Below are 138,014 nucleotides of genomic sequence, written 5' to 3'. Positions count from 1 at the left end.
TATTAAGATTTTTCCATTAATTGCGGTGCAAGATCGATTCCTAGATTTTGATTTTTTTGTGATTTTAAAGTTTGCGTAATTTTAAAGGTTTTGTTATTTCCCTATTTTATCAAGTTTTTTGTTTATTGTATGACACTGCTTCATAGTAAATTTTTTCCCTATATCCATTCATAATTTTTAGCTTCGCTTCTTATGGATGTTGTCATCCTTGTTTTTACTTTAATCCAATTCGAAAACTAAAATTAGTACAAAAGAGGGCGGGAGGGGTTACATTAATGTTAAAGTAAAACACTAGAGGGAGAAAGGGTTAAATAACTGTATCTCCCCATTGCACCCACCTTGTGCAACTCTTCTATTGGGTCATTGAAAATCAACCAATGGTGTTGCTTATATTAACACAGCCAAGTAGCAGAAAAAAATTTAGAAGCAGACGAAAGAGGTTTTTAAAAAAGAAAGGGATGTAGTTGTAGATCTGTTACATTAATTACAAATATTACAAAGTACAAATATATACCAGAGCGGAAGGGGACATTTGGCTGTTTATTACACTAGTTTCAAAAGTCTTATAATAATGTTTTCTTATTCGTTGGCTTAACAACCTTGGGGACTTTTGTAGAATTTTGATTGGTTGGTTCATTTAGTTGAGTGTCCAAACATTTCAACCATTAATTGTAATCTACAGGAGTTGTAATTTTATGTATCATCATTGGTGATGTAAACAAATTTATCGGCCATTGTCATATCCCTTTAGACCCCTGCATATAAACACTATACAAATTAACCCTTACAGATCGGGGGGAGGCTCAAAGAGCCCCCCCCCCCTCTAGTTTTTTCAATCTCATTTTTTTTTGTAGGTAAGATGGAGAGCTGTAACTTCATGACTTTTTAAGTTTAGTAATTATACGTCGGCAAGAGTTAATTTTATTAGGATATCTGGTCTGTGTCGGTCGTGGTGTCCGGTCAAAGTCGGTTGGGTAGCAAAAAAAATTAGAAAAAATTCTAAATAATTCTTAATTTCTACATTATGACTTTTGTGTATAAGGTAGAAACCTAAAAATTTTTTTGTGAATACTTAGATATCAATGACCATCTGAGAAAAGTGGTGTTATGACCGTTTGACCGCTCCCTGACCGACTTTATGACCGATTTTTGTCCGGCTTTTACTACAGATATATATTATCAATATCGTGGCTTCTATTGCAGCTAGAGACCTATAATTTTTTTTGGTAAATCCTTGAGCAATAATAAACAGATAAAAATATTTATTTGCGCCGCCAACCGCCGTTTTACCGCCGTAACCGCCGAAAATGGCGGTTTCCGTTATTTGCCGTTTTTCGGCGATGATCAGAAAAAGTAATTTTTTTGTTATGAAAAATAAAAGTTTGTCCTAAAATTTGGTCATCCTAGCTGCAAAATTGGCCGCTCTACAGCTGTTTTAAAATTTAGCGGCTGGCCGCTAAAAAGCGGCTAAGGAGCGGTCTGACTGCTATGACTAGAAAAAGTAATTTTCTCTAAAAATACACATGAACCACCAAAAAAAATTTTACGTCTTTATCTGTACCAGGAGCCGAGATAGAGGGGGGGGCTCAAAGAGCCCCCCCCCCCCCCCGATCTATTAAGATGGGAATTGGGGCCCGATCTGTAAGGGTTAATTCACTTATGTTCTGACCAATTATCTGTAATTAATATAAACATCCTTTAAAACAACAAATCTAAAGATATCATAAAAATAAAAATATGAATAATTATGCAACTTACTTTTTTATATCAGCTAAAGCATGGTTTTCTAAAAATTTATTGACATAATTATGATAATTTACAGTTTAGAGCTAGGCTTATAAACAATACCTAACAAATGCAATTATATTTTGAAGATAGAAAAAGTAGCCTAAAACCATCCAAGGACTTGAATTTTAAAATGAAATAGTCTAAATCTACTCTAGAAACTACGCAAATTTGGAGAACTCAATCGGTTCATCGAAATCGACAAAAAAAAACTTATTAGATTTTATTACAGGACAACATAGACATTCATATTATTGTCTTACTTTTTGCCAAAGAGATGATAATTGTCAATGCTGTAATCAAAATCCTTTTGCTTTTGTTCTTACTCCATTTATAAGTAACATTGTATGAATACCATTAATACATTTGATTACTGTGTGTTGAAATGATTTATTCGTTTTACAGAAATAACCATACATCATATAATAAGTAAAATAAGAAAAAAATGATAAATTAGATACGTGTTAGTAAGTTAAGGGTTAGCAGTTATACATATGAAATATTTATAACTAACATAAAAAAACTAACTACACAATTAAAATGATAATGTTTGAATTGGTTTGGTGTTCGTGTTTCAGTTTGTTAAGAGTTGATTGGTTTAATTGATAGCAAGCATTTTGGGCAGGAGTAGACTGTGGAGTTGGAGGTTTCCAGTTTAAGCTTACTGGGCATTTTTCGGGACTTACAAAATTGAGGAAAAGTCAAAATTGTAAGGTAGCCTACAAAAAGGCTACAAAAGTTCTTGCCATGGATTTCTAAATTTCACTTGACGTGTACCGCTCCAAAGCCAGGCGGGTGAAGTTTACCCCATAAAAAATGGGGGAGGCTGCAACAGAATAAAAGGGAAACTTATTCCCTTTTCACACACACCAACTAGATATAATTAAGCACAATGATTTTAAGCGGGAATTCAAACCTCAGGCGTATATGTGGGAAGGTGAGGGATGGGGTTGAAGGCAGGAAGAAGTTTGTAGGGGAGAGAGGTGGTGAGACTGTTCTGTTGGTGATGAGGGTGGGGGGCATTTAGGCGGGCAGAATAGGTTGGAGTCAAATTTCCAAACAATGCTTAGAATAAAGCAGACAAAGGAAATTAAATGACTCGAAAAAGCTTGAATTGATGAAGCAGGAAAAAAAGCAGGCAGACAGAAAAATGTTTCTTCTAATCTTCTCCAGTGATGGCAGGAATCGACTGTGCCCAATTACCAACATTTTCTTCATAGCACCTATCGGAAAACTGCGAAGATTTTATTATGCACTCATAACAAAGAATATTGACACAATTAGCGCGCGTAGGGGATAGAGCGCCACACATGCGTGTTGCTCTCTCCGCATCCTAAAGCAGACTGATTTGATTACTAAAAAGAACAATAAGAGCTTCCTAAATGGATTTAATTAGGGTTCTAATTATAAGGTAATTTGTCAGTATCGAGGCTACTCTATAGCTTAGTTTGTCTGTCAGTAAGTAAGTCCAGAGGGATGCCTGATTTTCACAGCTTCTAATAAAGATTAAAGTTTGATTTTTTGTGATGATTCCTATGGATTTACATATTGTAGGCGCAAAGTTTTACTTTGCTCCTATTATTTTTTGTAAACATTTCACTTGTCCGTCCATGTCTATTAGCTTTTCTTTGTATTTTAAATATTACAGCTTCGTAAATTATGCATTTTTTACCCTTGCTTTATTTCGTTTCCGAGATGTAGAATATAGCTCGATTTTTAAGTGCATCTTCCAAAGAGTTACTAAAACTTAGAGCATTTTATCTTATGGGGATTGGCTACCAAAAACTAGCCTTAAATTACAACTATATTTACAAAAATGTTGAAAGTTTCTCTTTTTATGACAATTGTACTGTATTCATGTAACATAATCCTTTTTACTTCTTTATAAGTAACCGCTTCCAACACTGACTTATATATTTGTATGCCGCTATAAGAGTAATTGCTATTAGAGTGCCCTTAGAATCAAAGCTATGAGAGTAAATTAGTGCAAATTTTTAGTGTTTTTTTTTAAATGCTCAATTTTGACAGAAAATTTCCTTTTTTGTACTTTTAATAGATTGTAAGCCAAACCACGTTTTCTTTTTTTTTGACGCATTTTTATGCTTCAAATTTCCCGAGCGGGAGAGGACTACAAAAATTAAATAAAAAAACGTTCTCTCTCTCTCTCTCTCTCTCTCTCTCTCTCTCTCTCTCTATATATATATATATATATATATATATATATATATATATATATATGATTTAACATAGAATGAATAACAAAAAGTTATAGGTAATACACTGTGTTTCGTAATGATACTCTTCAGTTACAATAACATTTTGATACTGACAATAAAATCAAAATTCAAAAGTTTCAACGATTTTTACAAAAAAAATATTAGAGGATTTTCCATGACATAATTTAAATTACAAATTATATATAAATATGATTAATGTTATTCATTTTATGTTGAATCATTCAAAGTATATTAGCGGTGGCGCCCCTAGTATCTAGGGACAGTGTATTCCATGAGGCTTGAAAAAAATAGTTTAAAACCATCCCAAGACTTATATATAAAAATGAAATAGGCTAAAACCATCACGGGATCTATGTGAAGACTAACTAAAATAGAAAACCCAATCAGTTTATTAATTATTTAGATTTTAAGATTCAGACAAAAAAACCTTACTACTTTAAATAATAGGAGACACATAGACGCACCTATGATATATTTCTGTTTTGTTTTATTAATATAATGTTATATAACTTTATTTCTATTTTATCTTCTAATATTTATTGAAAGAAGAAGGCAGCAGTAATAGGATTAGTTACATATTAATCCAATAATAATAAAAAGTCAGGGCAAGTTCACCGCAAAAAAGTGGGTAAAGCTTCATTTTTTTTCTCGTATTCATTCGAATCCGGTGAACAGGAACCAGTTGTCATCCATACGAAAAAGCTATGTCTAGAAGCGTACTATTTCCAGCTTTTTACGAACATAAAAATGTACAATCATAAGATTAAAACCAGTTTTTTTAGCCGGTGCCTTTGGCACGTCGGGGCTAAAAAAATAGTTTTAATCTCATAATTGTACATTCTATATCCGCGGAAAGCCGTTTATAATACGATGCGAGAAATAACTATTCTTACAAGACTGGACAGTTGGCTATTTAAGAACATCTGATACTTTGGATTGTTGAAAGGGAAGCTTTTTTATAGTGCCTTTAAAAATTGACGTCATACCGGCCTTCCATTGTTCAAGTAAAATGTATATTACTAGCCAGTTATTGGTAATTTAGTCAGTGTATTGGCCTTTCATTGGTCATTTTATTGTATGAAGTCATTTTTCATAGGCACTATAAAGAGCTTCGTTAAAAGGTGAGTGATTTTTGAGAGGAAGATGACATAGGACTGTTAAGTAAACTGGTACCCAAAGTTATATAACCATATCTTCTTCGTTGGATTTTAACTTTGGGTACTTTTATTGATTATTGATTTATTGGTTCATGAAGTTGAGTGTCCAGATGTTATAGCAAATAGTTTTAATCTACAAAAGGAGAAATTGTGTATATATATCATCACTTGGATCGGACAATAATTTACCCCATTGACTTATCCCTAAAGATCCATGACAATTTTCCTCAAATAAAAAGTGAAGAAAAAAATCGCAAAAGATTTCAATTATATATTCTGTGGTTCATTACTCTGTTTAATGGATTACACAAAAAATTCTTACCCGCTATTAATATTGGACTGCTGCAATTTAGAAAAACCTGGTATGGTGTGGGTGCCGAGCCCTAATATAATTATCTCCCTAATCTAGTTTCTTCTTCTAAAAGTGCATAAGAAAAATATAATCAAAGACTTTTTACATTTGCATTACACAAAGCCGTGCTAAAACTGGGAGTTTACATATGTTGTTTTTTTACCTGTTTAGTGTTTATGCTATATGATATTATATCAAAATTGTATTGTCGGTATCTTAAAGGATAATACAACTGACAATACAATTACGATTCCTAATAATAACAAAACAACACTTTTTGTAGATTAAAATTATTAGTTGAAGAGTTTGCCCACTTCTAATTTTGAAACAAAATTCAATAAAAGTACCCAAAGTTTTTAAGGCGATGATATCGGGGTTTTTAAAACTTTGGTTTCTAGTCCAATGTCCTCTCCATCCCAGGATTTTTAGAACTTATGTCCTGAGCTGAAAATATCTCAATACACAGAAAAGTTAACTGAGAAAAGGTTGCGTGATTTTACAAAAATATATTTATAGTTTATTTTTACAATATAAAAATACTACTATATCTAATTCCATTGAATAAGAATGAGCAAGTACGTGATGGTGGTTGATACCAGGGCTGTTATGGTTGATATATTCACTTCAAAAAATACAAGCGCTGTAAATTCAGTTTTCTTCAAATGAAGAAAATTTGTATGGGAATAAAATTTCCGTCAGAAAATTTTTTTAAAAATATTGTATAATTAACTTATTTTCATCTTTGTTTATTTTTAATAATTTTAACGTTTTTATATGTAAATGAATAAAGTATTATTCAAACTTAAAGGAATTACCTAATCTTTTTCTTTGAAATTTATATGTCTAAATAGTGTAAATATGAAGTTCTTAATTACAAATTTTCAAATCATTAATGCTAATATCATTATTTTTGCCAAAATATTTCTTAGACATATTTTTACGAAATTCACGTTTAAATTCAATTTTGTACATGGTTTTGCACATTATATAAAGTTTTAATCCATTGTGAATGGCCGAATGCCAGTCTATCTGGCTTTCAGTAAATAATTAAAAATGGCATTAATTAAAAATATATCTGGATAATTTCTGAAAACATGCGATTTTACTAAAAGCCAGAAAGACTTTTCGGACTTTCAAAAGTTCCAATTTTATTTCAGGCTAGCCAGGCAGAATCGTCTAACTGGATTCTATTCTATACTTTATCTTCTTTGACTTTAACAAGAACAAAAATCAAATCATTTCTCATAAAATTTCAATCTCTATGACAGTAATAAAAAAAACTTTTTATTATTAATATTTATTGATTCATTTACACATAAGTAAAAAAAACCTAACAAAAATTTAAAAAAATAAACAACATATGTATGTATTTGATTTGATACAAATCTTTAAAATTAAAACTTTATAAATATGTAAAAGCATTTATCAACTTATTTTGACACTTAAAATTGCTTTAAAATTAAAATACATAGAAATTTAATATAATTTGCTGAAATTTTTCTATTGCTATTAGAATATTATTTACAGTTCTGTTTCTATTTAGTCTCGGAGCCACTCTATAATTAAGGGATGTCCTTAGGGGTAACTTCAAGTGACGAAGCCCAAAATACATAACTTTGGCAACCCGTCGTCTTCCTGTGACGTCATATTCTCCATATCCTTTTTAGGGATTTTCTTTCCCACTTCACCTCTCATCTCCCTCATTTTATGACGTCACTGGAAGACGACGTGGTGCAAAAGTTATGTATTTTGGGCTTCGTCACTTCAGGTACATTATTGGAGGCCCTGTTGTTATTTTATTATACATTCCAAGGCTCGGCAGCCGCGTGTCAGACGCTCCTAAGTCTCTAATTTAAACCCGTTTGGATTGACATATTGGGTCAGGTTTAGACTTCCAGCTGGTTTTAAAAGTGTAAAAGGTTGATTTCCTTTAGGCTTATAGGCAGCTGACGGGCTGCTGTCGAGCCCTTTTGCCTTTTTTTATTAATACAAAGTAATTTACTTTTTTTTCATATTAATTCCTTTTATTAGTGCGCTACTTATAGACATTTTTATCCTGTTAAATAATATATTATATTAAGACAAAATGTTTAATAACAAGATGGATATGAGCATCACAGAACTTGAAATCTGAAATATAGAAAAATATGATTATCTATAATACAAAGTAGAATGATGCCTATCCGTCCGTCCGTCTGGAGCTTATGATCTCGGTAACTACTGAACCTATTGGATTCTACTCTTCAGGGAATATATCTACTGGTTCTGTGGTGATTTTAAGCTATTGGAGGGTGAGACACCCTCAACCCCCCCCCCAAAAAAAAAAAAAAAATTGCCCTATTTTTTTAAGCAGTTAATTTAAAATGTGGTGAGTGCAGCACCAGATGTACTTAATTTTTTTTTTTTTATTTAATTCTAGAGGCTATGGGCGAAGTTGCTAGTTTTAAATAAACTAAAATCTCCTTTTAGGAGGCTAAGAGAATAGACCAATGGCAGATAAAAAAGTTCATTTCGAATAAGAAATACGATTAACGTGAAAATAAAAAGAAAGAAAGATTTGTTAGACATTTACTAGAAGTAAGCCCTCACAAAAAAAAACGTAAAGAAATGCTAGACGATAGTTATTTTACAGGATATACTTGGAATAAGAAGAAAAAAATCATAATGAATTTTTCAAAAAACAAGGAACGGTTACAATCAAAACAGTAAGCAATACAGACAGAAAAAAAATCCTTCTAATATTGGCAAATTTAACATTACTCTCCCCTTATTCATTAGGGTCACTTAATTTAACCCAACAAACCGGGTTGAAGAGAAGCTGCGATACTTAAATATTTTTCAATCGTATCGTATTATATACAGATTTTCGCAGATATCAAATTGAAAAATAATATGATTAAAACTAGTTTTGTTAGCCCCGAGCGGCCGAAGGCCAGTGCTAACAAAACTGGTATTAATTTTATGATTTTTATTTTAATATTCTTGGAAAATTGTCTGTAAAACGATTTTTCAATATGGCTGAGAACCGGAGGATATTAATCGGTTTCGAAGCCATACTAGAAAATGTTTACCTGGGTTATTGAGGCAAAGTTGCATAGATCATTGCTGCACAGAGAAAAACTATGTCCATTCTAAAATAAAATACAGTGTGTGTGTTTTTTTAAGGAACAAAAGTATTTAAGCTTTATTTAACCCACTTACCATTGACAGAGGATAATAATTTTTATTTTATATTCTTCATTGGCGTTGTTTTCAACAAATTATGCCTTAAAACCCGTCTTTTCGAAGTGCCTTTTTTTGTGAATTAATGGACTATAACTTATATTTAACCCTTTACAGTCGGGCCCCTTGCCGCACCTTAATCGGTCGGGGGGGGGGGCGTTCAACGCCCCCCCTAATTATCTCAGTTCATATTAGAGCTAGAGGGCTAAAATTTTTTGTGCAAGTCCCCTGTTTGATAATGAATTTCCGACCTTTTATAAGTCTAAGTCAATTTTCGCTTCCTTCACCCTTTTATTTAACAACCTTTGTTTTTAGGTCTTTTTTTATTTAAAAATTTCAAACGGCTGTAATTTTCTTATTTTTTAAGCTAGAAGAAAAATTTTTTCCCAGAAAATGTTTATTTTTATGTAAATTTTACATTAGAAATATCAAAATATAAATTTCAGCGGCTGCAGCTGTACTTGGCAGCTGCCAGCCGCCGCAGTCGGCGGTCGGCGGGAAAACGGCGGCGGATCTTCATGAAATTTTAATACGTTATGTAGACATGTAAGAAAAGCTTAAGTTTAAAATTTGAAGTCTCTAAGTCAAAAATTGCGGCCACAGGAGCCTTTTAAAGGTTTCTGGAGACCTGGAGGATCAGGACCTGCAGGATCATACCTGGAACCTGAAAGTGACTTGAACACCTGTATTTCATATAAGGATGTACTACTAGAGGATTTTTTAGTATTTTGGTATGATAAAATGCTTTGTTTTAGTCAAAAAAAAATTTTTGCTCTTTACCTGGATGACCCTGCCAGGTTTGCTGGCATCCTGTGCCCGCCAGGATGGAGATATTCAAAAAATTCCAACTCTCAGTTGTGTGTCATACCCATACTTAAAAAGTCAAGCAGTTTGGGCTCTTTATCTTTCACACACAGAAAATGAGATAGAAAAAACCGGATGGGGGGGCGTTCAACGCCCCCCCCCCCCGACCGTTAAGGGTTAAAGGGTGTGCAAAAATGCGTATATTTTTAAAATTCAAATTGCATGCCTTGTGTTAATAGTAAAAAATGTTATGCATGGTTTTTAACTATTTTTTTTTTGGGGGGGGGAAAGATTTTTCTAGGGGCGTTTTGTAGGGGGGAAGTGAAGTTATCCCCCCCCCCTCTCAGTATTTTAAGTTATGGATTTTTAGGACACTAATAGAGATTCATCGGTTAGCAAGAATCTTCACTACACATAGAGAGACAACCTGTTGCTTTTATATAAGGATTGATTACTAAAGTTAGTGTAGAAATATAATATCATTACATATATTCAAATATTCTTATGCATTGTTTGGTACTTTCATAACCTAGCTGGGTTGGCCGTTGCAAAAGGTAGGAGGACAAAGTGACTTAAAAATCAGCCACGTGACGTCATAAAAAAAGAAAACCTCTAAAAAAGAGATAATCCCTCATTCTTATGACGTCACGTGGCTGATTTTTGAGTCACTTTGTACCCCTACTTACAAAAGCTGAAATTAATCTATAATACAAAGTAGAATGATATCTGTCCGTCTGTCTGTCCGTCCCTTAAGATCTCGGTAACCACTGAACCGATCGGATTCTACTTTTCAGGGAATATACCTACTGGTCCTGTGGTGGTTTTAGGCTATTTTCTATTTTCAAAAACAAAAAATCCCCCACATTTTTATTTTTGCTGAAGATTTCCTTGGTCCTTTTACGAATTTCGCCTTAATTTTTTTAATCACCTCTCTGGGCAAAGCCCCTAGAGACTAGGAGCAAAGCCGTTAGTATATGATAAAGAATTAAAATTACCTTCCAATAATCCCCAGAAATGATTTTTTGAATTTCTGTACCAAATCCGTCTTTTTCGAAAGGAGCGCATCCCCTCATTGTTGTGTATACTCCATATGCTAAAAGAAAACAAAATCAATAATAAAACCTGTAAAGAAAATGTATTCATTTTAGGGTTTTATCTTATTATTAGAAGTATGTATTAATAATTAATTGTTAAAAGTACAATTTTTTAGCATACAAATATTGGCTACTTACTGTGGTGTATAACATGCAAATATCAGCTGGGTAAAAACTTACTATGTTGTATGACTTTATAGCATACAAATATTGGCTGGGTAAAAACTTACTATGTTGTATAACATGCAAATATTACTGGGTAAAAACTTACTATGGTGTACCATTTTGTAGCAGGCAAAAGTTGGCTGAGTAAAAGCTTACTATGTTGTACAACTTTATAGCAAACAAATATTGGCTGGGTAAAAACTTACTATGGTGTACAACTTTATAGCATACAAATATTGGCTGGGTAAAAACTTACTATGGTGTACAACTTTATAGCATACAAATATTGGCTGGGTAAAAACTTACTATAGTGTACAACTTTATAGCATACAAATATTGGCTGGGTAAAAACTTACTATGGTGTACAACTTTATAGCATACAAATATTACTGGGTAAAAGCTTACTATGTTGTACAACTTTATAGCATACAAATATTGGCTGGGTAAAAGCTTACTATGGTGTACAACTTTATAGCATACAAATATTACTGGGTAAAAGCTTACTATGTTGTACAACTTTATAGCATACAAATATTGGCTGGGTAAAAACTTACTATGGTGTACAACTTTATAGCATACAAATATTGGCTGGGTAAAAACTTACTATGGTGTACAACTTTATAGCATACAAATATTAGCTGGGTAAAAGCTTACTATGTTGTACAACTTTATAGCATACAAATATTGGCTGGGTAAAAACTTACTATGGTGTACAACTTTGTAGCATTCAAATATTAGCTGGGTAAAAACTTACTATGTTGTATAACATGCAAATATTAGATGGGTGAAAACTTACTATGGTGTACTATTTTGTAGCATATATAAATATTGGCTGGGTAAAAACTTACTATGGTGTACAACTATGTAACATGCAAATATTAGCTGGGTAAAAGCTTACTATATTGTACAACTTTATAGCATGTAAATATTGGCAGGGTAAAAACTTACTATGGTGTACAACTTTATAGCATACAAATATTAGCTGGGTAAAAAACTTACTATGGTGTACAACTTTATAGCATACAAATATTAGCTGGGTAAAAACTTACTATTTTGTATAACATGCAAATATTACTGGGTAAAAACTTACTATGGTGTACAACTTTATAGCATACAAATATTGGCTGGATAAAAACTTACTCTGGTGTACAACTTTATAGCATACAAATATTGGCTGGGTAAAAACTTACTATGTTGTATAACATGCAAATATTAGCTGGGTAAAAACTTACTATGGTGTACCATTTTGTAGCAGGCAAAAGTTGGCTGGGTAAATCGGTTATTACATTCCACATATTTTATCCGATCTAAAATCAACAGAAATTATGATATTTTAAACAAATTTTGTTTTTGTCCTAAACCCCCTTTAAATAGTCTAAAACCATCACCGTTTTTTAAAGACAGGTTAGGTTAGTTTATGAAATGGGTAAGGTCCCATATTATTCTCAATTATTGTTCCAAATATGTGTGTGTTTTGGGAGGGGGGGGGGGCGGTTTAAGTCCTCAACAAGCATTTTGTGTGAAAGCACTCTTTATTTTTAAGTATAATACAAATATATTTAAAATCATTACTTTAAACGCATATTCGCATTGTAACACACTATGTTTTCCTTAAGCCGGCTTAATCAGCCAGGTGACTGGAAAAAAAGTCATAGTGTACTATAGTAAGTTTATTAAATAAAAATACTATTCTAATAATGATACATGGTACCTGGTTGAAAAGAATCGCTGGAACATAGCGGCTGTTCGTCAGACCGACACTCATAACATCGAATTGATTCACCTGTAATTCAACATATGTTATTAAATAATTAAGAGATTGTCTGTCTGTAGTTTAGGATCTCGCTAACCGCTAGAGCGAAATGGTTCTCCATTATATATTAGGATCTTCTTATTGGCCGAGGGAAGACTATCTTTGGGAAGGGTACATTCACCTCACTTTTAGAAAAATACCACCCCCCCCCCCCAACCCAACAAAAAAAATGAATTATTGTAGTGCTCGAAACAATAGGGTACCGAAATTTTCACGAGTCCACCCTATAAATTAGTTACCTTTATGTGGAAACAAAACAAAAATTGTGAGGGCTAAAACTTCTCTGTACATTTTATATCTGAAATTTTTTCATTTTTTTTTCATGTTAGTGATTTTTTTTACAATAATGTTGATCTTGTTTTATAATGATTTGATAATTTACTAAGGTCAAGGATTTTTAAGAATAAGACAATGGACGATTAATTAATGTACCCCAAAAAATGATAAACAAAACTACCCCTTAAGTAGATTAATGTCGTTGGTGGAATATATATTCCATTGTCCTTTCCCTCCCAGGCTAATATAATAGGAATCTTATTTAATTTCACTATATTTGAGCGTTGTATGGTTTAATTCTAAAAAAACTGATTTGATACAAATCTAGAAAGTTTTTAAAATGGTTACAAATAATAGATTAAAATATTTAGAATTTGCCCATTAAAAAATTAACTTAGAGTAAGTAGCGCAGCTACGCTTTGTATGTAGAATTTTGGTATTTTTCTACAAAATAAGGATCTAAAGAATATGTACAGTATATACTAAACAGTATCAACATAGTCTAGAATCTACAGCATCTACACAGTCCAGACTCTACACTATCTGTACAGTCTAGATTCTATAGTATTTACACATTCTAGACTCTACAGTATCTACACAGTCCAGACTCTACAGTATCTATACCATAGGCGTCCAAGGGGGGGGGTAATGGGCCATTTGGCACCCCCAAACGATTTTGGGGGTGCCGTAGGCACCCCCAAAATTTTGTGAACAATACCCCCCCCAAAAAAAAATTACCCCTACCTTGGGGGTGCCGTAGTCACCCCCAACGATTTTGGGGGGGTATTTACCCCCCCCAAACCATTTTGGGGGGGTAAATACTCCCCCTAAAATAGAAAATCTCTAACAAAAAAAATTTTTGCGCGCTTCGCGCGCATTTTTAATACTAAATTTTTTATAAAATTTAAATTACCCCCCCCCCCAAATTTTACCCCGGGGGTAAATTTTGGGGGGGGTAAACAAATTTTACCCCTGCCAACAGATTTCAGGGGGGGTAATTAGCCCCCCCAAGCAAATTTTACCCCCGGGGTAAAAATTTTGGGGGGGGTAAAAAAAATTTGCGCGCCATTTTATCCCCCCCAAAACCAAATTACCCCCCCCCTTAAAAAAATTTTACCCCCCCCAAAATAAAAAGCTTGGACGCCCCTGATCTATACAGTCTAGACTCTATAGTATTTAAACAGTATAGACTCTACAGTATCTATACAGTCTAGACTCTATAGTATTTACACAGTATAGACTAAACAGTATCAACACAGTCTAGACTATACAGTATCTAAACAGTCTAGACTCTATAGTATTTACACAGTATAGACTATACAGAATCTACACAGTCTAGACTCTACAGTATCTACACAGTCTAGACTCTATAGTATTTACACAGTATAGACTTTACAGAATCTACAGTCTAGACTCTACAGTATCTACACAGTCCAGACTCTATAGTATTTACACAGTATAGACTATACAGAATCTACACAGTCTAGACTATACAGTATCTAAACAGTCTAGACTCTATAGTATTTACACAGTATAGACTATACAGAATCTACACAGTCTAGACTCTACAGTATCTATACAGTCTAGACTCTATAGTATTTACACAGTATAGACTATACAGAATCTACATAGTCTAGACTCTACAGTATCTAAACAGTCTAGACTCTACAGTATCTAAACAGTCTAGACTCTATAGTATTTACACAGTATAGACTATACAGAATCTACACAGTCTAGACTCTACAGTATCTACACAGTCCAGACCTTACAATATCTATATAGTCTAGACTTATAGTATTTATACAGTCTAGACTCTACAGTACCTACACAGACTCTACAGTATCTACACAGTCTAGACTCTTCAATAATTGTCAAGACTAGACTTTTAGTCCCAAAGTATAAACACAGGCTAGACTTACTGTATCTGTATAGTCTAGCATTTACACAGTCTTGACGCAGTCTCCACTTCTTATAATATTTGATATTTTTTAAAAGTACTTTGATTTAATCGTCTTTTAACATTCATATTATAGTTATAGCTTGTTATTGATGCGTTATTTATGGACATGATTATCCTTGTTAATAACGAAAAATTATAAATTATGGAAGATGGGGTTTTGGTCACGCCAGAAAGTTGAATAATAACGCCAGAGTTAGCAGTACTCCAGAAATCTGTAAATAAAAAGATTATTATTTATTTTTAAAGCAAACCTTTCATATCATAACTAGCGGGTGCGCCCCAAGCATCTAGGGGTCCTATATTTAAGAAATATAAAAGGACAGAAAAATAGCCGAAAATCATACCTAGACTTATTTAGAAAAATAAAATAGCCTACAACCATCTCAGGACATATAAGAAGCTTTACTGTGAAGGAGAAACATATTAGTTAAGCAGTTAACGAGATGCTTTGCTACAGACAAAACAAAGCTTTCTGTTACAATTGTCCAATCAATTTGAAACTTGATATGACGATTTCTTCAACATTTAGGTTCTATTTAGAAAACGTAGCAACTCTATAATCGAAACTAGAAAGTCCGTATGTACATTTAAAACATTTTAAAACTTTTTTGAAAATAATCTTTTCATATAAACGCCTCCTTTTTTTACGGAACATTTTTTTATAAGATATATTTTTGGTCGATGGTAAATGAAGCTGCCTATAGAGCCTATAAAAAATGACGTCATACATTATAAAAAACCGATGATAGAAGAATACATAGATTACCAATGGCAGGCCAGTATACATTTTAATTGACCAATAGTAGGCCAGTAGACGTATCTTTATTGGCACTATAAAAAGCTTCAATGATAAATTATTATTACTTAGTGTGTATGCTTAACCCGCGACCGTGGCTCAACACGTAGCGCATCCGCTCGTCGTCGGGAAGGTGTTAAGTTCGAATCTCGGACCAACACCGCGTCATAACTAAAGACGTTAAAAATGGTTCCTACTGCTGCTATGTCAGATGCGCGACATAAATAGTTAGAGTAGGGGGAATGCCTTGGCCCAAAACAGGCGCAACTCGTTACCATGCTCAGTTGGGACTTCTCAGACAAAGGTCATGCATCACAGAGAGTTGGTTGTCTGGATGTTACTTAACCTAATATCCTTGGGTGTTTGGACAGAGAAGGGTGCGTACCAGTCACCCTTAGTTCTCCTGGATTGCTGGACCAGGACCTGGACAGTACATCAAGTCGATAAGGTCCTTGACTGCAATCTCGCCCGTATGAGGTAATTGAAGGTAGTGTGTATGCTTTTTGGAATTAAGAATCTTAAAATAATTTAATGTGAACTAACCTGAGATGAAATGTTACCAAAATTACAATTATTCCATGCGCAGAAACTTAAGGAGTTGCCACCCTGAAATTTTAAATATTGTTAGAATTTTTCCATAAACAAGATTTAGCTCTCATTCAAACTTACGCCTTTTGAAATGAATGACAATGTGTTATTGTCATTTCATTAATTCATAAACAAAGTCAAATATAAATGTTGTATAAGAATACAAATTTGTACGATGCTTAGCTGCAAAACGAAGAAATCAGGTTAAAGCACCCCCTTTAATCTTTTGTCGGATTAGGTATTTTATGTTTAGGTTTTTGTAGCGACGCCGTTGTTTGTTGTTACAACATTAAAATGGAAGCTAGGTCTTTTTTATTTAAAGATAAAGGAAGAGACTGAACTATAGCCTTTATACATTACAAGACTTTGATTAAGAAATAAAAATAGCCTAACACCAAATAACCTTATTAATATATATATATATATATTATATATATCAATTCGGATTATTAAATAACTGATACATTTTCGCGGGACAGGTTTATTACCTTCCAGAAATTTCCCCCATGCGAGGCCAAAGCCCCCTTTTGGAACTCGGGAATAAGATTGTCTGTGTTGAAGGGGGCACAACCTCGCACTGTTTCGTACCTGTTATTCACTAAAAATATGAATTTTTATTAGGTAATCCTATTAAATAAAAAGTAAGCTTTTTTGTCTGTAGCGAAGGATCTCGCTAACCCCTAGCTTCTTATAGATCCAGGAAAGATTTTTAACTATTTTTGGGGAGGGTATCTCCAGACTCCAGATAAAGAAGGTCCCCCCCCCCCCCCCCCACCAAAAAAAAATATTTGTTTTTACTTTTCTTGTCATTTTATACTTCGAGTATATAGGTCCCAGGGACGTCCTAGCTTTTTATTTTAAGGGGGCAAAATGAGGGGTTCAAAGATGCTGTGAGTATTGGTGCAAAAAATATGACGTAACAAAAAAAATTAGCCAATGAGAGGCCGTTATTGACCAATGGTAAAATTTATAGTGGACTCTCATTGGCTAATTTTTTTTGTTACGTCATATTTTTTGCACCAATACTCACAGCATCGGGTTCAAAGTGTGAAGGGGGATAAACACCCCTCTAACCCCATCCTAGGATTTCTATGATACGATTAACTTTGATGGTTAACGTTATTTAATCACGAATAAAGATTTCAGTAACAACTTATTTCTATATAAAAAGCAATAATCGTCGCCGTAGCTATCTATAGCGCCTTAGAAAAATGGGGATAGATGTCATATCGTTTGGCTTACATGTTCAATTGACGTCATAGTAGAGGGAAAGAGAAAGGGAAGGAGGAAAGAAACCCCTTAAAAAAGAGATGGGGTAAAGGGTGTTTTATGACGTCAATAGAATAGGCAAGTCAAAAGTGGTGATATCTATCCCTATTTTGCTAAGGCACTATAGACAGTTACATCTGCGCCAAGTTATCTATGCTTAATGAATAAGTGTTCTATCAACTTAATAATGGTGATTACTGCGACGATTATTGATATAATTAAATGTGAAACAACTCTATTAAAGTAACGGCAAATTAATATTGGTAACAAAGCAAGCACGTAATAATTGATTAGTGGAAGTGCAACTAGGAATAAAGCTGTGTTTAGTGCCCTAGGAAAATGGGGATAGATGTCACAGCTTTTGGCCTACCTATTCTATTGACGTAGTAGAGGGAAATAGAAAGGGAAGGGGGATTGAACCTTCTCGAAAAAAGATGGCGAGTAGGGTATTTCCTGACGTCAATGAAATAGGTAGGCCAAAAGCAGTGACATCTATCCCCATTTTGCTAGGGCACTATGGATGGATTGGACAGCTACAAAAAAAACTTACCAAAATGAACCATTTTAAAGCAAAGGAAGGATGTGGTAGTGTACTGTCTGTCACACTCTATGGATCTCACACCTAAATTAAAATTAGTTTAGTTTTGACAAAACAATCAATAACTAGAAATCTCCAAGTGACAAGGACGTCCAAGCTTTTTATTTTTGGTAAAATAAAGTTTGAGGAAGGGGGGGGGAACTAATGTATCTTTAAATTTAAGGGTAGTAAAATTAGGTACTTTAAAGTTTGAGGGGGATAAATATTAAATACCTCTTTATCCCCAAACTTGGACAGACGGGCAGATAGACATACAGACAGACATATAGACATACAGACGTTCTGATAGACATATAGACAGACAGATAGACATACAGACTGACAGATAGACATACAGACTGACAGATAGACATACAGACAGACAGATAGACATACAGACAGACAGATAGACATACAGACTGACAGATAGGCATACAGACAGAATACAGATAGACATACAAAGAGACAAACAAACAGATAGACAAACATGAATTCAGGTAGACACACAGAAAGAAAGGAGATCATAAAGAAATAAAGACATACATACACACATATAAAGAATTACATACAGTGACTCATACAGAAAGACAATATTAGAACCAGAAAAATTATGGAAAGGTTATTTTATTACTTAAAGGTAATGTTCCTTGTCCACATTCAGCAATTTCATCAGATCTACAACTGTAACAGTTTAAGCCAGAACCTAAATAATAATATTTATTATTATCAGATCTACAACTGTAACAGCCTAAGCCAGAACCTAAATAATAATATTTATTATTATCAGATCTACAACTGTAACAGCTTAAGCCAGAACCTAAATAATAATATTTATTATTATCAGATCTACAACTCTAACAGCTTAAGCCAGAACCTAAATAATAATATTTATTATTATCAGATCTACAACTCTAACAGCTTAAACCAGAACCTAAATAATGATATTTATTACTATCAGATCTACAACTGTAACAGCTTAAACTAGAACCTAAATAATAATATTTATTATTATCAGATCTACAACTGTAACAGCTTAAGCCAGAACCTAAATAATAATATTTATTATTATCAGATCTACAACTCTAACAGCTTAAACCAGAACCTAAATAATGATATTTATTACTATCAGATCTACAACTGTAACAGCTTAAACTAGAACCTAAATAATAATATTTATTATTATCAGATCTACAACTGTAACAGCTTAAACGAGAACCTAAATAATAATATTTATTATTATCAGTTATAGAACTGTTACAGCTTAAACTAGAAACTAAATAATAATATTTATTATTATCAGATCTACAACTGTAACAGCTTAAACTAGAACCTAAATAATAATATTTATTATTATCAGATCTACAACTGTAACAGCTTAAACTAGAACCTAAATAATAATATTTATTATTATCAGATCTACAACTGTAACAGCTTAAACTAGAACCTAAATAATAGTATTTATTATTATCAGTTATACAACTGTAACAGCTTAAACTGGAACCTAAATAATAATATTTATTATTATCAGATCTACAACTGTAACAGCTTAAACTAGAACCTAAATAATAATATTTTTTATTATCATATCTACAACTGTAACAGCTCAAACTAGAACCTAAATAATAGTATTTATTATTATCAGTTATACAACTGTAACAGCTTAAACTGGAACCTAAATAATAGTATTTATTATTAACAAATATACGAGTATAACAACTAACTCACTGTTGGGCGGCCAGATGAAAAACGTTAATTTTAGTGTTAGGCTAATAACACCCTTTGTTAATTTTAAAATTCAACTAAATCTAATTTTTGAAAAATTTAAGTTTAAAAATTTAAGGTTCAAATTTCATCCCCAAAGAGCTTACACTCATCCATGATAAAAAACAACAACAAATATTCATATTTTTCAATTCTCTAAACTTTGCTTTTATGAAGTCTTTCATAAAACCACTCTACATATGATTAATTTAACAGTTAGGGAGTTGAATCCATTTTTATAGAAGCAGAACTATAATCTATGATTATGGTTTGGACCCTCTAAAACTGTAATCTACCCTTCCACTTTCCCCTCTCTTGGTGAAGATATCTTCAACGCCGATACGACTTTTGAAATGTAAGATTCCACTTTTGCATCTCTCGGTGAAGATATCTTTAACGCCGATACGATTTTTGAAATGTAAGATTCCACTTTCAATAGAGGCAAAACTGGAATCATGGTTTACATTTTTAATATCTATGTTTTTGTAATCTTCCATTCCTTTCTTAACATCGACATAATAGAAATGTACCATACTTTTTTAAAATTATGTCAATTGTGAAAAAAAGCATAGATTTTATATATAATTTAAACATTGTTGTATATTCTTAATTAAATAAACAAAACATACAAAGAGCGTATATAAAAGATGTTTTGTTTATTTAAAAAAAAAATACTTTTAAAAGGGTATCAAATGAGTATTCAAAATTATTTTTTAAAAGTCGTTTATTAATTAATTCAATTGTATATATTTGTAATTTTTTTGTTCAATTTATTTCATCTTAATATTTCCCTAGTAATCTCTCACCGTGTAAGTAAGCACTAAGAGATTAATTGCTTATTTAAATATTGTAACTTAGTGAACAATTTTATATAATTCACTTTATACTGATACAATAAAAAAAACATTACTCTGTTCAATGGAAATAATTTTTTTTCTAAAACAATTAATTTCATTGAAAAATCTGACAAAATACAATAAAAAACATAATGCTGAATTTAAACCAATTAGAAATTAGAATTTCCGAAAAAATGTTTTCACAAAGTGACTTATTTCAAACGTAGTTAAATAATTTTATTTAATAAAAATGAAAAGAATGAAAACCCTACTCATAAAAGATACATACTTTTTAAAAATATTTTTAAAAATATGTTTGAATAATCTTATTTTATATCATATTTGTATATGTGACAAAAACAAATTTGTTGTATTGCATAAACATTTGTTGTCATCTTAATTTATTTAACCCTTTACAGCCAATTTTTATGTGTTTTAATGTATAATAAACATGAAACATTTTTATGTTAATTCATTGATATATTGTAAAGAATTAATTTTTAATTAGTATTGATAGATAAAATCAAAAGACCTAACTTTACTGTATACTAGCATACAATATTTACGAAGCAAGACACTCTAAAAGCTGAGTATTTTACCTACAAAGGGAAGAAACATCACGATTCAGTAAAAATTATTTAATCTATAGTAAAAAATAAACTTTAAAATCCTAATAAAAATTGATGTGGGCAATTGTTCTCATTTTTGGCTTTGCAGTATGATTCTACAGATGTCAAAGTATATTTTTAATATACCTTTTAAAAATAGTTTAAAAACAGTTTAAGTTTTTTAAAAAAATAATTAAGTCGGTTTAAAGTACTAAAACGCAACAAAATAAAAGAAGAAAATAGCCAGTATGAACAAAAATAGTAAGATCTTTAATTTGACACCTTACTTTTAAAATTCTGTTGAGTAATTGTTGAAAAAATCTATTTTTTTAACCTCGGTTTAATCAAAAGATTAAACCTAAATATTTTCTCATACAGACATAAAAAATATGAGTTCATATATACCATTAGAATGAGAAAAATAATATGAATCCAATCTAAGCAGAATTGAAAAAGTTTTAAAAAATTGTAATAATAAATAGAAAAAATAAAAAGTTTATTTTAAGAATTGTAACTACTAAACTAGCCAATCACAAATCGCAAAAATTGACGAATTGGGAAGCTTAACCTATAAAATTAACCTATAGAATTGCCAGAAAAAAAGGAGAGTGTTCATACAATATATACAATAGATACTACAATAAATATAGTGATATTAAAGAACATGTAAAGAATGAAAAATTATGAACAAATATGCATCAGTCTGTTTATAAACTTCAAAACAATGCAGTTAAAAATACATTATTGTTTCTTGTGTTTAAAAAATATCTGCTACATTGCATTGTCTTTTGTTTAGGTTTTGTTCAGGTTTAGTTCAAGCTAACCCTCTAAAGCCGAAAATTATGATTCTTAAAATAAACTTATTTTTTTTATTATAGTTTTTATAAAACTTTTTCAATTTTGCTTAGAATAGATTCATAATATTTTTCTGATTCTAAAGGTATATATGAACCCATGTTTTTTTATGTCTGTTTGAGAAAATATTTAGGTCTAAAGTTTTTATTAAACCGAGGTTAAAAAAATAGATTTTTTCAATAATTACTCAACAGAATTTTAAAAGTAAGGTGTCAAATTAAAGATCTTACTATTTTTGTTCATACTGGCCATTTTCTTCTTTTATTTTGTTGCGTTTTAGTACCTTAAAACCGACTTAATTATATTTTAAGAAAACTTAAATTACTTTAAAATTAAGAGGTCTACAAAAAAAAACGATTGCATATCTGAATTCTATGAAAAATTTTACATCTACTATTTACTGAAAGAGCCGGCTAGCTATCTTAAATAAAAAGCAAAAAAGTTGATACACCTTCTTTTTGAAATTTTAAATGTGCACTTATTTCAAACCAATGAAAATTCAAACTGAAGTACAAAATAGAATCCAGAAATTTTGCCTGTCTATTTTGGCTTTCATTGTAGGTGGATTGAATTTATGTAAAGGTAATTCTTATCTCAGAATTCTTTAAAACTGTAAAAATAGATTTAGACATATTTCAAATAGCTTAATAAATTAGATTCAAAGGCCTTATAGATTTAATTAACTTTAGGATAATGGTAAAGGACGATGGAATATCAATTATCCTTAACTTTGGCCTATGTTATATGTTATAACACATACTTAAGACTTAAAACTTAATGTAATAAAAAGCTTTCACTTAAGCAAAGCTAAAGGGTGTGCAAAGAAAAATACAGACATTTTTAAAATTGAAATTGCGCGGCTTGTGTTAATAGTAGAAAAATGTTACGCATATCGTTAGAACCGTTAGGAAGTTTATTTTTTGAAAATATAAGAACAATTCCTCTGCTACGTATAGTTACGGAGCTACGTGTTAAAATGTCCCAACTGATGTAAAACTTAACTTGCGAGTAAATCATTAAAGATTAACGATATGCGTAACAATTTTCTAATTAACACAAGCCGCGCAATTTTAATTTTAAAAATGTCTGCATTTTTTTTGCACACCCTTTAACAAATAAAATTATGAAACATATCAGGGATCTAAAGAGATAAGACAATGGCCGATAAATTAATGCACATCCATAATGATGACGCACTAAATAACCCCTTCTGTAGATTTAAATTAGCGGTTCAAACGTTTATAAACACAATTTAATCAACCAATCAAAGCCAACGAATAAGAAAACGTTATTGTAATACTTTGTGTACTATTGTAATAAGCAGTCAATTGACTCCTCCCTCTCTGGAAACAAATACTAACTAAGAAAGAATAAAATGCGATAGTACTCTATCACTTTTCACTTTTCACATTCTGTCCATGATTTTTTATGATTTTCCAGTATGGCTACGAAACCATTTAATATCTGCTGGATCAGACCCGTCTAATCCATACTTGAAACCATGTATTGTATTATATTATAGACATTTTTTTACAAATAGTAAAGTAAAAAGTAGTAATAGAAAAACACCAGTTTTGTTAGACTGGGCCTTCGCCCCTTCAGGACTAACAAAACTGGAAAACAGATGCAATAAACAATTAATCTTGGCTGTTTAGTTTTGACAATGCCAGTTTTCATCAATAAATTAAGATTAAATAAAATTAACAAATTTATAAATCTAACAAATGTTTATAAAACTTTGGGTACTACTAAAATTTAAACCTCTCTTATTTTGCTGAGAGTGAACATATTAAAAAGACATAATTATTAGGATATATAAGTTTTCCGGAATTTTAATGTTAGGGGGAGATTTGAAATCTGCATCAAAGAAGGTGTATCAACTTTTTCACTTTTTATTTAAGATAGCTAGCCGGTTCTTTTAGTAAGTAGTAGATGTAAAATTTTTCATAGAATTCAGACATGCAATCGGTTTTTTTGTAGACCTCTTATTTCTAATGTAATTTAAGTTTAAAAAAAAAACAATCAAGTCGATTTTAAGGTACTAAAATGCAACAAAAAAAAGAAAGAAAAAGGCCATTATGAACAAAAATAGTAAGATCTTTACTTTGACACCTTACTTTTTCAATTCTGTCAAGTAATTATTGAAAAAAACGATTTTTTTAAACCCACAAGAATAAAAACTAAATTTTATCATTACCCAGGTATAAGAAATAGGCGTTATATATACTGTTAGAATGAGAAAAATATTACAAATCCATTCTAAGAAAAATTGAAATAAAAAGTTTACAATATAGTTTATAAACTACAATAAAAGGAATTATATGAAAATATTATATTATATTATACAGGCAACCACCTTATTTTTTGAATTGAGAATAAAAATGGGAAGGGGGTAAAGAGGGGGTAACTAGGGGATGACGAAAGTGTTGCCTGTACAACAAAATACAATAGGCCATTTTTTCATAATGTATTTTTTTACTTTTTTTCAATTTTGCTCACAATGGATTCGTAATATTTTTCTGATTATAAAAGTATATATGAACCCATATATTTTTTACCTGTGAAATGATAAAATTAAGTTCAAAGTTTTTATTCTCGTGGGTTTAAAAAATCAATTATTTCAATAATTACCTGACAAAATTCAAAAAGTAAGGTGTCAAATTAAAGATCTTACTATTTTTGTTCATAATGGCCATTTTTCCTTTTTTTGTTGCGTTTTAGTACCTTATAATTGACTTTTTTTTTTAAAGAAAAGTCTTAAAATACTTAAAAAATAAGAGGTCTACAAAAAAAAATGATTGCATATCTGAATTCTATGAAAAATTTTACATTTACTACTTAATAAAAGAACCGGCTAGCTATCTTAAATAAAAAGTGAAAAAGTTGATACACCTTCTTTTAAGGATTTTTTATAAAATTCATTTTTTGTATAATTCTTTATCTAAAATCGGAAATGCATTTTAAGTTAATTAATTTTGACCAATAGGATAGGTGGATTTTAAACTACCTGCGCTCTAATTAGTTGAATGATGTACGCCATCCAATCAGAGCACAGATTTTTTAAATCTACCAATCACAGATGCCAAAATTAATTAACTTAAATTGCATTTCCGCTTTTAGATAAAGAGTTATAGAAAAAATGAATTCTATAAAAAATCCTCAAAATTTGATGCAGATTTCAAATCTCCCCTAACTTTAAAATTCCGAAAAACTTATATATCTTAATAGTTATAGAAACCTGCAAACCATAAGAGTGATTTTTTAGACATACAGACTTCTACCAACCCTTTTGTAGAAAACGTCGCTTAGATGCAATAACATTTTGTATGTATCTTATCAATTTATATTGTTATTAGCGGCTTCGCCCCTAGCCTCTAGGGGCTTTGCCCCAAGAGGTGATTAAAAAAATTAAGGCGAAATTCGTTAAAGGACAAAGGAAATCTTCTACAAAACCTAAAGAACCTAGGAAATCTTCTACAAAACCTAAAGAACCTAGGAAATCTTCTGCAAAACCTAAAGAACCTAGGAAATCTTTTACAAAACCTAAAGAACCTAGGAAATCTTCAGCAAAAAAAAAAAAAAAAAAAAAAATGGGGGGGGGATTTTTTTGTTTTTGGGGGGGTTGGGGGTGTCCCACCCCCCAAGAAAATAGCTTAAAACCACCACAGGACCAATAGAAATATACCCTGAAGAGTAGAATCCAATCGGTTCAGTGGTTACTGAGATCTTAAGGGACAGACAGACGGACAGACGGACAGACATCAAGCTACTTTGTATTATAGATAACTCCTAATATAAAAAGCTTTGTAAAAATTTTTAAATGGACATTCAGGACTTTCTGATAACGATTACAGGGTGCTACTGTCCTTCTCATTCTGTCTTCTCATGTTATTATAGACAGAATTTATTTAATTTTTCGTCCATTTTTCCCTCCGTGTAGACAACTTTTATTGTACCCAAAGAGGTAGGGAACAATGGACTGAAATTACCTTCTTAGCTGGTCCAAAACCTCTAGGTACTTTAATTCAAGTTTATCGCCACCAGGGATCTAAAGGGATAAGACAATAGCCGATAAATGGATGTACATTCCCAAAAATACCTCTACTGTAATTTGCCATCAGTGGTTGAAACGTTTCGACACTATACTAAATAAACAAACCAACTACAATTCAGTAAAAGTACCCAAAGATGTTAAGCAAACAAAAATGAAAACGTTATTATAAAACTTTGGGAACTAGCAGAAAGAGAGGTGGACAATGGACTGTTTATTACACTAGTCCTCAAAGTTTTCTTATTGGCTGGCTTAACAACTTTGGGGACTTTTATTGGATTTTGAATGGTTAGGTTTTCAAGTACTAGCGGCTTCGACCCTAGCCTCTAGGGGCTTTGCCCCATGAGGTAATTTAAAAAAAAAATATAAAAAAAATAAAAAATATAAAAATAATCTGGTGCTGCGACCATAATTTATGGGCATCACCAGAATTTTTTTTGGGGGGGGAGGACTTTCATTTTTTTTTGGGGGGGGGGGGGTGGGGGGGTTGTCCCACACCCCAAGAAAATAGCTTAAAACCACAACAGGACCAAAAGGTATATACCCTGAAGAGTAGTATCCAATCGGTTCAGTTGTTACCGAGATCTTAAGGGACAGACGGATGGACAGACAGACATCGTTCTACTTTGTATTATAGACTAGCGGCTTCGCCCCTAGCCTCTAGGGGCTTTGCCCAAGAGGTGATAAAAAAAAATTATTGCAAGAGACCATAAAGGACCATGGAAACTCCTTCAAAAAAAAAAAAAAAAAAAAAAAAATGGGGGGGGATTTTTTGGTTTTTGGGGGGGTTGGGGGTGTCCCATCCCCCGAGAAAATAGCTTAAAACCACCACAGGACCAATAGGTAGATACCCTGAAGAGTAGAATCCGATCGGTTCAGTGGTTACCGAGATCTTAAGGGACAGACAGACAGACGGACGGACAGACGGTCAGACGGACAGACGGACAGACAGACATCGTTCTACGTATTATAGATAGTAGTGGTTAAACCAACCAATCAAAATTCAGTAAAAGTCCCCAAAGTTGTTAAGCCAACGAATAAGAAAATTTATGTTTTGAGATTTCTAATATAAAATTTACTTTAAGATAAACATTTTCTGAAAAAAATGTTCTAGCTTCAAAAATAAGGAAATTACATCCATTTAACATTTTAATTAACCTTAAAAAATAAAGTTGTTAAATGAAAGGGTGAAGTAAGCAAAAAATGACTCTGTCTCACTTAAAGTCGGAAATTTAGTATTAAACAGGGAACATGCACAATTTTTTTTTGCCATCTAACTCTAATAGGAGCTGAGATGATTTGTGGGGGGGGGGGGGGCATTGAACGATTAAGGTCCGCAAATGGGCCTGATTGTTAAGTGTTAGCAACCTTTATTTTTAGGTTTTTCTTAAAAACTTCAAACTAATAAAAATATAAAAAAAAACTAACTAATATGTACCATTTCTACTATGTCGATTCAAAGATATGATATCTTCTCTTGAATGTATCATTCCAGTTTTGGCTCTATTGAAAGTAGAATGATACATTACTATTATGTCAATATAAATAGGGAAATCAATGTTTATGAATACGCTGATATGTAAACATGAATGTATGATTTCAGTTTCGCCCCTATTGAAAGTGGAATCTTATATTTCAAAAATCGTATCAGCGTTGAAGATATCTTCACCAAGAGAGGGGAAAGTGGAAGGTAGATTATAGTTTTAGAGGGTCCAAACTATAATCATAGATTATAGTTCTGCTTCTATAAAAATGGATTCAACTCCCTAACTGTTAAAGGCTGAATTTCCGTGACCTTAGCAAAGCAACTGATAAAAATCGCATTGATTAACTCCTTTCAGGAGTGGTATTATGAAGAACTTTATAAAAACAAACTTGTTAAAAATTTTTAATGAACAATCCTTGCTTTTCTTGTCATGATTGTTTGGTAACTCCTAGGGAATGAAAATTAAACTTAAAATTTTCAAATCTAATTTTCTCAAAAATTAGATTTAGCAAAGGGTGTTATAAGACATACTTCCTGATACAATTGCAAAATCATTTTTGCCTAACACTAAAATAAACTTTTTTCATCTGGCCCCCCCAACAGTGATCTATAAGTAGTAAAGGAATTGTTTTTAAATTTCCAAAAAATAGAGTTCATAGCGGTTCTAGCGATATGCCAATTTCTTTCTACTATTAACAGAAGCCGCGCAATTTTTACTTTTAAAAGGTCCGCATTTTTTGGCTCACCCTTTATTTATAAATCTCTTGCCGTCCCTTAAAATCTGCATGCAAAACAGAATTTTAAACGTGTAAAAAGTTATTGCTATTACTCTATACCTTACTAAGTCTGTTTGTCTTTATGATTACCTTGATATGGTATATAGGTTAGAATTAGGATCACTAGCGTAGTATGAAACATTTTCTACTTCTAAAAAAAATAAAAAACAAGGATGACAACGTCCATAAGTAGCTAGGCACAAAAAATCATAGAATTGACAAGGTGGATTGTATAACAGATGTCAAGTTCTCATAATAGAGAAAAAAGAAAGAATATGCATAGAAAATCATGAAATATTGTCAGATAATTGACCTGAGTAACAGACGACTTGAATTATAGAGCAGACTTCACTTTGAACTTAATAAATACTCTGTATTTATATAGTTCAAATGTATATAATCACTTTGTAAAATATCAAAATGTAAGTATATAAATGACAATTTTAAATATTGTTAGTGTGAACGGCCATCTTAAAAGTTTACGGACTCTCCTTATGAGGTAAGACCGGAGTCCATATAACGCCCCTGCGGTACTTAAACACGCCAGGGCTTACTAGTTTTAACTCGGGTTGAAACTACAGAACGCGAACTGACTACTTTTCATTTGTCTGGTACTTGCTTACATGTGGTAGACTGGAGCACCGAAACCCCCCCCCCCCCCCGCTTAGTTTTGACAAAAATCAAAAATAAGGGGGGGGGGTAGTTTTTTAATGTCTGGAAAACGGCAAGGAGGAAAAAAGCACAGCAAGGCAAAGACTTAACCCCCCCCCCTTAATTTTTGACTGTCCCCATGAAAACACTTCTGATATATTCTCCTTAAGACTACCTGTTCAGGGATACATCAATTACTAAAATCAGTCAATAAATAAGGAAATTATGCCCCAAAACATGAATATCCCTGTAATAAGGTTTCCCCTCTGGTATACTGAATTTACTTGATTTACCTCACTCAACTTTCTGGCGTGTTGTACAGTGAAAAAACTACCCCCCCCCCCCCCCCTTATTTTTGATTTTCTTCAAAATTAAGGGGGGGGGGGGTTAAGTCTTTGTCTTGCTGTGCTTTTTCCCTCCTTGCCGTTTTCCAGACATTAAAAAACTACCCCCCCCCCCTTATTTTTGATTTTTGTCAAAACTAAGCGGGGGGGGGGGGGTTTCGGTGCTCCGGTCTTCACATGTAAGCAAGCACCATTTGTCTTTTAAAATCTAAACTTTTATGATAGCTTTTCGCGTGATATGAACATTATTATAAACATGTATTAATCAAAGGTCATAATAACACATAGCGAGTCAACTCTACAATTGTATTTTTACGACAAAATTAATGTATTTTCGTCCTTTCTATACACACTCAGTTTTCTTTTTTAAGACAGAGATATAGGGGACAATGGGCTGTTTATTACACTAGTCCCCAAAGTTTAATATTAACGTTTTCTTATTCATTGGTTTTAACAACTGTGGGGACTTTAGTGAATTTTGATTGGTTGATAAATTAAGTTGATTGTTCATTTTAACTACTAATTTTGATCTTCAGAATGTGTAATTGTTTGTAACATCATTACATCATTGGGGATGTATATCAATCTATCTGCAATTGACTAATCCCTTTAGATCCTGTGTTTAAGACCTATATGAAAATGTTATCGTCCAGTTGATGTTGGTCTCCTAGTTTTTAAAGACCTATATGGACAAAACTGACACTTGTTAAAATGAAAATATGTAATATTTTTAAAAACGTTTCAAATTTTTATTTAAAAATTTTTCTTTCTTTTGAAACATGAAAATGTGTTTTATAGGAACAAATTTTGGTTGGTGTTATCAATAGGTAAATCACTTAATTTGTCATATTTTTTTACATGTAACTCACAATTTTAATATTATTTTAGAAATCCAATTGCGCAACATTTCTTAAAATTATTGTGTTCAGAGTGACTTACAGAGATAAACTATTTAGTAGCTGCGCTACTTAAAACTGCACAAATTTCATGCCACTATTATGTAATAAATGGCATGGAAAATTTATAAAAAGTTGCCCATAGTACATTTCAGTATTGCAGGTAGATAGAAACTACACGCAAAACCAAAATATAATATTTTCCACTGTTTACATACCAGCAATTTATTTATACTTTATTTAGAAAGCTGGCTTTTCATAGATATTTTGTGAATTTGAGGACAAGTAAATCAAATAGTTAGTGCAGCAAGGACATAGTTTTGGATATAAAAAAGAATATACAATATATATTATAGTATAAAATTTATAAAAAAAATATCTAATAAAATATAAAGTTTTAAACACAATAGTTTTAAATTTGGTTTAATAGGCCAATTAACTAAACCAAAAAAAAGTTGTAGGCAATTTTATTTGTGCATTTATAATGAAATTTGCAGAATTCTGTTAAATCCAAAAGCCAACTTCACACAAATGCGCGAAAAAATAACTAAGGATATTTGGCTTGAAATTTAAGGCAGAAATTTTACAACTTATCGTACGTATGGTACTAGCCTAGGCTGCTTAGGACTTGAGGTGTGGTATTACTTACGTTATATAGCCGGCTATATCTAGTTAATATAAATAGCCAAACGGTTAATAGAAAATTATGAATAATATACCTTTAAACTTATGGTAATGTTTGGACAGATGTACAAAAAGACAGGCCCCAATTATAGAGAAATCAAATTTACTATAAAACTTGCGTTAGAACTTTAATTATTATTTAACTAGTCTTGTACAAAAGTTGACTTAATTTAAAGTTTTTTTTGGCAAAATTTATTAATAAAATTTAAATCCTCTCAAGTTATATAAAACTAACAAAGACAGAATTCCATAAAGAACTAGAGAAGCTTATTTTATCATCAATTGCCTTATCCCTGTATTAATAAAAGTGAGTATATTATAGTTACCTGCCGAGAAATCTACCTGTCCCCCCCCCCTTACCAACTTTCCTATATATTACCTAATATCCCCCCATCCCACTTCCTTCCCTCCCCCCAAACCAATTGCCTTCTACTGCCTAACAAGTGTTTTCGCAATGACGCCAATTTTTTTCTAATAATATACGTTATACGCAGTAATAAAGTTTCTAGCTTTGATACAGAATGAGGAGAGAAATACGTAAATACTAGCGGTTGCGCCTCTAGTACCTAGGAGCTCTATGTTCGAAGGGATAAGGAAGGGCAGAAAAATAGCATAAAACCATACCAAGACTTATTTATAAAAATAAGACCGCCTAAAACCATCTAAGGACCTATAAGAAGCTATGCTTTGTTAAAGAAACATATCGGTAAGGAGTTTGCGAGACTCTTCGCTTCAGACAAAAAAAGATTATTACTTATATAGGATTACATCTAAACTATAATCTATCTTTACTACAATGTGTAAATCTAACTTAATGAAAAGCATTTTTGCCAACAAATTGTAATATATCGAAAACATTATCTTGGTTTATATAATTTTTGAAGAGTTTTGTTAATAGAATTTGTAATAAATACAAATAAAAGTTATTCATTCAATTTAAAGTTTATTCTCTCTATTATATAGAATGTTTTACTGTTTCGCAATTTTTCGCTGTTTTAATATTTTAACTGTCTTGTGAAAACACTGTTGCCTACAAATGCAATAAGCAAGTTTAGTTTTTACCTTAGATTTGAAAAACCAGTCAAAATAAAAACAAACATTTTTCTTGTAAAAATAAAGTTATCTTAATTGAGTTTGATAGATGAAATGATTTGTGTTTGTTTAGAAGTGATATAGTGTTGTGAAAATCCTTATATTTGATAATGACTTAATAGAATAGTAATCTGTTATTAATATACTTTTTTCTTCATTTTATTCAAGCTGCTTTACAAAGAATAATGGGACTGCCTTTGAATTCGAATTAGAGGGAGGCGAAGAAAAAATAGCCTAAAAGGCTAAAACTATGCCAAAGTCTTGAATTTAATGATAATAAATTAGCCTAAACTTATGTTAGGCTTATTTCCTAAAATAGAGAACTTAATCTGTTCCGTGGGTTACCGAGATCTTAACGGACAAACATTCAAATATAACTACTTTCTTTTAATAATAGAAATTTATTCAAATAGACTCTCTGATACAGGATTAGAATAGTATCGCATCGTATTATAAACATCTTTGCACGGGTATTAAAATAGAAAAAAAACATATAAGATTAAAACCAGTTTTGTAAGACCCGAGGTTGTAATCTTATGATTTTTATTTTAGTTTTCATGGAATATTATCTGCAATACGATGCTATGTATGATTTTTCAGTATGGCTTAGAACACGTCATAAACCTGCGGATATTAATCGGTTTCAAAGCCATACTAGAAAATAATAAAATTTTATTTTTTTCCATCTATAATAAAAAGTAGAACGATGTCTGTCTGTTTGTTTGTCTGTCTGTTGTCTTTCTGTTGTCTGTCTGTTTGTTTGTCTATCTGTTTGTTTGTAGCGAAGGATCTCGCTAACCGCTGAACCGATCGGGTTCTCCTTTACAGCGTAGCTTCTCATAGGTCCCGGGAAGGTTTATAACTATTTTTTTTTTGGGGGGAGGGGGGGGGGACACCCCTAACCCCCCTCAAAAAATGAAAAATACCCCCCCCCCCAAAAAAAAAATTTAAATTTTCTTTAAAATCTAAAACACGAAAAATTAGTTTGATAAAACCACTTGGGGCAAAGCCCCTAGAGGCTAGTGGCGAAGCCGCTAGTAACATATAAACAATTAACCATAAATTAATTTTAGATAACAATGAGAGAACAGTTTTTATTCGGCGCTATTTTATCTACGTTTTTGTTCAAAACAGGTGATTTTTTAAAGTTGCTTTGCCTCAAACTGTTTTGTTGAACACAAATTCTCACCTTCCTCTCATTTTAAAAATACATTTAAATAAATTGAAAATAAGGAGGAGGAGGGGTGTTTATAGTTGCTTTGTTTAAAATTTAGGTTAAGTTAGGTTAGGTTTTATTGGGTACTGTTGAGCCTCTTAGAGTTAGGGCACAGCAGGTAATGTCCCTGCAGGCCTAGGCGTAAGGAACAAAATACCTGTATTTTTTTTCAATAAGGCACATCTGTTTGAATGACCGAAAGACATAACTACAACCTATTAATTTATGTTACAACCATTTAAGAGATCTTAAGTAACACATTCTATAAATATTTTACTATTTAGTATGAAGTACTATCAATTCTGTTTGAAAGACTAACTACATCCTAATGAAATGTGTTACAACCATTTAAAAGATCTTATCTAATACATTCTAAATTTTATTGTATAGTATAAAGTGTTATTAATTCTGTTTAAATGACCGATATACGTAACTACATCTTATTGATTGTAATACAACCGTTTTAGCGATCTTATATAACATATTCTATATTTTAGTGTTGAGTATAAAGTGTTATCAATGTAGCTCAACAGAGGACCAAAGGAAACCCTCTGGTATCTGGTCCAAGGATCAGTTCTCACAATCCAGGTATAATTTATCACAAGTGTCTTTTCCCTACCTGACTTTACTTTAAATTAAATTATTGGTTGAAAAGTCTAAACATAAAGGTTTACAACACAATTAATAAAAGTTTCCAAATTTTTAAACTAACAAGTGAGAGATCATGTTTATAAAAGAAATGGGGACCATTATAAAACTTTGTCAAATGTCCCTCTTCTCCATGAATAAACCACTTATTTATGTTTGTGATCTTGCTAACAAAGTCATAAATAGTTTTGACATTAGCTGGAAATATCTATACTCAAAAACGCCTATCTTAGAAAAAGCCTATCTTAAAACATGCCTACTACATATTGGTTTTAAAACATCCTGTTTTATTTCTAGAAATCAATAGAATAGGTTTTTTTTGACCCAATAAAATATGTGTCCCAGAATAGTTATTTCTCGCATCGTATTATAAACGGCTTTCCGCGGATATAGAGTGTACAATTATGAGATTAAAACTAGTTTTTTTAGCCCCGTGGTGCCGAAGGCACCGGCTAAAAAAACTGGTTTTAATCTTATGATTGTACATTTCTATATTCGTAGAAAGCTGGATATAATACGATGCTAGACATAGTTTTTTCGTATGGATGAGAACTGGCTCCTATCCACCGGATTCGAATGAATACGAGAAAAATTATTACAATTTTTACCAGAGCTGGATTTTTAAATCATTTCAATGGTGCGCTAAATCGGGGTGCGCCGATTTTCAGCCAATCACAGCGCGGCATTTCGTAAAATGCTGTGCTCTCATTAGTGGAAAGGTGGTTCACCCCGATTTGGCGCACCATTGAAATGATTTAAAGATCCAGCTCAGTTGAAGATTGTTGTCTAATAAAAAACATTAAATCAGATTCGAGGATAATTGTGGAGTTTACTGGCCGTTTGACACCCATAGAAACATCCCCGTGGAATGCAATTCAGGTTAATATCTAGTTTTTGTATAAACTAAAGTGTATTTCAAATGTTATAGTAGACAGCTTCTATTGTAAGGATCAAATATTAACCTGCGACTATGTCGAACCTAGTAAAAGTTTCTGACTCTGATTATGACGTAAAAAAAGTTAACCAATGAGAGGCCACTATAAATTTTACCAATGGTCAATTACAGTGTATACTGGCCTCTCATTGGCTAATTTTTTTACGTCATAATCAGAGGCAGACACTTTTACTAGGTTCGACTAAGTCCTAAGACTTAGCGCATTTGCTCGTTGTCGGGAAGGTGATAGGTTCGCATCTCGGCCCGACACCGCGTCATAACTAAAATGATTCCTACTGCCGCTATGTGATGTGCGCGACAATTAAAGGGTAGGTTGTTTATAGGAAGTTGGCCGAGTAATTATGCACTTCAGTAGAAAGATTAGGTTCAAAGTTTCATTCAAATAACACCTAATGATATATCCCGTCATCTAGAGGTTATCTAGATTAAGGATCAAATATCATAGGACCAGCTAGAGTTGACCGTCTTTCCTATTATCAATTTACTTTTTATGTGTAGTAATTAAGAACATTTTACATTTCTAAATATTATAACAAACACCACCCTGGAGATCTTAATCCTCCAGGTCTCCAGGAAAATCTTGCAACCGTAATTGTCGACTGAAAGACTTGCAATTTTAAATTCATACTTGAGATATGAACATTTTGTGAAAAACTGCCGTTATTCAACTTCGAAAATCTTTGTATAACATTATCAAATTTTAATTTAATTTTAAAAAGTTCTTCTTGCTTAAACTTTAAACTAAATTATCCTTGTTTAATTTGCTCCATTTGAAAACATACGTTTTTGCCGGGAATAAGATATAACCAACAAGCGAAATAAAATTAAAATAATATTTTGGGGGCCAGATACAATTACAGATGTCGTCAATTTTACTATGTGTTGCCCACACGACAGCTGGAAAACACATATAGGTTTCGACTTCGTGATTATTTTTCGAATTAATTTCGTTGTTGGTATAAACTGCGTTTATGCTTTAGAATTATCTTTATTTTGTTTTAATTTAGATGAAAGTCAGACACCTGGAACATTCTGTGTCAAGATTTTGAAACAGGGACCTAGAGGATTCATTTGTAAGTAAACATTTATTAAAATTTCCATCTTTCTGTTTTCTTAAGTAAAATTATTGGTTCAAAAGTTAAGACATTGATAGTTTGAACCATCAAAAATAAAATTCAGTAAAAGATATCAAATTAAGCAATAAATGTAACAAATCTATAGTATAGATGTATATTCAGATAACTACCTGCCTCCCTTTTCCAAGGACCTTTTTCCTCTGCTAGCAAATTGTTTTCTCCTACTTGGGTGTGTTAGTATTCCCGACATTATTGGATGATTTTCAAAGACCCAATTGAGAGTAAGCACAAGGTCCTTGGAATGAGGACATACAGTTATTTGAACACCTTCCCCTCCAGTGTTTTACTATCTTGTGTAAGAAATAAGTATAGACTTGAAACTACCAAGTCCAAACCTGTTAGCTTTGAGGACAGGTTCGATTCCAGCCAGGATTAGACTGGGTTGATACGGTTAAACACTCAGCTGATTAAAAAGAAATAATCAAAATCAATAAAAGTCCCCAAAGTTGTTAAACCGACGAATAAGAAAATGGTATTATAAAACAATGGGGACTGACTGGTCAGCTTTGATGACAGGTTCGATTCAATCAACCATTTCCCGCCCAACTTTAGAGTGTCGTACATCCATAATATTTTTAGGGGATGGACGATGGAGGCAGGTGATCCGCAGGTGTGCCAGCGAGTCCAAGTCTGGCGTCACTGGAATTTGTAACTGGGGAGTTCAGGTTAGATTTTTCATGAGTTGACTTGGGTAAATGTGTTTAGTCACTTAGTGCCCTAGGAAAATGGGGATGTATGTCACAGCTTTTGACCTATCTTTTTTATTGGCGTCATAGTAGAGGGAAAGAGAAAGGGTAGGGGGTAAGAAACCCTCTAGATAAGAGATGGGGTATAGGGAATTTCCTGACGTCAATAGAATAGGTAGGCCAAAAGCAGTGACATCTATCCCCATTTTGCTAGGGCACTAAAGACAGCTACGATTATTTGGTACTTTTGGGGAAAACCGACTTACAAATTCCATTTCACTTCTATTTTTCTTCTTAACAAATATTCATAACATTATTATTTAATAATCCACTTTCTACTAAAAAAAACGTTGCACATTGTGTCTACGGCCTATGACAACTTAACCCCAAACTCATTTGGGGGAGTAATCAGCCCATTACCCTTCCCCCCCCCCCCTGGACTCTATCACTGTGTTTTAATATGTTGTTAGCTAAAATAAATATTTTGATTTTGAAAAAAAAATATTAAATGTTGGGGGTTGTTAATGTTTACCTGTTAAGCTGGGAGGGAGGGGGACATTGGACTGAAATTACACTGGTACCCAAATTTTTATAAAAAAGCTATCTTTTTCGTTGGTTCAAAAATACCCAAAATATTGGTTCCAAACTAGTAGTTTCAAACTTTTCAACCAAAGATTTCAATCCACAGAAGGGATAATTTTGTTTATCATTCTATGGGATTTATACAAATTTATTGTCCTATTGTCTTATCCAAAAAGATCCCTTGTCTAGTAGTAAAAATTCAAGTGAAAATGATAACCTAAAACTTTTTTTTTCTTTAGGAGAATGGAGTTTTCTGGGAGGAATGTTATTGCAGTCATGATTCTTGTAATTTAGCAACAAATATTCATTTTTCTTTATATCTACCTGTCCTTCTCATTTCAACGATTATTTATATGTATTAATTGTCAGCTTTGAGTAGTGTAAATATAGAAAGAGAGGGGACAATTGGCTGTTTATTACACAAGTTCCCAAAGTTTTATAATATAGGTTTCTTATTCGTTAGTTAACAACTTTGGGTACTCTAGTGAATTTTGATTAGTTGGCTTATTAAGTTGAGTGTTCAAATATTTCAACCACTAATTGAACTCTGCAGAAAGGGTAATTACTATTTTTGTTATAATTATTGGGGATGTGCATCAATTTATCGGCCATTGTCTTATCCCTTTAGATCCCTAAGTGTAACTATTCTAAACTAAGCTCTGTCCATCGTTCATTATTTATGTTTTAATTTCAAATGTTGTAGTTGTCAATTTCATTAAAGGATTTTTTTATTATTGTGTTGATATTGAAGAAAATTTAGTTTTTTTTAGTGTATGTTATTTGAATGAAACTACACTATGATTAATTTATCAAGTAAGTCTGAGAGTTCATTGATCAAATAATCACCTAAATTATATTGCTAAAAATTTAGTTTTTTTTTTACATGTAGATAGCTTTGTTGTTATAGCTGCGCTATTTATAATGTATGTAAAATCAGGGAGTAAGGGAGGGGACAATGAGCAATTAATTCAATTTTAGAGTTTTCGCTGAAAAGCAATGAAAACCAGATTTATCAAGAAAATTTGACTAAAATTGTAAAGAAATCATGGTAATATAATTTAGATCAAAATTAGTTCTAAGAAAAAAATCATTTACTTGAAAATTAAATTACATCACAATGTAGTAAACATTCTGTAATTAATCACTAGAAAAATCTTGTATAGAACTTCGTCAATCCTTCTCATATATTTTAAACTGCTACCTAAATTCAAGGTTCTTAGATTGTTTAATACATAAATATCACAGTAGAGTTTCTATACATGAAATAACATTTTCTTGGGAAAAAATATTTGTTAAAACCAGCCATCAATAACAATTTTTTTTGTCTGTTATATTCAAAACTAAATCAGCTAGTTAGCAGGGCATTGATGCGCTATTACCCAAAGTCTGTCAGAACCTGCTGAATTCGTGCACATTCCCTTTAAGCCAGTACCCAAAGTCCGAGACTCTTAAAAATTGAATATTCGATCCATTGTCCCCTCCCTTACTCCCTGATGTAAAATACTCAATATAGTTATGATATTAAACAACACATCTCTAAAGAAAGCGTCATGTGTGACGTCATAAAATTACGTCTAAAATGGAAGGATGAGAGGAGAAGTGGTAAAAGAAACCCCTAAAAAAGAGACGTATTTTTGTGACGTTACACATGACACTTTTCGTATCTTCTTTTTAAGTTAAACATTTTTGTTTGGAAAGTAGATTGGAACACTAAAAATCGCCTGAGAAATAGAATCGAATCAAAATTTTAATTTCTTTATAATTTCCCCAAGGGAAATTTGTATATTGTAATTGAGTTAAAAATATCATCCATTATCCTATCCCTGACATCTGATTTATATTGGTATTGACTTAAATGTATGTAGATTATTAATTTGTGATATTTACTGTAAATATATATTTTTTGTACAAAACCAGTGAAATACACTTTTTGTATGTTTTAAAAACGTCTTTTTAAAAGCGAAGCTTTTATGTATTTAAGGTCGGCCCGTACGTCCGTCCGAAACGGATAGCTTTTTTTCGTTAATTTAGGCATGTTATAATTGATTTTAATCTTTGCATTGTGATTCCTGTAGTATTTAGGTACGATTAAGAAAGCGTAGCATCTCTATAATCGTTACCAGAATCTCCGTACGTCAATTTTAAACATGTTGATTTTAAACTATTTCCAATTACAAACTTTAATGTGATATAATGAACCAATTAATCTTATTTTTGGAATACAGACACATAAGACAATGTTGTAAGCGAAGCATCTCTAGAATCAAGTCCTAAAAATGTAAGGATGGTCTTAAACATTATCCTGTATTTAAGCAGTTTTTCAACAAATTTTCTTACAATTTTGTTTCGACTTTTATACAATTGTATTCTGATTATTCAGTTTTTACACTCTACAAGTGTTATTGTCTATTTGTCCTACCATTTTAGAGCTTCGCTTTTATGGATGTTGTCATCCTTGTTTTATGTAGCGTTGCTACTCTGTAAAAGGTATCTTCTGAACTGTAGGACTGTCGACCTCATACAGGCACATGAGCTTTAATTAGGCGTTTATAGTTAAAGTAAAAGAATATAGAGGGGGCATGAGCTATATATAACATTCCCCTAAGGACAAAATTCTTTCTCGATTTGGTATTGGGTTTTCAAAATCAGTTGTTTGCTTAGTATAAAATAGCGGTTACGCCCCTAGAGGCCTCTAGTGGCGCTTTAAATGTTTGATTTTTCAAAAAATAATACGTAACATATCAAGTCTTTATGTAAAAAAATATTTTTTTCTATGATTTTTCTTGGGAGGATGGTGGTACCCTCCCCCAAAATAGTTATAAACCTTTCCAGGACCTATGAGAAGCTACTGTGTAAAGGAGAACCTGATGCAGGTAGCGAGATCCTTCGGTACAGACAGTCACACAGACAAATAAACATCCTGTTACTTTATTATAAGGATAGTCCGTCAATTGAGCATTAGTTATAATATTCCACTAGGAAACGACGACATTTTCAATAATTAGGGTAGTGTCATAATTATATTTAGATATTATTTCCCTGTAGAAATCCATAAAGTTTACTTCAAAAAATGAAATTTTCTGTATTGTCTTTCTTCAAAAATTTCATTTTAATTTTTAAAAGTATTATTCTGTTTTATTGAGTTTTTATTCTTTAAATAGGCCAGGCCTAATAACATTCTTAAGAAGGAAAATTTATTACAGAGAAGGAAAGACTAACATACCATAAAAAAATACGCGGCATTCCTAATAAAAACAACAACAAACACATGGGCCCAGGGAAATAATTTGTTTTATCGATTTAAAGTAATGTTATATGCATTTCGTATCATGTATGTTTGAGTCAGTTTTTATGCACGTATGAAGCTTAAAATCCCGAAAATAATGCATTGTTAATCGAATAGGTCTAACTTTTGAAGATATCTTACTTTATTGGATAGGGACAGTTTTGTGGAGCGTTTTCTTTATTGTTGTTGTTGCCGTTCTTTTATCTAAAATTATAAGACAATGGCCGATAAATTGATATACTTCCTCAATGATGACACACAATTTAATTTACATGTTATGTTAAATTTACCTAAAGTAGTAGCGCAGCTATGGAGTCACTTAAACACCAGCACATAAAATGACATGTTCACATTAGTCTAAAACATAACATAATTTTCATATTATTGCACCCACATATAAATATTAAAAACCCCAGTAATCTGCAATAAACAAAAGCCAAATTAATAACCAAATAGAATCTTATTTACATGAACATGAATAAACAATATATCTTAAAATAAGCAACATAAATAGCTTGGTATCATAATAAACTATGCTTGGTAGGGAAGAGTTCTCCTAGTCCAGTCGCCCTCTTGCCTCCAGACTGGTTTGTTAAGTATCCTGCTTGTTATCCAATCCTATAAATAATCATACAATTATTTATCACAACACTAATATCAATTTCTCTTCTTTTAGTGTTTTACGTTTGTTATATTAAACCATGACCCTTGTTATCTAAATGCTAATTAAACTTGTTATCTTAAGATTGTTGGTAACTTACTGCTTAACCCTTGTTATCTAATTTATTAAATTAATTTTTTGTTATCTTATTACATACCTAGTCATCTTTCTTAGGATATTTTCTGGTGACCTTGAGTTTCTTAGGCTTATCTGTCTCCTCCCCATAGACTTCACATAGATACTCGTATTCTTGTGTGATCTCTTCACATCTGTCAAGTATCCTTTCATAGCTGATCTCCATCTTCTTGTAGTCAGCTGTCAGCTTATCAATTTCAGCTTGCTTATCCTCTGCCTTGCTACGCCAATGTTTCACAGCTGCTTTCTCTTTCACGATTTGAGCTTCTTTGATTGCAGACTCTTTCTTATAGGCCTTTATTTTCTCGTTTGCGACAGTCAGCATGTGTTCACTCTCTCTTACTTTATCTCTGGCTAGTTTTAAGAGTTTTGTGGCCATCTTGTTATCATCCTTAGTCTTATCTTCCCTCTCATATGAATCTTTTCTTGTTGTTTTTCTTTCCTCTTTCTCACAACTCGTCTTTGGAACTGATTCCGGCCTTTCATCTTCAAAAACTTCATCATCCTCCTCTTCAATCAACTCAATCACTTCTCTATCTTGTCCCTTGTCAACAATTTCCTCCTCCATGTCCTCGTCCCATACAGGCCTCTCATCTGACCTGCTGAGCATAAGGTTATGCGCCTCCAGAGCACCCTCTCTGCTGCTTAGAGACCATAGAGGTCCCTGATCTTTAAAAATACGCCAATGACGCCAGCCAGGAAGCCTATCATCAGTGCACGTCAACCTTAGTCTTGAGTGATTTGTGGATTGAGTTCTTCTTTGTAAGATACCTTTATACTCCAAAACTTGACGGAAAAATCCGTTGTTTCTGTATTCATCCATAGTAGCCAGAGATGGTGGACATACTACCTTAGGAGGTCTACTTTTGAGTGTAAGGGCATTGTCAGCAAATACCGTTTCAAACGCCTTCCTAATATATCTAAATAGATGCTCCATGCCTTCGTGACTTAAAGTCCTTCCCGTAGCAACTCCTAGTTGAAACTCTTGCCAGTTTTGAGGCTTAATTTCCATTGTTTCATCAGGCATTTGGCGCATGACACTACGATGAAGATTTACCCTTGGCATTTGCAATTTTTCATTCAAGAGCTGACATTCTTTGTTAAATAATCCTACCAGCTTCCAATACTCTTCTTGCGTTGGTAGAAACAGCGCCGTTCCAAAGACTAGGCGATTTTGTGTTTGGTCTTTGGCCACTTCATAAATCTCATGAAGACATTTAATGAGTATTTGTATATCAGTATTCCCGAGAAATTTCTGGAATCCAGCCACCAAGATGTTTTTCGGTGTTTTCTGCTGCACAACCGCCTCTTTGATGACCGCGACCGTTGTCTTCAGGTCATAATTGGCCAAGCTTATCCAGCGGATTCCCTCTCTCTCTTCATTGAGGATTTCTTCCTTTATTTTAAAACTCGCAAAGACGATGTCGACAATCTTGGTATCAAATTTCGAATTAACTGGTGCCATGTTGGTCTGAAAATTGTTATTACATCCATTATTTCACTTGTTATCTACTCTTAACATTTTTACTAAGGACTAATATTTTGTTAACTAAGTATGTGGCAGATAATTCACAAAGAAAATGATACTTTTTGTTATCGTGCATGGGAAGTTACTAATGGTTTCAGGAGGTTTGAAAATACATGAAATATTTAAATATCTTGATATCTAACTTCATAGTTTTTTGGCTTTACAAAAATAAATTAGAGAAAAAAAAATATGTGCAATACTTGTTATCGTACTTTGGAGATTAAAATCAACACAAAAAAAAATAAAACTGTTCAAAAAAAAATATATAAACGACTAATGATTTCACTTTTCTTGAATTAATTCGATTTGTTAAAAAAAAAAACTGTTGTATGATGTATTTCCAACAAAGAAATTGTTTAAAAAAACTTATTTCTAGAAAGATTGTTCACTCAACTACAACGTTGGAATTCCCCGCGCATAAGATGCCGCGTTGTGTTTTTTATCGTGATTTGTTGAAGTTGCCAACTCTTTAACTTTTGTGTGACCAATTTGTGCTTTTTATCCCAGCCGCGGTTTTTACGAATTTTTTCGTTTACAGTTTTTATAATTATTACGATTTCTTTCTTTCACAATTATATAAGTTTATTTATACAGTATGGTTTTGATTTTTGTTATTTTTTAACTGTTTTTGTGTATTTTTGTTTGATTTTTCATTGGTTTTTGTTATTTTTTCTTTGATTTTTATTTTCTTTTTCTTTGTACATTAGGTTTTCTATTTACATATACTTGACTGATTTTTGTTATCTTAACCCATTAGTGCCGAGCGCCACTTTTATGGGCCGATCGAGCTGTAAGTTTCAGGGAAGCTTTATAATGGTCAAAACGGAATTCGTATTTTTTTGTTTTGCTCTAGTGGCGTGCACAGGAAAGTTGCAAAAAAACCCGGTTCGGCTTGGCCATAAATACCAACCAGGCATTAACACCCGTTTTTGGTGCTTTCCCCCAGTTTTAAAACCCGGTTGACCTGTATAAACCCGGTTATTTTGACCAAAAATCGAAAAATGTAATTTTTGAACGCCAAAAGTGAGATGAACACTTTTTAGAACTTTGATACGATCCGTAATTGAAAACTACACAACCTCATGTAATCTAAAGAGCTACAAGTATAATACGAAGCGATTTATTTCAAATTTAGTGTTTCGGCTATAGGTGCCGCCGTTTTCGGGTAAAAAAACCCGTTGCTCGAAGTTTTAAAAGACACACACTACAAAAAAAGAACATATAAAATTTGGGTGTTACATATCAGAAAACGAGCATAAAACTATTGGGTGACACCTATAGAGATTACTAGGGTTATTAGGGTGGCTCAAACCCTTACTAATGACGTAAACTGTTATTTTTATTGGTTGAAAAGTTAAAACCGGGTAATAAAAACCGAAACCGAGCCGGGTTTTAAAATTTTCGGGTATTTATGGCCAAGCCGAACCGGGTCATAATAGGGCGTAAAAAAACGATAAAAAAATCATATAAAAAATTATAATTTGAATAAAACGAATTCACAAATAGATGTACTTGTCAATAAACATTAGATTTCACAAAAAAAATCAGCGACCTTACTATAAAAACAAAAAAGTTAGAAGGTTATTTTGAATTTTCATGATTTTCAAATTTTGTTGAGCTATACCAGCAAACGGAAGTAAGCTAAACTGCCTGCTCCAGGGGGAAATGAAAGTCAGGGTAGTAGAGGGGGGATTCATTCTGAGAATGATGCAATTATGAAGCCGGAAACCGGTTTTTTTTCCATTTTTCGGAACCGGGTTTTGATGCCCGGTTCGGCACTAATGGGTTAATTGACAATCTTTTCAAGTAGCTCCCTTGGAATTCTGCCATTTTCTAGCACTTCAAGCATAGGTAGCTTGTTAACATTGCGTTTTGTTAGAATGTCAGCGAGCATGTTCTTTCCTTCAACCCACTTGATTTCACTGACTCTTCCATCTTCTACCATATCTTTGATCATTGCTATATCAGCTCTCAACATCCTTTCTGATACCTCTGATTCAGAGTAAACAGCCACCCTCGCAGAGTTGTTATCTGTGATGGCTTTAATTGTCAGATCAGCTTCACCGCTTGTTATCTGCTTTAGCATCTCCTTGATAGCTAGTGCAGCATCTAGTCCATTGTATAAACTCAGCGTTTCAGCTCCAAGTGTACTGTTCACCTTTCTCTTTATCTTGCCACTTTTCCACTCAATTGGAGCACAGTTTCCAGTTTTTGTGTTCACTAATAGTAGAAAGTAACCTCCACAGCTGTCTGTGTTGTTATTTAGATTTCTAAATGCTGCGTCAGTAAAAATCCATACTTGACAATCTGAAAAGTTGCCAATGTCTGATGTTGTCACTTTAACTTCCAACTTCTTCAATTTGTTAGCTACTTTCTTTGCTTGAATCAGGTCCTCCACTACTCCTCCCTTGAACTTTGTGGATAACTCAATAGTTTCGAAACTTAGATCAGGTCTTGTGCCTCTTTGAGCCCAGTTGACAATTCCTGTTAGTTGTCTTAACAATGTGAGCTCTTCCTGATTCATCTCTCTCTTTTTATCCTTCAGCTCCTTTAAGTCTAGACTTGGTATCTTCACATTCTTAACGTACTTATCCTGATCTACTTTGATACAGTTGTCACCTTGCTGTATTCTGATTCCTGTGTACAGAAAGTCTCTTGATTCAGATTTTCCTACTTTCAACATGGCAAGTACTTGTGGCATTATGTGTTTGACAAAGTGTGGATCACCTGCATGTAAAAAGTCATCCACATGCAGCGCAACAAAACCTATGAGTTTGTTATCTTTAATCAAGAAAAACACACCTTTGTCACAAAAAGCTTTTTGAAAACCTAGATCCATTAACTTTTTATGTACCTTAAAGTACCACTGCCTACTTGCATCTTTCAAGCCGTATAAACAGGTATTCAGTTTCATCAACTGATTTGGTAATTCTGCTTCTTTTGGTGGTTTTATAAACACATCCCTCTCTAGTCGATTTCCTTGTAAAAATGCTGATGATATATCTGTTGTGCTGATATCCCAGTTGTATTTTACTGCCAGAGCTAATAAAAGCCTTACAGAGTGCTTCTGTACTGTTGGGCTGTCTGTCGGAAAATCACCTTCTTCTTGGAATCCCCTGGCTGTCAGTCTAGCTCTAATTTCGTCTCCCTTTTCTGTTAATACCCAGGTTGTTGTAATCCTGTCTTGCCCCTCATCATTTACTACATCATATGTATTGAATGCTTTTAGCTTATCCAGCTCTACTAATTTTGCTGCTAAGGCAGCTGGAGAGTTTCGTTGCTCTCTTGACAACATTACTGCTAAAATAGATTCATGTACTATAAGGGCAAATACTTCTTCTTCATTTTCCATTCTGATTTTGTTATCTTTGGTTTGGTTGACTTCTATTGTTTTGCCATTATCTAGCTTAAAGGAAGCCTGCAAGAAATACCACGCTTTAACTGCTGAAAGACTGCCACAAGTAGACCAAATACCCCAAATTTGAAGCCTTCAGCTTCTATAACAAAAAAGTTCTAGGCATTTTAAAATGACATTTTATGTACATTGGAAATTTTGAAAGAATTGCAATGCTCATGTTGAAAACTTTAAAATTAAACTACGTGGCCTAGAAACAAAATTATAAGCTTATTTTTGTCATAAATTTAGGTTTCCAGTAACTAATTATATTTTTACAATAAAAATACCCATTTTTATAGTAAAAATCATTAAAAAAAATTAAGTTTTACTTGCGTTGTACCGAATGTACTGTAGCCAATCAGAAGGCTGAATTAGCTTAACAACCAATCACAGCTAAGCTTGTATTAGTTTACCCCTTTGTTTCCGCTATGATTTTCGTTTAAAAATGCAATTTAAATCGATTTTTTTCATAGATTTTGACTATAAAATGTGGTGTTTTTATTGTAAAAATGTAATCAGTTACAGGCAATCTAAGTTTCTGACAAAGATAAGGTTATAATTTTATGTCTAGGCAACGTAATTTAATATTGTTTTTTTCTTTTATGAGCATTGGAAATCTTTCAAAAATTCCATTGTACATAAAATGCTATTTTGAAATGCCTAGAACTTTTTTGTTATTGAAGCTGAAGGCTTATAATTTGGGGTATTGGGTCTTCTTGTGGCAGTCTTTTAGCAGTTAAAGCGTGTTATTTCTTGCAGGCGTCCTTTAAGTATCAGATGTACTTCTTCATCCTCTTCTTGAGTTTTGTTGTATCTTACTTCTCTTTTAGACATCTCATCATGGAAGACCTGTCCATTGTCTAATTGGATATTATACCATCCAGCATGCTTGCCTCCTACTTTACCACCATGCCCAAGAACAATTCCTTTCTCCCACTTTCCATTCTCAAGGATCTCTATTCTATCGTTCTTTTTAAGCACAGCTGCTGCATTTGCTAATGATCCATCTTCATTGAATTCTGGTTCTGGTCTCTGGTGATTTTTCTTCCTTTTCCGTCCTGCTTCTTGAGAAACTCTTGCATTTGTTGTTGTTGGTGTATTTGTTACTGCATCCTCTGTATCAGCTCCCGGAATCACATTCTCATTTTCTTCTTCTGTGACTTCATTTGTGTTGGTTTCATTGTTATCATCCATTTTTAAACTTGTCCAATCAGGTTCTTGATAGTCTTCTACTTCTTTCCCTGGTTTCAATGTTTTGCAGGTTGTCTTGGCATCATTCTCTTTGTTATCAACCTTTGTTTCATTAGTTTCTTCAGCGTTCTCTTTGCTGATAATGTCTTTTGCCAGTTGCTGTCCTGCTTTTACTAATCTGTTGGCACTGACTCGGTAGTAAATTGAACCAATTCTTATGAAAATTACTTTGCTATCTTGAAAAACTACTTTAGCCGGACCTCTCCATTTCTCTTCTCCTTCTTTCTTAAAGTAAACTATGTTACCTTTCTCATAAATGGTGTCAGCTACTCTTATCTTGGCTTTGAGAGCTCTCTTGATCCGTTCACATCTTTCGTTTTGAGTGTACTTCACTCTGGCTGCGTGTATAGCTTCAAGAGTTTCTAAAAGAGTCTTACTCTTTTCCGGTTCTTCCCATGCTGCTGGTGGATCATCTAAGATGTTTGGTAGCTTTATCTGCCTTCCGAAAACTAGTTGGTATGGTGAGAAACCTCTGACTGTTGACATGGAGTTGACTGCTGAAACCGCCCAGGCAAGTGCAACCTCTAAGCTCATGCTGGGAAAATCTCTCTTAACTGCGTGTGTCACACTATCTGTTGAGTAATGGGCCTTCTCCACTGTTCCGTTTTGCCAACCGGCATTGGCACCTGTTGTCATGTGTATTACATCTAACGCACTGCACACTTCCCTCATATCCTCATTACAAAATTCCGTACCATTATCAGTTATTATCCTACTGACTTTTCCAAAAATTGGCAACCACTTGAGCGTGAAAGCTTTTACTATTTCCGCTGGTTCTTTGCTTCTTATCACTGTAGCAACTTGGTATCTTGAGTAAATATCGATCATGTATAGTATATAAATGTTTTTGTTCTTATCCCATACCTTTAGATCCATTCCAAGCACTTCTCCAAAATCACTCGCCATTGGTGGGGCTACCGCAGGTCTTGGAGGTGTTTTCATTCTCATCACACATCCTTCACAAGCATCCATTATCTTATCTATCATAGCAGAGAACTTATCTTGCCATTTTCCTGCATCTTTCAGAATTGTCACAAACTGCTTTTTATTCCGATGACCGAATTGTTTGTGGATTTTTAGCAGTGATTTCATCTGAACTTTCTCGTTATCTTCATCTAGTTCAGCAATGTTTACTTGTTCTATTTGTTCTTTGTTATGTAGTAAATCGACTGTGTAATGACCTGCTGCGGTTGTTGTTAGAATGAGAGGTTTGCCATTAATGTAACCTTTGTCATTCTTCATATCAAGTGCAATTCCTAGATCTTTCATGTCACTTTTTGATAGAAGTAGAGGTATGTCTGAACTAATGACATCTATCCTTATTTGATTATCTTCACCGCCAATGCGTACAGGTAAGTTGTACATTGCCGTGGCTTTCAGTTTGCCTTGATTTCCAAAAATGAACTGTTTATTACTTGTCATTGGGCCTTCAACTTTGTTTTTCATCTCTTTTGGTAGTGATTGCAAGTAAATGCGTAACCATTTTTCTCCACACACACTGGAAGTACAGCAGGTATCTAGAGCTCCTTTGTTTAAGGCTTCTGCTGTAAATGCGTTTAGATCATCAATGTTGTCTGTGCAATATATAGAACACAGATTACATTCTTCTTGGCTTTCTCCTGCGCTTTCGCTGTCTGACAGTATTGGTATCAGCACTCTCTCTTCTTCCTTTGTTGTTTCATTGACTACAAATGCTGTTTTGAAATTTTTGAAATTTCCAGAACTCTGAATTGCATCAGGACAATCTATTACCATGTGTGTAGTAGCTTTGCAAGCATTGCATTGCAATGGTTTTCCGTCTTTTCCTAGCGGATTTCTCTTTTTAGTGCGATAAAACGTTTTGTTTTCATGACGGGATGGCTTTGTTGAGTTATTTTTATTGTTATCTTGTTTTTGGTATCGGTTTTCTGATTTTTGGTATCGCTTATCCCTCTTTGGCGGCTTCCATCCCCTTGAAAGATATATTTCGTCGTGATTTGAAATGTCGTCTTTGTTGGCGGAGTTAGTAAGGAAAGCTTCATTATTTTTGGTTTTATTATCTATTGTTCCAAAAATCTCGCGCATTTTTTGCTTTACGGTTTGGTATCGTTTATTGTCTTCGGCTTGAATGTCTGCTACGGTTCTTATGAGCATAAATTCGGTTTCCGTCAATTTTGCTGTAATCATAAGATCCATTGCTAAAACTCTATCATTTGGGTTGTTAATTTTTAATTGTTTAGCCTTTTGTAGCATTTTATCATATTCGATAATATATTCTGGGATTGTTTGTCCATTTTTGCGTTCTATAACCTTTATTTTTGCGTACGTTGTGTATATTTCTTCATCTGTATTTTTCCAGAATCTCTCTTCCATAAACTTAATAATTAATTCCACCCCTTCAGCATTGTTAATAAGTGTGGTTGGCTTGACCTCTTTGTATAAATCTTCTCTTAGCGTCGCACCAAACCTCGATGATTCTTTAGGTATTTCTTGAGCTAGGGCAAAACCTTGTTTTTCTATCGGTAAATCTGTTGTGGCAGACCAAGCACGAATGCATTCTATCCACATCGCTACGTCGCTAAAATCTTCAATATAAGGGATTGGTATGTTGTTTCTTACAGGAAAGTCATTTTTTGATCTCTCCCCTTTTTGTTCCGATTGTTTCGGGTTTGTTATCTTATCTGTTTTATCCCCCACTTCCATTTTTAAACTTACTGGGGTCTTTGTTATCTTTTTGTTATCTATATATAGTTATGACTCGGTTTCGGTTTTTGTTAACAGTGTTTAATCTCAGGACCTCAATCCTTGTTGTTTTATTGTTATCTATATATAGTTATGACTCGGTTTCGGTTTTTGTTAACAGTATTTAATCTCCGGACCTCAATCCTTGTTATATTATTGTTATCTATATATAGTTATGACTCGGTTTCGGTTTTTGTTAAACGTTTTGTTAATCTCAGGACCTCAATCCTTGTTATCAGAAAAGAACATTCAGGACCTCAATCCTTGTTATCTAAAAAAATATAATCAGGACCTCAATCCTTGTTATATACAATCAGGACCTCAATCCTTGTTATCAAAAATTATAATCAGGACCTCAATCCTTGTTATCTAAAATCAGGACCTCAATCCTCGCTCTCTAAAATCAGGACCTCAATCCTTGTTATCAAAAAAAAAAAACATTCGGACCTCAATCCTTGTTATACAAATCAGGACCTCAATCCTTGTTATCAAAAAATAAAATCAGGACCTCAATCCTTGTTATCTCAAGTCAGGACCTCAATCCTTGTTATCTAAATTCAACACTGGACCTCAATCCTAGTTGTCTTTTAGTTATGGCACAGCTTGTGTCTTTGTTGTCTAAAATGTTTACTAATGTTTGTTATCTTACTAGCGAGCCTCAACCCGTTAGAATAAAAAAACACTTTTGCTTATCACTTTTTGTGGATTTTTGTTATGTTATGTGATTTTATGTCATAGTTTTTATGTGCTCCGTAGATCGTTACATTTTGTTCATGCTACCATTGTTAAATTTACCTAAAGTAGTAGCGCAGCTATGGAGTCACTTAAACACCAGCACATAAAATGACATGTTCACATTAGTCTAAAACATAACATAATTTTCATATTATTGCACCCACATATAAATATTAAAAACCCCAGTAATCTGCAATAAACAAAAGCCAAATTAATAACCAAATAGAATCTTATTTACATGAACATGAATAAACAATATATCTTAAAATAAGCAACATAAATAGCTTGGTATCATAATAAACTATGCTTGGTAGGGAAGAGTTCTCCTAGTCCAGTCGCCCTCTTGCCTCCAGACTGGTTTGTTAAGTATCCTGCTTGTTATCCAATCCTATAAATAATCATACAATTATTTATCACAACATGTTATGTCGCAGATGCTATTGAAAATAATAAAAGTAGCATGGGGAACTACAATGAAAATAGCTTCTAAAGAACTGAAGGCATTGAATGAGAAGGAAAGAAGTATTCTTCAGAAAACGTTTGAGGAAACCCAACAAGATTTTGAAAAATGGAAACAAAAACTAAAAAAGACGGCAGAGTTAAAAACTTAAAATTATGAAAGATCTTGAATCAAAGATTGAAAAGTTTACAATTTGATAAACCAAAAAGAAATACATCTTCACACATTTGTTACTTCAATCTAAATTTGAAATGATCAGATAGTGAGCAAATCCAATTTCAAGAAAGTATGAAGAAATGGAAAAACTTGAGTGCTGCAGATCTCAACATAATAATATAATATCATGCATGATATTATATTATCTCTTTTTTATATTACAACTGTACATCTTCTTTAAACTCACAATTTGTCTGTTTGTCCAATCTATGATTTTTTTGTGCTTCGCTACTTATAGATATTTTTTTCACATTTATTTTTGTAGTTTTCATATCTTTATAAAATGAAAATCGAAGAGGTGAAATCCACCATCAAGACACAGAGGATCTCTGCTCACACCCACGTCAAAGGTAAAGCTTTTTCCCCTTTATATTAGTAGTAAGATGTGTGTTAGGGTTTGTCGATTTTGGACATTTTTATCTGATATGTAAGCGGGTACCTGAACTTGATTTATATCATTATATGAGTAAAATAAAGCGCTGGATGTAAATAATTTTCGGTTAATCCAATGCAGGATAAGTACCTATAAAAAATTATTTTTATATGTATGTTAATGAGTGGTTTGTATGTCTAGCTGTAGACGAAAATATTTCGTATAGAAAAAGCAGATTTAGTAAAAACAACTTTAATCTTTTCCAATATATCATTATTCTCATAAATGTAATAAGTATAGATAGATGTATAACCCAGACAACTACCATGACTTTTTTGTCTGCTAGCAAAGGGGGGAGGCGGATGTGCCACTTTTTGAAACCAAAACTAAAAGTCAAAGGAACTCAACTAAAAAAAGAGTTACAGGTCTGACATTTTGCATGGCATTTGCTTTATAGGGGTACAATATGGAACTGTGAAGAAACGGCGGCGCAACCGCCGAAAACCGCCGAGAAAAGGCAAAAAAATTCGGCGGGAAACGGCGGTTTTCGGCGGTTGCACCGCCGTTTCTTCACAGTTCCATATTGTACACCTATAAAGCAACTGCCATGCAAAATCTCAGACCTGTAACTCTTTTTTTAGTTGAGTTCCTTTGTTGACTTTTACTTTTGGTTTCAAAAAGTGGCACATCCGCCTCCCCCCTTTCTTTCTTCTTTTTGTGGAGACTTGGCCGTGTTAATATTTACGATGCTATTGGCTAATAATTAAAGACCCAATTGAAAGTAGAAATGGGATTGGAACATAGTTATTTACCCCTTCCCACTCTATTGTTTTACTCTAATATTATTCTAGCTTTCTAGTCTTGTTATTTTTATTTGATTTAATTTTAGGACTTGGTCTGAATGATGATGGTTCAGCAATCAAAGTGTCCTCTGGTTTGGTCGGCCAAGAACAGGCCAGAGAAGCAGCAGGACTTGTGGTCGACCTTATTAGGGTAGGATATATTGTCTATATTTTATTCACAATCATTACCAAGTATTATAAAACATACCTAAGTATAAACATTAACATGATATAACAAGATTCTCTACTAGGTAGTATTGCAAGTTTACAATATATGTGATATAAATCTATATTGTTTGTTTTTTCCTGGGGGGCGGGGTTAAGGGGGTAGAAGTTGGATTGCGCCGAAAAAGGGGGTAATTTTATATTTATTTATAAAAAAGATTTTTTTTGGATCTAGGTATTATTATCCCTTGGATAAATAAGTTAGTAGATGAACACAAAGTGTTCGATTTAAAAAAAAAGTTTATATGCTTAGGTAGTTCAAAATAGTCTGCTGTATTTTGATAAGTGGTTCATTTAAATTTATTCAATCCTTTTTATAACTGAAAATAATTTAATCCGAGTTTTGTTTAAATTCCAGGCCAAACGGATGGCTGGACGTGCTATTCTGATGGCGGGACCACCTGGAACCGGCAAAACTGCGCTGGCATTGGCAATTGCCCATGAGCTTGGCAACAAGGTTAGACGTAAATTCTCAGTAACAATATGGCAAAAATACATTTGTTTTCTTTTGGAATAGAAAAATGATCTTTTTTTGGTTTTTGATACCTGTCAATAAGGGGTAGTTTCACGAAATGCATTTGAACTTAATTTAGTGAACCGCATATTTTTTCCTGGTTAATTGGTTAAACTACATTTATATGGCATATATCTGAAAGAATTTCAATTTTCTACCACGTAGTTTTAAAAATATCAAGACTTGAAAATCGTCTTTTTAAATTGCAAATATCACAAAAAGACGATTTTCAAGTCTTGATATTTTCAAAACTACGTGATAGAAAATTAAAATTCTTTCAAATATATGCCATATAAATATAGTTTAACCCATTAATTAGCAAAAAATATGCGGTTCACTAAATTAAGTTCAAATGCATTTCGTGAAACTACCCCTTTCCCTAAAGGTTTTGGCATCAAGAAATTAGGCTCTACATCTTGCGGAATATAACCACATAGGTCAAACCTTTTTAAAAGTCTTTTGCTTGAAGCATAATATACTTACTTAGAACATCATTACTGACGGTTAATATCTTACATTAAGGTTCCCTTCTCCCCAATGGTTGGAAGCGAAGTGTACAGTAGTGAAATTAAGAAGACTGAAGTGCTTATGGAACATTTTAGGCGTGCCATTGGTCTTAGAATCAAAGGTACATAAATATTCAAAATTAAATTTTGGTATGTGTTTTTATTGGCTTTTATCTAAGATATACTGTTGAAATTTTGTGTTAAGATTCACATGACCTTCAAGCATCCACTCTTCCACTCATTATGTCCGTCTGTCTATCTGTTATGCTAACCTTTTCATTCCTTTTCATTCCTTTGTTTAACTCTTCTTTTATATTTTGGAGTTTTGTGTCTTATGAAACTTATCATCCTTGTTAGGTAGATTATTTTCCTTTTAGAAAACAAAGAGGTATATGAAGGAGAGGTGACAGAGATATCCCCTGTTGAGACAGAGAACCCTGCGGGAGGCTTCACCAAAACTGTCTCTCATGTCGTACTTGGCCTTAAATCTGCAAAAGGTATGTTTTTTTGTAAGAGGGAAAAGGCAACAACAAAAGAAACTTTTTATTTTGCTGATTTTCAGTCAAAAAGAAATTATCATGCATTTTGAAACGTACTATGAAATGCAAAAAAGAAACACATTTGGTCTTTAAATATTGAACTGTGACTGGCAGTATAAATTATAAACTTTGGGTACTAGTATAATTTAAAATGCTGTGTCCCCGGCCCTTTCTCTCTGAGATTTTGGCTGAGAAAAATATTTTAATTGTTTAGGTACGAAACAGTTGAAGCTTGATCCAACCATTTATGAAAATCTACAGAAGGAGAGAGTTGAGGTATATATATTCATGTTTTGTTTATACTTGTGTAATTGTCTGTTCAATTGTACGCAGACCCGAAAATATAAGAGCATAGACAAATATATTAGAGTCTAAACCTATGTAAACATGAGGGAATGGAAATGTGGATTGAATCAATGAACATCTTTTCCCCTCTGAAATATTTACATTCTACCAAAGGCAGATTTTTTCTTACTTTTTTGAGGATCATTAATATATCGTCTAGTGTCCTATTCCTCTAACCATGGTTTTGAATTGTTGACTTTCTATTACTTGGATCTTTCACCAGATTATCATGTACTCTAATAAAGTGAAACTTGTAGTTGGCTAAAATAGCGATCTTCCCTCCATCTACCCCTTGTACTTTATCTCCCCTCCTACAATGATGAAAGAACCGACCTTTAAGGAATGTCCATGTTAGCAATCTTTTGTCATAATATCCACGTATTTTCTATATCCATTGACTTAAGGTATCCTATGCAATTATAAACAAATACCTACCTAGCTATTATTTTTAAGGTCGGAGATGTTATCTATATTGAAGCTAACAGCGGAGCAGTTAAAAGACAGGTTAGCAACACTTTGTAACTAGTACTTAATGGTGTTTGGTAACTTATTTCAGGATTTTTGATATATCTGTGTTTTTTTTTGTGTTTGTTAATGTTAATTAAGGCATATCGTGTAGGTAACAAATTTACATCGGATCGACCATGAACCAACAGTGGATTTATTATTACTTGGATCGTACACCAGATTATCATGTTCTCTAATAAAGTAAAACTTGTAGCTGGCTGTAATAACGATCCTCTCCCTCTACCCTCTTTACCCCATGCCCTCTCGCCCTACTGGATAAATGAACTGACGAATAAATTACAGGGGAAATGGCAGCCTGAATTGACGACAATTTTTCCAATGTCATAAAATCAAGAGCGCATATTCAGGAATTCGCGAGTAGATTATATTAAAAATTAAAATCGTTACAAGGTGTAAATTACTATAGAAAAGCATATCAAACTTTCCTTGCTCAAGGGTGTGGATGTAGTCCTTTCCAAAAGCCCTTGCATGAAAGATTCCATTAAATAATATTTATTTAGGGTCGCAGTGACACTTTTGCCACAGAGTATGATTTAGAAGCGGAGGAGTATGTCCCTATTCCAAAGGTTAGTCAAATATTTCTTACTAAGTGTATTTTTAAAAGCGAAGCTTTTCTATAATTAGGGTAGGTCCGTCCGTCCGTCCGTAACGGATAGCTTTTTTCGTAAATTTAGGCATGTTAGAATTGTCCTATTGATTTCAAACTTTGCATGGTGATTTCTGTAGTAGTTAGGTACGATTTAGAAAGCGTAGCAACTCTATAATCATTACAAGAATGTCCGTACGTCCATTTTAAACATGATGATTTTTTTACTTTTTTAACAACTAATTTTTATGTGATCTAATAATCCGATTGATCTGATTTTTGGTATACTGATTCCTGGGACAACAAAGTACAATTTTATAAGCGAAGCAACTCTGTAAGCAAGTCCTAAAGTATGTCCATAAATATTATTCTGTAAAAAGCAGTTTTCAACAATTTTACTTACAAATTTGCTTCGATTCTTATACATTTATATTCTGACATTTATATTCTGACATTATACAAGTGTTAATGTCCGTTTGTCCTACCGTTTCAGTGCTTCGTTTTTATGGATGTTACTTAAGTTCCCTATTTATTCTGCACAAGATAAATTTTTTCTCCCGGCTGCAAAATAATCCATTTATTCCCCCCCGCTCCAATGGTTTTTACCCTAGGGGGAGGGGGGAAATAGAAAAAGCGAATAGCTTGCTAGGGTAAAAACAAAAATATGCATGAATTATTTATAGGCTTAGTTTTTATTACCGTACGTATGTACCTGCCCAACGATGAAATTAATGATAAACTTATTTTATCAGGGTGACGTACACAAGCGCAAGGAAGTTATTCAAGATGTTACCCTCCATGACTTGGATGTTGCTAATGCTAGGTAGGTATCATTCTTTTCCAGTATGTCTTCGGTATCGTTTAATGCGTTTGCGTATACACTGGATTCCGAGCTATACTGAAAAAATCATGTATGTATTGTATCATACTAAAGACAATTTTCCACGAATAATAAAATAAAAATTACAACTTTTTTCCTCTTATTTTACTATTTGCTAGAATCTGTCTATAATACAATGCGATAGATAACTGATAAGTACCGCATCTTATAAAACCTAATTAGAAAGTTTGCATATCTATATTAAAGGATCAATTTAATTAGTTAAAAACTAATAACTATGATCTTTAAATTAGAAATGAATTAAGTTTAAATCTGTCATTTTCATATTAATGTATCGTTCACTTAAAAAGGTCAGATTATCATTACCCCTTCCTTTTTTTAGCAATAGTATCTAGTATGTTATCTAATCAAAAATAATGCGGGGATGAAGGGGTTTCTGTGCCTGACTAGGCCCTTTGAGGGAAACTACTTGAATATTTTTCTTATGCACTAAATGATAATATCACATAACAATAGCGCAACTACTATATAGGCCTCAAGGTGGACAAGATATTATGTCGATGATGGGACAGCTACTCAAACAAAAGAAAACAGAAATCACAGACAAACTCAGAAGAGAAATAAATAAGGTATGAATATTTCTCGTATTAATTCGAATCCGGTGGATAGGAACCGGTTTTCATCGATATGAAAAAACTATGTCTAGCATCGTATTATATCCTGCTTTCTACGAATATAAAAGTGTACAATCATAAGATTAAAACCATTTTTTTAGCCGGTGCCTTCGGCACCTCTGCGCTAAAAAACTAGTTTAATTCTCATAATTGTACATTCTATATCCGCGGAAAGCCGTTTATAATACGATGCGAGAAATAACTATTATGTCGTTAGTTGTTACCCTATTTAAATAATTCATGAATTTTTTGTTTTGATTTGATTTTTTTTTCGTTCAACTTAAAATATTTTTTCCATCCCACTTTAACTAAATGTCTGTATTTAATTTTAAGTGTAGGAATAAACATAAAAATAGATAAAAACCAACCTAAGGCTTTAATCTAGAAATTAAATAGCATTAAACCAGCCCAAGACCGATGATATGCATCCCAGATTTAAAGAACTTAATCGTTTAAGTCATTATCAAAATCTCTTATCATCAAATAATCCTTACCTACTACTTCATAAAATCGAATACATACATTAACATGTCTATAAATAGAGAATTTATATCAGACCAGTATTACCGACTAACAGATCGGCTTCAAGATGAAAACTATTTATTTTAGGTTGTTAACAAATATATTGATGAAGGTATCGCTGAATTAGTTCCTGGCGTTCTTTTCATTGACGAGGTAGATTTTTTTAAAAATTTTAATGGTAATGGAATTTTGCCTGTACAATAACCCAGAAAGAGAGTGGACAATGGGCTGTTTATTACTCTAGCCCCCAAATTTTAAAATAAAATTTTTTTATTCGCTGGCTCAATAACTTTGTAGACTGTAGTGAATTTTGATTGGTTGGTTTATTAAGTTTACTGTTTAGTGTGCAATCGTTTCATACAATAAAATAGTTTGTTGTTAGAAAATAGTTTGTAAGTACCTAATTCAAAAAAGGTAATAAGTAAAGTTTGTATCATTTACTACCTAGGTACTAATCTAATTTTGTTTTAAGGTGCATATGTTAGATATAGAGTGCTTTACCTACCTCCACCGTGCATTAGAATCCACAATTTCACCCATTGTTATTTTCGCCACTAACAGAGGAAAATCCACCATTAGAGGGACACAGGTATAACTTTTTATTACTTCATCTACTTTCTAAGTTTATTAAAACATAGGTAGGTTACAGTTAATGTCATATTGACAAATTTTTTAATAGGTACTTCTTGAAATTGTGTATACTCGAAACTTTCATTTTTATATTTTTAGGTAGGTACACAATTCATTGAACTTTTTATATTGATATATGTCCTATAGTTTTGCTAGGTATGCTTTGTATGAATAAGATCTTACTTGATTTTTTATGCCTTTGTGAAAAAATGCACAAAAAGACATGATTAACTTCCTGTCTATATAGGATATAGTTTCTCCCAATGGTATCTAAGTTTATTTATTAGATTTATCTGTATAGGATATAGTATCCCCCCATGGTATCTAAGTTTATTTATTAGATTTATCTGTATAGGATATAGTATCTCCCCATGGTATCTAAGTTTATTTATTAGATTTATCTGTATAGGATATAGTATCTCCCCATGGTATCTAAGTTTATTTATTAGATTTATCTGTATAGGATATTGTATCTCCCCATGGTATCTAAGTTTATTTATTAGATTTATCTGTATAGGATATAGTATCTCCCCATGGTATCTAAGTTTATTTATTAGATTTATCTGTATAGAATATAGTATCCCCCCATGGTATCTAAGTTTATTTATTAGATTTATCTGTATAGGATATAGTATCTCCCCATGGTATCCCAGTTGATTTATTAGATTTTTCTGTACAGGATATAGATTCTCCCCATGGTATCCTAGTTGATTTATTAGATTTATCTGTATAGGATATAGTATCTCCCCATGGTATCCCAGTTGATTTATTAGATTCATCTGTATAGGATATAGTATCTCCCCATGGTATCCCAGTTGATTTATTAGATTCATCGGTATAGGCTATAGTATCTCCCCATGGTATCCCAGTTGATTTATTAGATTTATCTGTATAGGATATAGTATCTCCCCATGGCATTCCAGTTGATTTATTGGACAGACTGTTAATCATCCGAACTCTACCCTATACAGAAGAAGAAATGGTAAATTTTTTTTGTGGGGGGGGGGTCAAAATTGTTGTAATGACTGCAATGTCTACATGTATGAGGATGAGATACAGCCATTTTCTTTTTTTTGTATTTTGCGAATATTTATTACAAGATATCGACGAAATTTAGAATTAATACCTAAACAAATCCGTTTAAAACATAACTTAAGTTTTAGAACGGTAGGTAAAAAGAGAAGAAAAAAACGCGAGCTGAGCGGTCAAGTTATTCTCTTTAGGAAGGTATCTGAAAAGAATTTTAATTGAATTAGGATTGTTTGGTTGGCTTATCAATATTGGGTTGGGTACGTACATCAATTTATCGTCCATTGTCTTGTCCCTTAAGATCCCTGACTATCTTACATAACTGTTTTTAATAAAAATTTTATTACAAGGTTCAAATTATCCGAATCCGCGCAGCCACCGAGAATTTGACCATTGAGGATTCTGCCCTCCAGATATTGGGACAAATTGGCTCCAAGGCCACGCTAAGATATGCTGTTCAGGTATTTAAATGTTTCTCGCGTTGTATTATAAACAGCTTTCAGCGGATATAATAAAATAGTTTTAAGCTTATAGTTGTACATTTTTATATTCTTAGAAAACTGGATATAATACGATGCTTGACATAATATTTTAGTATGGCTGAGAACCGATTCTTATTCACCGGATATTAATCGGTTTCGAAGCGATTCGGGAAAAGATTTTTCCAGGAATTAATATTCAAACTCCCCCCCCCCCCCTTATAAAAAAAACCACATACACGATGTAATTTCACTCTTATTTAAAAATAATTTATTGCCTAATTGTGACTGCGCCCCTAGCATCTAGGAGCTCTGTATCTGTAAGTCAGAGAGAGAAAGGGTACAAAGTTTTACAATAACGTTTCCTTATTTGTTGGCTTAACACCTTTGGGGACCTATACTGAAATTCGATTGGTTGTGTTATTAAGTTCAGTGTTCAAACGTTTCAACCATTTATTTTAATGCACAGAAGGGGTAATTTTGTGTGTCATCATTAGGGATGTACATCAATTTATTGACTATTGTCTTATCCCTTTAGATCCCTGATTTTAAGTATAGGGAAAGCAGAAAATAATTATCCTGAAACCATTCCAGGACAAGATTTTATTTATTATGCCTTTTGGTGAAAAAAACACTTGTATAAATAATACTACAGACAAAAAAAAATTTATACTAGGTAAGTATAGTATTGTCCGGGTGTTTTTTTTGCATACAGGGTTGACAGATAACTAATAATATTATGTTTATTTTCAGTTGTTAACCCCAGCTGCCATTAATGCCAAGATTTGTAACAGATCTCAGATTGAAAAATCAGACATTAAGGTAAGTTATTAAAATCTATGGAATAGACATATTTCTGTTATAGCCGTGAAGTCAGTTGGTGTACTAGCGGCTGCTCTCCTAGGTATCTAACAATTTTCGAATTAGACACCAAAACTAATAGAAAACAATGGATGTAGAATGTACGTGGATATTATGACAGAGGAAAAATTTTCGTCAATTTTGCTTGGTAACACGGAACTCTTTTATTGGTCACATCGTTCATACAGTAGGAGGGGAAGGGCCAAAGGGGGAATTTGTATTTTTAGCCCTCTAAAGTTTCACTTTATTAGAGAATTTTAAAATCTGGTGTAAGATCCAAGTAATGATATATCCATATAAGAAAATGCTATCTATTCAGTCGCTAGGTAGTAAGATCTAATAAAAAAAAACTTTACTTTATTTTGCAGGATACTTGTATTAAGAAGATTGCTTTTGCGTTTTAAAACTTCTTAAGTTCTTACCATGTTTATTTGAGACTTTTCAAAAATATCTTCTATCGAATAGTATTACCTACCTAGCTGTTTTACATATTTCTAAGAACACACAAGGAAAGATGTAAACACCGTTGCTAACTTTTAAATTATTATTTATTCTAGGACATGACAGAGCTGTTCATGGATGCCAAGTCGAGCGCGGAAATGTTGAGAGAAAACTCAGAAAAATACATGAAGTAAGCCCACACAACCATGGTCGTCAACTTTAATCTGGTGGAAGGGTGTAACACCTGAAATTTAATCCCTAATATTGAAGCTTTTTTGATCATGTTTATTGTATTTTTTGGTAAAGAAAGTATGTGTTATTATCCACTTTTGTACCTGCTAAAAGTTTTGAAACAAAATACATCAATTTTAATCATGCCATTTAAAGAAAATTGTAAAGAAATCCTTATTGGGCGATTTTTTTTCTCGCAAAGTTTTAAAATAAAATTGGAAGATTTTTTCTTTGTTTCATCATTTTATTTACACAAGCACAGTCAAGTTTTGTGTTTTGTTAATTTGAAATAATACCTTCTGTTAATTTGTGGCATTTCTCGTAATAAACATTTTTTCTATGAACTTTTGTTTAAATTTTTAGAAACAAAATCTTTCTACAAGTTTAATGATCGGTTTGTTTCGTCTGATGGATTTAGTAGGTTGTATGAACCCGCGCCCGTGGCTCAACACGTAGCGTAAGTGAGGTGATAGGTTCGAATTTCGGCTTAACATTGCGTCATAACGTAAGACATTAAAAAAACTGCTGTTGCTATAATGCACGACATTTATAAGTAGAGTATGGGGAATGGCTTGGCCAAAAGAGGTGCAACTCATTACCATGCACAGCTAAGACTTTCAGACAAAGGTCGTGCTATCAAAATGTTGGTTGTCTGATGGGTATTACTTAACCTCACAAACCCTAGGTATTTGGACAGAAAAGGAAATGTTTGGCTCCCCTTAGATATCCTGGGTTGTTGGACTGTTATGGAAAGCAGCCTTGTCCGTATTAGGTAGTTGTGATAAGTACGGATTGAATTCACTACTTTATCACATATATCTTATTAAGTTTTTTTTTTGTCTGTAGCTGAAGATCTCAGTAAGTACTAAACCAATTAAGTTCTCTTTTTTTTATATTTTTAAGTCTAGGGATGGTGTTAAGCTTTTTTCCTAGCCCCTTCTTCCTCATCGAATACAGGGCTACTGTAAGTTAGTTGCGTATCGGCTATTCTTTAAAATAAAGTATCAATTCATGTATGTTAAGATCTCGTAAACGGCTATTCTCACTGTATCTAATATGTGTTCTTATTCTTGGAACGCAGCTAAGCTGTTTTTTTTTTTATATTTAGAATGTGTACGTTTAAAGATGAATAATGAACAAACAAAATATTTTATGATCACATATATTTCAACATTGATATTATACAAATATACAATCGCTACCTAGCCAACAAAAGTTATGTAAGTTTTTGGGGAAAAATTCAATTACTTTTCTCGTAATTGAAATTATTTTTTTTAAAAACCAGTTTAAATGCTAGATATAACTTTTGTCTTTTACATTACAAAAAATAACATTGAATTTATTTACAATATACCACAGATTTTATCAGGAAAGAAGGAAGAAAAAGGTTCCACTTTTTGCATACTTAAAATTTTATATGAAAATATTTTTGTATGTAAAAAAGTAAAACCGTTTGCTCTCGACTTTCAACATTTTTGAGTATAACTTTCAGGGACATAAATTTTCAATGAAATTACGGACGGATTTACTACAAAAATTAGTGTTAGATTTTTAAATGTTGATTCCTTTCAAAAATGCATTTTTATTTGTACTGCCTTTAATTTCTTTTGTTTTTAGATTTGTTATCATATTCTCTATTTAAGGGATCTTGGACAAAATAGCCTCGGATAAAATAGCCTCGGGACAAAAAAGCCCCAACTGATAATAAAGCGTAGCCGCAGCGCGCTCGACCCCCTGGCCTGCTTAGCCGCGGTCGCTCGGCCCTCTAGCCATATAACCTAACCTTACCTTTCCTAAAAATTGTAAAAACAACATTAAAATTTGTAAAAATCTACCAACCACTATTTGGAAAATCCACGAAGTTCTAAACCACCAAGGTATGTTATATTAATTGAGGCTATTTTTCTTAAGTAAATGTCCTGAGGCTATTTTGTCCAAGATCCTATTTAAGCTATTGATACTTTAGCTAATATAATATTTTTAACGTATGTCACATTTATGTGTATATTGTACCTATTTATTTACGAAGATGAATAACTACATTATTTTTCTTTGCATATTATTGTGTAAAAACCAAGGATATTGATATCCAAATGGGAAAAAAGATATTGATTGTGAACATGTATATTGACCATTGAGTAAATGTGTTTGTGAATCATTTAATCTATTTATCACTTTCCAATTTAGATATTATTGTCCATATATTTCTAATAGTCTCAAGTGTTTAACTATCACTTTTTCCAAGTTCCTTCTTGTAATAAAATATAGTTGAGGTCCTTTTATAGTTCTCTTTAAAGTCATTTTTAAATGAAAACAATTGCCAATCCAAATAAGAGACTAGAAATCATAATGGTTGATTTTTGTCCTGAGTTTCTGAAGTTTAGAGATCTGGCTTTGATTGCAGCTGTATCACTTTCCTAAAGTTTTGTTTTATTCATGCTTTTACTTTTTCTAGCGGTTAAAATTCAAGGGGGGGGGGGTATTGGACCCAACCAATCACTCTTTTATTTCTAGAAATAAAACTAAAAAAGTTTAAGGGAAGGGGGTGATTTTTTTCAGTTGACGAAACCCTTCTACTAAATAAAGGAGAGGTATCGGTTAGCGAGATCTTTCAGTACATGCAATTCAACATAAACATACTTTTATTTAAGCAAAAAGGATTTTAAAGAGTAGAAGTAGATTATGTTATTTTTTTTGAAGGGGACTATACACGAACATGAGCAAGTGATACTGAGCACCTTCCAGCAGTAAGTTAAGTTTCACCATGGTTTTCTATAAACAAAACTTTTAAATGTTAAGCATTTATTGACAAAAGATCATCAAATGCTATAAATTACTAAAAGTACACTGTTTACAATATTACAAGTTGCCATCCCTTTTTCTAAATTAACATTTTTCATCAAAAAAGTTTACTTCTGTGCCAAAGCAGTTTAAACTCAACAAAACATTTGATGATATTTTGTTACAAAATGTCTAACATTTCAAAGTTTTATTCATATAAAACCATGGTGACACTAAACTTTTAAAATCGATATAACAATATTTAACATAACCCTAGTATATTCACCAAAAAAACATTTAGATAAAACATCACTGCTAAAAGGTGCTTTAGAATCACTTGCTTTTGTTCGTGGATAGTCCTCTTTAAAACAATAACTTTTAAGAATGAATAATACTATTCCTGCTTTGATGACCCAAGCTCTGACGTTGATGCTGTAGTAGTTGTGGTTGTGGTAGTAGTTGTAGTAGTTGTGGTAGTAGTAGTAGTAGAAGTAGTAGTTGTAGTTGTAGTGGTAGTTGTAGTTGTGGTTATGGTGGTTGTAGTTGTAGTAGTTGAAGGTGCTTCCGTTATTGTAGTTTCTTAAAAATATCATTAATGTCAAAGAAATGAAGAACATATAATCAAAGTTTAAAAAAGTATTTTATAGATCCATTAAATTTTACCTTGTGGAGCTATATTAGCTATTGGAGCAAGATCTTCCTCTTCAAACATATTAGAAACTGGTTCTTGTGAGGCCATCATATCGGGGTCAGCTGAGATTCCTGCCAGTGGCTCAAAAACCGGTTCTTCATTGACCTCTGAAGAAGCCTGTTTGCTCGAATTTTCTGACATTTCAGTCATTGTCTTGGTAATGGGTTGTTGGATTGTCTTATTGTCTGAATCAGCTGTTATATCAGCAAGTGGTTCCATAACTGGTTCTAGGATTTCTTCTGGAAATTGAATACTATCTAGTCCATCCTTTTTGCCATTTTCATCATTAATAAGCTCAACTCCTAATTCAGGTTCAAGCTTAGGCTCCTTTGTAGTAGTTTCAATAGCCTAAAAAAGATATTCATTTGGTCAATTGATTTTTTTTAAGAATCCACCTCTGTTCTTTATTATAGACCATTTCATTTAAATACATTTGTTCATAATCAAGAACACTTTGACTTAATAAAAGCATTTGACTACAACCCAACTTTACGGAATTACACGACAAAAATGACCCTCTTTGAGTCTTTAATGAAAAGAATATAGTATAAGAAAATCTTAATAACCTTTAGATTAATTTGCACAGTGGCCTTATCATCCATGACAGGTGCAGATGTTGTAGAATCCATTACAGTTGTTTTATAATCATCATTCATCTCAAGATCAACATTTACAGCAAGTTCTTCTAGAGGAGCAGTTGTTGTTGTTTCCATTTCAGCTGTAGTCATTAAAGTTTTGATGGTTGTGGCTTCTGCATCTAAAATTAAATCAAAGGTTCTATAATTTAATGAAACCAAATTTGATTTCATTATTTAGGTAACCACTAATACAATTTTCTTTTTTTATAATGGACACAATAGGTAATGATTATAAGTAATTAAGTTTTTTGGTTGTCTTAAATCTATTTCGTACACTTACACTTCAGGTATCTATAGGGATAAGACAATGGCCGATAAATTTATGTACATTCCCTAATGATGTTACACAAAATTATTCCTTCTTTGAATTACGATTAGTGGTTGAAACGTTTAGACACTCAAGTGTATGGAACCAAACAATCAAAATTAAATTGAAGTCCAAAAAGTTGTCAAGCCAAAGAATGAAAAATGTTATTTTAAAACTTTGGGAACTATTATAATAGACAGCCCAATGCCCCCTCCCTCCCTTTTAACCTTGCATATTAACTGTGAAAATTTTAGTTTTTATCTAAGTTTTTAAAAAATATTTTTTTAGCACCTGCAAATGGATTAAAGGGTCGAACAGTTACTCCTTTAGGGAACATAATTCCATTGGATTTTGTCGTTGTGGTGTCCTCATTTGGTGTCATTGTTGTTTCAGCTATAAGAATTGATGTGTCGGTTGTTACATCTAAAATATTTAATATGAAATGCCGTCAATCAATAACCAATGAGACACAAGTAAAATTATATCGCATATTCCAGTATTAAAAATTGATACGGTAATTCATACATTATTGTATTATGATTAAATTGAAAATAATGAAATTTCTTGAGTTGTATCTCATTGTTGTTTATTAATAAATAGACCCTAGGTTTTAACTAGGATCTTAAGGTATAAGACAATAGAGATTTATCAATTTACACCACAAATTATAAAAAATATTGGTGTTAAAGTTTGGAACTTTTGGTTTATAAATAAATTCAGATAAGTGTGTAGGATAACTAATTAGAGCTCGAACTATTAATTTTGGGTAACAGCAATTTTGGGTAACAGCATAATTCACGTTCGATCCTTAAAAGATTAGATTCTTTATAATAATAACTAGCGGCTTCGCCCCTAGCCTCTAGGGGCTTTGCCCCAAGAGGTTTGATCAACTTAATTTTTCGTATTTTAGATTTAAAAAGAAAAAGTAAAAAAAAAATTTTTTTTTTTTTTTTTTGGGGGGGGGTATTTTTATTTTTTTGGGGGGGTTGGGGGTGTCCCACCCCCCAAGAAAATAGCTTAAAACCATCACAGGACCAGTAGGAATATTCCCTGAAGAGTAGAGCCCAATCGGTTCAGTAGTTACTGAGATCTTAAGCTTCAGACGGACAGACGGACAGACGGACAGACAGACGGACAGACATCGTTCTACTTTAATAATAATAAATCAATATAATTCATAGCATTCTTTATTTAAATGTTTTTAATTTTTTTTTCTCGGAATTTTTGTCTTTTTCAGATGTTTATTTTAAAAACAAAGAAAAAGTTGGTAAAATTAAAATTAACTTAGAATAAGATGGGCATTAACAAACATGGACACTAATACACTCTAATACCATATACTCTAAGAGTACTCTAATAGCATCAATATACTCTAATTTCAAATATTTTGTTGAAGGATAAAGTAAGTCAGTAAGTGAGGGAAGCAAATACTTATGGAAATGCTACGTATCCAAGAAATAAAAATTAATAAACTACCTTCTCTAAATTGAACAGAATTAGCTGGAGTTGTCATTTCTGGCATCTTTGAGTAATATTTTGTATCTGTGTAAACAAAATATGCATAACAAATAATATGTATTCAATGACATTCTTGTCCAAAAGCAACACAGCTCCCTATATCCAAGAAACTTGGAATTTTAGGTTTATGCCCATTGTTTACTCATAAATAATCAAATGGTTCTTTCACTCAGACTTATTTCTCTCCCCCCCCCCCCCGTCCCTATTTTCTTTCTAGCCCTTAGGGGAGCTCTAACCTTACAGAGACATCTCCCAATGGGGCTTTTTCGACTTTTACATAACCAATCCTGAAAAAAAGCATTAAAAATAAGTCTTTCTATCTCAAAAGGTTCATTTATAGTACAAATATAATATTAGGGAAATTTTGATTTTTAAATAGTAAGTTTGTATTGATAAAACTGCATGATTTCAGGGGTGGATTCTTAAAAAAAAAATTGCCCCACTAATCGCTTAGTGGGGCAAAATTGTTTTCGTGAAAAATCCTCCAAAGTCACATTAAAAATCTGCAAAAATTAAATAAAATCTTATGTTAATAACCCTTCTATGATTTCGTTAAATTTTGTAGATTTTTAATGTGATTTTGGTGGATTTTTTTTAAGAATCCACCTCAGATCTTTTTTTGTCAGGACAATGATTTTGACCTGCATTGTAGAGAAGCTTTGCTACTGCTTTTGTTATATTAGATTTCATAAAAATGCAGATTGTTCTTAATTGTTTTAAATTAAGACATTTTACGTAATCAGTTTGCAAAAGAAAATGTAAAATAATATGATATTGCAAAAAAACTAATTTATTTATTATGTCTTAAAAGACAACTGTACTTTCATAAATGATATTATGTAAAAAAAATCTTTATCATAATTTGATTTACACCCTTTTCTGTTAAAAGTAACTTTTCAACTTATGTAATTGAATTTTCCATCAATGGTTTTACGAGCGAAGCTACTCTTTTTTATTAAAAGACTGGCCATCCAAATGTCAGTCAAAACATTTTAGGGGAAAATTGATTTTTTCTGCACTTATTCAAGATAGCCGGCTTAAGTATAACAATTAACATCAAGTATATTTGGTCCGTTGGTCTGTCAGTCATTCTACAAAAGAAAAATAATCTCTATTGTATCATTTTATATGCATAATTTTTCCTAATTCTAAAGGATTTTGAGTGGTGGTATCTTCATGAACATGGTTTACATCCATTGTGACGTCAGTAACTCCTTCTCCTTCATCAACTTTTATATTATCTTGTTTATTTATGGAATAGGTAAAACAAGGATGACAACATCCATAAGAAGAGGAGCACAAAAGGATTATGGATGGACAAACAAACAAAGTCAGTTAAATAGCAGACATTAAGTGGTACGATAAAAGTTAAAAGATCACATCACCTTTAAAAATATGTGATTGTTTATATATTTTGTGTAATGACCGACAGACTGACATATCAAATAAGTTATAAACTGGGTGGCCTATGGAATGGGTGGGGAATCTCCAAAAAAAATCAGCTGTTTATCTGAAACAGCTGCCATGTTTCTTTACGACGGACGTACAGACATTTTGAGGTGTAGAGTAGCTTCAATACTACAAAGCTGATGCGCTAAAATAAAAAGATGTAAAAAGTTGATGCCTGTCCAATCAATATTAGGAGCATATTCATCATACTCAAATGACTCGACGCCAACATTTTCCTCCAGAGTCTCTTCTGCTGGAATATTCACTATTTGCAAATTTGGTTTCTTATACAACAGATCCATAATATAGATGTATATACAGATAACTACCACCCTCCCTTTTCCAATGACATTTTTCGTCTGTTAGCAAATAGTTTTATGCTACTTGGCTGTGTTAATATTCCCGATTCCATTGGTTGATTTTCAAAGTATCAAGTGTGACTTCATAAAAATACGCCTAAAAAGGAGGGATAAGAGGAGAAGTGGGAAAGGAAACCTATATAGAAGAGATACATTTGGCCGTATTTTTTATTTCCTGCAATGCTTCAAAAGAAAAAGTTTTTTTTACATAAAAATTTGTGCATGACCAAGAGCAAGTAATGTTTGGCACTTTACATAAGTGATGTTAGTTAAGTTAATTTGGTTTTTGGTTTCTTGTAAATATAGATAAATGATCAAAAAAAATCAGTTTATATCTCCCTTATATGAGAAATATTATATTAAAAATTTTAAACCCAAAAAGTATCATCAAATGTTTTGAGTTCAAGAAGCCAAAAACTAAATCAAGGCAAAATATAAAAATTGACAACATTGCTAAAAGTGCCTATCGAACACCGAATCCCTCTTATTTTGTCTAACCCCTGCGTGGGGTCCCTAACATTTTTGGTCTACTCAGTACCAGTCATAACTAAACCTAACCTAATCTAAAGGAAATTTCCAATTCAAATGCTAGGAGTTGAACTTAAGAAAAAAAACTTTTACCCCAGCCCCATATTATAATTCATATTAAAAAATCAAGGGGGAGCGTGTCATTGCTCGACAGGCGCTTTAAAGGAAAGAAACAAATCCTCTTTGAAAAATAATTCATATTCCCTGAATCAGAGTTAGACTTTTCTTCACTAGACTTTTCTTCACTTGATTCCTCAGATGTTTCATTTGATGATTCATTGGAATCCTGAGTTTCAGAAAGATTTCTTTAAATTTAGTTTATTTAATATAGTTTAGATGCTTCAACGCTCACCATAGAATATCAGGTTAAACAACATCCAACACTTTGATTGCACGATCCCTGTTTGAAAGTCCTACCTATCCATAGTAATGGGTTGCAGCTGGTTATGGGCCAAGGTATTCCTACTAATCTCACTATTATTTTAGACACTCTAATGCAAAATATCAGGTTAATTAACAGACGACCAATTCTTTCAATGAATGACCTTTATCTGGAAGTCCTAACTGTGCATAATAGTGAGTTGCGACTGTTTAGGACTATTGCCCCCCCCCCCCCCACTCTTAATATCAGTGTTACGTGTCAGAAATACCAGCAGTAGTTACTATATTTTTAACGTCTTTAGTATGACGAAGTGTGAACCAGACTCGGAACACGACGCAAGCATACAAGCTATATTTTATGCTAATGCCGTTGGTTTAAATTTAGATCAGCACTATTAATCATTCTATCATTATAATCGATCATTTGATTACCTTTTTATTATCCTTTTTATTGTAAAAACTATATTTATTGTTACAATAAATGGGGCCTCTGAAAAAGGTTATAACCTATGCACTCCTCTTACCCCCAAAATAGGGTTTCTTAAATTCTTAAAGAAATGCCTTGTTCTTGTTCTGTTCCATATCGGAAAAGTCTGGCTCGACCTCTGAACAAAATTAATCAAAACTTTAGGTACAGGAATTTTTCACTGTAAATTTTTAAAAGCGAGACTTTTCTATAATTAGAGTAGGTCGCTCTGTCCGTCAATAAAAGTTAGATCTTTTCGTTAATTTGGACATGTTAGAACTGTATTATCCTATCTTTTTTATTTAATATCTTACACTGTTAGAGAATTAAATCCTCCGTGAAAATTTTCAGTATTTTATTTAACAGTTAAAATAGTAATTTTCTAAAGATTATATACAAAGACTGCAGAAGGGGGTGTATTGGGGTTGTAAAACCCCAATACACCACTGTTATTATTATTATTTAATAAAGATTATTACCTGTTTGAGGTTTCAGCCCTTCCTCTCTTTCTGTTTGTACTGTTACTACCTACAAAAAAAATTAAATAAAAGCTAAAATCACATGAATATAAGTTTAAATACTATCAGAATAATCTATTCTGAAAGATAGTAACTTTTATATGATTTTACTTAATGGAACTAATAATCTAAAATAAATGTCTATTTATTTATCTAAAAAAAAATAAGTTTGATTTAAGGCTAACGCCAAAAGATTTTAAAGAAATTCGAATGTAATTTATACAATTTATAAAATTTCATCAATTTTAGATATTTAAAAACTACTTAGAGTTTGAGTATGCTGTTAAGTTAGGGTTAAAAACATACCGTTTTCATCAAATGTTTTGATAAGTTCTAAAAATGAAATAGGGTTCTAAAATTCTTGTTTCTAGCAACTTTTGGGTAACATTGTATAAAAACAAAGTTGTTGGAACAAAAAAAATAAATTTTGAAGTCAATAAGTTTTACACAAAGTCAGTAAAATAAACAATTTATTTCTATCTATTTTTCTGTCTAATAGATGTCTGTCTATCGAACTATCTATCCATCTCACCTCACTGCTAATGTCAGGAGAGATGCCAATATAGAAACCATTGATCAGAACCTCTTTGCTGCTAGATTTCATCTCGGTAAAATCACCAAATCCATTGTTTTCGGTCACTAAACATTTTTAAATATCTAATGTTAGAGGCCTATAGGGGTACTTGAATAAAGGGGGGAGGGGGAAGATGATTTCTCTTGGGATTTTGGTGGAATCCCTCCTAAAAATAGTTATAAACCTTTCATGGATCTTTGAGAAACTTTACTTTACAACTACAGTGTGTCTTTTAATAGAACTTTTACCCCACTTTAACTATCAGTGGGGAAAATTGCTTTTAAAAAAGTTCTCATAAAGACACACTGTATATCAGTTTTTGTAGTTAGAGAGATCTTAAGCTACACACACAAACAGAGATCATATTACTTTTATATAAAGATATTTTATACTTTATCCAGAAAATTGGGCATTAATAAAATAACCCATTGAATTTCAGTCAAATTATATGCTTAGACACATATAGCGTTTTATAGAGTAGGTTCGCCTCTAACAAAGATTATTAGATATTTTCCTATGTTAAAAATTTGTTCAGTAGCAGATTCCATGATTGTTGAGTCTCGTTTCATCACAGCACCTTCGCAGTCTACACTTGACAATTCTTGTCTCTGGAAACACAAAAGCTTCAGTGAATAATCGAATTTTTAAAAAGGTTTTGAATGTTCCTTAATTGATAAAATACAATTTCATGGTGGATTTAAAATTTTTTAAATCTAAAAATCTTTATAAGTCCAGCTATTGAAAGGAAGCTAAATGCCTTTGTTCTGTGATTTTTTAAACGTTACAGAAACAATTTTTAGTTGTTCCTTGAAGTAAAAGAATAGATGGAGCAAGAGCTATTTGCAACTTTCCCTACAAGGCAAGTTTTTTTAATCAGCTAATAGCAGGTAGAATATAATTTCAAGTTTCTGGAATTATAACATTTCCAGCTGCATACAAGAGAACAACAGGCAAAATGTGAACTATAATATTTGAAAATCGATATTAATCTTTCAAAAATTAAAATAACCCAATAGGGCATAGATAAGTTGCCGCTACTTAATCATTCATTGACAAACTAACCAAAAATACACACAAATGTTTTTATCAGCTCAATTAATAATTAATGTATTTTTTTGTCTGCTAGCTAAAGGGCCCTTGCTATTTGGGAAAGGCAGTTGTCTGGAATATACATACATCTATACTTATTAGCTGTGCTACAAAAAAAAACTTACCGCTTTTATAGAACCAATATCTTCAATTGTAAAGTTTTCACCTTCCTTCATGCAATATCCACTACAATACATTATTTCTGGTCAGTTTTGAAGACAAAATACGTCAAAACCTTTTTTGGGAGGAAGGGTAATCTAATGTATAATCCCCCCCCCCCCCACCCGTATAAAATAAAATCCATTTTTGTATGTGTCAGGTAACATGACTGTGTGACTTCTATAAAGCTAAATAATCAGGGATCTAACGGGATAGGACAATGGCAAATAAATTGTTTTACATCCCCAATGATGATACACAAAAATACACTTTCTGTAGATAACAATTAAGCTTAAAACGTTTGACCACTCAACTTAATGAATCAACCAATCAAAATTCACTAAAGTCCCCAAAGTTGTTAAGCAAACGATTTAAGAAAACATTATTATAAAACTTTAGGGACTAGTGTAATAAACCGCCCAATGTCCCCTCCCTCCCTACCTTTGAGGTGAAGAATAAATGTTTTTGTTTGTCATCATCTTGGCAGTTGCATCCAGTTTATTCCAAGCTGTCTCTAAATCTACAAAAAAAACATCCATAATTAGCGAAGCTCAAATATTATGAATGGATATCGGGGAAAAATGTACTATAGAGATTTCAATCACGCAACCTTTAAAATCATGAAAACTTACAAATCTAGGAATCGATATAGCACCGCAATTAATAGACAAATCTTAATGAAACTTGATGGATATATGTAAAATATGAGCACATTTAATCCCTGACAATTTCAGCCGTCAATCCTGAATAGATATTCACGAAAACCTAAAAATACAGGAATCGATCTGGCAACCCAATTAATAGACAAATCTTCATGAAACTTGGTAAAAATATGTAGAATGGAAAATTAATTAATCCCAAAAAATTTTAGCCATCTATCTTGAAAAGCAATTGAGAAAATTATAAAAAAAAACTTGAAAATCTAGCACACCAAATAACAGACAGATGGACAAAACAATGCATAGATTAGATGGGCATATGTCATAGGAATCTTTACTAAAAATTTCAGCTGTCTATTTTGAATAGGAGCTGAGAAAATCACGTTTAACCCTTAGCGTTACGGACGGACTGATGGACAGACGACTTGAAGTATAGAGTAGCTTCGCTACTAAAAAGTTACAGCCCATCAAATTATTTTTTTTACGTATTTGGAAAACGGTTAATTTTGTGAAAAAAATAGTTATGTCATACCTGATTCTAATTGCCTAGCCAAAGAATTTTCTCCCAAACCTTCCTAATATCAAAATAAATCGTTTTTTAACAATAATCTGTAAAAAAGTAAATACACAACAAATATAAAAAAAAGCAAGCAAAATATAATAATCTAATGGTATTTTTAAGGAAGGATAATTGAAATTGCAAATATCTACCAAATAGCTAAGTTGCTACAAGATTAACCTAAAAATTACCTTAATTTTAGCCAGCATAGGATGACTTAAACATTGAAAAGCATCCAACTTAATTCCTTCATAAGTCAAAATTGCCTGAAACAATAATTTGAAATAGATATTTTATTACTTGGACGGATGTTGCTCCAGATTTCAATGTGCTCTGTTAAAGTGATGCTAGCAGCTGACTAAAATATTGATACCTTCAATCAACCTTCTTTATCCCATCCTCTTCCCTCCTACTTGATGAACGAACTGGCCAATAAATGAGTTTCATATTAGCAAGCTAATTTTTCCACTTGGCAACATATCCACTTATATCCTATATCCAATTAATTTTATTCTCACAGTTTTATGTTGGAAGGTTACAGATTAATAAAGTAAATAAAATGATTATGATTGAAACAAAATGTATTGTTTCTCTCTTAAACTACTGTTGTTTTGGGTATAGTCCTTTTCACGACATCCCTCCATAAGGAGCGATTCTTCGTATTTTTAAAATGGCTTTTTATAGGTTATTTTAGGTTAGGTTAGGTTATATTGTGTTAGGTGATTGCCCCACAGGGTTAGGTAATTGGCCCCGCAGGGTTAGAGCCCCCCGCAGGGGCTAGAAATAGGAGAAAAGCTACTGTGAAAAATACGAAGAATCGCTCCTTATGGAGGGATGTCGTGAAAAGGACTATACCCGTTGTTTTATTTAAAATTGCATATAATATTCAGCATTAAATTAAAAATAAGAAAAAGGTTTCTTTATGTGGGTTTGCTTTTTACTTTAGGCCAGGTTAGGTAATATTCGGTAAATTGTAACCCTGCAGAGTTAGTCTCCCCTCCAGGGGCTATGCAATATGCTTGAATAATAAAACTACCCACCTAACCTTATTTTCAATTCAATTGAAAAAAAAGGGGAAGGGGAATGTGCTCGCTGACTGACGGTTAAACTTAATCCAATATTTTTTCAATCTAGCATGTTACTTTTTTTCCAGAACTAACCTGGCACTTGGCAGGATTATCCGAGTCCTCTGTTCCATGTGAGATTCCAGATTTAGGGGAAACAAATTCACAATCAACTATCAGTTCTTCTTCTGCCGTTTTTATCTAGCAAAATTTTTTTTTATTGAGAATAGTTACTCTACATATTTAGCTGTTAGTCTTTCAGTCGATCTATAAATGCAGTTACAATTTCTATATTTATGATTTTGTGGAAAATTGGGAATATGTTAAATATGTTCTTTTTTAATAAAATAGGTTCAGCATAGATTAAAGTAAAAGAATAGCGGGGGAATGAAGCTATATGTTATCTTGTCCACAATGCGGTTTTAGGTGTTTGAAATCAGCTTCTGAAATACATACAAAGCCAAGTGCCTACAAAATTTGTTTTATATATTCCACCAACTTGTTTACCTGAAATGGTTTGTCAAGAACTCTTGTTGGGTGAAATTCTTTTTTTAGTCCAGATATTATTCTTCTCTCCTCTCCGGTTTCAACATTTACAGCTCTGATAATAATAAACATTAAACAATGATTAAATGTTTAAATCAACATTATTTATGTTTTTTGTTTAATAGACCTTTTGAAAACCATACAAAAAAAACATTTAAGATAATAGAGTTTACTTTTGAAAAAAAACCGCATAGTACAGATTTATTACATCTTTAACCTTTGTCGTTTAGCAATTTATTTTTTTGTAACTTAACCATGCGGGCATATTCTAACCCTTACTCAACAAAACCTAACCTTAAATAAGTATGACTAATGCCTTTTTTTCCGTACATTTTTTTCCAGTCATTAATGTTTGAGGGATATATCTACAAAAATAAATTTCAGTATAGCTTCGAAACCGATTAATATCTGCTTGAAAGCTGTCTGTAATACGATCAGATACTTAACTATTCCATTATGGCTTCGAAACCAAATAATGCCATGTGTATTTTTCGCATTACATTTAATTTCCACAAATGCACACGTTTTGTTATTCCCAAGGGGCCGAAAGCTGTCTATAATACAATGCGATAAATAAATCATACCGTATCCACATATTTTCCAGGTTCTGTGATGGTAACATTGTTATTCTTGTTACTCTGATGGTTTTCCCCTGACCAATGCATCCAGGACTACACTTACTTGATACCATCCATCTATCCATGCCTTGACACAAAATGTTTATATAATACATCCTTACACAAAATATTAGGATCTTTTGTCTATCTGTTTATCTGTCTGTCTGTCTGTACCGAAGAATTTCGCTAACTGCTGAACCGATATATGTAGTTCCTTTTTACAGGGTAGCATGTCAAAGGTCCTGTTCATAACTATATTGGGGGCGGGTACCGCCACCCTCCCAAGATAAATCGCCTCTAGAAAAAATAAATCTCCAGAGTGCACAGGGATTAAGAGGGATTGAGAGGTTGAAAAACGTTGAATTCACTCTTACCCAGGGTTGTTGACACCAACCTACCAAAAAAAAGTTTAAATCCCCCTTATTTTACATTCTATTCAATAATTGTTCATAAGCCTTTCTCCAGAAATTATTTTCCAGTATGGCTTCGAAACCGATTAATATCTGCTGGATTGAATTAATTCTGATCTATACTGAAAAATCATATTTAACATCGTGTTAGAGACAATTTTCCACTAATGTTACAATAAAAATCATAAAATAAATATCAGTTTTGTTAGCCCGGGCCATCAACCCATTGGAGTTAACAAAACTCTTATGAATCCGCCGTAAGTTGTCTATAATTAGATTCGATAAATTAGTATTGACCTGGTAAGACCAGAAGTTTATCGTCAGATGTGTGTCCAATGGTCAGTCTGTTCACCATCTTTATACTCTTAGTTGTGTGGTACAGTTTTATTCCACTGTTATCCTAAATATTATTAAAAATTATGAAGCAGCTTATAGTGTCTTCAAAATAAGTGGACAAATGTTACAACGCTTGGCCCATTGACGTTATATTAGAAGGGAATATGACGTCAATCGGCATAGTTCGGCCAAACGATAGAACTTTTTTGGAGACACTAAAAGCTGCTTTAGAATTAAATATAATTTCATACATCTTTTTTAACACACAATAAGAGTTTTATATATCTTAGGATCCCTCAAACTGCCTTCACGCCAAAGTTACGAATTCATTTTAAATAACCGATTTTTTCGCTTAAATAAATCAAATTGTGCGATGCTAAAAATTATCAATGAATATCAAATGCTAGGATTGACTTGTATTGATAGATATACATAATTACCCTTAGTAGTTTTACCCTTGCAACAGGAGGATTACATGAGAACGTATAGACAAACCATTGTTATGAAAAGTAGCTGCGCTACTTAAATCCATTACCCTTGCATATCCGTTGCCAGGATTGTACTGTATCCTTAACAGAAGCTTGACTGAACCACTGAAAAAATTAAAATTATACAGTTTTTAAAAGCGGAGCTTTTCTATAATTAGGGTCGGTCCGTCCGTACGTTCGTCCGAGAAAGTTAGCTTTTATTCATTAATTTAGGCATGTTAGAATTGTCCTATCGATTTCAAACTTTGCATGGTGATTCCTGTAGTAGTTAGGTACGATTTAGAAAGCGTAGCAACTCTATGATCGTTACCAGAATGTCCGTACGTCCATTTTAAATATGTTGATTTTTTTACTTTTTAATAACAATTTTTTATGTGATAAAAACATCCGATTGATCTGATTTTTTGATTACTGGTTCCTATTACAATAAGGTACAATATTATGAGCGAAGCATCAGTATAATTAAGTATTAAAAATGTCAGTATGTCCTTAAACAGAATTCTGTATTTAAGAAGTTTTGCAACAAATTTACGTATAATTTTGTCAAACCTTATATTTTCATATTTTGTATATTCAGTTCTGACACTCAACAAAAGTTAATGTTCGTCTGTCATATCGTTTCAGAGCTTCGCTTTTATGGATGATGTCATCCTTGTTTGTTAGATTTTTACTGTTAAGTTTCTTTGGATAAAGTGTTGCTTGGGGAAATTAAATATTTCAAAACTTGTGACCTTAGAATGGATGTATTATTACTTGGATCTTACACCAGATTTTCATGTTCCATACTAAAGTGAACTCTGTAGTGGGCCAAAATAATGATATCTCCTTTACCCCATCCCCTTTCCGCCTACTGGACCCGACCAATAAATGCGGGGTGAAATTGCAACCTGTATCATCCACGTATATTCTACATCCTTAGTAAGTGACCCTCTTCTAAAGAAGTATAAAACCTTTCCTGGACCTATAAGAAGCTTCACTGTTAGCGAAATCTTTTCGTACAAACATACATACGCAAACAGACAACCTGTTACTTTTAAGTAAGAATATTAATATTCTAAAATTAATGATTTATAAGCTGTGAGAGTTAATTATAAATTTTGATAATTAATTTATATTTTTTTGAATAATTCATAAACCTAAATGCCTATGAAAGTTAAAAATTTATTCTTAAAGTAATAACAAAGTACTTCAAATATTATAAAGCTAACAATATTGATACTTCACCTAAATATAATCAATGTATTTAATAAATGCAAAGATTTTTATAAATTTAAAAACTAAGAAATGATTCAACTTACAATTTTTCAAAATTTATATATTTTTGATTAAAATAAAGATTTAATTATAAATATTCAATATGAATATTTGTATGATATAAATGTGTATGATACAAATAAAAATGTTGAACAAATTTTCATGGCAATGGTTGATAATAGTAGAGCAGCAGTAGGTAACAAATAACAAATTAGAAGCACTTGCGGTGGACAATGGAGGGTCCGCACTCGTCGTACTCCTGCTTGGAGATCCACATCTGCTGGAAGGTAGACAGGGAGGACAGGATGGATCCACCGATCCATACGGAGTACTTCCTCTCGGGGGGAGCGATAATCTTGATCTTGATGGTGGAGGGAGCCAGGGCGGTGATCTCCTTCTGCATACGATCAGCAATACCGGGGTACATGGTGGTGCCACCGGACATGACAGTGTTGGCGTACAGGTCCTTACGGATGTCAACGTCGCACTTCATGATGGAGTTGAAGGTGGTCTCGTGGATGCCGCAGGCCTCCATGCCCAGGAAGGAAGGCTGGAAGAGGGCCTCGGGGCAACGGAATCTCTCATTGCCGATGGTGATGACCTGACCGTCGGGAAGCTCGTAGGACTTCTCAAGGGAGGTGGAGGCGGCAGCGGTGGACATCTCCTGCTCAAAGTCCAGGGCGACGTAGCACAGCTTCTCCTTGATGTCACGGACAATCTCGCGCTCGGCGGTGGTGGTGAAAGAGTAGCCACGCTCGGTGAGGATCTTCATCAGGTAGTTGGTGAGCTCACGGCCAGCCAGGTCAAGACGGAGGATGGCGTGGGGCAGGGCATAACCTTCATAGATGGGGACGGTGTGGGAGACACCATCGCCGGAGTCCATGACGATACCGGTGGTACGACCGGAAGCGTACAGGGACAGGACAGCCTGGATGGCAACATACATGGCGGGCATGTTGAAGGCCTCAAACATGATCTGGGTCATCTTCTCTCTGTTGGCCTTGGGGTTGAGGGGAGCCTCAGTGAGCAGGACGGGCTGCTCCTCGGGGGCAACACGCAGCTCGTTGTAGAAGGTGTGATGCCAGATCTTCTCCATGTCGTCCCAGTTGGTGATGATACCGTGCTCAACGGGGTACTTCAGGGTGAGGATACCTAGGCAAATTAAAATATATTAATTGAAAATCTTAAGTATTTAAGAATGTTCAGTATTAAACACACTACAAAGAGAAAGAGATATAACTATAGTAATGTAAAGAAAGAAAGTTTATAACTAAAACGAATGTAAATTAAAACATTGACAAATATAGAAATTATAAAATGTTAAAAAGACTTAGAAGACAAAAAATGAACAGAAATAAAGTGCATAAAATGAAAATAATCACTGAAATAAGAGATGACAGAAAAAAATAAAAGAATGATAAAGAGAGCGAGGGAAAGAGATAGAATAAAGAAGAAAAATAACCATAGCAATAAAATCTGATAACAAAGAAAAATTTTTATCAATAAAAAACGTTTTTTTAGGTTGATAAAATATTAGAGAAATTAAGTTTACCTCTCTTGGACTGAGCCTCGTCACCGACATAGGCATCCTTCTGACCCATACCGACCATGACACCCTGGTGGCGGGGACGACCGACAATGGAGGGGAAGACGGCTCTGGGCGCGTCATCACCGGCGAAACCGGCCTTCACCATACCGGAGCCGTTGTCAACGACAAGGGCGGCCATATCTTCGTCACACATGGTTGCGGGTTGTTCTTGTTGTGTCTACTACAGGGATAGAACAATGGAAACACAACTGTGTGCTGTGCTGAGATGCAACGATCTGACAATATCACTTGCACGACAAAGTTTTTATAGACAATTCTATACCCCTACTTTGCACCCCCTTACAACGATTGCCTTGAAAGCCTCCCCGAAGGGTAGGGGGTGGGCTGAAGGCTGTGCCTTTGGGTCAACTTATTCTCCGCTGAGGTTACGGTCTCGGTGTCCATATAAAACTGCAAAAAATATGGAAAAAGCACATAACAAAACGTAGGTTTTATCCAAAACTTGATATAAATTAAAAATAGTACTTTTTGACAATAAATCAATGATAATGACATTTTTGGCTCACATAATTTTATATTTGTACATTCATTAAAAAATAGTTATTGTCATAAAAATTTCGACTACTAAACAATATTACATAATCGTCATAACTAAAGAGCACTATTTAAAGCTTATAAACATTTCTTTTATTGAATTTGCTAATATTATAAATAGTTGGGTTATGCATGGACAAAAAAATAATCCTAAAGAATACAAATACACAGACACACACATAAACACACACACACACACACACATACAACAATTTTAGTGTTTTTATGATCTATATGACACATGATAATTATAATAATTCATTGAAACATAGATAAAAAACAATATAAAATCATAGTTGATAATAGTTCATTTAATATACAATATCAAATATCTTCTTATATTTTCAAGATACTGATAGGAATTACTTAAAGTATCTAGTATATCTATCTACATTCTACATATATGTATCTATCTCCCAAATAATTCTATAAATTCTGATTAGAAATATTTTCTTAACCGTTTAAACTGTTAAAAATTGCAATAAAATTTGGTAATAGAGTGCGGACACTAATGCCTGAAAAAAATAGCACCTTGGAAAAACCTGTGTGTAGAAATATCCTTATTTGGACATATACAGTTCCACTAATTAGGTAAATTAACCTTTTTAAATTCCAAGTTATAGCCCTGGACTATTTTTGAATTGACAACAGACAGTGCCATACAAAAGTAGCTAGATGTGAGTTTATGTATGTTAATTAAGATCTCGAACACCAGTAAATTTGTTTGGTAAGGTATTAAGCTATTTTTTAGAAAGGGGGAGCTGGGATATATCTCCCACCAAAAAAAGACAAGCCCCTGATAAATAATCTCTCCCTCAAACATAAATGTCCCATGGTGCGGGTAAAGGGGTGTTTACCCCCATAAACTTTTAAACCCTTCATTTTACCCCCCTCAAAGTTTTGAAATTGCATTAGTTAACCCTCCCCCCCTTACCTCGTTTAAACCTCTCAAAATTAAAATGCTTGGACGTTCCTGCCCTCCAATGAAGCTCTTAAAAGATATCATATCATACTTGGGTATATTTTTATATCATTAAATTATTAAATATTTTTGTTAAAATGAAAAATAAATAAACGATAACAAAGCAATGTCCTTTAATTGGTTGCTGTGAAAATTGATACAATATTATGCCCATATAAGGTCATTTCTCAGATATCCATGTCAGTCTGTTTTGACCGTAAGGCAGTGCTATGATACTTTAGAGTATTGAGTTCCCAGTAATTTGTATGAAAGGACATTCACATTTTTCATTATATGTCAATTTTTTCACAGTTCAATTGAAAGAAAATAAACTAAATAAAGGGGAGCATTTTTTTCTCGATTTTTTAAAAAGTTGGGTACAAGATTCCAGTCAAATGCGCTGATTAGGTCAAACTGTTTTAAAATTTACGTTTAATTATACTATGCATTTGGTCATAATTAAGATCAATTTAACATAATAAGCGTATTTGACTGGAAGCTTGCACCCAACTTTATGGAGTATCGCGAAAAAAATGCACCGATTACTATGAAAACTTCATATAAATTGGCAGGTTTGGTTAGAGAGTTAAAATAATTTTTGGCTTTTTGCTTAAGTTTTTATTATGTTATCATTAATTACAAGCATCTAAAATCCTTGGGATGGAGGGGACATTGGACTGTAAAGTACCTGATGTTTTATAACCACTGTATCTTATTTATTGAATCAAACAATTTGGGTGCTATTATTGATTTTTGATTGGTTAGTTCCAAACTAGAAGTGTATAGCCAATAATTCTAATCTACAGATCAATTTTTCATTTACTGTCTTATTTCTTTAGATCCCTAATAAAATTTAAGGGTGAAAAAGCAGGGAAATTAGAGAAGAGTAAGTGTTAGGGATCTAAAGAGATAAGATAATGGCCGATAAATTGATGTAAATCCCCATTGATGAAAAAGTAAATTACCCATTCTGTAGATTATTATTAGTGGTTGAAACGTTTGAACACTCAACTTACTAAACCAACCAATCAAAAAAAGTCTCTAAGTTGTGAAGCCTACTAATAAGAAAATGTTATTGTAAAAATTTTGGGGACTAGTGTAATAAAGAGCCCATTGTCCCCTCTCTCTCTCTCTGGTAAGTTAGTGAGACAAATAATTTTCTCAAAGAAAAAACAAAAAATGAGAGTGTCCATTTAACCCTTGCGCGCTTATTTTTGGCTTTGCCTGTCTTGGCTTTTCCTCTGCTTGGCTTTGCTGGCCTTTATTTGTATTGTGTCCAGCCTCCGAATTATACATATTTCCAATGCGCTGTTTAGCAGGGATCTAAAGGGATACGACAATGGCCGATAAATTGGTGTGCATCCCCAATGATTATACATAAAATTTTCCCTTGTTTTTACAACGTTTGAACACTTATCTTAAGACGTCACCGAAACTGTCCCAATTTTGTATAACTTTTGCGGAACAAGTTCCAATTACGTCATATTTTTCTTTCCCGAAAAAGGGAGGGGGGGGGAGAAAATCTCTTCAAAAGAGATGGGGAAAACCCCCTTTTCTCCCATCTCTTTTTTCTTCCCCCCCTTCCCTTTTTTTTCTTTCCCCCTTCTCTTTTTCGGGAAAGAAAAATATGACGTAATTGGAACTTGTTCCGCAAAAGTTATACAAAATTGGGACAGTTTCGGTGACGTCCGAATAATACAGTAAAGCTTTTTATAGTACCAGGAAAATGTTAAAACTATTTTGGAGGAAGGTACTTCTACCCTCCCAAGAGAAAAGTTTATGACTATTTATAACTAATAGAAATCGCCCCTGAAAAATTACCATCCCCCCCCCCCAAAAAAAAAAAAATAGGAAGGGTCGGAAATTTTTACATATTAGATTGTATTTCGTGTTTCTGAAGGAGATTTAAATTTACCCTTGTCCCTAACTTTTAAAGCTGTATTGTGTAAATACAAATAAGTTTATACAATTCCTAAAAATAGCAGTTTTTATACAATGATGTAAAATAGCAAATTTATGTATTTTATACAAATTTCAATGCAAAAAAATAAAAAAATAGAAATAATACAAGATTTTATTATTTTCTTGAAATTATAATGAAATATTAAATAGTATTATTTGTGATTGAAAATAAAACAATTCTTTTGTACTTTAAGATATGCATCATCAAAAGAACACCCAGACAAAAATTTCGGAAGTACTGAATTTTAGTTTCCAAAAGTGTACCTAGTATCCGCGTCCTATCTCAATAATAACTACTAACTACTAAAAATGCTTCAAACTTCCAAAAAAATCAAAATTGAAAAATTAAAATTTTGAATGTATAATGTATAAATCGATAATGCATTATATCACTTTTTTCTTTGACCGAAGGTAGCTGAAAATAGCGTTTGCAATAATTGGGTTAACTGCTGTACAACTTTGGAAATTATTGAAAAAATAGGCAATCCATTTTCAGCACATCACATTTCGGGGTTAAGATAGGGAGAGAAATCAGGAAAACAGAGATAGGTGAAATAAAGAATGTTTTAAAAGAAAGAGTTATCCCTTTATCTTTTACTAGCGGCTACGCCCCTAGAGGCCTCTAGAGTGAGGGAGAAGGCGAATCCCTTAAATCCATCTATTTTATTTGATTTTTTAAAAAAAGTAAAACAAATTCTTATGGGCGATTTCTCTTGGGAGGGTGGTGGTACCCTCCCCAGAATAGTTATAAACCTCCCTGAGTCCTATGTGAAAATACCCTGTAAAGGAGAACCCGATCGGTTTAGCGGTTAGCGAGTGCCTGGTACAAAAGACAGACAAACAAACAAACAGATAGACATTCTGTTACTTTATTATAAGAATTTGTCTATTCCTAAACCCATAGAGAAAACAGAAAGAGTTTAAAATATTTTTCAATTGTTAGAAATAAATTTTTAAAAGTTACGCTTTTCTAATATTATTGTTTGTCCTTCAGTGCTATAAAACTGTCATTCTACTTCATATGAAAGTCTTATGATAAGTTAATGTACAGCATGACCCTCGAAAAAGTATTTTTAAGCATCTCCAGCCTATATTTCTCAATAAAATATTAAAAGATTCATATGTACTTGTTCTCTATAATTTTCTACATCAAAGGATATCAAAATATTTTTTTTACATCAATTAACAGCCGAGATTTTTAAAGCCAAAGTTTGGAAAAAGTGCTTGAGAAACTGGATATTGCTAAATATTTCTTAGTTTTTTATTAGTATATTACTTTTTATCAACCAGTTAAAAAACAAATAAGAAAGAAGAGCAAGTTTACAATTGATACATTTTTTATTGCATTAAAAAATGTTACTTTTACATATAAAAAACTACTTTTCAAATTTTACTGAATACATTTTTATTATAACCATTTTCCCTCAAATCTTATAATATCTCCCACTTATTAATATGACCTTAAATAAACCCCTCCCCAATTTATGCTCATTACCGAAAGGATTAGCGCCACCTTTACCAATAAATTCACGCCCACTCATCAAATTAATCTAAGACACATAAAAATCATTTAAATTGTTAAATGTTTAATAAAAGTTTGTAGCTGTAACTTTTTGTTTTTTTTACTTATTTTGATAAAATAAAAAGTGTTTGATTTCTGTTTATGTAAACTTTTAATTTGCTACTATTTTTTATAGGATTTCTTTCTATAAGGGTGTTTTTGCAATTTACACTAATCTAAAAATGCCTTTTAAAGCAAGTGAAAAAAGTGCTTTCAGCATGAAATAAATTTCTTGGAAACATCTTTATATAAGTTTTATAAAAAGTATTGAAATTATGAGGAAAACACGTCATTTCACTTTAAAAAAAATTTTTCGTGAAAAGTTACTTTTTCCTCAGCCACTTTTTTAAAACTTTGGCTCTAAAAATCTCAGCTGTTAATTGATGTAAAAAAAATATTTTTATATCTACTTATGTGGAAATCTACAGAGAACAAGGACATATACATTTTTTGATAATTCATTGAGAAATATGGGCTGCAGATGCTTAAAAATACTTTTTCGAGGGTCATGCTGTATAATCCAGACAAATACTTGCCCCAATTGGCAGAGGCCCTTTTTGTGTGTCAGGAAAATGCTTTTTGTTCTTTTGTAGAGACTCAGCTCTGTTTCCGACGCTTTTAGCTGATTTAAAAAACTTTCAGTGCTAAAGAAAGGTACGCCATCCTACTTCACATAAATGTCTTATGAACAATTAATATATAAATATAGATGTTAAATCCATACAGCTACCTACCCAAAGTGGCAGAGACCCTTTTTGTGTGTTAGCAAATTGCTTTTTTTGTAGAGACTCAACTGTGTTTCCGACGCTTTCAGCTGATTTCAAAAACCCAATAAAAAACGGGACGGGGTCCCTAACCTGAAGGGAGAGTTAAATATAGCTCATGTCCCCTCTATTATTATAATTTAATCTATGAACTATGCTAAATGATAATTAATATCAAAGGATGATTCCTATAGTGATTAAGCATAACATGTGTGTCACAGCTCTATTTTTGATAATATAGAAAATATTCTTGAAATTTTGAAGAAAAAAATGCTGATTGTCTAATTTCTGAATACAAAAAATTAAAATGGATAAGAAGAAAATCAGGGTTCTAAAAGGATAAGACAATAGATAAATTATTGTCTTAGAATAAGGAGGAATAGAAATGAAAACCTCAAATATTTTAGGGAATATTGAAGAAAAGTTGCGCTTGCGCAATAAAAACATAATATGAAACTTGAATGGTACACATGTCAAGTTGGGACAAAACTGAAATAATATCTTTATAATGAAAATATATCGAAAAGTATTAAATTTTCCTCTAACTTTATGTCTCTACTGCATAGAAATTAAATTTATATTTATCTAATCATTTCACCACTGTCAATGTACTTTATGACGCAACTTGCGTAATCACTCGATTACGAAACGTAAACGTAACTTGCATATAACTCAACAATTAATAAAATAATTTATGATAATAATTGAAATTAAAATACTTAAAAATATATAATTGGATATAAACATTTTATACTCTCAGACCTTGAAAGAATTAAAAATCAGCTGCAAAGGATTTTTTGTAAACAAATTCATGTGCAACCCTAATACAAATGCCGTGATCATTATTTCTTAACCAAATATTTTTAAAGTCATTTTTTTACTAAAGAAGTTGTATCAACTTTTTTGCTTTTTATTTAAGATAGCTAGCCGGTTCTTTCAGTAAGTAGTAGATGTAAAATTTTTCATAGAATTCAGATATGCAATCGGTTTTTTTTGTAGACCTCTTATTTTTTAAGTAATTTAAGTTTTTTAAAAAAATAATTAAGTCGGTTTTAAGGTACTAAAACGCAACAAAATAAAAGAAGAAAATAGCCAGTATGAACAAAAATAGTAAGATCTTTAATTTGACACCTTACTTTTAAAATTCTGTTGAGTAATTGTTGAAAAAATCTATTTTTTTAACCTCGGTTTAATCAAAACATTAAACCTAAATATTTTCTCATACAGACATAAAAAATATGGGTTCATATATACCATTAGAATGAGAAAAATAATATGAATCCATTCTAAGCAAAATTGAAAAAGTTTTAAAAAATTATAATAAAGAATAGAAAAAATAAAAAGTTTATTTTAAGAATTGTAACTACTAAACTAGCCAATCACAAATCGCAAAAATTGACGAATCAGGAAGCTTAATCTATAAAATTAACCTATAGAATTGCCAGAAAAAAAGGAGAACGTTCATACAATATATACAATAGATACTACAATAAATATAGTGATATTAAAGAACATGTAAAGAATGAAAAATTATGAACAAATATGCATCAGTCTGTTTATAAACTTCAAAACAATGCAGTTAAAAATACATTATTGTTTCTTGTGTTTAAAAAATATCTGCTACATTGCATTTTCTTTTGTTTAGGTTTTGTTCAGGTTTGGTTCAAGCTAACCCTTTAAAGCCGAAAATAATGATTCTTAAGATAAACTTATTTTTTTTATAATAGTTTTATAAAACTTTTTCAATTTTGCTTAGAATAGATTCGTAATATTTTTCTGATTCTAAAGGTATATATGAACTCATGTTTTTTATGTCTGTTTGAGAAAATATTTAGGTCTAAAGTTTTTATTAAACCGTGGTTAAAAAAATAGATTTTTTCAATAATTACTCAACAGAATTTTAAAAGTGTCAAATTAAAGATCTTACTATTTTTGTTCATACTGGCCATTTTCTTCTTTTATTTTGTTGCGTTTTAGTACCTTAAAACCGACTTAATTATTTTTTTTTAAAACTTAAATTACTTAAAAAATAAGAGGTCTACAAAAAAACCGATTGCATATCTGAATTCTATGAAAAATTTTACATCTACTACTTACTGAAAGAACCGGCTAGCTATCTTAAATAAAAAGCAAAAAAGTTGATACAACTTCTTTGTGTTGAAATGAATTTTTGTTTAAAGTTTTGCTCATACTATAAGGTTTTAATCCATTGTGAATAGGACAAATATGGCTGGACGATTGGCTGTATGGCTTTTAGTATACTATTAAAAAAGGCATTTATTTTTCATATCATTTCTCGATAATATCTGAAATCATGTGATTTTACTACAAGCCTTGTAGCCATTTAGGGCTTTCAAAAGTTCCAATTTTATTTCAGGCTAGCCAGGCAGAATCTTCTACCTGGATTCTATTCTATACTTTATCTTCTTTGATTATTGTACATCACCAATGATGATACACAAAATTAACCCTTAGGCAGATTACAATTAGTGGTTCAATCGTTTGGACACTCAAAAAAGAATCATCCAATCAAAATTCTATAAAAGTCCCTTAAGTTTTTGAGCCAACAAACAAGAAAACGTCATTATGAAACTATGGGGACTAGTGTCATTAACAGCCCAACGCTCCCTCCCTTCCTGAAAGAAAAGACTGCAAAATTTAAAGTTACCCTTTGAACATATTGTCGTCCTTGTATTTAATCAGATTACACTGAGGTCAGAGAATACAAAGTAAGGAAAAGAGAGAAATAATAGTTATTTATCGCACCGTATCATAAACAGCTTTCCGCGGATATAGAATGTACAATTATAAGATTAAAACTAGTATGATTGTACATTTTTATATTCGTAGAAAGCTGGATATAATACGATGCTAGACATATGAGAACCGGTTCCTATCCACCGAATTCGAATGAATACGAGAATAGTTATTTATCGCATCGTATTATAAACACCTTTCCACGGATGGTAAAATTATAACTTATAAGATTAATAGCCCCGAAGGCCCATGCTTACAAAACTTGTTACTGTGTTATGTTTTTAATTTATTATTCGTAGAAAATTGTCATAATTACGATACGATACATAACTTTTCAGTGTGACTTATAACCGGTTCTAATCCTTTCAGTGTGACTTAGAACTGGTTCTAATCCAGCGGATACTAATAGGTTTCGAGGCCATACTGGAAAAGAGGAGAATCGATGACTTTAAACAGAAAATAAGAAAGCATTTAAAATTAAACATAAAAAGGGAAAATATGTTCATAAAGAGCGCAGCTAACAACAATTTTAAAAGAAACAATTGAGTAAATCAATGCAGTTAGTAAAGAATTGTTATAATGGGAAAGGTAGGTTGCGGGTAAAATCCGTAAAGGTTGTGTGTTTTAAGTTAAAATAGTTCTTTTCAATAAGATATACACATATTTAGTGAATATTATCTTTCTACTACTATTTTTAAGCCTTAAAACACACACCTTTACGGATTTTACCCGCAACCTACCTTTCCCTTTAATGATTTAGTAAAATTGTAATTTTAGTTTCAATACTAAATTAACATAAACCTCCCCATGTAAGCTCCCCATGCAAACTAAGGATGACAACATCCATAGAAACAGAATATTATTTTTTTTTCTATTCAAAATTATATATAAATCTGATGCAAAATTGCGTAAATACAGGATATGTATACCTACATTTTTAAGGACTTGATTATGGAGTTACTTCGCTTATCATATTGAAACTTATTGTCCTAGGAATCAAGATTCTAAAAATCAGATTATCAAGGAAAGATAAATCGAAGAGAAAATGTTGTCAAATAAAATCAGCATGTTTTAAATGAACTTGCGGACTTTTAGATTGTGTATTTTCTGAATTGTACATAATTGTTACAGGAATCATAATACATAAGTTAAATATCGATAGAACAATTTTAGCATGGTTGAATAAGCGACAAGAGCTAACCGATACGTACATATGGACGGACATTAAGTATAGAAAAGATTCGCTTTAAAAAAAGTAAATTGTCCTTCCATTCAAAAAATGTGATAATATTGGGCAATAAAGATGAAAATAAAATAAATTTTGCACAAAAACTAATCTCTGTATTTGCACAGGGAGGGAGGGGACAATGGTCTATTTTTTACACTTGTCCCCAAAGTTTGATGTGAACGTTTTCTTATTTGTTAGCTTACCAACTTTGGGGACTTTTTAGCAAATTTCGATTGGTTGATTCATTAAGTTAAGTGTCCAAACGTTTCAAACACTAATTTTAATCTACAGAAGGGGTAATTTTGTGTGTTCATTGGAGATGTACATCAATTTATCAGCCATTGTTTTATCCCTTTAGTTTCCTGATATTTGCATGTTTATGTTAATTCTCTTCAAACTAATGACAGCAATTGTATTTCTTTGATCTAAAAAAATCTTTTAAAATTCAAGATGCATTTAAATTTTTGTCTGTAATCAAATCAGGAGCGCACATATATTGTTTTATACTGTAATGGATATAGGATATACGTGGATATATTGACATGGAAAAATTGTCGTCAATTTAACTTGCTAACATGGGCCTAATTTATTGGTCAGTTCGTTCATCCAGTAGGATTGCATGGGATGGGTAAAGGGGGTATATGGGGGATATCGTTATTTTAGCCAGCTGTGATCATCACTATATCTATACCTATGAAAATCTGGCGCAACATCCAAGTAATTATATATCGATTTATATTGCCTCCTTTATTTTATTTTGCCTGTCTCAAATATATTTACCCTCATATTTAGGTTAAAATGTCATGTGTGACGTCATAAAAAATAACTCTATATCCATTTCTTGTTTAAGCGTTCCTTTCCCACTTCTCCGTTCATTCCTTCTTTTTAGATATACTCTTATGACGTCACATGTGACACGTTTCACCACTTACAAAAATCATGAAATATCACGTCTTTCATTTATAGACGTATCAAATAGAACTACGAGAATTAAATTTAAAATCAAAAGTGTAGAGTCTTATAAACCCTCTCCTCCTACCCCTTAAGTGCCTCTAGGGGCACTGTATCCGCTTGTGGTAACATATATATAGCAACCTTAAATAATCATACCTGGAACTTGGATTTATCTTGATACCCTGTCCATCAGGCAGTTGTTCTCCAGCAGACCCTGAAAATTATTTGTATAAAGATCTACTTTTTTTTATTTGCATTTGAGGGAAAAGGTGGTGGGAGGGGGGAGGGGGGGTTGTGGTTTGGGGTCAGACTAACTTTTGCCAAATTTTAGGTTTAAAAGAAAAGCACCAAATTTTGAGGGAATTGGGAATTTTTCAACGGGATATTTCTCGGGAAGAAGGAGGTAAACTCTCCCAAAACCCTGGACTGTAAATGAAAACCATGTAGCGAGGTTTGCGAGATCTTAAGCTACAGACAGCATGTTACTTTAATACATTCATAGTATATCATTATGAAACTAGAATAATTATTCCTAGGATGATTTTACAAAGTTAAAACCTTTAACTAATATGACGTTTCAGCAATTTTATGTTTTAGAGTTTGTTAGTTTTAAGAGTTTTAGTGTTGTTAAAGTTACTTGTCTAGTCTATTCTGTTAAGCTATGCTATTATCAATATTGTCAATGTTGTATTTACAAAGCGAGGTTTTTCTATAAATAGGGTAGGTGTGTCCTTCTGTACGTAACGGTTAGCTCTTTTAGTTAATTTAGGCATATTTAGAGCTGTTCCATTTACAAACTATTGCATGACAAATCCTATCATTGTTAAAAGGATTTGGAAAGTGTAGCAATCATTATCAGAAAGTCCGTACATCCATTTAAAACATGCTGATTTTTTTTACTTTTTAACAATAACTTTTGAATGAAAAATTGTCCTCTTCATCATATATTTAGAATAATGATTCAAATTTTACATCAAGAATATAAATATTTTTGTTTATACTTATGAATTAAAATCTGCTTATTAATTTCTGACACTCTACAAGAGTTAATTTTAATTTGTCCTAACTTCTGATTTTAGAGCTTCACTTTTATGGATGTTTTCATCCTTGTTTTATTAGACCTTGTTTGCTAATATTTAAATATTTGTCCATAATTTGTATCAAATATTGAATTTGACCTACTTTAATATTCATAAAAGGCTTAAATAACAATATATAAAAATGTTTAAAAATGCATACTTTATAATTAATTAATTTTGGTAGTGAAATGAATAGATATTTAAATAGAACAATTATGACAAAATAAATTTCGCATATAAAAATTTAATTTATAATTTCAAGATTTGGATCAGAAATAAAACCCGCTAGCTAATGATGGCATGCCTGCTTGCTATAGGAAGGTGTTGGGTTTCCGCCAAATGACGTTAAAACTGTATCTTTTGCTGCTATATCTGGCGTTTGCCACTAATATTAAGAGTAGGGAAAATATCTTGGCTCGTAAAATGCGAAACTCATTCACAAGCACAAGGGTGGTTGTCTGTTGGATGTTACTTAATAAGTTACTACCGTGATTTTGCTAAAAAGCATAATTTATTTTTCTAGTTACATTACGAAAAAATAAAATTCTGTCATTTTGACAATACCTGCCAAATATTGTTCCACTAATTATGAAAATATTTGTCCTTGTTTCATTTAGCACACCAGGTCTAGTTTTATGCCAAAAATTGTCCATTTTACTACATAAAATATTGACTATAAAGTATCATAAACATGCACAGATTTATCCATAAGTTGCGAAGCCAAGTCACACTAGGAAAAATTTAAAACTATACAAAGATAAATATGAAATTATATTTTTAGTAAAAAAGACAACCATTGAGAAAGTTATTAGAATAAAACCATTCATGAAAGTATGATGCTGTGTGTCTGTGAGTCTGTCTGTCTGTTTATACTCCAAGATCTCGCAAATCGCTGAACCTTTACTTTAAAGCTTCTTATATGCTCAAAACTGCATATTCGGAGAAGGTATCTCCAACATCATAACCAATAGAAAACGCCACTAAAAAAATAAAACCCCGCTAATATATGAAATGGAACAAAAATAATATATCTTAGTTATATAGTAGCTGCGCTACTAAAAGAACAATATTTGCATGGCAATAATAAATTATTTATAAACTAAGGTATTTAGAAAGACAAGAAAACTAATTAATTTTGCAGGTCTGGAGTATCATTAAAATCGTAGTATCTCTGTAACTTATTTTGTTTAATTGTAACATTTCGGACAATGCAATGATATCAAGCGATAGCAATTTTAGTAAATAATAAGTTCTAATTTATTCAGTCATTTCATCTAAATTTTAAAAAGATTGTATTGCATTAAGTGAGATTTTAAAAAAAACTTGTTGTTGTGTTAAAAAGAGTAAGGGTACATGTTACAAATATAAATGATTAAATCTCTTTAAAGCTGTAATTGTATTCCATTGGCTTTACTGCGATGACTTTTAATTTAAATGTACTTGTTACAAATCAATATCACTTGCTAATTAATAATTAATAAATATTTCATTACTCAAAAGTTTGCCATTTTAACATTACGTTATAAAATACTAGCGGCTTCGCCCCTAGCCTCTAGGGGCTTTGCCCCAAGAGGTGATAAAAAAAATTAAGGCGAAATTCGTAAAAAATTAATATTTATTGTTTTTAGTGAGAGAATGTTGCTATTCTTTCATTCAAAATAAATGCTGGAATAAAAAAATATTTTTTAACAAAGGACCAAGGAAATCTTCAGCAAAAAAAAAAAAAAAAATGGGGGGGGATTTTTTTGTTTTTGGGGGGGTTGGGGGTGTCCCACCCCCCAAGAAAATAGCTTACAACCACCACAGGACCAATAGGTATATACCCTGAAGAGTAGAATCCGATCGGTTCAGTGGTTACCGAGATCTTAAGCTTCAGACGGACGGACAGACGAACGGACGGACAGACATCAAGCTACTTTGTATTATAGTTATATGTAACCCCAAGATAAACAATATAAAACTATCTCATAAGGTAAAAGGGTAGTTGCACGAATTGCATTTGAACCTAAATATAATGAACCACATATTTTTTTCTCTTTAATGGTTTGGACTATATTTTTATGGCATATATTTGAAAGAATTTCAATTTTCTACCATGTAGTTTAAAAATATCAAGACTGAAAAAGTGTCTTTTACCTACACAAATTAGACATTTTTGGACGTAACTGCATTGTAAAACCTAATTTTTATTTAAAATATCTTCATGGCTAACCTAACCTATGTATATATTCTATTCTACAAAAAGATTTAAAGGTTCACTTCTACAAGTACCACCAACTATTCCTTTAACATTAAAAATTTTAAAAAGAATTAAGTCAAAGCTTCTGTTAATGCAAAATCTATATCAAATTAAATTAAGTGTATATTTAAATAAATGCACCTAAAAATCAAATTCCGTAAATCAGGTTTTACACAAATAAGATATTTCTTTAATGACAAAAAACTTGATTAACCAACTGTCAATTATTCATTATTATACTGACAAAGACCATCGATTAAAAATGTATGTACCTGGTGTCCAAACAAAAATAGGTTTAGTGCAGTACATCATTGGTTTATACTCGTTGCCAGGCACGTTACACTTCACGGCAGGTCCAACATACTCCTGAAAACAATAAAAACAGTCAAAAAAATTTACGATAATATACCTCAAAGTGCCTTTAGTGCATAGAAATCCCCTATTATTTTGAAATTAAGGCTGGATTTTGTTTGTTTCTTTTCTACTATAGTTCAAGTTAGGTTAGATTTTAATAGGTACTGGTTAGTAGATAGTCGTGTAGGGTTAGTGCACCCCAGTTATAGATCGGCAGGGTTATGGCCCTCCTCTTGGGTAAATCATAGAAAAACAGTTTAATCAAACCCTCTTATATTACATTTGATTTAAATAAAGGGAGGTGGATGTGTTCAGTGGTCAATATGAACCCTGTGGGAAAGCACAAATTGAAATCAAAATACAAATAAAATTATTGTTCCTTCCGGTTGACCCTCAAGACCTTACTAACTGCAGGTTGACCCTCAAGACCTTATTAACTGCAGGTTGACCCTCAAGACCTTACTAACTGCAGGTTGACCCTCAAGACCTTATTAACTGCAGGTTGACCCTCAAGACCTTACTAACTGCAGGTTGACCCTCAAGACCATACTAACTGCAGGTTGACCCTCAAGACCTTATTAACTGCAGGTTGACCCTCAAGACCTTACTAACTGCAGGTTGACCCTCAAGACCTTATTAACTGCAGGTTGACCCTCAAGACCTTACTAACTGCAGGTTGACCCTCAAGACCATACTAACTGCAGGTTGACCCTCAAGACCATACTAACTGCAGGTTGACCCTCAAGACCTTACTAACTGCAGGTTGACCCTCAAGACCATACTAACTGCAGGTTGACCCTCAAGACCATACTAACTGCAGGTTGACCCTCAAGACCTTATTAACTGCAGGTTGACCTCAAGACCTTACTAACTGCAGGAACAATTTAGCTCTAATTTTCATTAAATATATCATCTGTTGATTCTATGATATGAAAAAACCAACGCGTTGAGACTTTCCCAGTCACACAAAAATGAATGTCCTTGGTCTTTTAAAAGTTAGTCGTTTCAAATGAATTTTTTATTTAACGCATAATGTTTAAAACCGATAAGACAATTATAACACCCATTAATCTAAGTTCAAGGGTATCATAATCGCAACTCTCCATTAAAAAAAAAACATAAAAAAGGAAAGGTAAAGTTTAAAATCAATTTGACTGATTTATCATACCTGAAGATTTTCAGTATCAAAACATTCCATTATACTGATGCTTTGGATTAGTCCATTCTTCTCATTAAACCCTAAAACAAGTTATATTCATTACAGTAAAAAACTAGAGGAGTAAAGGGTCAGATAACTGTATGTCCCCATCCCAAGGACTGTGTGTCGACTCTCGATTGGATCTTTGAAAATCAACCAATAGTGTCAAGAATATTAACACAGCCAAGTAGCAGAAAACAATTTACTAGCAGACGAAAAAGGTCCTTGGGAAAGGGGGGCAGGTTGTTGTCTGTATAATACATCTATACTATAGATCTGTTTTAGATTTATTTGATATTTTGAAGTCATTTAAAAGTAAATATTATCCTTATAAAAAAGTAACAGACTGCCTATCAGTTTTTGCGTAGTGATTCTAACCGCTGAACAGAGTTTCTAACTTTCTACTTTACAGTTAAGCTTTTTATAGGTCTAGATAAGGCTTGTTGCTATTTTACTAGTTTTATTGCCTCACAAATAAACTAATTTTTCTCTTTGAAAGAAGGAAAACTGTATGTCGATGTCCCCATTTCTATGAACGTAAAGGAGAACCATATTCTTTGCTTCAGATAGACACACCTACAGACAGACAGACATCCTATTATTTTAGATAGTGATATGTAACCGAGCATAGTGTGCAAAACAAAGATACTTTTAAAATCAAGTAATAATTTAACTTTTATAATCAGAATAGTATTTTTAAAATTGCCTAAATTATCGCACTATGGAGGGGGGGGGGGATCTCTCACCATCTTTCAATGTTGCTATATTACCTTGAAGTATTGGTTTGTATCCAATGATTCCACCATGTCCAAAATCTTCAGAAAATTCAACAACCTAATAATTAATTTAATATTACTAAAGCCCCTTCTCAATCCTATTTCTAGTTTTTAAAGCAGCTTTAAACTTTGAACAGCTTTGCTAAGCTTACTGAATTACATTTACGTTCCAGGGTCACTGTAAAATGGAAAAAGATGGTGTTTTGAGTTAACATCTGTAATTCTACATTTTTGCTTTGTTTTAGCTGAAATTGTGATTTATAGGTACGAAACTATAATTTTTGCCAGTGTAATGATAACTTTCTGCATAATGTTATTTTAAAATATGAAGAAAAACAAATTTTTTTTGACTGGCTTCAAGATTTTAGGTAATATTTTCAATAGTTGTTCCCTAGTATGCTTGTAATTGCTAGGCTACTTTCAGACATTATTGTCCTCGGTTATCCAAAATAAATGTCAATGCTAAAAGTAATTGGAAAAATGTGCAACTTAAATGTTAAGTTGTGATATTTTAGCAAAATTGCATGAATTTCTTTGCTATTTTACAATATATTGATATTTAAAATTAATCATATTTAACTTTTTGGGAATTTGCTTTGCAAACTAGATTGCAAAAAAGGTTTCGTGTTTTTTAACATAAAAAGTTTTTTACAGGTAAATGTTTTAAATATTTTCATATCCCTCCAAATAAATACCCTGTCAAATAAATCGATAAAGATCAAATGTCTAAAAGGTACAAAAATGCACGAAGTTTGCTGTAGCTTTAAAACCATTTCAATACCTTACACTCAAGGAAAGCAACATCATTAAGTAGCAAAGGAAACAATATATCATGTATGGAAAAATAGACAAAGTCAAATAAAGAACAGATGTTCAGTTGTAATAAATCAATAGATGCTAATTAGTACATGAAATCTCCACCAAAAACTTATGGAATCTTTTTAAAGAGCAGCCAAAAAATAGAAATAAAACGCCCATTACGTGATGGAAGTACGGACTGCCGGTCAGATATATTAATTGTAGAGTAGCTTCACAATTAAAAAGGGAAAGGTACAAACACAAATCTTTCAAATTATAATTAATTTTTTATCAATATTTAATGATATGGTAAACCAGTAAATCAAATAAATGATGATTGACAATCAATATCTAAATAAATACAAATAAAAACAATATTTTTAGATTGACCTTCAAATTTGTTTATTACTATTTTTGTCATACTTTTTTTAGTTACAATTCTACTCTAAAATCATTTTATATTATTTCTATATTTGTACATTAGGTACTTTTATTTAACCCTTTACAGTCGGGCCCCTTGCCGCACCTTAATCAGTCGGGGAGGGGGGGAGGGGGTTCAACGCCCCCCCCCTATTATCTCAGTTCCTGTTAGAGCTAGAGAGCTAAAAAATTTTTGTGCAAGTCCCCTGTTTGAAAATGAATTTCCGACCTTAAGTGAGTCAAAGTCAATTTTCGCTTCCTTCACCCCTTTATTTAACAACCTTTGTTTTTAGGTCCTTTTGTACTGAAAAATTTCAAACGGCTGTAATTTTCTTATTTTTGAAGCTAGAAAAACAATGTTTTTACAGAAAATGTTTATCTTTATGTAAATTTTATATTAGAAATATCAAAACATAAAATTCAGCGGCCGCAGCTGTACTTGGCAGCTGCCAGACGCCGCAATCGGCGGTCGGCGGGAAAACGGCGGCGGATCTTTATGAAATTTGAATACGTTATGTAGACATGTAAGGGAAGCCTAAGTTTAAAATTTGAAGTCAAAAATTGCGGTCACAGGAGCCTTTTAAAGATTTCTGTAGACCTGGAGGATCAGGACCTGCAGGATCATACCTGGAACCTGAAATTGACTTTAACACCTGTATTTCATATGAGAATGTACTACTAGAGGATATTTTAGTATTTTAGTAAGATAAAATGCTTTGTTTAAGTCAAAAAAATATTTTTGCTCTTTTTATACTAGGATCAATTAATTGAGCTGATTAAATCTGATAACCAGAAAACCCAAGCTTTTGCCAACAACGAAATTCGAAAAAAACATGATTTTCAGCTGTCGTTGACGACCTTATATACATCTCCCCCCCCCCCCATTATCATTTTAGATTTATTATACTTGTTGGTTATACTTTATTCCTGAGAAACCCCAATTATTTTATCATTTAATAATTAAAAAAAAAGTTTTTTACCTTACAATTAGCAGAACCATTTCTCATTGGCCTGAAACAAATAGAAATATTAATTTATTTAGTATCAGAATAGCACAAGTTTAAAGTAATATAATTTTCCTGTTCAGACTGCGTAGACATTGTAAAGTCTAGAATGCGTAGAAACTGTACAGTCTAGGCTGTAGTAAGATCATATTCATTGATCACTGGGTGAATATTGGATCGTCAAATGCATGGACAGATGCAGGGTTCTCATCCTCCATTGCATTACCATCAGTTAGCCTCATTTGTATTTAGCTTCGCAGTTTACAGAAACCTCAACGTAGTTGGCGCGGATACCATATGCCAACCAATAAGCCTTAGTCACAGAAATTAAATATTTTTGCAACCACCTAAAGTCTCACTCAATCCTAGCCACTTGAGCCACTGCCACCCTTAGTCTCACTAAGCCTAAGATACCGCAAACCTCAGCTGCGGCTGACGACCCCTGGACAGTTGTTCGGTCATATTCTAATTATCTATAGCAGTTACTAAAAAATAATGGTTGTCCACAAGGACGTTCAAGTTTTATTATTTGGGGGGGAGGGTAAGAAATTGAAAATTAGTTTTTTTTGGGTTAAGGGTAATCTTTATATTATTATAGAGGCAAGGACGTCAAAGCTTTTTTTTTGTCGGGGGGGTGATCACCCCTTTACTCCCTGGTTGTCCATCCAAGCAAAGTCTTTAGCAAGCAAGGCCAATCCAATTATCTATTCATGTGTATATAACAACTCTTTTGAAAAGGTATAATTTTATTATTATTAAACATGTTTACTTTGTAAGACGCGGGTGTGTAACACTAGAATATGGGTATTAGTAAAAAAATCTAAAATTTATTGCTATATTGTGAAAAATTACTTTTAAGAAATTAGTAACTGCATTTTTACAAACGGTAAGTCTAATAGTCTAAAAAAAAAAATAAATTGTAAAGTAAAGGTTTTGTGATTAGAACAAAAGAATAAAGGGGACAAATGCTTCCATTTTTGGGCCATAATACTTGTCATTTGTATCATTTTTTTTTTTAAGAAAATGTGGTATGGGGGGGGATGGGTGAATTGCACTATCCTATAATATTTAGTAAGTTTTTTTGTCTGAAGCATAAGATCTCGGAATTCGGAGAAGTATTGTAAATGTCTTTGGATTTGTAATTGGCTTTGTTACTGGCATCTTCCACCATATCATAGAGTCTAAGGGCGAAGCAACTAGTAATTCTAAGTTTTTTTTATCGTCCATTAATATCTCGCAAACCGCTGAACCGATAGTTCTCTATTATAAGGAAACTTTACTGGGCCTTTTTTATTTTAAGATTTATGACTTGAAACTCTTTTGGGTTATATGTATGTCCCCTTTAAATACAAAGCTTGTATTTAAAAAGGGCGCTGTCGTTAGTATATTAAATTGGGGAGGGGACAATTAATCTATCTCTAGAAGACCTAATACACTTTATTCCTGCCACACGGGGCCTATATTGATTTATCGTATTTGTCGTGGTAGAACTCTGTTAACGAGGTATAATTTGGGGCCAACTTTATACATTTACACACTATATATTAATTTATGCACTAGCGGCTGCAACCATAGCATCTAGATGGTAGTGCGAATGGGGCGCTTGTCCAATATTATGGTATGAAGATCGCTCTTCTATGAGTACTACTTAAATCCTACTTTTACTGCAATACACATAGACATTCTCAGCGTTGGCTCGTCAGTGAAGAATGCTTTTTCCTTTTATTCCCACAAGTATAATACGAATTTGGTTGAACCCGTGGCAGTTCAACAAATACCCACGCGCGGTATTATATCGCTTTAAGCTAAGAATAAATGGCTGGTTATGATGTTCAATCTATATCATATAAGTATATTAAGCACTTAAGAAGGAAGATGGTTTTATAAAGTGTATTTACATTACAAGTGAATCAGTTAAGTATGAAATATATACAGGATAGGAGATAATAAACATAAGTAGTGTAGGACAGAAAAGTGCCCTAAGTCCAAAGCATCTAATTGTGCCCAGTGTTAGATCTCTAACATAAGACCTAGGCACAATTCATGCTAAGTACTAAGGAGCCTAAATTTAAACTACAATGCATGCTAAATTAACTAAGATCATTACCTTTAAGCCAGGAGAAGAACTTAATAGTTCGAGAGTCAATGAACAACTGAGCTATTTTAAGAGGTGCAAGTTATAACAACAACTATTTACCAGGATCTAAGTCCTTGTATGTTTAATAAGGTGTTTGTATGTTAAACTTGTGACGTAAATGTAGCTATGGCTATATGTATACTTAGTATTACATAATGGTTACATGATTACTTTAACAATAGATATAATGTTTTATATAAGCATATAACAATATTCAATCACATACAGATTACCATGATTAGGCTAGTATTACCCATATATGGTATTCTATTGGTAATAATAGACTTGTAAATGCATAAAAATACATTAAAAGTGCCTAAGGGCTGACCAGAGTAATTGTGTCTTGTGCCTGAAGTGCGCGCGATAATTACTATGGCCTGTCAATCATTATTTAGATCAAAGTTTTATATAGTGTTAAATTTATAGAGAATATAAATAAAGTGAACCAGATGCGAAGCATTTCTATAAGAATCTTGTTTGTACGTTTAAAGAATTTTGAAATTTGGATGTTGCATCTCCATAGACGCTTAGTATTCAAAGGCGTTAAAAGGGGACAGTAATGAAAAAATGAAATACCCTAAAACCATCAAGAGACCTGTGCGAAGATTCTCTAAAAAGGAGAATACAATGAGTTTAGTGTTATGTTTGAAAACGAATAGTTATTTCAAAACTTTTCACCAAAAGTGTATAAATAATATGTTTAAAAAAAACACCAATAACAATGTTTTTTTTTATTATTAAAAGACTTGCTAATGAGTATAAAAGCAATATTAGAATAAAGATATAGCGAATCTATTCCATACGTGAAATGGTCTGTTAAATATTTTTAAATTGTTATACAGCAATTATAATACTTAATTTTTAAAAGCGAAGCTTATCCATATTTAGGAAAGGTTCGTCAGTCCGTAACGGTTAGCTCATTTAATTAATTTAGACATGTTAGAATTGTCCTAACAATGTCAAACTTTGCATGATGGTTCCTAAAACAATTAGGTACAATTTAGGAAGCGTAGCACATCTATAATCGTTATCAGAAAGGTCTTATGTCGCCTTTAAGTTATGCTGATTTTTATCGTTTTATCATATTTATCTGATTTTTGGAATAAAGATTTGTTGAACAACAAGGTACAATTCAAGAGTTAATGTTCGTTTGTCCTACTTTTTCAGTGCTTCACTTTTATGGATGTTTTCATCCTTCAAAATAAAATACTGACCTGACGTCTCCAATCTCAAAAGTAGTAGACGGATATTTTCTTAAGCCATTTAATGTATAATCCACTTTAGTTTTCAGTGTTATATACCTAAAATTAAATGAATTATGCTCAATATGTTTAACACGGAGGAATATGATACCTGTAGATAATATACTACTATATATTATGTGGAGTAAAACCATACCCTTGATTGCACGGCCATTTTCGGAAGTTCTAGCTGTACATAGTAAAAATTGCGCATTTTTAATGTTCAAGATATTTCCACTTCTATAAAATTTAATGTCATGTGCCTGACATATCAGCAATAGGTACTATTATTAACATCTTTAGTATGGCAAGGTGTGGTTAAGTCTCGAATCCAGCACCTATTACTCTGGTACCACGGTTAAACATTTATCATACCTAGAACCAAACATCTTAGCATTTCTGAGATCCAGTTTAACAAACCCATCCTTCCAGATATCTCCATACATGTAGAATATCTTCAATATATCTCCTAAAAAATTCAATTGATTTTTTATGTATCTATCAATCAATCAATCAATCCACAAATCAACCAACCAATCAATCAATAAATAAATCATTCACTCTATCTATCTATTTACCTGTCAGAGAAATATCATATTGAGTATCATTGCACGCCTGTATTGGTCTGTAGCCCTAAAAAAATAATAGAATAAACATCGATAATGATATCAGACAGACAGACAGTCATTGCTTTTATGAAGGTTACGCTCATTATTGTTTCCAGGACAAACTTAGACGTGAAAAACGTCGAAGTAGACAATCGCATTTGTGTCTAAATTATTAAGTTATTTAAGTAAATCTAACAAGGTTAGGTTAGGTTAAGGTATGAATATACAAAAAAGACGCAGGGGTTAGGCATTTAAAAACCTATATAAGATGGTTTAAATTATGTTAGGTTAGGTTAAGTGTCCACTACGACGTTTGTACACTCCGATGTTTGTCACTCCTGCGTTTGTCCTAGGACCTTATAAATGTGTAATGCATTGATTTAATGCAATAACAATATAGTCAGGAATATGTTTTCTTTAATTTAAATCATAAATTGTTCATATATTCAAATACAGGATAAACGGCGATTTATATATCATTTGTAATCATTACAAATCCTCCCCCTCAACCCAAAAAATGTAAAGGGATTACAATTATATTACCAAGGGGTTATCTATAATACAAATTTTCTGTCTGTCTGTCTGTCTCGTCTGTCAGAAGCTTCAGATCTTAGTAACTGCTGTCCGATTGGGATCAGAGAATACACCTACTAACCTGTGTTATTTTTAAGCTATTTTCTTAGGGGGTGGGACACCCCCAACCCTCCCAAAAAATCCCTGCATTTTTTGTGTATAGATATGTTTACAAAATATTGTAACTTTTTCATTATATCTTGAGGCAAAGCCCCAAGAGGCTAGGGGTGAAGTCTCTAGTATAACATAAATATTAATTATTAAATTATTGAACATCCATCCATTGAACAAATACACGGTAAAGTACACAATAATAGATATAGAAAGTCTAGAACCCCACTCTCTTATTTGCACCAATAGGAAAACAGTGTAAAAACAGTCAGTCCATATTATTATTAGAAAGTATACACATTTTGTTAGAAAAAGCAAGTATTTTTTTTATTCCATTGAAATAGTAAGTCAGCTACTTATAGATGAATATGATATAGCGTATATTGATAAATAAAAAATGACGTCATACAATACACAATGATAGGTTAGTATACATTATATTTGACCAATGGTAAATTGTATACAGGTTTATCATTGGTATGAAGCCATTTTTATTGGAAACTATACGCTTTTTCGTTAAATTTCTTAATGTGAAGTTTTTCTTTTGGAAATTAAATAATCAAAAAATACGTCGTTCGTTTTATCAGATTAAACCATATGTTACTAAACATTATTAAAAATATTTTTCTTCTACAAATATAATTTTTTTTACAATGTCAGATTGGCCATCTAGGGTAATCAACCTATTTACACAAAAGTCATTTTTGATGCAGTTTGACATTAGTAAAACATTTGATATATTGCAACTTTCCACGCGAGGCAATAAATCATAATTAACTTCAATGCAACCAACGTTCAAGATTTTCAATGAATAAACTAGGATGATTGTGTTCATTATGGGAATAGCATTAAATAATAGTAATATTTTTTATGAAAAAGAGCAATCAATCTTATACAGTAATTTAATAAAAGTGTATTTGCCCTTTATTCACAATACAAAAATGATGACAATATCCATTAAAGCAAAGTTTTAAAAGCAGACGGTAGGACAGAAGACATGTAAATCATCAGAACTTAATAAACAGAATATTTCAATATATACTTAAAAGTCTAAACAAAATTGTATATGAATTTGCGGCAAAATTGATTCAATATAGGACACTGTTTAAGGACATACCTACATTTAGGCTTTGATTCGTTTATTACATTGTAACTTGTCTTACGAATCAGTAAACCAAACATCAGATGAATAGGATAATTATATCATCTAACATTTGTAATATGCCTTATTTAATGATATAGGCTATTCGTTAGGGATGGACTTATATGAAATAAATAAAAATTCTTATAAAAATGAAAGATTTCTAAAACTATTTTTTCAATCCTTAAGTTAGCATCAACTAAACAATTGATGTAATTGTTCGTCCTACCTCAACATGAACGGAATCTATCCTTTTTTCAGCGCTGGTTATCACCACTTCATTTGAGGTGTCGGGCACGAGGCTGAACCGTTCTCGTACTATATCTATGAAAAATATAAACATATAGATAGATAAAGTGTGACGTCATAAAAATACGTCTATTATCTATCTCTTTTTTCGGCGTTTCCATCCACTTCTCCTCTTCTCTTCTCATCCCTCCTTTTAAGACGCATTTTTATGACGTCAAACATGATACTTTCTAGCTCTTCTAGATAGATGAATGAATAGTCATTATAGTTTCTAGTGCCTGTTGAAGTTTTATTCGTACAGACAATAGGATTCATGAAGTAAGCAGTGATCGGCATCCGCGAGTCAGACGCGACTAAGCCTCAAAATTAAACCATTTTGGATACTTAACATTTTTTGAAAAGAGGGATTGATATGTTTAGGTTAGCTTTTGACTTCCAGCTGAATTTTAAAAATAATCAAAGGTTGATTTCTCTGAGGCTTACAGGTGACTGACACGAGGCAGTCGAGTCCTGGGAGTAATAAGTTTGAAATTTTTTTAGAAAATTGAAAATTTACTATAACAATATATGTTTGTATATACATATATGTATAGTGCGATAGATACACCTTTTCCATTTGTAGCTGAATCTTTTAAAATATGAAATTTGGACAAAATGAAACTATATTTAATCAATATCTGTAACTATTTGGGTTGTGTTAAATTGGGTAGTGAATTGGAATACAAAAAGACAAATATATAAAATGAAGCGTGGCTTTATATATGTTATAATAAACTATATAAATTTTACATACAGGTCAAAATTGACTTGAACATATATGTTTTATATTATCTTTTAATATATGAGCTATTTTGGTATTTTAATAGCTTTTAAAGCCTTGTGATAAGTTTTTGCCCTGTACCTGGATGACCCAGAATTATATGCTTTCACAGACTGACAGGATGGCGATTATGGAAAATTTAAATATCAAGTTGTGTTTAATTTTAATAGTTAAAAATAACTTAATAATGTCTTGAAAAAGCTGGATTGTGAATGGGGTGATTTTCTCCACCCCACTTTGATATAACAGGGTTTTTAATGTTTATGAGAGAGTAAACAATCAGTTCCATATGTTAGGGATATACAGAGCAACAGATCTTATAAATGAAACATATAAAATAATATAACAAAACATCTTAGTGAAAAATATATTGTATATATATATTGTAAGGGGTAAACAATACGGACAAAAAAAACAGGATGTTTGTGCTTAGTACCTGTGAAATTTTCACGTTCAATAACTATGAAACAAATTACTATAATTATAAAAAGTTTCTAGAATTCAAATGATAAGCAAGGAATACACTCAAGATACATAATAAGGGGAAAAACATACCTATGAATAAAATATCTTTAACTAAATAGATAGATTGCATTTACATCTTTAGTATGATATGGGCTAAACCCCAACGCAGTTGCTGGAAGCCTGTGGTATCCAGGATGGTAATATTCCAAACATTTTAATATATGATAATAGCATCGTTTTATAGACAGCTTTCCGAAGTTATTAAAATAAAAAATTGCAAGTTTTTTTTCTCACAAAACTAGTATTAATTTTATGATTTTTATTTCAATATTCGTGGAAAATTGTCTAAAATACGATGCTATACATGATTAGTATGGAAGAGAACCGTTTCTAATCCAACGGATATTAATCGGTTTCGAAGCCACACTGGAATTATCTTCTATCCATTACATACAGAAAATGAGAAAGAAAAATATAGGTAAAGGGTGATACCGCCACCCCCCCCCCCACAACAACAACAAATACGGTTAATAGTACCTGCATAATCTAAATGTAGATCCTTGTAAGTGTATTTGATACCATCCCAGTTCACCTACAAATTGAAAATCATTTTATACAAAGTTTCAAAAATTCCCATTTGAAAGGACAATGTCTGTTTTTAGTAGCGAAGCTACTCTATAACTTCTATTAATGTATATGGTCCCATTTTCCAAATTTTTAAAGTTAAGGATATTAAAATGAAATTTTCTGTCGTTTTAAGAAAACAACCATGGTGGTCAGACTGCCTTTTATCAGGTTTTTGGCTATTTTTATATGTTTTACATATTTCCCCATATCTTTGGTGTTTTTGGTCCAATTTTCAAACTTTTTTGGGATATCAGTATCAATATAATTTTCCCCATTATTATGAACATCTTTTATGTAATTTACTTTGACCGTCGTCATCATACAAAATTAAACAAGGTTTCGTGTTTATTTTCTCCAATAAATCTATTCTTGATTTTAATAAATAAACTTTAAATCTACTTTTACGTAGTCCAATCCACGATTTTGTGTGTTTCGCTACTTATGGATGTTGTCATCCTTGTTTTATTTTACAACCGTCTTTTCCTCTAATATTTTGGCTGCTATAATATGTAGAATTTAAAAATAAGACACTGTCTCTTCTGGGTCTTACAAATAATTGCAACATTGACTTTTGTATGCAAAAGAAGACAAAACATCCCGATTTGATAGTAACTGGATTTTTTTTCTGTCTCTACCGAAGGATCTCATTAACCGCTGAACCGATATGGTTCTCCTTAAAAATGTAGCTTCTCAAAGCTTCTTTTTTAGGATAGGGGGGGGGGGGGAGAATTTTACTTTTTCTTTTTGAAACTAAAATAAAAAAAATTTGGGTGTTGAAGTCGAATTTGACCCCAAAACCCCTAGTAAGTAATTTAGAAAGACAGTAATTTAACTTGAGTTTAACATACGGACAATCCCAAATTACAGAGTAGCTGCATTAATAAAACTACTTACAATAAACCCGTCAACAGGAACATCATTGTAGGAATAAGCTAGACCTAAATGGAAAAAAATCTATTTAAAAATAATGATTTAACAGATTTTTAGTTATTGGAAGGGTACATTAGACTGTAAATTACACTGGTACCTAAATTTAATCATAACGTTTTCTTATTCCTTGGCTCATAAGCTTTGTTTTTTTTCTATTGAATTTTGATTGGTTGGAACCAAACTTGAAGTGTTAATCTTTTCAACAAATAATTTTTATCTACGCTGTGTTTATTTTTAGACATGTAAATCAATTCATCCCTTCAGATCGTTGATAAAAGTTAATCTTCATAAAATATATGTAATAGTAAAAGTAATAGAAGTTTGAAATCGAAATTAATATTCTAAAATGTCTAACTCAACTCTGTGGACGGACGGACCTAATTAAAGAAAAGTGTAACTTTATAAATTTTTAAAAACATATTTTAAATTAAAGATGAATAAAACAACAATTTTATTTTTGTTAAATTTTAAATTTTGTCTATCACGATATCTTACAATTCAGAGTTTATATGTACAGTCAAAGACGAAACGTTGGGACAATTTTAAATATATGAATTTTAAGCTTTTAATAATATTTAGGTTTAAAGTAACATGATGTTTACCCTTGGGGTAAAAATTACTTAAGGCATGTAATTACCCCTCATGATTTCTGACGGGGGTTGGAGAGGGGGTATCTCTATTCTGGGGGGGGGGGGGGTTAACAACCACCCTGGTACCTGGGGATGCATTCGGCATTTCAAACCATTTTTGAGGGGAGTACTTATTCCTTTCAAAAAATGGTAGGGAAGATATAACTGGAATAGTTGAATTGAATGCCCTGATCAAAGTGAATCGATATGCCCACAAGCTTTTCTCCAAACACTTGGCTTTAGGCAGGTTTCATAATATCTGTGTTGATAAGTAGTATGAAGGATGACTGTCTGAAGAAAATAACCTCAGTAAAGGCTGAATGGAATCTGCTTGTTAGGGAAGTATAATACTTCTACCGATGACTTTTTGTATTTATCATAACTCATCTTGAGATAGCTCAAATTTTCGGTCAATAATTAGAATTTTAGACGAAAACAAAAACAATTTTAGATCTATAATCTCTTATTTCTTGCCATTAACACTTCCAAAAGTATCTATAATACAAAGTAGAATGATGTCTGTCCGTCCGTCTATCTGTCTGTCTGTCCGTCTATCTGTCTGTGTGTTTCTTAAGATCTCGGTAACCACTGAACCGATCGGATTCTACTCTTCAGGGTATATACCTATTGGTCCTGTGGGGGTTTTAAGTTATTTTCTTAGGGGGGAGTAGGACATCCCCAACCCCCCAAAAAATAAAAATTTCCTCTTACATAAATATTCTTGTTATGTTTATAAATGTTTAATATTTTGATTAATTATCAAAATTTACAAATCAGACTATGACTAGATGAAACAGTTAGATATTTAGTATCTGCAGAATATGCTACACATTTCATCTTCCTTTTTTAACCTTATATTTTTGCTATTTATTTTTATTTTTTTCAAATCTCTGACTTTCATGTGAAAGTCAGAGATTTGAAAAAAATAAAAATAAATAGCAAAAATATAAGGTTAAAAAAGGAAGATGAAATGTGTAGCATATTCTGCAGATACTTAAATATCTCTAAATTGCAACGATTGGAATATGGGGGGGGGGGGAGGAGTAGAGAAATGTTAACCATTCCAAAAACTATGAAATCTTTGTTTTTTAAGGATCCCCTTTAAAAAAAAACGTTCGTTCAAGTAAAAATCATATCAAATTCTAGTATATTTCGCGGTTTCAATAGAACTCTTTGATGAAGATATCTTTAAATATATAAATGAAAAATGTCAATTAATTTGAAAATCTACATTTTGTTTACATAAAAATGATATAGTTTATACTTTTCATTAATTCATATTTGATATGTTTTTATTTGATATGTGTTTATTTGATATGCGTGAATTTCAATAAAAAATACGATGTTTTACGTCAAAGTGAGCACTCCCCCCCCCTCCCTCCCACCAAATCCAGAGCTGGATCTTTAAATCGTTTTTATAGTGCGCTGAATCGGGGCGATTCAGAGGTGAACCGTAGGTGCGCTGGTGGTTAGCCACAGCGCGCCTATAAAACATGGATTTTTATAAGATTTTCGGTGCGGTGTTGTTAAATCGCCTGCGCACTCACTAAAATATCGATACGTGCCGATACAATTTTTTAACTTAAACTGGGTCAGTACGGTGTTTTATATAAAAAAAATATAAAATTTATTTTAAAAATAACTATAAAATGTTTTCACGATAGTTTTGCAATAAAATATTAAACTAATTTTAAAAAATTATTTATTTATTAAATATGAATCACCCCGATTTAGCGCGGCAATGCCACTAGTTGAGTACCATTGCCGCGCCGGTTCGGCGCAACTTACCGCGCTGAATCGCCCATGCCATTTCAATTTAAAGATTGGTATTTAATAATTTGATGGCGCGCTGAATGAATCGCCCCGGTTTAAATCACCTATAAACGATTTAAAGATCCAGCTCAGTTTTCTATATTTATAGAAACCTGGATATAATACAATGCTAAAAATAACTTTTTTTTCAGTATGGCTGAGAACCGGTTCTAATCCACCAGATATTAATCGGTTTCAAATAAAAAAAATTACCTATGCTATCAACTTTGAGAGAATCTATTTGAAAATGAAATTGGTCATTTTCCAACCTCCACTGTAGATCAATTATTCCACCTAAAACATAAAACATAAAAAGATAAAATTGTGTTTGTTTTTAAAATATGAGAACAAATATGACAACATCAATAAGTAACCATGCTCATAAATAAGAATATGAACAAACAGCCTAGCAGATTAGAGGCAAAATAAGCTAAGAATAAATACTCAAAGGTCACATGAATTTTTATACAAATTTTCAGCAGTCTATCTTAATTAACAACTGAGAAAACTGTTTCATATAAAAGATAGGTGCATTCTAGAGAAGGAAAGATAATCGACGAATCAAATCCTTATACTAAAGTAACAGGATGTCTGTGTGTTTGTGTGTCTGTGTGTTTGTACCGAAGGATCTCGCTAACCGCTGAACCGATCGGGTTCTCCTTTACAGGGTAGCTTCTCATAGGTCCCGGGAAGGTTTATAACTATTTTCATGGGGGTTAGGACACCCCCAACCCCCCCCACAAAAAAAAAAAATTCTTTTTAAAACTAAAATGAAAATAGTGGGGTCGACTACCCCCCCCCCCAAAAAAAAAAAAAAAATTTCTCCCCCCCCCAATTTTTTATAAAAATTTTTCTTATAAATCTAAAATACGAAAAATTGTAAAATAGTAAACTATAAAGCGGATGCGCATTGATCAGTAAAATCTAAACAACAACAATCAACCTTTTATAATAAACTAGCGGGTCCGCCCCTAAAAGCCTCTAGGGGCACTTATGGGAAAGGTTAAGGTGACGCATTCAATTTTTATTTTAAGTTTAAAAAAAAAAAATTTAGGGGGAAGGGGTCATTTTTTCTTGGGGCAATTTATCTTCGGAGGTTGGTGGTGTCCTCCCTCAAATATTTTTAAAAACTTCACAGGACCTATAAGAAGCCTCACTGTAAAGGATATCTGATCAGGAGTTAAAATTTTTAAATTAGAAAAATCTAGTTTTTTAAGATTAGTCTTGTACTTGAAGTAATATACACCAATAAACGATATGCTTTCAGATAATATACTAACATACTATGATGGACGGACGGACCTATATATCTACGTATTGGGTAGCTGCGATTCTACAATATAAATACCTAATTTAACAAACTGCCAATCATTTTGAGCGGCCACTATCTGGGTGCAGGTACACACTAAGCTCCAGAGGGTGACCAGGATGCTCCAGGAGCAGGGCTGCACTTGCTGGACATACATGACTAGGCCAGTACCACTTGCATTCGACTGCTGGATATGGTCATAAAAAGTAGAGAGCAATATAGCATTTTTTTCCTTACTTAGTTTTGCTCTCTGGAATTCTGGAATATTGAATTTTTAGATCTTCTGTACACTCTAAAAAATGTATGAGATTTCTGATATGAAAATATCATTTAATCTCATGAATTATCCTTATACACATATTAAATTGATGTCTGTCCCTGTGTTTAAGCAAAGATAAGATTTCAAAAACTACTGGACCAAATTTGGTTTACTTTTCAAGGATGCTTTCTTCTAGTGCTATGGTCATAGTTATGTTATAGGTTTCGAATTGTTCTTCTTTTTAATGAGGGATTTTAAAGCCCCCCTCCCCCCCTCCTCCTCAGGTTTTAAAGTTAAATAATAGCATGGGGCTAAAAGGGAAAATTAATTCACTGCTGAAGGGATCTTCTCGTCCTATTATAATGCTTTTTTTGTTAAAGTAAAAGAATAGAGGAGACTCGAGTTATATCTAACTCAACTCACGGGGCGGGGACCTTAACCGGATAATAAATTAGGTCTCTGAAATCTATTAATAGCGTGGGAAATATTAAAATAATAAAAATTAATTTGTTAGCAGATGAAAAGGGTCTCAGCCACTTGTTATACATCTATACTCATACATTTATTGTTTAAACCTTTAAAAAATTTTAGAGTGATCTTAAGAGAGAGAGAGAGAGAGAGAGAGAGAGAGAGAGAGAGGTATATAAACATTATAAGCTTTCTAATCCCAAAGTTATCTACATGGTAAATACTTTAAAACTTAATCTTTAATACATTGTTATTATAATATATACATACGAAATAATCTTTTTCTCTTAAAACATTGCATTGGAGGATTTTTTAGATTAACCTAATTTTTTTTTTAAAGAGGAGCCACTATATAGCTTACTTTATCCTATTCTACGTTCGTCACTAACGGTTAGCTCTTTTCGTTGATTTAGACATGTTAGCATTGTCCTATCGATTTCAAACTTTGCATGATGATTTCTATAACAACTAGGTACAATTTAGAAAGCGTAGACACTCTATAATCGTTACCAGAATGTCCGTACGTTCATTTTAAACATGTTAATTTTAAATTTTTTAAAGATACATTTTTATGTAATAAAATTAACCGATTCATCTGATCTTTTGAATACTGATTCCTAGGATAACAAAGTATAATGCTATAAGCGAAGCATCTCTATAATTAAGACCTAATAATGTAAGTATGTAATTAATAAACAGCATCCTGTAATTGAGAAGTTTTGCATCAAATTAACTTACAATTTTGTTTAGACTTTTGCATTTAAATTCTACTTATTCAGTTATGAAACTCTATGAAAGTTCGTTTGTCCAACCGTTTAAAGACTTCGCTTTTATGGATGTTACTGATGAATTTAGTCATCCTTGTGCTAATTAGGTCAAATGCTAAATATGTCGATAAAAATCGAAAGTAATATGTTTCAGACGAAAACATATAACGTAAAAAAAAATATTTATAAAAACGAAGCTTTTCTATAATTAGGGTCGGTCCGTACGTACGTCCGTCCGAGATAGATAGCTTTTATTCGTTAATTTAGGCATATTAGAATTGTCCTATCGATTTTAAACTTTGCATGATGATTCCTGTAATAGTTAGGTAAGATTTAGAAAGCGTACTAACTCCATAATCATTACCAGAGTGTCCGTACGTCCATTTTAAACATGTTGATTTTTCTACTTTTTTAACAACACATTTTTATGTGATCTAAATATCCGTTTGATCTGATTTTTGGTATATTGATTCCTGGGACAAAGAACAATATTATAAGCGAAGCAACTCTATAATCAATTCCTAAAAATGTAAGTATGTCCTTAAACATAATCCTGTATCAAGCAGTTTTTCAACAAAATTAACAATTTTGCTTCGACTCTTATACATTTATATTCTGATTATTCACTTCTGACACTTTACAAGTGTTTATGTCCGTTTGTCCTATCGTTTCAGCGTTTCGCTTTTATGGATGTTGTCATCCTTGTTTCGTTGGTATTTATATATTACTTAAGTGATTTGATGAAAAATAATTGATAAAATAACCAACAATTAGAATGAAGAAACTTAAAAACGACAGGCAAAAAAATTTAACCGAAAATAGGGGAGGATGGGGTAAGGCTCCTTCCGAAACAAATTCAATCATATGATTAGTTTTTCGTTAATTTAGGCATGTTAGAATTGTCCTATCGTTTTCAAATTTTGCATGGTGATTCCTTTAATAGTTAGGTACGATTTAGAAAGCGTAGAAACTCTATAATCATCACCAAAATGTCCGTACGTCCATTTTAAACATGTTGATTTTTTTACTTTTTAACAACAAATTTTTATGTGATCTAATCATCCGATTGATCTGATTTTTGGTGTATTGATTCCTGGGACAACAAAGTATAATGTAATAAGCGAAGCAACTCTATAATCAAGTCCTAAAAATGTAAGTATGTCCATAAACATTATCCTGACTCAAGTAGTTTTTCAACAAATTTACTTACAATTTTGCTTTGACTCTTATACATATATATCACTAGAGTTGGCTCGATATAACTATCTCCCTATTGGCTAGTTTTCTATATGCATATCTATTTCTCAATAAATCTATTTTCCTCACCCGGCATTACTATTTAAACGGAAGTAAATATTTAATAATTTAAATGATCTTAAAAAGATCTTTTAAATTATATTTTTTTCTTTACATTACCATCACCAAAGGGTTTATTATATGATTACAATTTTAGTTCAATATTTGAACACACAAAGTGTCGCCAAAATCGAATTCTTTTAAAACAGAGTTTTCTTAAATTTATTATATCATAAATTTAAATTTTCTTTTTTATGATTAGAAATTAAATACTTCATTATAATGTAAATAGCAACATGAAATGAAAACAAGGATGACAACATCCATAAAAGCGAAGCACTGAAACGGTAGGACAAACAGACATTAACACTTGTATAGTATCTGAACTGAAAAATCGGAACATAAATGTATAAATGTCGTATCAAAATTGTAGGTAAATTTGTTGAAAAACTGCTTAAAAACAGGCTAATGTTTATGGACATACTTACATTTTTGGACTTGATTATAGAGTTGCTTCGCTTATAATATTGTCCTTTTTTGTCCCAGGAATCAATATACCAAAAATCAGATCAAACGGATAATTAAAACACTTGAAAATTTGTTGTTAAAAAAGTAGAAAAATCAACATGTTTAAAATGGACGTACGGACATTCTGGTAATGATTATAGAGTTGCTACGCTTTCTAAATTGTACCCAATTTTTTTTTTTTTTTTTGGGGGGGGGGGGTTAGTCGACCCCACTATTTTTAATATAGTTTAAAATTTTTTTTTTTTTGAGGGGGTATTTTTCATTTTTGGGGGGGTTGGGGGTGTCCCACCCCCCAAGAAAATAGTTATAAACCTTCCCGGGACCTATGAGAAGCTACCCTGTAAAGGAGTACCCGATCGGTTCAGCGGTTAGCGAGATCCTTCGCTACAAACAAACAGACAAACACACAAACAGACAGACATCGTTCTATCATATATAATGTTGGTATTAGGCAATTTATGGATGCTTTAAATTTTTAAAAGCAAAGCTTTTCTATAATTAGGGTCGGTCCGTCCGTACGTCCGTCCGAGATAGTTAGCTTTTATTCGTTAATTTAGGTGATTTCTGCAGTAGTTAGGTACGAGTTAGAAAGCATAGCAACTCTATAATCGTTACCAGAATGTCCGTACGTAAACATTTTGATTTTTTTTTACTTTTTTTAAAACAATTTTTTATGTGATAAAATTATCCGATTGATCTGATTTTTTATTACTGATTCCTATTACAATAAGGTACAATATTATGAGCGAAGCATCTCTATAAGTAAGTATTAAAAATGTCAGTATGTCCTCAAACAGAATTCTGTATTTAAGAAGTTTTGCAACAAATTTAAATATAACTTTGTCAAACCTTATATTTTCATATTTTGTATATTCAGTTCTGACACTCGCTTTTATCGATGTTGTCATCCTTGTTTTGTTGAAAAATAGATAACCATATTTGGGTCATATTTAGAATTCCAATTGATTTTTAAATTTGCAAAAAGGTTGATTTTTCTAAGGCTTACAGGCGGCTGCCGAGCTCTGATGAATATTTTCAACATATCATCGTCAATTTAAAGTTGTGTAATCATCATCAAAATTTTTGGGGAAAAGAAATGATGAATTTATAAAAAGGATTAAAGCAAAGGATTTTTTTATTTAAATGTCTTATTACATTTGTTACGTGATTCAAATTTATCAGTAATACAATGTAATATGCGACCCGCCGGTTGTGTTGCTTTGTAAGTCAACAAATACACCTTTTCGGCTTTTTAGAAGCTTGAGTCCCAGCCGCACTTTTCCATGCAGCTTAGACAAAGCTTCAGTCGCAGCTGCAAAAAAAAAATGCATCGTGCAGCTTCTGACCCCTAGTAAAATTCAATCTAAATGATTAATGAAAAAAATCTGCCGTTTCAGCGATCTTTTGCTTTAAATATTGGAACAGATAAACACCCAATTTTAACGATTATTTGATTATTGCTTGATCTTATGAAAATGCGTTTTTTCTTTCTTCTTGTTACGAATATATGCATAAATCATATTAGCATTTAAGATGACACCATGGAAACTGTCCCAATTTTGTATAACTTTTGCGGAACATGTTCCAGTTACGTCATATTTTTCTTTCCCGAAAAAGGGAAGAGGGAAAGAAAAAAAAGGGAAGGGGGGAAGAAAAAAGAGATGGGAGAAAAGGGGGTTTTCCCCATCTCTTTTAAAGAGATTTTCTTCCCCCCTTCTCTTTTTCGGGAAAGAAAAATATGACGTAACTGGAACATGTTCCGCAAAAGTTATACAAAATTGGGACAGTTTCCATGGTGTCATTTAAGATGCATATTTTTCTGAGTGCAGCCACATTATAATTCGCAATGTATGTAATTTACTCAGGATAATTAAAAACACAATAATTAAAAACAATAATTAAAAACAATAATTAAAAACATAATAAGCCTAACAAACAATTCTCTATTATATTGACTAATATCAAAATGTTTTTATCTATTCGTTTCTTTACTTCTTATATATATAATTGTTCTTGTTTTTACTTATTAGATACAACTAATAATTTAATATCCAATAGCAAATATGTTAGATAAGATATTTAGGGGTAGATTAATTATTATTCTCGTATTCATGGATGGGAACCGGTTCTCATCCATACGAAAAAACTATGTCTAGCATCGTATTATATCCAGCTTTCTACAAATATAAAAATGTACAATCATAAGATTAAAACCAGTTTTTTTAGCCCGTGCCTACGGCACCACGGGGCTAAAAAACTGGTTTTAATCTTATAATTGTACATTCTATATCCGCGGAAAGCCGTTTATAATACGATGCGAGAAATAACTATTCGCTCATTGTCTTCTCCCCTCCCACTTCAGAATAGATTTCAAAATTGAAAAACTGAATTTTATATCCAAAATTTTTAAGGTTGATGTACATATATCCCCAACGATGATAAACAAAAATACCCTTTTTTAACCAATCAAAAATAAGTGAAAATAACCAAATAACCACTAAAAAGAGAACTTGTTATAAAACTTTAGATACCTGTATAAATTACAGTCCAATATCCCATCCCTCCTTCATAAAATCTATGTCAAGATTTACTAATAAACAAAAATTTAATTTGCTTGTTCGTATGACTAGTATAAGTTTGACAAGGATGACAGCATCAACAATAGCGTGACAACTCAGGAAACTAAATGGATAAGACAATGGCCGATAAATTCATGTACTGCACATAACCAATGATGATACACAACAATATCCCTTCTATACAAAAAAATTTATGGTTAAATGTTTGAACACCCAACTTAATGAACAAACCAATCAAAATTTACTGAAATCCCCAAACCTGTTAAGATAAGAAACGTTGTTATAAAACTTTGGGGACTATTGTGATAAACAGCCAATTGTCCCCTCTCTCTCTGGTGACAACTATATGTTTTATGTCTTTTTAATTAGCACAATCTGCATAAATCAAAATATTTTTTTTTCAAGCGCTAAAAATTTGATTTATGTTTTAAACTAAAAAGTTGCAAAGCTACTCTATAAGTTGATGATCTATTATGCCCTATAATAGAACAGACACTTTTTTGTAACTAGTCTAAAAATATTAAATTCGGAGCAAAAAATTGAAAAAATAATTTAGACAAATTTTACAGTCAGTGGCATACAAATTTTTTTTACGATTTTGACACCCTACCTAGCTAAAATCGAGAGGGGGGGTGGTGGAAGGAGTAGAAGCTTTAGGTAAGGGTGTATTTTTAGTATCAAGGCGAGAAAATTTAAGGGTTACTTTTTAAACCTCAGCTCTGTTTGAAGTTCTGAACACAATCCTAAAAATGGTTTGTAGTCAAAATCCTAAACAAATTGGATTAATTTAATATCATACAGAAAATAATTGCTTTTAATAGCGAATCTTACTTAATAATTGGATTTGTCCGTCCGTCCATTTGTATATATGTCAGTATAAACGTGTTTTTAGCCTCTTTTATAAATAGGCACATTTATTGTGAAGATTACCCATACTAATAATCATACAGAATATAATTTACTTGGCCCGTTGGTCTATAGGTCATGCTTTATAAGATGAACTATCGGCTAGGCCCCTAGAGGCCTCTAGGAGCACTTGAGGAGGGGAAAATGAATCCAATAACCCAATTTTGATTTAAGTTGTAAAAAGAAAAGAAAAATAGCAGAGGGGAATTTTTTTTTTTTTGGGGGGGGGGGAGGTGGGAGTGCCTCCACATTTACATTTTAAATAAAAATTGAATTTGAAAAAAAAACGGGAAGAGGGAATTCTTCTATGGGCGATTACTCTTTTGGGAGGGTGGCGGTAACCTCCCACAAAATAATTATAAACCTTCCCAGAACCAATGAGAGGCTACCCTGTAAAGGAGAATCTGATTGGTTCAGCGGTTAGCGAGATCCTTTGGTACAAACATACTAACAGGCAGACAGAAATCCTGTTGCTTTATTTTAAGGTTTATCTGTGTATTTATGTATAAAGGTTTGGTGATTTTCTTTCTATTTAACGTTTGTTTGTCTTTCTTTTCCTCTCTTTTTTTATGAACTTCATCTGTCCGTTAGTTCATCTATTTTTGATTTGAGATGTTGTAATCCTTCATAAGTGTTTTTTGGATCTACTGCAGTTCACGGTAAAATATTGCTGGTAAGGAATATTTCCAAAAATCTATGAATTTCAAAGGCTGCTAGCTGCCAAACTGCTGAACGTACAGATCATGCCCGCACACTGTTTTAAGCGGCATAAGAAGGCCTACAAATAATCTGGAATAGCCATAAATCAATAATGCATAATTATCTTGCAGTGCAGAGTAATGCGCGAAAAAGACCTATTTTACGGGTTCTTTCTTCAGTGAAGCTTTCCCTGTGCATCATTGGATCTTGGTTATTCCAGATTATTTGTAGGCCGCTTAAAATGATTTGCGGGTATGATCTGTACGTTCAGCAGTTTGGCAGCTAGCAGCCTTTAAAATTGGAAATAGATTTTTGGAAATATTCCTTACCAGCAATATCTTACCGTGAACTGCAGTAGATCCGTTTTTTTTATATTTTAATGCTAGTACATTTTTCAGCAAATAAATGTACTGTAAAATGAAAAAAAATGTATAAAAATAATAAGCAATTCAGGATGAAAATATTAATAACTAACGAAGCTCACAAACTAAAAACAAGTTTATCAAAAAAATGGCAAGTTTATTGTGATTCTCACAAAAAGTTTCATTCATTTATTTTTAATAGCAACCGAGAAAATCACAATTTTCTTATATATTTTTTATTCACGGAAATACATAGTATTTGACATAGTAGGTTAAGACAACATTCCTAATAGTCATGTGAATCTTTACAAAAAAATCAGACACTTATTTTAGGTAATAGTTGAGAAAAAATATAGACATACGGACATTTGAAATTAAAAAGTAGCTTCGCTACTTATAAAAAGTAAACATACATATTTATTAAGAGGATTTTGTTTGCCAGAGTATTTAATTATAAATATTAAATTACCTAATTTTGCAAAAACTAAGTCCTCAAGAAACAATATATAAAAAGAACGTCCATACATTGTGGAGGAAAAATTTTTCTAAAACGTACTTTTCTTTTAAGATCTATTAGCTCACAGTTATAGAATCTCGACCACAAAGATTTTTTTATCCAATCTTGACAAGTGAGGTATTTTTGGAAAGAGGAATATACATAGAAAACGACTATGTAAATTAGAAAATCCGCAGAAATCATATTTGCAAGTTATTTGCAAAAATCTGCAATGTTAATTTGCAAAATTAATTTCATGCCTTAAATGACTTATTTAGAAAAAAATCTTTTTATGAAATGTGTTTATCTATAAGTTTAGAACATACTTAAGGCAAAAAAGTTTTCTTTAGTGTTACTTTTTTCACCTTATATATGAAAAAAGCAGTTTCTCACAATATATGATAAAAAAAGGTATAGGAACAAAAAATATGTTTTTTCTTGATGTGAACACAATAATTGGCATAAAATCTATCATCCTAAATGTAAAAATCAGATATAGACTCCTTTTTAGAGCAAATATAGTGCAAAAAGTAACCAAGACATATGAAAATCTAAAGAAATTAGTTCTTTTTTATTTTGATATACATATCAGATAAATGTATATAAAATTAGTGATCAAAAACTATAAAACAAGTTATAACTTTTTTCAACCCTATCATTGATTAAAATGCACTTTTAGGTTTAATCATTACCAAAGTTGCACATAAACTCTTTTTATTAAGTTATTAAACAAAATAAATTCAAATCAACAATTAGGTGTCTTTTATAATGCAGTAAGCCATTTTGTAGTTGGTTTTTTGGCATTTATTTTGTTTAATTACTACATAAAAAGAGTTTTTATGCACTACTTTGGTAATTCTTAAACTTAAAAATCTAATTTAATCAATGACAGTGTTGAAAAACTTATAACATGTTTTATAGTTTTTGATCACTAATTTTATATACATTTATCTGATATGTATATCAAAAGCAAAAAGAACTATTTTCTTTAGATTTTCATACTTTGCATAAATGTCTTGGTTACTTTTTGCACTATATTTGCTCTAAAAAGGAGTCTATATCTGATTTTTACATTTAGGATGATAGATTTTATGCCAATTATTGTGTTTACATCAAGAAAAAACATATTTTTTGTTCCTAAACCTTTTTTTATCACAAAATGTGAGAAACTGCTTTTTTCATATATAAGGTGAAAAAAGTAACACTAAAGATTTTTTTTTGCCTTAATTATGTTCTAAACTTATAGATAATCACATTTCATAAAAAAGATTTTTTCTAAATCTGTCATTTAAGGCATGAAATAAATCTTGCAAATTAATATTGCAGATTTTTGCAAAAAACTTGCAAATAAGATTTCTGCGGATTTTCTAATTTACATAGCGTTTTCTATGTATATTCCTCTTTCCAAAAATACCTCACTTGTATAGATTAGATAAAAATAACTGTGTTAGATAATCTATGGTAATGAATTTGGGACTTATAATTTTAAGAATCATCTTGTAAAAAATCGTATAGATTCTTATTAAAATTTATTGAAGCGCTGGAAAGTGTCATGTGTGACGTCATAAAGATATGTATGAAAAGGAGGAATGAGAGTAGAAGTGGGAAAGGAAACCAATAAAAAAGAGATGGATAATAGATGTATTTTAATGACGTCACACATGACACTTTCCAGCGATTCAATTTAATAAAATGTTTAATATGGTCTTACAAACTTAAATAAAGTTTTTTCGCTTTCAAGATTATACCTTATTGCTACAGGAATTTTTGCTTTTTTGGGAGTTTATACGCCTAGACAAAAAGACAGAAAACAAGAGCAAAAATATTCATTAATAAAAATTACATTTAGAATTAAAGAAATATATCATTTATTAAAAAAAATAAAATCTTCTCATTTATGGCAAATTTTCATGATATTATTTTATAGTTTAACATAATTTTAATTATCATAAGACATATTCAGTATATGTAATGTATAAACGATAAAAAGTCAAACAAACGTATAGGAGTTTTTCATAAATTCATAAAGTGTAGAGTAGCTGTGATATTAATTATTTCCAAAGGTAACAGAGATTTAGAAAAAGAAGAAAAGGAACAGAAAGTAAAAAGTAAGAAAATAAAAGGCAGTAAGGAACAAACACTTATATTGTAGCTTTGGTACTAAAAATATATATATATTGGTCAGCCATATATAGTTAGGCAGTTAACTTTAGTTAAAGAGTAGCCATGCTCACAAAAAAAGAGATTTATATACACAGACACTTGGAAGGGATTAAAAAAACTAAACAACTACAAGAAATTTCATATTACTATATCTCAGTAAAGTAGAACGATGTTCGTTTATCCGTCCGTCTGGATAGAGCTTAAGATCTAGTTAACCGCTGGACCGTTTGGGCTCTGCTTTGAAGGGATTATATATAATGATAATAATATAATTCTAGGCTTCTTAGATTATCTCTGAATGTCCGACCGAAAGTAAATTAGGCTTTCCTAATAATAGATTTAGCATTCGTGGATATATTGACAGAGCAAAATTTTTCGTCCGTCTAGTTTACTAATATAAAAATCATTTATTGGTCAGTTCTTCCATCCAGAGGGACGGGAGGGGATGGGGTAAAGGGAGTGATTAAGGGGTATCGGTTTTTTAGCCAGCTAGGAAAACAATTTATTATATGTAAATGTGGTGCAACATCCAAGTTATTATATGTATATTCTTATTATTGAGAAATTTATTGTATTAAGTTAAGATAGTTCTTACTACTTTTTATTATGGGATATTGTCTGTCTGTCGATCGTTTGTTTGTCTAAGCAAGTCGATGAATAAAAAGGACTATGTTATACCTTTCTGTTTTCTTTCAAATAGTATAATTTGGTCAGCTGTTCAAAAGATTTTATTGCATAGAAAGCCATGTTTAAAAACAATGAAAGTTCTAAGTGAGATTTTCTATCAAGCGTATCTCCAACTTTTATTACTCATAAACAGAAAATCCTATGTATTACAGTAGTTGGATGTTTAAGTGTTAGATAGAATCTTTAAAACGGCTGTACTGACACCGGTTCCAGGACAAACGCAGGAGTCCCAAACGTCGGAGTGGACAAACGCAGGAGTGTTACAATATTAATTTGATTAGGTGTTTCTATACAGGTTAGGTTAGGTTAAGATATGAATATACAAATAATCCCCCCCGCAGGAGTTAGGCATTTAAAAAAACCTAAAAAATGGTTTTAAATAGGTTAGGTTAGGTTAAGTATCCACTCCTTCGTTTGTCCACTCCGACGTTTGGGACTCCTGCGTTTGTCGTAGGACCCTGAGACCAATTTGCGAATATTCTTCTATTGTGGTACAAGTTTTAGGCCATTTTAAAAAGATATATCATCCCAACCAGTGGCGTGAGCAGAGATTTACCAAGGAGGCTCTAAACCTTCAGGGGATGAAATAAGGGAAGGGCAGGCATTTGTAATTTTAATCAAAGAGGGGTGATTCTCCCCCCACCCCCCTACCACTGCACTAAACTGCATAGGTAATATAGAAAATATAAAAAAGAAGAGGACAAAAAGAACAATTAAAATGTTAAAAAAACAATAAAAATATGTCCATAGGTAGCACAGAAAAAAATCAATCGAATAATTTTTAATATCTATGCAAAACTTCCAAGATATAAACTATTTTTTTGGCATTAAATGGATTAATATGTAATTTTTAATGTTATCATGGGTTGCTAATATGTTTTTTAAATTTTAAATATAGCCCCTAGATGCTACGGTCGAAGTCACTAGTACTTAATATAATGAGACTAATGAGACTTACAACCAATCCTTTGATTGCAATACCTTTGGCTGTCATTTGGATGCAATTCTGTATTTTATTAAAATTGGGCATATTTTGAGCCAAGGCATTTCCCCTACTCGCAAAAGTCTTACCAGCAGTAGGTCTATTTTTATTCTCTTAATTTTGACGGGGTTTTAAAAATGTATCAACTATAGTTTCGCTACAGTCGCGGGTTGTCAGTGTATCACATTAGGTATCATTTATTACTTTATTTCTTGAATAAAAATATAATTTAATTTAACATATTCCATTAAACATGCAAAGTAGACAACTAAAGCCAATTTAAGCCGCAATAAAATCATACTAAGTAAAGAGAGGGGTAGGAAGAGGAAGAGAAACAGGAGAGAGATAGAAAGAAAGAGAGGTACTTACATAGAAAGGAAGAACGAGAGAAAGGAAAACGGTTGAAAGAGAAACAGAGAGAGAGAAAGAGAAAAAAAGAGGAATTGTCATAAAGAGAGAGAAGGGAAAGGAAAGAGGGAGAGAGAGAGAGGGAGAAAGTGGGAGAGAGAGAGAGAGAAAGAGAGAGAGAGAGAGAGAGAGAAAGAGAGAGAGAGAGAGAGAGAGAGAGAGAGAGAGAGAGAGAGAGAGAGAGAGGGAAAGAGCGAGATAGAGAATGAAAGAGTGAGTTAAAGAGACAAAGATAAATTCTACACACATACATACTTACCCTTATTGTAGATTAATTTTGCTGTAAATGATATGAAGTATGTCATGCTAAAAATAAAGAAGATATCACATGAAAAAAATGCATGTCTTCAAAAGTATTCGACTAAAACTGCTAAATCAATAAAAAAACAGTAATTCAGATAAGTAATAAATTTGAACTTATCAAGTACATAAAGCTCTAATAACTGCACCAAAATTATTAAAAAAAACGCAAACTCTAACACAGTGATTTAATAATAACAAAGCTCATGTTTGCGGCGCTGGACAATTTATGAGACTTATAGAGTAGCTGTACTGGATATTTAAATTGTTTTAGTGGTGCGCCAGATCGGGGCGATCCAGAGGTGGTCCGGAGGTGCCCCCAGGCCGCGCTAAAGCCACTGCTAAAAAACATAAAGCTCTAATAACTATGCACCAAAATTATGTTTGCGGCGCTGGACAATTTATGAGACTTATAGAGTAGCTGTACTGGAAGGGAGGGGACATTGTGCTGTTTATGACACTAGTTTCCAAAGTCTTATGATAACGTTTTCTTCTTCGTTGGCTTAACAACTGTGGGGGACTTTAAATAAATTTTGATTGGTTAGGTCATTTAGTTGAGTCTCCAAACGTTTCAACCACTAATCTACGAAAGGGGAATTTTGTTTATCATCATTGGGGATGTACATTAATTTATCTCTATAGTCTTAGCCTTTTAGATCACTGATAGTTGTACCAAAAAAAATAATTTAATCTTTTTGAATGCACATATATATTCTTAAAAGTATCTAAATTGAATTTGTAAGATATAAATTTTATACATCATCATATGCATTAAGATATATAAGTTTTCCGGAATTTTAAAGTTAGGGGGAGATTTGAAATCTGCATCAAATTTTGAGGAGTTTTTATAAAATTCGTTTTTTCTATAATTTTTTATCTAAAAGCGGAAATGCAGTTTAAGTTAATTAATTTTGGCATCTGTGATTGGTGGATTTTAAAAATCTGCGCTCTGATTGGATGGCGTACATCATTCAACCAATTAGAGCGCAGGTAGTTTAAAATCCACCTATCCTATTGGTCAAAATTAATTAACTTAAAATGCATTTCCGCTTTTAGATAAAGAATTATACAAAAAACGAATTTTATATAAAATCTTTAAAATTTGATGCAGATTTCAAATCTCCCCCTAACATTAAAATTCCGGAAAACTTATATATCTTAATATGCATTATGAAGGGAGAGAAAATGACGTTTAAATTAATCTACTTCCCTTTCTACTCTCCAATAATTATCAGCTATTAATGGATAAACGTATATATTATTACTTGTACCTTATAGCAAATTTTCAATGTTCTTTAATACAGTGAAACACGCAGCGGGCTAAAATAAAAACTTGTTCCCCCTTTACCCCCCCCCCCCTTTACATCATTCCCTCCCCTCCTACTCGATGAACGAATTGAGCAATAAATGAGTTCCATGTATCAAGCTAGATCGACGGCAATTTTTCCCCTTATTATAATATCCACTTATTTTATACATCCATTACTGATATTATAAATAAGAAAAACTATTTTCTGTACCATGTTCAATCCCTGTATCCTTTAAAAAGTAAAGTGAAAGTTTTAGCACTTAAAAGGGTTATTAATGTATATCAAAAGATAATTAAAGAAAACAAAATTGTGCATTAGTAGCGAAACATGGAATTTTCATTAATTTAGGCATGTTAGAATTGTCCTATCGATTTCAAATTTTGCATGGTGATTCCTTTAGTAGTTAGGTACGATTTAGAAAGCGTAGCAACTCTTTAATCATTACCAAAATGTCCGTACGTCCATTTTAAACATGTTATTTTTTTACTTTTTTAACAACAAATTTTTATGTGAACTAATCATCTGATTAATCTGATTTTTGGTATATTGATTCCTGGGACAACAAAGTATAATGTAATAAGCGAAGCAACTATATAATCAAGTCCTTAAAATGTAAGTATGTCCATAAACATTATCCTGAATCAAGCAGTTTTTTTTCAACAAATTTACTTAAAATTTTGCTTTGAACCTTATACATTTATATTATGATAATTCAGTTCTGACACTATACAAGTGTTTATGTTCGTTTGTCCTACCATTTCAGTGCTTCGCTTTTATGGATGTTGTCATCCTTGTTTAATTACAATTTTTTATGTGATAAAATCATCCGATTGATCTGATTTTTGGATTACTGATTCCTATTACAATAAGGTACAATGTTATGAGCGGAGCATCTTTATAATCAAGTATTAAAAATGTCAGTATGTCCTTAAACAGAATTCTGTATTTAAGAAGTTTTGCAACAAATTTACGTATAATTTTGACAAACCTTATATTTTCATATTTTGTATATTCAGTTCTGACACTCAACAAAAGTTAATGTTCGTCTGTCATATCGTTTCAGAGCTTCGCTTTTATGGATGTTGTCATCCTTGTTTAAAATAGGTGGAGGGAGTGCTTAACACGCATTTCCGTGAAAGCCCCGACAAATTGAATAAAAGAGTAGCTCCTCATTTTGTAAACATGAATATGATCGAAAGGGCTTAAAAGGTGAATTTAATGCTATTATGACATAAATAAATTCTAAACTTTTTATGATAACTTAACAAATTTTTGAACATAAAAAAATTCAAAAAAATATTCTCACTTTTACGTAGAGACTTGAACGCAACATAGAAAATTTTTGATCTCCTAAAATTAGATATTTAAAATATAAAAAAACAGTGCCACTAGAGGCCTCTAGAGGCGTAGCCGATAGTTATGAACATAATATTACTTGTTTTTAAGAGCATCTATAAAACTTGAAGATTTATTCACCATATTATACATTTAATCTTCAACGAAATTGATTTTTAGTCGTAGTAAAGATATTCTAAAACCTAAAATTTGTTTTTTTTTTGTAATATTCAGTAACACTCACTAATGCTTTGTCTATCAGTCTATAAAGCTAAGTAGATGTTAGATATTACGGAGAAAATGCATTTTAACTGGCTTTTAGTAAAGATAGACTACTTAAATGTTTTGTGCTAATTTCTTTGGTCGTAGAGAATTTATTCTATAACTTGCTTTGTCGGTCTTCCCCTCCATAATAAAATCAAAAACATTTTTTTAAATGCAGCTTTTCATTTTAGGTTAACAAACTGTTCCATGTTTGTGTTTGTTAGCTCGGTTGGTTTATAAATGTTGTCATCCTTGTTTACTTAATATCTAAATATAAACAAAATTTAATGTAAGGTTAAACATTTCAAGGGCAATCATTTTTATAAATGTACTGTAAATAGAAGTTGACTGCTTGTGCGTTATTTAAGATCTTTTAAACATACCTCTAAATCTAAAAAAACGAGAAACGTGTAGATCGATTGAAAAAATATAATTTTTTAAAAGAACAATTATTTCTATAAATAGATCATTAAATACCCTATGGTTACATTGCATTCTTAAGGTGTCTCTTCTAAGAAATAAACAGGAAAAATAGCATAAAACCTACTTAAAACATAGTAACAGAACGTCTATGAGTCTGTGTGAACAGAATGATCTTTTTAACTGCTGGACCGTTTTGGTCTTTCTTTTCAGTAAAGCTTCTCATCGTTCCTTGAAAGGTTCTAACTAAGAGTAACTAATCCCTTCCAAGAGATATTGGCCCTAGACAAAAATACCCCCCTTCCGAAAATAAAATTAACGTCTTTTCTTTTCCTTTTGAAAATAAATGTAAAATGGATTGTCCACTCCTCCCCCGTCCCTTCCATCAAGTGCCCTAAAGGCCAATATCCTCATGTCAAATAAATGTCCTTTTAAATTTGTCTTTTGGAATAAAAATCGATAACCGCTGCAAAAATTCAATTTAAAATAAAAATCCAATTTTGGAAAAGACCTAGATTAATAAATTAAGTATCTAGGCCATTGAAATGGAAATTGTTTTATTAATTTTCGGCCACTTATTAATTCAAATGGTGAGAATGAGATGTTAGTACATCAGGACGATTCTAAAGTCGTGCAATATGGTAAGGGACAGGAGCAGATAAAGACCAAATTGTGTTAAAAATCACCCATGTGACGTCATAAAAATAGAAGATTATCCCTCTCTTTTTTAGGGGGTTTCTTATACCCATTCTCTCATCTCCCTCATTTTTATGACGTCACATGAGTGATTTTTAACACACTTTGGTCTTTGTCACGGGAGCGTCATGACGTGTCCAGGAAAATTTCACATGGAGGAGTGTTTCTCAAAAATATAATCGCAATGCACAAATTATGAAAATTGACTTGAGACGTTGAACATGGAAATAATGTTTTTCTTTGCTTTCAGTATTGTTTACAGGTACCCAGATATTACAGTGGTATCCAAAGTTTTTTAATAGCGTTATGTTAATTGTCAGCTTAAAATTTTTGGTTACTTTTACTTAATTCTGATTGGTAGTTTCTAAACTAAAACTTTTACCATTTTTCTTTATTTACAGTAGTGGTAATTTTGTCTTTTATCATAGAGTTTATCCCTTAGAAAGACTGATAATAAGTGATCGACCGACCATGGGAAAGACGTTGGAACAAAACACTAATTATAGAGCAACTGCGCCATCAAATATAAGAATCCGAAATCACCTGATATAAAAATTAATTATGATTCATAGATTTGCGGTTATCTGTATTAATTTACAATTAAAAGTAAATTGTCTGATTAAAATAACAAACAAATAGGTTAAGGTTTTTGGTTAATGTAAATAACCAGATATGGGTTTTCGAAAGAAGAATGCCGCGTTTTTTCGACATTTTTTAGACCTGTCGTCTTCGTTCAACCAATAATTATTATGAAAAAGGCTTTGGGGATTTAAGCAGAGTATACAACTTAGGAATTCAAAATTTTAAAATTATTATTTCAGCCATTTGTAAAATGTCTAATAAAGCTCTAAAAAGATGCATTAATTAATAAACTTATATAATCTTTTTAGATTTCGATGTAGACATACGATTGATTCATGTGATTTAATCCTTGTGATTTTCGGCCCAGCGAAAACGAATAAAATTCGGAGCCGTAAAGAGAATATAATTATTTTCTTTTTGAAAGGCAATGTAAAACTATCATCAGATTTTCTCTGCACTTTTAAATATCAAGTTTAATTATATAACAAACAATGTGAAAACAAAACAGAAATACTTTTTAGTAAAAATTTATTAGCAAGTGTTTGTATACCCCCCCCCCCCCCACCCGACAAAAAACGATACTGAAACTTGTTTAAAAAATGTGGAAGGATTGGTCAAGCCATTTACAAGATCTTACTGAGCACATACAGACAGGAAGACATTCAGATTTTGGAGAAAGATATATTTTTTTTTTTTTTGGGGGGGGGGGTAAAATAGTAAATAGAAAATAGTTATAAACCTTCCCGGGACCTATGAGAAGCTACCCTGTAAAGGAGAACCCGATCGATTCAGCGGTTAGCGAGATCCTTCGCTACAAAGAAACAAAGAGACAAACAAACAGACAAACACAAAGACAAACAAACAGACAGACATCGTTCTACTTTGTATTATAAACTAGTGGTTTCGCCCCTACCCTCTAGGGGCTTTGCCCCAAGATGTTAAATCAAACCAATTTTTCGTATTTTAGATTTGGGGGGGGGGGGGATTTTCATTTTTTGGGGGTGTTGTGGGTGTCCCGCCTCCCAAGAAAATAGTTATAAACCTTCTCAGGCCCTATGAGAAGCTACCCTGTAAAGGAGAACCCGATCGGTTCAGCGGTTAGCGAGATCCTTCGCTACAAACAGACAGACAGACAAACAAACAGACAGACAAACATCGTTCTACTTTGTATTATAAATAGAAATGGCTGAACTGTTTAAATCTAGGGGCTCTGTATTTAAGGAGGGTAGAGAGTGGCAGAAAAAAGCTTAAAATCATACTAGGACTTAATTTTAAAGATAAAATAGCCTACAATATTTTGTAAAGCTTTTTAAAATTAAAATAAAAAACTCAATTAGTTCAATGTGAAATTTTGGTTATTTGAATAAAACACAACGAAAGAGATAAAAGGAAGGGAAATAAAACGCTGCCCCTCCCCCTCTAAATAAAAAGGGTGAAATAATATCGATCCAAGGTCTTTCCATAATGTTAAACATTAATATTTTATTAACTAAAGCCGTATGGTTTGCCATGGACAGAAATAGGAATTCAGAAATTTTATTTCTAATTTTGTAATGTTTGTGTTTGACATAAAAACTGCTGAATATATTATGAATACTTAATACCAATTGAAGGATTAGGGAATTTAAAGTAGTATTTTTTTATATATGGTTACTAAAAGTATGATAAAACAAAACGTTCGCAGCCGATTCACCATTTTAGGTAGCATAGCTACCCAATTATTTTGTTTGACTGTCCGTAAAATTATTGAAAAAATCTTATTCTCTCGGCTGTTATTAAAGGTAGACGGCTAATTAATGTGGAAATATTTTTAAAGACATCTGAGCTTTTGCTCTATTACTCATTTTGTTGGGTGGTACTGGTTAATCAATGTTTTTTTTGCTTTGTATTGATGTCGTCATCCTTGTTTTCTACATTTATAAATGCCGAACGACAACTTCCAATTATTTTTAAAATAATTGATATTCGTCTGTTTCCCTGACAATGAACGGAAAATTTTTAGAGTCATGCAAATAGTTACAAAACTATTTAAACCATAAATGTTATCATTTTATATCACTTCAAAATTAGATGTTTTAAAATGGTCAATATTAAGAATAAGAAAACTAATTTTGCTACATTATGGCTATATTGCTGCGCTACTAATGGACTTTATTGTTGCTGTAGAGTAAATCACTAGAGGGAGAAAGGGTTAAATAACTGTATCTCCCCATCGCATAAACCTTGTGCAACCTTTTTTATTGGGTCATGGAAAATCAACCAATGGTATCGCTTATATTAACACAGCCATGTAGCACAAAGTAATTTAGAATTAGACGAAATAGGTCTTTGAAAAAGGAAGGGAGGTAGTTGTCTGTATCTGTCTTGTCGACATTAACTTTAGTAAACAAGAAACAATAATTACCATATTACAGTTTACCATGTGTAAGGAAAGGATATCACACTGTAAGTAAATTACACTGGTACACAAAGTTTTATAGACACGTTCTCTTATTTTTGACTTTAAAACATTAGGTACTTTTATTCAGGTATAAGGTATAATAACCAACAAGCGAAATAAATCCATAATAATATTTGGGGGCCAGATGAAAGGTCGTCAATTTTTATAAGTGATTTTAAATGCTGACTATTATTAAATCCTGATTGGTTGGCTCAAACTACTTTTCTTGAACAATTTTGTCAATTATAATTGGGGTTGTACTTCAGTTTATCGTCCATTGTCCTAATCGTTAAAGTTTACTGTGTTTTTATAAGAATTATTGTTAGCTTTTTGGACATCACTACACTAAAATATTAAATATCTATAGAAAGCTGCTATAGATATTTATACAATACTAGCGGCTTATTAAGAGATAATTAAAAAAAAATTAAGTATCTCTGGTTCTGCAACCATTAATTTTAAATTAACTGCCTAGGGGGGGGAGGGGATATTTTTTTTTTGGGGGGGGGGGAGGGAGGGGGTTGTGGTGTGGGTGTCCCACCCCTAAAAAAATAGCCTAAAACCACAATAGGACCAGTAGGTATATTCCCTGAAGAGTAGAATCCGAACACAGTAATAGTGTCTGACTGATTATGACGCAACAAAAAAAATTAGCCAATGAGAGGCCACTATAAATTTTACCATTGGTCAATAACGGCCTCTCATTGGCTAATTTCTTTTTGTTACGTCATAATCAGTCAGACACTATTACTGTGTTCGTAGAATCCAATTGGTTCAGTGGTTACCGAGAATTTAAGGGACAGACACACAGACATCAAGCTACTTATATTATAGGTAGCTTTATGTACATCACAAGACATTAAATATCTATAGAAAGCTAATCTATATAATATAATGTAATAAAATCATCCTTGTTATTCTAATGGCTTAATCATGTGGTTGTCTATTATAATTCATGATAATCACAGCTAAAGGGTTAATACAGGTATTTGTCATACCTTAGAAAACTTATAAAAAGAATAAAACCATATTACATATTATGTTTGAATTAAAAAATAACTACTTATAGCCTAAATCTATCATACAATGATTTTAGTAATAATGGCACTGTTTATAAAATTCAGTCAGGGAGGAGGTATTGGGCTGTAAATTATACTGGTCCCCAAAGTTTTATAAATACGATCTGACACTCAGTGACCAAACTTTTCAACCAATAATTTTATTTTACAGAATTGGTTATTCTCTCTAAGATCTATGATAAAAGCGATGACATATTACAAAATTCTAATATTTTCTTTTTTATGGAGTAGTAGTAGTTATATATATTATTAATTTGAATATATTATTTCATGTACATACAGTTAAGTATTAAAATTAATTATTCATATATTTTAGTGCAGTTTATGCAAGGAGCTAAGGGGATAAGACAAGGACGATAAAGTTATGTACAGGGTGCGCCACATATCCTCGGACATTCTTTAAACGGCCATAGCGTCAAAACTACTTGACCAATCAGGACGTTTAACCCCACTATAAAAACCTTAGGTAATGACCTTTAAGCACAAAAAAATCTTTGGACGAAGATGGGCTCGTACTCCGAGCTGGCCGCGCTTATGTTCAACAAGGCAGATTCGAGTTGCGCCGGTGGTATAATCTGGATTCTCGACTAGGGCCTAATAAATCGGACCTCAGCCCATCTGTAGATGAGGTAGAGTTGTGCAAGTTGCTGGGGATACTGTTAGATACATAAGTAAGACACTAGAAAAGACTAGAGCTCTCTATCTAAAATGGCTTGGCTGTAGTACTCCGGCAAAGTGAAACGTGACAGATTTAGAGATGTCAAAAACGTCAAAAATCGTGTAAAATCTCGACTTAAGAGACCCATATGGATCTTAAAAACTCATTTTAGACTATGGATTGCGCTGACAACCCTAATTGAATCTTCATGCCATTTCTAAAAAGGTATAGAACGTCGTTCTAGCTCAACTGTGGTCTAAATAAAGGCCTCCGTGTCAAATGGTAGCTTGAAAGTTGGGTGAATTAGGACCCTGCGGTTACTCACATTCCTAAGGAAATGGGGCCTCCCAGCAGCCTGATCTTAATTCAATGGACTTTTGGGGCTAGGGCTACTTTGAAGCATGCACCAATAGACGTGCCCATACCACAAAGACCTCCCCCATTGCCACTATCAAGGAGAACTTCGCCATCTTGGACAGGTACATTTTGACCTGGGCCTGCCGGCGGTTGAGGAGGCGGGTAAAGGCGATGATTGATGCTGGCGGCGATTTTAATCAATAATCTAATAGTCATATACCTAGTTTGCTTCCCAGTTTTTAAAATTTAATAAAATCTTTAAAATTGACGATTTTATGTTCATTTGTTTACAATTTAGAAAATGTCCGAGGATATGTGGCGCACCCTGTATATCCACACGATTGTAAAAAAAAATTACCCCTTCTGTGGTTTAGTCAATAATAGTAACCAAAGTTTTGGATCAAATGATATAAAACTTTGGGTACCAGTGTAATTTACAGTCCCCTCCCTCCCTAGGTTAATGGGATATAATATATATTTATCGATCCATTTTTTTCAATTCCTTTATAAAAGAGGCAGAATGTGTATTTGTTTGTCTGTGTAGATTAAAAGATCTCGCTAACTTCTGGACCGATATGGCTTTCCAGCAAAGCTCCATATTTGAGTTTATGGGAAGTTTTCTACTCTATAATTTACTTTTCAGTCCGTAACGCAATGGGGGAAATGCTATTTTGCATATTCTCTCTCTCTCTCTCTCTTCATTGTTATGAAAACTGAACATCTGTACTCTAACTCACTTTGACTGTTTGTCCATTCCATGATTTTTTTGTGCTTCGCTACTTATGGATGTCATTCTTTTTTTAATAACTATATCATTTGAATTTTAATCAATTATAACCCTAGAGTCTTGGTTCGTCCTTTTCCCCTAAACCGATTCTATGAATGACTTGTAGAGTAGCTTTACTGGGGAAAAAGCCAACCCATACCTTAAAGTATGTATTTATTCTAATGAAAGTAAGAGATTATAAAAATATTATCAAAATTAGACAAATTTAAAAACAATTTAATATAACTTTTAAGTAAAAAAGCTTGTATAAAGACCTATTTATTAAAATGGGGAAATAAGATCTATAAAACGAAGACCCTAAAAGATAATATTAGAGAACATAACCCTTTTAATAGAATGGTCATAGTACAGCTAAAAAATTATTAGCAAAAATTGTCAATATAAATTAACATCAGTAAAACAATACAAGAATCATAAAATTAGAGGTTTCGTGATAAAGAACAAAATTAAAAGAATGAAAATCTGTAAAAATTAGAGAGGACATTGAAAAAACATTATTAGGAAAAAACTAATTCGAAACCAATAGTTTAATGTATTCTTGATGTAAAATAAAATAAAATGTGATCTTACTAATTCATAAAATGAATATTGATTTAGTTGAATTATACCCACACTATTAAATGCAAAATCTTAAAAATCAGGTCGCCAATTTTTAATTAAACATAAAATCAACACAAAAATAAAAGTCATTCTTTTTGTCTCTCCTTTTTACATAGGTCTCAGGCCTATAAAAGTGAACCTGGAAGAGAGAAAAAGTTAGTCGTTTCACGGAATTTATATATCACACAAACTCTATTTGAAATTTCTAAAATTTAAGGGAAGACTTCCTTCTCTTTCTTTGGAATTTTCTTGAGAGTCTTGGCGGCTCAAACTTAGGATTTTACATTTGGAACACACCTAAAAAGTAAAAAGTTTTGTTAGATAAATTAATAATACTTTGTTAAATAAATTATAGAATATCATTTTGGTGTTGGTCAATTGAGATAAATTTAAGAATAGGGCCTCCTTAGGGCCTAAAAGCTTAGGTATCCGGACGGATAGTTATCTCCAAATTTTCTTCTGAAGAGAACTCCTATAGCGCGGTACTAGGTACCAGCAAGTCGCAAGTCACTACGGGGCTAAATAGGAATAACACAGGGAAGGTACAGTGGTGGCTCGGCTACCAACGGTTGATGATAGCACGCTATCTGACGGCCGATACTAACAACTGTATCCTCCCCCAGCTTCTGAAGTATAGGAAAGTTGGAGATCGTTATCTATTCGGACAATTTAACATTTTCGGATTAGAACTTTGAATAAGTTCACGTCTTAAAGGTAGTTTTGCTTTGTTAATACTCTGGAAGATCGGTTCTTAGCTAGACCTAGTGATTTTCTTACCTGACAAAGGTACCTAACAAAGAATCTCACGCCTCACGGGGCTGTAGGCAGCAGAACGGAATGTTGTAGCTGTGTTCGCATGGCTCTAGTAATCACAACAGATCCTTCCAGTCCAAAAGTGTTGGCAGAGTTAGCTACCTAGGAACAAAAGGATTCTTAGAATAAAATAACAGTATAAAGTTATCAATAATATTCTAATGCCATTTTCGGAATAGGGCTTATAGGCAAAGATTGTCCCCTAAATATATTTGGGTTTAGGATCGGTGTAAAATAGTATCACCATTCTAAGGTTGAATATATTTGACAAAACAGGGATTAGTGCGTCGCTGATCTGGAAAGGAGACACTGGTGAGAGATTGTGGTTCTGTGATAAAGGACTGCATTTGTCCCTGGAACCCGGAGGCGACCCATAAGTTGGTTCCGTTACCGGATAAACCCAGGTAAGATTTAACTTTTCCTTTAGGGGGGGAGAGGGCTATAAAGCCACTAAACAAGTCTTACCGCTAGATATCCATAGTCAGAGTTAACATCGTTTTCTTCTAGCCTCGAATATAGCCTCGAATATATGTCCTGAAAATGGAAGATAATATTATTGATAATATAGACGAGGATGTATTAAATCCTCCACCATACAACCCTGAATATCAACCTAACTTAGATAATACTGAACAGCAGTATTTACACTTAGAAAATATAAATGATCAAATTGAGGAAATACCTCGAATTCAAACTGAGCCTGAGGTTCACACTATTCCAGCCATGTTTGTTTTAAATAACAGACGCAGAAATAGAATCTTGCATAGGCCACAATTACATTTCAACCCCCAAAATGAGATAGAGCATAATATACAAACAATAAAACAAGAACAAACAGGCACAAAGCCTAAAAATAAAAAAGAAAATAAACCATCATCAGATCCACCAGAATATGAATCTGAATCTAGCGATTATTCAGAAAAACATAAAAATAAAAAACACAAAGATAAAAAATACAGACACTATGATCCTCTCAATCCTCATGGCTTTGAGGATAGGCGACATCACAAACATCATGAACACCGTCACAAACAAAAAGACAAACAAAGCGATAGCGACAAAGAGGACAGAAGGAAAGACGATAAAAACTTCTCAATGCCAAAGAGAAAGAATAAACACAGAGACAGTAGTAGTCCAACATCAAGTTCAAGTTCAAGTTCCAGTTCATCTGATACGGAATCAGATTGGGACAGACGAACATCCTCTAACAATAGAGATAATAGAAATAGAGAGGAAATGAACGAAATGAACTTATTAGAAAATAAACTAACCTCTGAACAGATGGATAAGTTGAGGCTCCTTCTCCAAGATTCACCCAGCCATACAGATCTAAATATTAAAAAAATCATGAAACTTATCCCAAACAATCTAGTATGGGGTATCGCAGAACATGAGCGCATTTTTCGCCAAATAAAATATCTTGGCAAAATACCCAATCTATACGGGGAACAAACAAATCCTTTTACTTTCTTCAACACTTTTAAATATCTAGAAACATATATAAAACCATTCACCCATAGTTCCTACAACAACATAATAATCCACTATTTTAACCCAGAATCAAGAAACAAACTGGACATGCTAGAAATAGATCCTAATGTGCTAAGTGCACAGGATT

At 32.4% G+C, this 138,014-nt stretch overlaps 8 protein-coding genes across 8 annotated transcripts; 2 read left to right on the top strand and 6 right to left on the bottom strand.

The window, feature by feature from the left end:
• Nucleotides 1-6,812: 6,812 nt before the first annotated feature.
• LOC145333555 (uncharacterized) lies at nucleotides 6,813-13,518 on the bottom strand. The gene is made up of 6 exons (XM_080178720.1): nucleotides 12,869-13,518; nucleotides 12,528-12,599; nucleotides 12,049-12,123; nucleotides 10,553-10,650; nucleotides 8,603-8,662; nucleotides 6,813-7,661 (listed from the first exon to the last, which is right to left on the bottom strand). Exons 1-6 carry the CDS (start codon nucleotides 12,918-12,920, stop codon nucleotides 7,608-7,610), a joined length of 411 nt encoding a protein of 136 aa, XP_080034846.1. The 5' UTR covers nucleotides 12,921-13,518; the 3' UTR covers nucleotides 6,813-7,607.
• Nucleotides 13,519-14,052: 534 nt separating this feature from the next.
• LOC145333554 (uncharacterized) lies at nucleotides 14,053-28,666 on the bottom strand. Its single transcript, XM_080178719.1, has 6 exons — nucleotides 28,559-28,666; nucleotides 18,727-18,798; nucleotides 18,069-18,140; nucleotides 16,738-16,847; nucleotides 16,205-16,267; nucleotides 14,053-15,077 (listed from the first exon to the last, which is right to left on the bottom strand). Exons 1-6 carry the CDS (start codon nucleotides 28,608-28,610, stop codon nucleotides 15,027-15,029), a joined length of 420 nt encoding a protein of 139 aa, XP_080034845.1. The 5' UTR covers nucleotides 28,611-28,666; the 3' UTR covers nucleotides 14,053-15,026.
• Nucleotides 28,667-33,198: 4,532 nt separating this feature from the next.
• On the top strand, nucleotides 33,199-38,298 carry LOC145333843 (uncharacterized). The gene is made up of 6 exons (XM_080179102.1): nucleotides 33,199-33,269; nucleotides 33,849-33,939; nucleotides 34,808-34,878; nucleotides 35,962-36,027; nucleotides 36,670-36,755; nucleotides 37,598-38,298. Exons 1-6 carry the CDS (start codon nucleotides 33,215-33,217, stop codon nucleotides 37,718-37,720), a joined length of 492 nt encoding a protein of 163 aa, XP_080035228.1. The 5' UTR covers nucleotides 33,199-33,214; the 3' UTR covers nucleotides 37,721-38,298.
• Nucleotides 38,299-44,754: 6,456 nt separating this feature from the next.
• On the bottom strand, nucleotides 44,755-49,371 carry LOC145333295 (uncharacterized). The gene is made up of 3 exons (XM_080178423.1): nucleotides 47,149-49,371; nucleotides 45,843-46,386; nucleotides 44,755-45,734 (listed from the first exon to the last, which is right to left on the bottom strand). The coding sequence occupies exons 1-3, from the start codon at nucleotides 49,369-49,371 to the stop codon at nucleotides 44,755-44,757; spliced, it is 3,747 nt and encodes a 1,248-aa protein (XP_080034549.1).
• Nucleotides 49,372-51,878: 2,507 nt separating this feature from the next.
• pont (RuvB-like helicase pontin) lies at nucleotides 51,879-62,258 on the top strand. The gene is made up of 16 exons (XM_080179773.1): nucleotides 51,879-52,098; nucleotides 53,011-53,114; nucleotides 53,547-53,645; nucleotides 54,225-54,330; nucleotides 54,586-54,705; nucleotides 54,962-55,023; nucleotides 55,546-55,596; nucleotides 56,121-56,186; nucleotides 56,959-57,029; nucleotides 57,580-57,676; nucleotides 58,331-58,396; nucleotides 58,716-58,832; nucleotides 59,769-59,855; nucleotides 60,253-60,363; nucleotides 61,135-61,203; nucleotides 61,800-62,258. The coding sequence occupies exons 1-16, from the start codon at nucleotides 52,032-52,034 to the stop codon at nucleotides 61,875-61,877; spliced, it is 1,371 nt and encodes a 456-aa protein (XP_080035899.1). The 5' UTR covers nucleotides 51,879-52,031; the 3' UTR covers nucleotides 61,878-62,258.
• An 802-nt stretch (nucleotides 62,259-63,060) lies between these two features.
• LOC145334345 (uncharacterized) lies at nucleotides 63,061-70,467 on the bottom strand. The gene is made up of 9 exons (XM_080179772.1): nucleotides 70,393-70,467; nucleotides 69,474-69,551; nucleotides 68,994-69,069; nucleotides 67,808-67,875; nucleotides 66,623-66,754; nucleotides 65,953-66,143; nucleotides 65,359-65,734; nucleotides 65,091-65,274; nucleotides 63,061-64,326 (listed from the first exon to the last, which is right to left on the bottom strand). The coding sequence occupies exons 3-9, from the start codon at nucleotides 69,044-69,046 to the stop codon at nucleotides 64,218-64,220; spliced, it is 1,113 nt and encodes a 370-aa protein (XP_080035898.1). The 5' UTR covers nucleotides 69,047-69,069; nucleotides 69,474-69,551; nucleotides 70,393-70,467; the 3' UTR covers nucleotides 63,061-64,217.
• Nucleotides 70,468-71,115: 648 nt separating this feature from the next.
• On the bottom strand, nucleotides 71,116-112,409 carry LOC145333294 (uncharacterized). Its single transcript, XM_080178422.1, has 26 exons — nucleotides 112,195-112,409; nucleotides 111,060-111,140; nucleotides 108,370-108,413; nucleotides 107,386-107,440; nucleotides 105,544-105,638; nucleotides 103,460-103,514; nucleotides 103,257-103,350; nucleotides 102,855-102,941; nucleotides 99,480-99,510; nucleotides 97,276-97,339; nucleotides 96,476-96,546; nucleotides 95,226-95,319; nucleotides 91,792-91,849; nucleotides 78,099-78,156; nucleotides 77,525-77,627; nucleotides 76,785-76,905; nucleotides 76,162-76,255; nucleotides 75,751-75,855; nucleotides 74,782-74,856; nucleotides 74,564-74,606; nucleotides 73,814-73,892; nucleotides 73,339-73,399; nucleotides 72,642-72,732; nucleotides 72,083-72,192; nucleotides 71,512-71,560; nucleotides 71,116-71,171 (listed from the first exon to the last, which is right to left on the bottom strand). Exons 1-26 carry the CDS (start codon nucleotides 112,310-112,312, stop codon nucleotides 71,116-71,118), a joined length of 1,992 nt encoding a protein of 663 aa, XP_080034548.1. The 5' UTR covers nucleotides 112,313-112,409.
• Nucleotides 79,199-81,260, bottom strand: LOC145333549 (actin-5C-like). Its single transcript, XM_080178712.1, has 2 exons — nucleotides 80,858-81,260; nucleotides 79,199-80,457 (listed from the first exon to the last, which is right to left on the bottom strand). The coding sequence occupies exons 1-2, from the start codon at nucleotides 81,045-81,047 to the stop codon at nucleotides 79,517-79,519; spliced, it is 1,131 nt and encodes a 376-aa protein (XP_080034838.1). The 5' UTR covers nucleotides 81,048-81,260; the 3' UTR covers nucleotides 79,199-79,516.
• Nucleotides 112,410-138,014: the final 25,605 nt, after the last annotated feature.

This window comes from Acartia tonsa, chromosome 12, assembly GCF_053477335.1.
Source record: "Acartia tonsa isolate MP-2025a chromosome 12, ASM5347733v1, whole genome shotgun sequence".
Classification (NCBI taxonomy): domain Eukaryota; kingdom Metazoa; phylum Arthropoda; class Copepoda; order Calanoida; family Acartiidae; genus Acartia; species Acartia tonsa.
This window is presented reverse-complemented; position numbering and strand designations above follow the sequence as displayed.

Coding starts and splice junctions, on each gene's coding strand:
- LOC145333555 (XM_080178720.1), bottom strand. CDS start 12,920: ATGTACAGAGAAGTTTTAGCCCTCACAATTTTTGTTTTGTTTCCACAT. Junction 12,124..12,527: donor CAGCGATTCTTTTCAACCAG/GTACCATGTATC, acceptor TGTTGATTTTAG/ATCGGATAAAATATGTGGAA. Junction 10,651..12,048: donor CTACAAAATGGTACACCATA/GTAAGTTTTTAC, acceptor GTTTTCTTTTAG/CATATGGAGTATACACAACA.
- LOC145333554 (XM_080178719.1), bottom strand. CDS start 28,610: ATGTTTCATACTACGCTAGTGATCCTAATTCTAACCTATATACCATAT. Junction 18,141..18,726: donor ACAAGGAACATTACCTTTAA/GTAATAAAATAA, acceptor ATTTTAATTTAG/GTGTGAGATCCATAGAGTGT. Junction 16,268..16,737: donor ATGGGGGAAATTTCTGGAAG/GTAATAAACCTG, acceptor TTAAAATTTCAG/GGTGGCAACTCCTTAAGTTT.
- LOC145333843 (XM_080179102.1), top strand. CDS start 33,215: ATGAGAGAACAGTTTTTATTCGGCGCTATTTTATCTACGTTTTTGTTC. Junction 34,879..35,961: donor CCCCGTGGAATGCAATTCAG/GTTAATATCTAG, acceptor GTTTTAATTTAG/ATGAAAGTCAGACACCTGGA. Junction 36,756..37,597: donor TTTGTAACTGGGGAGTTCAG/GTTAGATTTTTC, acceptor TTTTTTCTTTAG/GAGAATGGAGTTTTCTGGGA.
- LOC145333295 (XM_080178423.1), bottom strand. CDS start 49,371: ATGGTAATAGATTGTCCTGATGCAATTCAGAGTTCTGGAAATTTCAAA. Junction 46,387..47,148: donor CTCAAGAAGAGGATGAAGAA/GTACATCTGATA, acceptor TATTTCTTGCAG/GCTTCCTTTAAGCTAGATAA. Junction 45,735..45,842: donor ATACGGCTTGAAAGATGCAA/GTAGGCAGTGGT, acceptor ACAAACTCATAG/GTTTTGTTGCGCTGCATGTG.
- pont (XM_080179773.1), top strand. CDS start 52,032: ATGAAAATCGAAGAGGTGAAATCCACCATCAAGACACAGAGGATCTCT. Junction 53,115..53,546: donor TTGTGGTCGACCTTATTAGG/GTAGGATATATT, acceptor TTTAAATTCCAG/GCCAAACGGATGGCTGGACG. Junction 58,397..58,715: donor GCGTTCTTTTCATTGACGAG/GTAGATTTTTTT, acceptor TTTTGTTTTAAG/GTGCATATGTTAGATATAGA.
- LOC145334345 (XM_080179772.1), bottom strand. CDS start 69,046: ATGGATGTAAACCATGTTCATGAAGATACCACCACTCAAAATCCTTTA. Junction 66,144..66,622: donor ACCCTTTAATCCATTTGCAG/GTGCTAAAAAAA, acceptor ATTTAATTTTAG/ATGCAGAAGCCACAACCATC. Junction 64,327..65,090: donor GGGTCATCAAAGCAGGAATA/GTATTATTCATT, acceptor ACTTTAGGAAAG/TGATACAGCTGCAATCAAAG.
- LOC145333549 (XM_080178712.1), bottom strand. CDS start 81,047: ATGTGTGACGAAGATATGGCCGCCCTTGTCGTTGACAACGGCTCCGGT. Junction 80,458..80,857: donor CGAGGCTCAGTCCAAGAGAG/GTAAACTTAATT, acceptor TAATTTGCCTAG/GTATCCTCACCCTGAAGTAC.
- LOC145333294 (XM_080178422.1), bottom strand. CDS start 112,312: ATGTATGTCCAGCAAGTGCAGCCCTGCTCCTGGAGCATCCTGGTCACC. Junction 105,639..107,385: donor TCTACATTTAGATTATGCAG/GTACTATTAACC, acceptor TATTTTTCATAG/ATATAGTACGAGAACGGTTC. Junction 74,857..75,750: donor ATAATCCTGCCAAGTGCCAG/GTTAGTTCTGGA, acceptor TTATTGTTTCAG/GCAATTTTGACTTATGAAGG.